The sequence below is a fragment of the Eurosta solidaginis genome, chromosome 5, assembly GCF_040869045.1.
Source record: "Eurosta solidaginis isolate ZX-2024a chromosome 5, ASM4086904v1, whole genome shotgun sequence".
Classification (NCBI taxonomy): domain Eukaryota; kingdom Metazoa; phylum Arthropoda; class Insecta; order Diptera; family Tephritidae; genus Eurosta; species Eurosta solidaginis.
Genome location: NC_090323.1, coordinates 248166658 through 248310836, shown reverse-complemented (window position 1 = coordinate 248310836; position 144179 = coordinate 248166658). Strand labels below are relative to the sequence as shown.

The window sequence follows — 144179 nt, the reverse complement described above, 5'->3', positions numbered from 1 at the left end:
AGAGGTCCTCACTAAAGTTTGGCTTTGTAGTAATTTTTGTTATTTTAATTGTCTAAATTAGCCGTTCTAATATTAAAATCGCCACTCTCAATACAAATCAAAAACAAGTATGAAAAAGTTGTTAACGTTACAGTGCTTATGGATTCATTTTAAGAGTGCATTAAAAGAAAAAAAGTTTTGTTAAGCACATTTTTAAAAAGGAAAGGAAAGGTCGGTAAAAATGAGACTTACCATATATTCATATCGGCTGCTGAGGGGAATATCACCAAATCTCGGCTGCCGTTTCAAAATCTTCCTATCTTAGAATTTGTTTCATAAACACTCCAGCTATTGTCAAAATGTGTTGTATTTGAGCTCACATCGGTCATTTTTGAAGCCAAATATGAGTTAGGGCATTCTTCAACCGAATTCTGTGATAGGGCTTTTCTAATATACGGGGTTATTCAAATGTTTTCTGAAAAAGGTGCTTTTCGAAACGGCTTGCGCGTGCTTCTAGCAAAGTTTGTAGATCCTCCTCTAAATCCAAGCTAAAGCGTTGGCAAGATACCGGCTCTTTAGCAGGCGTTGTAGCCTTTCTAAATGTGTTCGTGAATCGAGAAAAAATGTTGAAGATATTGTTTGTATTAATTTTTAATAATAGGTACATATATATTACCATGCTAAAGTGATTTATCTTTTTAAAAGTAAAGTAATAAAGTTCTACAAGCTAGTAGCTACTTTTTAGTCAAAGATTTTGAAAAATTTCAAATTCTTATATAGTAAGCCAATTTACTCTACAGTATTTAAAACATCCATCTCCATGCTCACTCGAATGGCTCATCATAAACAAGCATACAATTTTAATGATATATTTATAAGCATTTACCGTTGCATGACAAGTAATTTCTTGACTTTTGCACGCCAAGCTTTATTTGCTTGAAATTTTTCCAATCCAGACATTTGTATTCAGGAAAATTGAAAAAGAGCAACAAACATCCAAGTTATATTTTGTTGAACCACAGCAGACAAGGCGCGGTAATCTTCCAGGGTTTTCGTTACGAAATATCTTTTCCAGATAAGCTGATACCACTTGAGCACGCTACGTTGTGTTATTATTTTATCCAATAGTTTCTTAATGGTTGCCCCATCATTTGAAATTGTGGCCTTACCACTGGAATCAACAATATGCTTGTCCATATTACGTGAACCCAATGTAGTGCGTACAGCATCCACAATTGAATGCGAGGTATTGATGTTGGATATGATGAATATTTTTTACATAAAAACTTATGTACCCAAAACAAGTTCAGGCATACCGCCGATAACACACCTTTTAAACGACGTTGTGTGTCCAAATCACTTAGCGGTTTTTCTTCTATGATTTGTAGCAATTCTTCAACAAACGTTGGATCATGTATGGGATGCGACCAAAGTGGACCGCCCATCTATATTTGGGAATATAAGAAACAATTTGGTGTGAACAATTGGTGCCAGTTAACCCTCTGAAAAAGCGACTGACGCGCCTTTTTGAACGGACATAACCGTTTAAACGTTTAAGCACCAATTAAGTAAGAAGGAAATAATTTGAATGATTCGAGTTTAAATACTTAAGTGGGATAGTTGAAACTTACATGATGTTTATCACCGCAATGCGCACAATTTATATTAACATTTGGTCCAGTTGGCATACCGAATTTTACTTCCGCATTGCCTTTATTGATATCTTGCTTTTTACAATACCCATAGGCTGTAGTGTATAGGTATCACAACCAGTGCATTGAAATACCATTCATTGTTTGCTGTGTTCATAATATAAAGATATGGTAGGTAATTGGATTGTGGTAAAAGGCCAAAATGCTGTATACCAACCTTATGCTATATTTACACTTCGCTTGACTACTATGCATACGCACAAATACGCGTATATACAAATTGGCAGAAATGCTCAAAACTGGCTCAATATATTTTCCATAACGATTAGAGTGCGTTTCAATCCAATGCAATAGTATACGCAATCCCATCTCATGGCAGCATTTCATACGCAAAGGCACATAACTATATTTGGCATTGCAGGCTTCAGGCGTATTGCCTGCCAGCACAGCCATATCATTCGCAGTTACAAGTAATGAACCCCCACTTGTCAGTGATTGTATAGCGCCATCCAGAAAGCGATTCGGACAACCATAAGGATCTAGGTCTATAACATCGAAACGCTTCTCATATGAAGTTGAAAGGTACATGAGAGTCCTATTGCGAATTTTATTATTGATTATTACAGTTAAATCACTAGCTATTGATTCGTATATCAAACCTACATTGCATCCCCTTCGCTTGGCACAATTAAATGTTCCACTCCATTGTGTCGCATATTTACGCTAATGCAATCTACTGCCACCTTAGATAGATCATTTGCAACAATTTCACGCACCCCTGCTACTTCTTTTGCATAACTTATGCTACGTAAACCTGTTGCAGCAAGCGCTTCCAATATTCGCAGTCCATCGTCGTATTTTACACCACCAGCCGTGTATGGTTTCTTGTCATTAGCATTGCTTGCTTTCCTTTGTATTTTGTGGATTTTTATGCGCCGCTGCTTCCCGCTCTCTTATCAACCGCTTTGAGTATACATTAAGTACTGAAATACTCAAATCACGATTAAATTCTTGTACTGGATTGTAGAATACGGCCCCGCCGGCAATAATTTCTGTAGTGCTTTCTTTGATCACACGTTCGGGTGCTTTGTCGTTCGTAGCGATCTGTTAATTCATAAAATTTAGGGCGATTTTGTTAATAACGCGAAACATATATTTACCTTATTTTCAGATATTTCGTCAACTTCCATTTTGGCTTTAAACTGCTGTGCATCCAAGTTTTTCTTATCAGCTGTTCGGTGGTGGCATACGCTGGCTGCTGCTTTCGTTGAACAGTGAATCGTGGTAACTGTTTCAACAGAGGAAATATTTAAGCATTACAGATGCACAACACTGTTTTTTTATAAATCAACGATGATAGCCAGTTTTGGGAGGTTGTTGCTGCTGCTATCGTGGCCTTGCATTACCCGGTTGCTGTTGTGGTATATATATACCTTGGTATAACTGGATGTGGCGTCATTGCCCCACCTGGTCCAGTTGATGCGGACCACGACCAACAACCACCACGACCTACACTGTTTGGGTTCACTTTGCTGCTGCAAACATACCTCTATCACAATAATTAATGGAGACCATGGAGGGGTATCTCAACAAGAGAGGCTATTTTATTGCACACATAGCCGTTTTTTTACACCGAATTTTCTAATCTTTTTTTTCAATTTTGGATAATAAATCTTAACGGTAACAAGAATTTTTTTCTTGTATGTACATATGTGGAAATCAAAATTTACTATTCTGCATTAGAATTGCTCACGATTATTTATACTATGCAATTACATATTTCACTTTCTTTCTTTATAAACATGCACACATTGATATGAGTTTTTTTTTTGCTAAAACACACTTTAGTAGACCAAAAAATATTAAAGAATGCGTATATTAATTTCTGCAAAATGTAAATCACACAAATTGAAAAAATTTTCCACTTTTCTGCAGAATTAGAAATGGCGGATTTTTTGCACGCAAAAATGACGCATTTTGCTATCCCTATGAAAATAATAGGTGCGAGAGAGCACGATACATTGTGGGAAAGCAAAATTTGTCAGCATGCTATTTCATTTGCACAATTTTTCATTCCAAATCGTCACCCCTGTCAAAAATTCGTGTGGCTGTGTGCGTTTTTGGTCACACGATTTTTGCAGGGTAATATATGCATATTTGGATCACAACGTTGTTGTTGCATTTGCATGTTAATTTTAATCGGGATCCATATCTGGATCATTGTCCACTGGAACGCGGGGACTATATGGCTCATTCACATTCAAGAGATACCACTTTTGTAATTAAAATTATTAAACCGCGTAATCCACATCGTAATAAAACGCTTAGGAATTTTATTTTATTTTATTTTCCTCTTGTAAGCCTAAGTTGAGGTTGTTTTATTTGAAATAATGTATTTTCTTCTTTTAACATTCACATTCTTGTAAAGTACAATTGAATTGTACAAGGATGTCTTGTACATTTTTTAAAGAAAATGAATAATAAAATAGGAAAATACATATATTCAAAGAAAAACTGTTCAAGTTTGGCATACAAGAGAAAAATTAAAAAATTTCTTCAGCGTTTTCTTGTGATCCTGATATCTACATACATATATATCATGGTACAATTACCAAGTAGAAGCATTAGCGAAAATGCAACCCTCCCGTGTATTTTGTTGTTGCCGATTGTACATAAACTGTCAATCGTTCTTTCAGTTCCTTCTGTCAAAAGTGATGGAAGAAGAAAAATTTCACATGTAATTTTCGTCAACAAAGCCAAAACAAAAAAAGAAAAAAGTTGGTTTGGGGATGAAGCTGGAGGAAAAATGCATTTTTAATGGAAAATAAAGGTTATTAGCTGATTTTTAAATGATATATATTTAATTTATTGTTATTATTTATTTACATATAGCAGCTGAATCACTTCTTCAACGTTTCCAGCGCATCAACTCTTGGTAATTCTATACGACAGCATGACACTGATAATATGCGTCCATAAATATCGAGAGAGGTGTTAAAAAACGCGCATTGACCTCGACAACAATAATCAGAAGGCGGAGGTAAATTATTTTGTGTTGGACAAGAGATATTTGAAAAGAAGTTGAAAATTTTCATGTGCGCGTTGTAATGTTGATGATATTGTACCCACAAAAAAATTGTGGACATAAGTGTTTTGCGCAGATATAGTTTTGGTCTCCAAACTGGTGTTGGACCCACCCAGATTAATTTATTATAAGCGCGGCCGAAGGCCGCCAGCGCAAAAATACTATGGATCCCACCCCGGTCTCGAAGCACTCCGGGGTCATTTTTCGGTTTTTTGGGAATATCTTTTGAGTGAGCTAAAATTTTTCTTTTCCGTCTTCGGATTATTGTTATTGGATTTGGTGCAGCATGTTATCTTGCACTCAAAGAAATGGAATATGATTAGAAATTTATAGATTTTCTGTCGAAATGTTTATATGATCGCATCACTTCAAGATTATCACATGGTATATGTAATGGTGATCCAGAGCAAAGGTATAGTGGTTTATTAAATTTATCATTACTTATGGCCTTAAAAGATGTGGCGTGGTCTAGTGCCTCAGCATGTACTTCTGCATCACTGGAACCTACGTGCGATTGGAACTGATGAGGATTTGGCACACAGTTCAATAATGTATACGAGTTTAATTAATTTGACAGTAATTTATTGTTAAATTTTTATAGATTTGGTATTGGTTGTGTTACCACCATTGAAGAGGTTGATTATATTACCGATACCTGCATTTAACATGTCGAACGTTTACGTGAAATGTCTCCATTATGGGAGATGGTTCTAGAACCAATTGATTTGAAAAATATCCAATGGTCGCAACATTAATTTTGTTTATGATACATAAATAAGGGACCGTTTTGTATTGTATGCATCTTTTAGTGTATGTATTTATATTCCAAAGCAGTTTAATGTAAAGTGAGATACAAATTTTTAGGAATTATATTGTTCCTACTTTATCTGCCTAAGGTCGTTATTTTGTAGTATTAAAATTATATTGGGAAATGCTATTGCTAAATGTTTTTTGTAGTGGACCTTATTTTCAGTACTATCTCCAAGAGATGTTGAAAATTTGGGATGAGATTGTATATAAAATGCTGAGTTAATAGTATGTTCATGAATAAGTACTGATTTATTTTAAAATTTCATGTATTTTGTAAAGTGAAAATTAGGTAATTTAGTAACCTAATAAATATCGAAGATACATATATGCATAATAACGTTTAACGTTGGAAACTCGTCGTGTCGGTATTTGAGGTGCAGATTTCTTTGAAGGATATGTACTCCATGTCTTTAGATGTAATCTTTTTTAATTAAAAAAAGCACGGGTGTGCTGAAATTTTCAAATGAGTCGCTATGCCACAGAACTTTCGGGTTCAGCGCCATTGCATGGTTTTTTTGATCCAATTTTTCTTTTGGCTCCTCTGTTCGGAACCGATTTTGATTTCGGTTTAATTTTTGGAACTAGTTCGGTTGTGGTACTGACTTCAATTACGGTTCCGGGTTTTCCTTCTGGCTCTAGCCAGGAGGCTTTTGTAGCAATTTCGGCTTTAGGTTGGATCTGGTATCGGTACCTGCTACGGTAAAAGTTCGGCTTTCCGTTTTCAACTCCAGTATCGGTTATACTCAAGTTTTTTTCTTGTCATCATATGGATGATATAAATAATCCAAAAGTAAATCTATATCATGTAAAACATAATTGTCTAGCAATATTTTCTCTTCGCAAAACTGTTTGTAGCCCTGATATGGGTCGCTTTTCGCAGGTATAATTGTTTAGCATTTTTTTTCTCTTTGTTGACTAGTGGTGGCCCTGATAAGGGCCGTTTTGCGTATACTTGTATAGTATATTTTCGCTCTTTATAAACTAATGGCGGCCCTGAAACTAGGGGAGGTTACTGCGTCTGGGTTTCACGGCTTATTCGTGGTACATCATGCATATCTGTTTGTGTGCTGCAGCTGTTCCGTGTGAAGTATTGACCTTTCGCTCCAACGGTGTCACTTAAAAAAAGCGAACATGTAGAAGGGACTTTGTTATTTATCCTTCGTCCTTCCTTCACGTTGTAGCGGCGAAAGTATTGTCCGATATTTTGGTAGATAACTGTAGGAATGACCGTTGGGGACGAGGAGACAACTTCCGTTTTTTACAAACTCTTGATTAGCACTGCTAAGTCATACATAAAATTATATTATATTTTTTATCTTACAACATTCGGGAAACAATATTTACATCAAAGACGGTAAATATAGCGATGGAGTGGAGTTGGGCATCAAATCTACTCTCTGAGCTCCCACAATAAGGTCACAGGCCTGAAAATGGAGCGAAAAAATTAAGCCATTTTAGGGAAGCTAACGCCACAAGCTTTTTCCCAGCGCTCCGAAACCGGGGGTCGAACCCATAGTATTTTTGCGCAGGTAATAGTCTAGTTGAGGGGTGGACTGCTAATACGCTATCAAAAATATCGAGAGAGGTGTCAAACGACGCGTCTTGACATCAGTATTAATAATCCGAAGGCGGGAAATAAAAATTTTAATTCGTTCAAAAGATATTAACGAAAAACCGAAAAATGACCCGCGGGTACCTCCGAAACCGGGGGTGGGATCCATGGTAATTTTGCGCAGAACACCTTTCTGCGTTGGCGGCCTTCGGCCGCGGATATAAAGAATTACCATGGGAGACCAAATCTATATCCCCGCAAAACACTTTTACCCACCGTTTTTTTTTTGTGGGTACCCAACACCATCAAAATTACAACAGCCACATGAAAATTTACTTTGTAAATATATCTGGAAAGAAATAAAAATTTCAATTTCCGTTTTCGGATTCGTAGTCCTGGGTCCAAAGCGCGTCTTTTGACACCTCTCCCGATATTTTTGGACGAGTTTTAGTAGTTGTGAGCTAAAGTAAAGAATTACCTAATAAATTTTCACATCAAAAGTAAATAAACAAAAAATGTAAACATAAACAAAGTTTGACATTTTATGACCACCTTCGAATGAAAAAACATGTAAAATGCAATTCTGATGCTTTTACCTGGTTATTGTACCATGATATATACATATGTATATTATACTGGGTCGATTTATTAACCGATATCGTGCCATCGATTTTTCGATAGGATTTGGGCTCAAGAAAAAAAGTTTCACTACGCATACCCAAAAAATAATTTTCGAGCCTGCGAAATTAAATTTTTTTGACTTTTTCGACTTTGATTTTTAAGGTTTTTTTCATGACCCACTAAAAATTTTCATTTTATTGTAAAATTTCCATGTATACCCTGTCCGGCCCAAAAATATCCGCTAAAAATGTTGGTGATAACAGTTTTTTGAAAAAAAAAAAAAAAAAAATACATAAATATACATATGGAAATTTTTTAAGTAGGTCATGAAAAAAAGCTTAAATATCAAAGTGGAAAAAAAGTCAAAAAATTAAATTTCGCAGGCTCGAAAATTTTATTTGTGGGTATACGTAGTGGAACTTTTTTTCCTGAGCACAAATCCTATCAAAAAATCGATGGCGCGATATCGGTTAACTTTCGTCCATACAAATCGACCCACTCTAATGTACATATTTAAAGCTGCAGACATTGGTGAGTTATCGGTAACCATATCGGTAACCTTATAACAGCTGATTCGACCAACGTTATGTGAATTATATGATTATTGGTGCCGTATCGTAACGCTAAGGTCGTAAGCTGCAGACATGTGCTTTATCGGTAACCGTATCGGTAACTTTATAACAGCTGATTCGATCAACCTTATGGGAATCAATGCAATCGATTATTGGTGCCGCTAAGGTCGCAACCGTATCGTAGCCAAACAATTGGTTTTCGGTTTACCGTCGTAACGATAAACAGCTGATTGCCTTAGGGATACGACTATAGCGATACGACAGACGGCACCAATGACTCCCGCTGTAACCGTATCGTAGCCAACCAAATGGTTTTTGGTTTTTCGCCGTATCCATAACCTAAAAATATTTGAGTTGGTGAATTCAATAACTTTCTGTAGATTTTATTCATTGTTTTGGATACGTTTTGACTAGGAGGCTTGTTTTTTGTGGAATATGTTTGTAACTTTTTGCGTTTTCTTAATTTTTATGAAATTTTCACAATTTTTAGGTTAAGGCACCATTAATTGATAACAATGTATCGTATAGGGTTACGTTAGGGATACGACTACAGCGAAACGCAAAAGCTGGAGACATTGGTGCTTTATCGGTAACCGTATCGGTAACCTTCCAACAGCTGATTCGACCAACCTTATGAGAATCAATGCAATCGATTATTGGTGCCGCTAAGGTCGTAACCGTATCGTAGCCAACCAATTGGGTTTTGGTTTACCGTCGTAACGATAAACAGCTGATTACGTTAGGGATACGGATACAGCGATACGACATACGGCACCAATGACTCTGCTTTAAGTACCTACCATTGTCGAATAAAAAAATTATAATGCAAGGTATTACGCAGAAGAAGCTGACCTCTAGAAAGTTTCCGAAAGCAAATAGTCCTTCTAAATCTTCATGAAACCTTAAATGAAGAAGCATTTGTCACATAAAAACATGTGTAAGAATTTTATGTTTGCAGTCGCGGAACGTATTACGAATCACTTACTTAATAATTTGTGCGCGATATAAACATAACGCTCATATATGCAGAGTATGTAAGTAGACTATACGGTGCTGCCCACAAACCCTGTAATGTGTTTACAATATGATAATATGGACTTTTATATAAGTCGACACCTGGAAAGCTGATTTCGACAATAAATTCTAGAAAAAGGAAAACAATGATATGATGGTTAAGGAAGTATTTAGTAGTGGTAGGAAACTATAGATAGTTTGCAAAAAACCAATAATGTTCATAGACATTCACGATTTTGTAGGTGGGTTAAACTTAAATAATGTACACACAAATAAACACAAGAACTCAACACCTCAATTTTTTCTGATTTAAAATACTTACTTTGCGTAAATAGCATAGTGAATAGAACGAGCAAATACAGATTGTGTGATATAAATACTTGGAGAAACGTTCAGCGTTACGGGTGAAGTTTTGTGAATTGTTTATGGTCCTTGCATCATTCTCCAGCTATGAAAAGATAAGGGCGGAGTAAATATTGGTATTTAAAAAAAATTTAATAAGGCTTCAGCAAAATAGGTTAACAAATTTCTTGCTCTTAAATATAAATATACACCCACGAACGGTTACTATAGTTAGACCAAAATCCATGAATATATACTGAATGACATCTTCGAAACCACCGAAAATCGGCCAAATTTTATGCATCGTTCCAAAGCAGATAGCAATTGGTATAGAGATTGTAAAATAAGAACGTTGTGGATTAGTCAAAACTCCTACACATTCTAAAAATGTCCAATTAGAGTTAAATAGTTTTGGGCATAAACTCAGTTTATCTTTGAAAATTGGTATAATGATTCGCTGAGCAAAACTTTTATTTTGCAATGCAAATTCGTTGAACATTTTAAATGTAAAATAAAAAGAGTTTCTATTTTTTTTTCTTATTTACACTAAGGATGTGCCTTCATAATAGAGATATACGCCGCCGCCGCCGCCGATTTTGGTCGTTTTCGCACGCCGCCGCCGAATGTCAAAAATATCGGTGCGGCGGCGGCGGCGGCGTCCGGCGCGTTACTATATTTTCTACTCGTTTAAGACTATTTGGGCCATTTATTGTTCATGTCGAATATTGGTCGGATATGGTCGAAAGTGGTATCAACGGATGCGAATCACTGCCAGTTATAAGAAACTAATTGCGAAATTTAGCTCTTTCGAATTGTTCAAAAGTTATTTAAAAAAACAGGCCTTTTCGAAGTCAGCTTAACACGGACTTTGCATCATCCAATTCACCAAGTTATTAAAACAAAACACTAAAAGAAAAGTTATATAATCAATTTATATGTTCACTTTGCATATTTTTTAAAATTAATAATGATCAATGAATTGAAATAAAATGACCAAAGGCGAACATGTTTTCAAATTGTCCTCAAGTTGTTTAAAAAAGCAAAATACCCAAAAAAGGTGCTGATTAAAAAAAAAATTATATTGCGATTGCTTGAAAGAACAGGCGAAATCAGTGATGCAAAATCCTTTAGTAGGTTCTAGGGGCATAAACACTCAATTGAAATGATTCTTACCGCATACTTAAGTTCATGATATATGTACGTATGAGAAGGGTTTAAAAATTCACTTGGCCTTACATTCAAACATCTGTTGTTTATTTGCGAAACTATGCAATAGCGTCTGAAATGTTAACTTTGATTTTCGCACTTCATCCTGCCACACCAAAGTCCCCCGGTTTGACATAAAGTTGGCGGCCCGATCCAAACTAGTCCCTTGGAGTGAATCACATTGATTATAGCATATCAACCATGTTTAAATATCACCTACACGTTACGGCTCCTGTTACATATGTGAGTGAATACGAAGGCACATATACACATTTACCAGGTGAGACTTTGTGCTTCGCAAGAACACTCAAAGTGGTGGAGCAAAAGCTTTCCCAAGATAGTCGAACTAATGACCATGTGTGCTACTACCCTAACGTAGTGGACAGTCGAAATAGTCTGAAAACTGAAGGCCGGAGGTTGGGTTCGAAGCTTCTCTGGACTGGAGTAAGTGAACGAGGGATAATCCCTCCACAAGGAGCTACTCCTGAAAATTTTTGAACGGTCTGCGAGATCAGACACGATCTGGTACAATCACCATTAAGGTACCAGCCCGACCAACTCGAGAAAGAGTGAATATGACCATATTGAACCTTCTAGGCCATCCGGCCCCTATCCCCTGTTTCCATGAGTAACTTGTAGTCGCAGGGCCTGGCCTGCTGGATATGCGTATGATACATGAATACTTCTAACAGGATTTGCCTCGCGTTGTGGAAGCTGTGAATTGCGCTTATCAACTCCGTGAACTTTTTTTTAACGTGCATTTTAAAGGTCAGAAGCTATGCTCACCGGATCATAGTTTTCCTGCTTTGATACAGCGGCTATATCTCATGCCCTAAATTCGACAGTGTGCTGTGGGAATGTTTCTCAATAGAGACGGAACCTCCTACCATCTTTAGGCCTAGGAAGGTCTAGCCTAAATTTTAATTTGTTTGCACTACAAATGTGACCAAATAGAATTTTGGTTAAAATTTAAACTTTTTAACTATATGTATTTCACAATTGAACCTGAGAGTTTTGAAATTACCCATTTTATTGAATGGAAACCAAATAAGTTTTAAGCATAAACCAATTTTTGTATACTAATATTGTTTAAATTTTAAAATACATGGTTACAGTTTTGATTCTAAAATTAAAACTTTTTTGTACTACATATATATCCATATGTGACGATCCGCGAGAAAAGCCCCCTCACCCAAATGCTGTTGATTTTACACGGCGAACAGGTATATTAGGTCATGTACGTTAGCTTTCGTATGATCGCCGGTATACGGCACTTTTACTGTCGATTGCTCATAATTCAAAAAGTAAAACAGATACCGATTCCGATTTTTACCAATTTCGAAAAGAAACTTTCCTTTGTAAGAAATCGTTCAAAAAAAGTATTTTTTTTCGAGGAGGGGGTTTTTCAAGCGGAGCATCACATATGACCAAACCATATTAGCGCGGTATCCAGATTATAGAAAAAACGATACAGACATTTTTGGTTTCCCCTTGTGAGCCAAAGTTGAATTTTTTTGATTTGAAAATGTGTTTTTTTCCTAATATTATTCATTTTCTTTATAAAATTTCTTTTAAAAAGTGGTCTGTGCATCAATTTAAATGTGCAAGGATATCTTTGCCATTTCTCCAAGAAATGCAATAGAAATACTTGCAGGATTAAATTTATGGTTGTTTTAAGAATAGCCTGTTTTACATTTACTGTCTTAAATGTAGCCTTATTATCAAATATAAGTATATAAGTGTTTTTTTTCGAAAAATTCTCTACTTAGCATTTATTGATCCTTTTAGAATGGTGAAAAAGGAATATGTTATGCGCACAATTTTAATGAAAAATTGCATATTTAATGGCTTTAATCCACCAGCAGTTAGCTGAAAAAAAAAAAAAAAAAAAAACAAAAAAAGTTCAATTTACTTAGCCTAAACGTATGAATGGAAATCAAACAAGTAAAGGTGTCTAAGTTCCGGTATAACCGAACATTATATACTCAGCGTGAGCTTCAATTGTACATTTCATTTTAGATAAACTACTTTTCTATATAACACGTGGTACCGCCCTTTTAAAAGAAAAATGTCTCCCCATTTCCCTTTACAGTAAAACTTGATGAGTGAAATATTATTGATTCAAAACTATTTTTTGCTAAGTTATAGCTTATTATTCTAGTCTACGACCATTTTAAACTTGTTTTATATCTAAGTTGCCGTGGTCTTCAACCGATCCCGTCTATTTTTACTAGAAATATTTTCTGCTATAAGGAAAATATGTGTACACAATTTCATTACGATATGTAAATTTATCTTTGAGTTATGGCTCCCGAAACATAGAAAATTGCTTAATCATAAAAGGGGCGATGCCACGCCCATTTTTTAAAATTAGAAGTTTTTCCTATTTATTGTTATAAATCCACTTGGGAAATGAAATACCATTGATATAAAGCTCTTTTTGCAAAGATATAGCTTATTTTATTCGTCCACGACCCTTTTAAAATCTTTTATATAAAAGTGGGCGTGGTCCTCAACCGATTTCTTAAATTTTTCTTCAAAGCAGTCCTTATAGTGAAGGCAACCTTTCTGTCGAATTTTGTTACGATAGATTTAACGGTTTTTGATTTATGATAAATAATATTTGTAAAATTGTTTTATCACAAATGGGCGGTGCCACGCCCATTTAAAAAAATTTTTTTTTTTTAATTTTTATGAAGAGTCCCAATATCAGTCCACACGCCAAGTTTTAACATTCTAGGTGTATTATTTACTAAATAATCAGGTTTTATGTGCTTTCCAAAATTTTATATATATAAAAAGTGGGCGTGGTTATCATCCGATTTCGCTCATTTTCAATACCATCCATTCTGGGTCCAGATAAGCTCGTGTACCAAATTTGGTGAAGATATTTCAATATTTACTCAAGTTATCGTGTTAACGTACAGACGCACGGACGGACATGGCACAATCAAATTTTTATTCGATACTGATGATTTTTATATATGGAAGTCTATATCTATCTCGATTCCTTTATACCTGTACAACCAACCGTTATCCAATCAAAGTTAAGCGGCAGTTACCCACGAACGTACGTAGAAAAAACGTGTCAGCTGACACGACCTTACTTATGAGTGTGCAATGTAAACGAAAACTCACCGACGTTCAACGCACGTACGTACGTAGCCCGGAACGTAGAAATCAAAACAATTTTGATTTTTTCCGTAAGAACGTGTCAGCTGATCGCCCTTTCACAAGACAGAGTTGCCTATTAAATATTTTGCGTGCTATGTTTGGACCAATTCCAGTTATTATACAAAAAGGCCTAATGATTGTTTAAAATTTTGCTGAAATATCCTAAAATTATTATCAGCCGTATTCTAAAGAAAATTCCGTGCGAGTTTTTTCCCTTCTCCCATTCCTCGTATTCTAAATAAAAATTCGTTGTGAGTTTTTTCACTTCTCCCTTTCCTCCTATTCTGAACAATGTTCGATAGAGCGGAAACCGGTTACGGGAGAAAAGTAGGTATTATGAATGTGAGTGAGAGGGAGATTTCTCTGCCATTTCTTAGGAGTTTTTCACTTGTTAAATTAAAGGGAATGCATCAAAATAATTAAAGAAAAATGGTTCTTTTAAGAAAGAACACTTTTTTGTACAAATTTGTGCTAAAATATGTACATTTTAAGTCGAAAAGTATATCATACGCAACGGAAGAGTTCATGGTATATTTGATACAGCCATCCAGAAATTGTGCAAGGATTTTTTAAGAAGGCTTAAATAGATTTTGGCATATGACGAAAGACGAATTCAACTCGACTTGTCCGCCAGAAAATTGCTTTGCTGTATGGAAGAAGACAACTCCAACGGATTTGTGTTATCCCGCCATCTGCTTCTTCTTATGCTCCTTTGTCGATGTTGCTGTGGCCCCAATTCATTACTAATTTTAGTAAATTCCATATGAAATGCAATATTGTGTATTGTTCATATTTTATTTCTAAATTTTAAACAAACTCGCAGTAATAATTAAACTTTTCAATTTCTTAAACAAAAATAGAAATGCGCAACAAAATTTCAATTGGCAAAACAGCTGACTTCGAAAATTCGAATTTCCTATTCCCCAATTATTCTTCTCCCTAGGAGGACAGAATTGGAGGAATTTTTCCGCGGGAATAAAAAAATTCGCGTGAACAAAATTCCGCGAGAATATTTAGAATTGGTCTGTTTATGAAATTGGATGTTACAAATAAATAAACTAGAAATTCTTATTCAATATTTGTTTCTGCCATTTGCACTAGAGTGGGTCGCTTCGTTCTGAACTTGTTCAATTGACCGGGTCTCTCAACTGAACAAGTGAACTAGATCTTTGATTTTGGTTCTATTTGTTCTTTTAGTTCATTTGTTCTTTTAGTTCGTTTTATCTAATGTTATTCAGTTCGCGAACATTGTAAATTCATACATACATACGCAGAAATTCACAGTGAGCACGAATGTCGATGATGCCACTTACACTAAAGACATGTGTAACTAAAGATGTGTGTGGCAGTGCTACAACAATATATGTATGGACTATTGTATGTATGGACTATTTATGAAAAATATGTTTTGTAAGAAACTAATGATTACATCTATTAAACTTGAAAAGCTCTTATTTACAATTTGTGTCTGTACTCTTTCAATTTCCTGGATCTTCCGAAATTTGTAACTTTTTTTGAAGTTAATTATACATATATATATTAACTTATTTATTCATAACACATTTAAATATACACAAAGCATTACTGCATACACACCCCCATCTATACTTGCTGGCTTTTTTCGCTGGTGTGAGCAGCAGTGAACAAATTTGCTTGAAAAAAAAAGAACAGATGAACAAAAAGAACAACTTGTTCGTTCATCAGAAAAAGAACAAAAGATTCGAATCTCTGATATGAACGAAAAATCACAACTCTAATTTGCATCATGAAAAATTGTGATTCCAAAAGTTGATGTTTGCATAAGCATGCATGCAAACTGGTCAATGGCAACAGTTCTTTGCTGTAAACAATACACACACAAATATGTTATATACATGTACACAGACGCACACATTGATTCCTACGGGTTTGAGGGTTCGGTCAAATGTGTTTCGTACGGCAAACGTCCGTACCATGGCGGAACGATCATGGTCCGTACGTACGGCACACGTAGGTGGGTAACTGCCGCTTTAGTATACCCTGTGTGCAAAGCTCGCTGAGCTTACCAGAATTCCAACATTCGCTGACGCTAAAACTCCTTCGCTAAAAATATCTAAAACAGTAACCTGTGCCCAGAAAAGTATGCAACATTTAGTAGCATATGAATATGAAGAATAACAGTCTAACTCCAGCACTCTTACACAGGACTTATGCGGCAGTTACCCACCGACGTGTGCCGTACGTAAGGACGTTTGTCGTACGAAGCATGTTTGATCGAACTCTCAAGCCCGTAGGAATCAATGTGTGCGTCTGTGTACATGTACATAACATATTTGTGTGTGTATTGTTTACAGGTAAGCACTGTTGCCATTGACCATTTTGCATGTATGCTTATGGAAACATCAACTTTTTCCAATTTAATTTTTGATATTGTAAAAGGCCGGAATACATATTAAATAAGTATAAATAGATTACATAATTATAATCAGCACTTTTACATAATTATTTCGAATTATTTTCACAATTTTTCAAACTTTAATTAGGTGTTTTTGCATAAAATTGCAAACGGTTAAAAATTAGCGCACAAAAGTTTACTAGGCAACTCTGTCTAGTGAGAGAGCGATCAGCTGACACGTTCTTACGGAAAAAATCAAAATTGTTTTGATTTCTACGTTCCGGGCTACGTACGTACGGGCGTTGCACGTCGGTGAGTTTTCGTTTACATTGCACACTCTTAAGATAGATCGTGTCAGCTGACACGTTTTTGGTACGTACGTTCGTGAGTAATGCGGCAGTTACCCACCGACGTGTGCCGTACGTAAGGACGTTTGTAGTACGAAGCACGTTTGACCGAACTCTCAAGCCCGTAGGAATCAATGTGTGCGTCTGTGTACATGTGCATAACATATTTGTGTGTGTATTGTTTACAGATAAGCACTGTTGCCATTGACCATTTTGCATGTATGCTTATGGAAACATCAACTTTTTCCAATTTAATTTTTGATATTGTAAAAGGCCGGAATACATATTAAATAAGTATAAATAGATTACATAATTATAATCAGCACTTTTACATAATTATTTCGAATTATTTTCACAATTTTTCAAACTTTAATTAGGTGTTTTTGCATAAAATTGCAAACGGTCAAAAATTAGCGCACAAAAGTTTACTAGGCAACTCTGTCTAGTGAGAGAGCGATCAGCTGACACGTTCTTACGGAAAAAATCAAAATTGTTTTGATTTCTACGTTCCGGGCTACGTACGTACGGGCGTTGCACGTCGGTGAGTTTTCGTTTACATTGCACACTCATAAGATAGATCGTGTCAGCTGACACGTTTTTGTTACGTACGTTCGTGAGTAACTGCCGCATTAGGCGTTTATTCCTTATAACCATGTGTACTAAATGTTGCATACTTTTCTGCGCACTTGATACTGTTGTAGGTATCTTAAGTGATGGAGTTTTAGCGTTAGCGAATGTTGGAATTTGGGGCATGTCAGAAATATATTTGTAATAAATATTGGAAATGCTCGTTTTTGGTATATCTCAGCGGTGTGCATACCTCCAAGGGGTTTTGGCTTACGGCGATTAATAATATAATGTAACGGCGAAACTCCGTGCCACGATCTATCCAATTGCTATTGTAAGCAGCATGCGATATTTTTAAACCCTTCAAGGTAAATTAAAAAAAAAAAAAAATGAAATCCCATTGGCATTATTTTATAAGTATATATGTATGTTTATATGAGTTTATCGATAAATTACCTCGATAAAAAAGTTGTTAGATATCCAAAATATACTAAAAGTTGAAATTGATATTTGTGCAACGAATAATATATCTCTTATCATAAGCGCTACGTCGAATTTCTTTAAAATATGCTAACTATTATTATTGGTACATCTTTCGATGTATAAACAAAGAGGATAAATATAATACGAGCCACCAGTCTGCTACGAGTGGCGAGTAACTCGCTATAAATTAAAAAAATTAATGTCTAATGTTTTCCAAGAGGGACATTTTCAATTGTCTCGCATTTATGCATGCCGTGTAGGAACCTTATGCAAATGTGATAATTGGAATGAGAATTAATTAATTAATTAAATACAGTCGGAAAAATTAACACAAATACCCCACGAAAATGGTTAGAAGACATTTATGCACATATCGCAAAAAAAAAGACCTACGACTACCATAACGAAAATATTATACAAAGTAACGAGTGACGTCTCTTATTATATTGTAACGAATTTAGTGCAATTCTGCTTATTTGCAACCTTCTACTAACGTTCGTATCGCTAAACTGTTGATTAAATAACTCCAATATTCAATGATGCAAAATGGGCTTTATTAGAGTACTTCACAATAACATTTATACTTCGCAACCAATAGCGTTCTTAAATCAAACTGATTGTTCATGTCTCAGCTGTGGCTCTGCTTTTATACTCTTCGGTTTCCTCGTTAGCATATTTCCAGGCGTTTCTCCCTCTAGAATTTACTACTTGCTTACCAGCTATAAACTCACCAGCTATAAACTACAGATGCACGTTTATAGCTTCTCGCATAGCAATATGCGCGATTATTGCACTCTTTTGTGAGTATCTCTCCGCTGCTGTATGTACATATGTGTAGACATAATGATTGATTTGTGTATGTAGATACAAGTGACTGCTTAGTATCGGCTTAGCCTTAGTGTTGCTAATATTCGTCACAATATTTATCCTCTTTGTAGATACATTGGTTAGACAAAAAAAAAAACATATACTCGGATAGACATAGCCATAACGGCCCAAATTTAGGTTTTACGAATCGTGAGGCTAAAACTCCACCGCTAAAAATATCTACCTAAGGAATAACCGCCTAAGTCCCATGTATGAGTATTGGAGTTAGGCTGTTCTTCTTTGTCATCATATGCTACTAAAAGTTGGCTATTTTTTGCCACTTAATACTGTTTTAAATATTTTTTGCGATGGAGTTTTAGCGTTTGCGAATGTTGGAATTTGGGGACTGATTTTATATACCCGATAGAGTTCTTGTTGGGTAGCTTACACAGCAAATGTAAGTGCTGCTACTGCTCTAATTAAAATGACTAAGGGTGCATTTACATCTAGGGGATAATTACCATTGTCGAATTAAAAATTATAATACAAGGTATTACGCAAAAGAAGCTGACATCTACAAAGTTTCCGAAAGCAAATATTTCCTCTAAATCTTTATGAAATCTGAAATGAAGAATACATTTGAGTAAAATTGAGAATTTACAAAGGTCATAGGTAAAAGCATTTTAAATATTACATTTTAAAAAATTTAATAAAAAATTACAGCGGGAAAGGTCATACGTTTTTCGAACGCCGCCAAAACATCGGCGCGGCGGCGGCGGCGTCCGGCGCGTTACTATATTTTCTACTTGTTGTTGTTGTTGTAGCACATCCAATAGTTGCGACCGATCACAAATTGTCATCAATATCCTCTAACGGGAGGCCAAGGAAACTTGCTATTTCAACAGGGGTGGACCATAATGAGAGGGGTGTTAGAGGTGTTGGTTCCACAATTAAAGAGAAATGTTGGTGTCATGTGCGGACACTTTACAAGCAGGACATATGTTTTGTATGTCGGGATTGATTCTGGATAGGTAAGAGTTTAACCTGTTACAGTATCTAGAACGAAGTTGAGCTAGAGTGTCTCGCGTTTCCCTAGGGAGTGTGCATTCTTCTTCTGAAAGTTTTGGGTATTGTTCTTTGAGTACATGATTCGTCAGGCAATTCGTGGCATAGAAGTTCGACGCCTGTTTGTGGAGTTCACTGAGGACCTGCTTGTGTTTTTTTGGCTTCATACGGCTGTGTTCTCAGGTGACGTATTTCCTCATAATGATTACGGAGATGACTCCTTAAGCCCCTAGGCGGTGTTGGCTCATCAATCAGATGTCAACATTATACCCAGAACAGGTCTGCAGAGCAGATCTTGCTGTGAGTTTAGTCTCTTGAATCGTAGCGATGCAGTTGTTATGCCGCTCCATGAAATCGACTATCTCCGTAATCTTCCCAGTTAATCTAGTACAGTTTAGCTGCAGATTTCTGAAGTGCAGCGGGGGAGACGTCGTCAATCTAGGAGTAAGTGATACTACGCCTGAGTTGTGGGAGGCCAGGACGCAATTGCAGTTGTGGGCCTGGGACTGGACGTCCCTGGTTAAGCATTGGGGTACCCGGTGTAGTTGGGTTTGCGGCCTGGCAACATGGCGCAATGAATCCCGTCGGGGGTTGCCGTCGCGGATACCAGAACATCGAGGAAAGTGGCACCGTCCAAGGCAAGAGCTGCATTGGGCGGATGACGCAAACATATATATTCTGTGCTGGCAAACGGTGCAAAAGGTGGTAGGGACTAAGGGTCTGTTTCCCTGACCTATACGATTGCTGCCGGAAAAGATGGGGAAAGAAGACGGGGGCGGAGGCCGATGCTCGGCATTGCTACCGAATCTACAACGGAGATTGTAGTTATGAGTGCGAGCGGCCGTATGAGCTGGTGGCGCGGTAGGGCGCGAGCAGTAGCGGGTACTCGTTGTGGCTTGCTGAGCAGCAGAGCTGCTGGAAGGTAATGGGGGGGGGGGGGGGGGCGCTGAGGTGTACACTACCGGACGCCCTTGTGCGTGAACAGCAAGGAGCCACAAAACACTTAAAAGTTACAAGGTAGTCGGGGTTTGGGTTTTAGCCCAGAACAACCTGCCAGAAACAACCATCCCTTGCATGTGACAAACTGACAAGAGTGTGACCGTCCTAAAGATTCTTTTCCGGCAAACGCAGCGAAATCATTTCTCAGGACCTGAATCAGGAGAAGGACACGGATTGGGTTCGATACCTTCCCGGAGCAGGAGAGTATGGCGCAGTCACGCTGCAAGGAACTGCTGGGTGGATGACAATTTGTGGGAGGGACGTAACAAATTAAATGGGGTTACACATTTTCTACTCGTTTAAGACTGTTTAGGCCATTTATTGTTCATGTCGAAAATTGGTCGGATATGGTCGAAAGTGTATCAACGGATGCGCATCACTGCCTGTTATAAGAAACTAATTGCGAAATTTAACTCTTTCTAACTGTTCAAAAGTTATTTGAAATAAAATAATTTAAAAAAAATGTGTATGTTAAACAGTTTTATTGAAAACAATTCTTCCATGAATAATAAAATAATAAAAGCTAGAAAATAATTAGGTAGGTCCTAGGTGCTGGTCATCACACTCCTCATCAATCTAGGGCGTTGATCAGAAAAATATAAAAAGCGTTGGGCGCTTGGAATTTCTAAAAATGTGAGGCGTAGCATAACCTGATTAAGGTTCAGTTGGTCTTACTTATGACTATCAATAGACATTTTACGGGTCCAACACTGTTATTTAATTGTCTGATCGACGCCCTAGATTGATGAGTGTTATGACTAGTACCTATATAGTATTGCTTTCAATAAAACTGTTTAACTTAAAATTTTTTTTTTCATTATTTTATTTTCAAGTTTTTAGTCTTTGTTTACTTACTTCCTTAATTGGCGCTTAACCGTCTAAACGGTTATGGCCGTCCAACAAGGCGCGCTAGTCGCTCCTTCGCTCCGCCAACCGGCGCCAACTGGTCACACCAAGGGAGTTTAAATCGTTCCACCTGGTCCTTCCAACGGAGTGGCGGCCGCCCTCTACCTCTGCTTCCATAGGCGGGTTCCGATAGAAACACTTTCTTGGCCGGAGCATCATCTTTCATTCGCATAATATGGCCTAGCCAGCGCAGCCGCTGCGTTTTAATTTGCTGGACTATGTTGATGTCTGCGTATATCTCGTACAGCTCATCATTAAATCTTCTTCGGTACTCGCCATCGCCAACGCGTAGAGGTACATAAATCTTTCGAAAAACTTTCTCTCGAACACTCCCAAAGCCGCTTCATCTGCTGTTGTCATGGTCCATGCTTCTGCCCCATATAGTAGGACGGGTACGATAAGTGACTTGTAGAGTATGATTTTCGTTCGCCGAGAGAGGACTTTACTTTTCAATTGCCTACATAGTCCAAAGTAGCATTTATTGGCAAGATTGATTCTTCGCTGGATTTCAGTGCTGATGTTGTTGCTAGTGTTGATACTGTTTCCCAAATAAACAAAGTCTTTTACTATTTCGAAATTATGGCTGCCAACAGTAGCGTGGTTGCCAAGGCGCGTATGCGCTGACTCTTTGCTCGATGACAGCAGGTACTTCGTTTTGTCCTCATTTACCATCAAACCCATCTTTACCGCTTCTTTTTCCAGTTTGGAGTAAGCAGTATTTAATTGCTTATTATTTCTCATTCTATTTAGTTCATTTAGTGACTCATTATTACATGGACTCTTTCTTGACAATTTGTGACAATCTTAATCCTCAATACATAATCCTTCCAAAGACTTTACTCGACTCTACCGGACTGTATGTAATATTTGTTCCAAATATGAGCCAAATCGGACCACAAATACATTTTTTTGAATATCTCGATCCTTGCGCCACCTAGCGGCGATTTTTTCATTGGCCGGTTTCTATTCTTGTATGTATTATATGTTCCAAATAGGAGCCAAATCGGCCCACAAATACGATTTTTTTGAATATCTCGATCCTTGCGCCACCTAGCGGCGATTTTTTTCTTATTATTGCATTGTCATCGGGTTCCGAACTATATTCCAAGTTTCAAGCTTGTAGCTTTCGGGATTTTACTTAAATTTTAATTACAAAATTCGTTCAAAACGGCCGTGCAGCCGGCCTGTCAAGTCAATCTAAATAAAACCGTTTAAAAAGAGGCGTTTACGATGTCAGCTTAACACGGACTTTGCATCACCCAATTCATCAAGTTATTAAAATAAAACCCTAAAAGAAAAGTTATATAATAAATTTATATGCTCACTTTGCATATTTTTTTCAAAAAATTTATAATGAACAATGAAATCAAATACTCGTAAAATTACCCAAGGCGAACGTGTTTTCAAATTGTCCTCAAGTTGTTAAAAAAAGCAAAATACCCAAAAAGGGTGCCGATTAAAAAAAAAAAATTATATTGCTATTGGCTTAAAGAATAGGCGAAATCAGTGATGCAAAATCCTTTAGTAGGTTCTAGGGGCATAAACACACATAAACATTCAAACATCTGTTGTTTATTTGCGAAACTTTAAAATAGCGTCTGAAATGTAAATTTTGATTTTCATACTTCATCCTTCAACACCCAAACCTCCCGGTTTGACATTTCCTAAAGTTAGCGGCCCTATCCAAAACTAGTCCCTTGGAGTGAATCACATTGTATATAGCCTATCAACCAAGTTTAAATAGCACCTACACGTTACCGCTCCTTTTACAAATGAGAATACGTAGGCACATATATTTACCAGGTGAGGCTTTGTCCTTCGCAAGAAAGCGGTGAAGCAAAAGCTTTCCCAAGACAGTGGAACTAATCACCGTGTGTGCTACTACCTTAACGTAGTGGACAGTCGAACTAGTCTGAAAACTGAAGCTACGCGATCATTCATAATGAGCTCATATATCACAAGGCCGGAAAACAGGCGTTAACATATTTGAACTTAAAATCGGTCGACTCTCATTCTAAAATATTGTTTTGTTTTAACGAGGACTATTGGAATAAATGCTGTGAACACAAACGTCTGCAAACTTTGGTCTACGTTTAAAAAATTTCATCCAGGGTACTTGTAAAATTTTAATTATGTAGATGCGCCGAGGATTATACGTTTTTCACGCATTACGCAATGACATCCAGTTAGACTGCTTTTGATTTCGAGGGCGGCATCCTTGGCCGAATAGTCACTCCCTAACGTTTCAAGGTGTTTCTCTGGTGTAGCTCGGCAGCATAGCGCGACAAAAGCATCGGTTGGAAAGTCTTCGGAGCTACCCCTAGAGCTTCTAGGAATGCGACGTCGACGAAGGTATGAGTTCGAAGTCGTAGTCCTATAGCTTCTGTGCTGGCGTATGGTGTGAGGGTCAGAAGGCGTGGTAGCGACTGGTAGTCGGTATTGCTACTGTTCGCACATCGGGAATTGTAGCTCTTAAAAACAGCCGAAAAAACTGGAGGCACCCTGTGCTACGAGAGTCATGAGTAATAATAGACCATTATTAATAGCAACCGTAAGTCGCCTTTGTGCGTAACCGCCAAGGAGCCACAAATGATTTAAAGAAATTGTGCTCGCGACGATTATTAGGAGGTAACCGTAGGTGAAACTACGCTTTGCACGAGATATACAGACAAAAGTGTGGCTTTTTTATATATCTCTATTTCTTTTAGCAGACGCAGCAGTACCAATTCTAAAGACCGGGGCTAGGTTCGAAGCCTCTTTGGAGTAAGCGAACGAGGGGCAATCCCTCCGAAAGGAGCTACTCCGGCACATTTTTGAACCGTCTGCGAGATCTTGAGACAAAAACCCAGGATATTTCCGAAATGTACAACACCTTAACTAAATCCAAACAAAATCTTTCCTAAATATTATTTTTTTTAAATAGAAAAATCAAGCTTTTTAAAGTAAGAACACCGGCGTATGTCGGCGCGCCGCTCACGCCGCCGCCGGAGATACATAATAGAGGCCACGCTGCCGCCGCTGATAAAATAATCTGCGTAAACCTCTAATGCGTATAGAATTAAGGAAAGGTCATTTGCACTGTGGTTGTAATTGTATTTAAATTACCTTGAAATGAAATTGAAATGAATTGAATGATTAGAAAATGTTTTTAAGATATTTTTCTAGAATATTTTGGTAGTGCCGTATATGAGTATTTTTTACAAAGTTGCTATTAATCCTGATATCAATTACTTACTTAATAATCAGTGCATGTCGTCTCCAACATGTTTGGATACATTTCAAAGCTTCCTGTTCATTCATTTCGTGTATATTTTCTAATTTTTGTTGTATATCTTTTGTTAAGAAAATACCAAAAGATATCGATACAAACATAACGGTCATGTATGCAGAGCATGTTAGGAAACCAAATGGTGCTAACCACATACACTGTATTAGATGAACTATAAGGTAGTAGGGACTTTGATATAAGTCGACTCCGGGAAAGCTGATTTCGACAATGAATTCTAGAAAGAAAATAAATCGAAGTTTACAAGTACATTGTTACCTTATTCACAAAGGCCCTAACCAACAAATTTAAAATTTTACATCAAAAAAGCATTTAACTTTAACATACATATATATATGGCTTTTTAAAGTGGTATAACAGTCCAACCAAATAAAACGCAATGCGGTGGTTTTTGTCTTATGTACATACAACTTGTATGAAAGTGATCAAAACTGAATTTAATGCGCGATTATATGTATGTAAAAATATACGTTGTTTGAATGTTGGTTAGGAGGTTTGTAAATTTATAACGTCATTAATGCCCAGTTTTTCAGTGCGATTTTAAACTAGAGTTAAAGATGACCTTGCCACTTTTTTTCGATAACATATGTAAAATTTTGCTGCTCATCTCAGCTTAGCTAATTAAACTTCCTTAACCCTAACGCCATAGTGGTAATCATACCCATATCCATAACCATCTCCAAAGTGATCGATTAACGGTGCCTTAACCTAAAAATCGTGAAAATTTCATAAAAATGAAGAAAACGCAAAAAATTACAAACATGTTCCACAAAAAATAAGTCTCTTAGTCATAACGTATCCAAAACAATGAATAAAATTTACAAAAAGTTATTAAATTCCCCAACTCAAATATTTTTAGGTTATGGATATGGCGAGAAACCAAAAACCAATTGGTTGGCTATGGTATGGTTATGGCGTTAGCGTTATGGTATGGCACCATTAATTGATTACATTGATTTCCATAAGGTAGGTTCGATCAGCTGTTTTATCCGGTTATGGTTATATGGCCACAGGTCACCAATAATTGGCCCTTAAGGGGCCGAAGTGGCAGGGTTGAACAACACTAGTCAACTTAATCTCACAAATCACACAGAAGATTGCGCTTTCAGGAGTTCAAAATTGCTTCGTTCTGCGCATCTACGTCACACTTGGCTGCTTGAGCGAATGAAAGAAATATAATAAAAAACAGCTGATCTTTTGTTTACATGCGCAATGTGCAATCTTGTGTGTGTGATTTGTGACTTTAACTGTAGTTTAAAGTCGTACTGAAAAACCGGCGTAAGTAGAGGTATCAAACTATCGAAAGCTTCGAATATGGAGTATCCCTAACGCAATTCATAAGGCGCAAACACATTCGACTTTCGCGTCTTTTTGGCGCTTAAGGCCGAGCTACAGTTAAGTTTTCGTATGATGCGTTTATCGCATCATGACAGTAACATTGCCATACTGACGTAAATGTAGCGTTTGTAAATATAAAGGAACTTCAGACTCACTATACAAGAAAAATACTTGCTAACATGTCTCCTATTTATTTGTTAACATGCAGTTTTTAATTGTGAAAAACGGTGGAAAAGTACCAAAGAGTGGGAAAAATAATTTCACTCGCAAAGTGTGAAAGCACCTTTAGCCAAACCAAATGTCGAATTTTTCTTCTTACGGTTTGCTTGCCACATATCTTGGAAGCTGGCTACCTTTTCATGTCAGTGTCGCTCGACCTGCCATTCTCCAAAAAATTGCGTTCAATTACTCATGTATCAGATTGTGTTAAACGCATCTATATGAAAAACTTTTTATGTGACGCGGCCTTTACCTTTCGTCAACAGCTGACTTTGTCACATGTTTTCATTGCCACGCTCTCAATCCACAGACAATGCAACGGTAAAACCAAAGTCACATAAAATGAACTCGAAAACTTACGGTTTATGGCGTTGTCAATTAGTTCTTGTAATATCTAAATAAAAAATAAAGAGTTTTCAAATTTCCATAACCATTTAATTTAATTTGAAATATCATTTTGTATTCCTGTTAGGAAAATTGTTGTCTTTAGTTTTTCATGATGACAAAATCACCGCGTTCTAATGCACAGTGATGCAGTATCAAATGGGCAGAAAAGTTTGTAACGTTTAGTACCGTATGGTTACAAGGAATACAAGCTTAACTCCTATGCTTTTACATAGTTCTTAGGCGTTTATTACTTATGACCATATATGTAACACATATTGCTACCAAGACCGGGTACACTCCCAAACATCAGAGTGCCGACATATTGCTCTTTGAATGTTTTTGTATTCAATAATCGAATGTAGAAGAAACATTTTGTAGGCTGTCCTTTTTATACTCAGTTGAGCAGAGCTCACAGAGTATATTAAGTTTGATTGGATAACGGTTGGTTGTACATATATAAAGGAATCGAGATAGGTATAGACTTCCATATATCAAAATAATCAGGATCGAAAAAAAATTTGATTGAGCCATGTCCGTCCGTCCTTTAACACGATAACTTGAGTAAATTTTGAGGTATCTTGATGAAATTTGGTATGTAAGTTCCTGAGCACTCATCTCAGATCGCTATTTAAAATGAACGATATCGGACTATAACCACGCCCACTTTTTCGATATCGAAAATTTCGAAAAACCGAAAAAGTGCGATAATTCATTACAAAAGACAGCTAAAGCGACGAAACTTGGTAGATGAGTTGAACTTATCACGCAGAATAGAAAATTAGTAAAACTTTGGACAATGGGCGTGGCACCGCCCACTTTTAAAAGAAGGTAATTTAAAAGTTTTGCAAGCTGTAATTTGGCAGTCGTTGAAGATATCATGATGAAATTTGGCAGGAACGTTACTCCTATTACCATTTGTACGCTCAATAAAAATTAGCAAAATCGGAGAAGGACCACGCCCACTATTAAAAAAAATTTTTTTTAAAGTAAAATTTTAACAAAAAATTTAATATCTTTACAGTATATAAGTAAATTATGTCAACATTCAACTCCAGTAATGATATGGTGCAACAAAATACAAAAATAAAAAAAAATTTCAAAATGGGCGTGGCTCCCCCCTTTTTCATTTAATTTGTCTGGGATACTTTTAACGCCATAAGTCGAACAAAAATTAACCAATCTAACTGTTTTCTGTGAAAATGGGCGAAATCGGTTGATGCCACGCCCAGTTTTTATACACAGTCGTCCGCCTGTCCTTCCGCATGGCCGTTAACACGATAACTTGAGCAAAAATCGACATATCTTTAATGAACTTAGTTCACGTGCTTACTTGAACTCACTTTATTTTGGTATGAAAAATGAACGAAATCCGACTATGACCACGCCCACTTTTCCGATATCGAAAATTACGAAAAATGAAAAAAATGCCATAATTCTATACCAAATACGAAAAAAGGGATGAAACATGGTAAGGTAATTGGATTGTTTTATTGACGCGAAATATGACTTTAGAAAAAACTTTATAAAATGGTTGTGACACCTACCATATTAAGTAGAAGAAAATGAAAAAGTTCTGCAGGGCGAAATAAAAAACCCTTAAAATCTTAGCAGGTATTACATATATAAATAAATTAGCGGTATCCATCAGATGATGTTCTGGGTCACTCTGGTCCACATTTTGGTCGATATCTGGAAAACGCCTTCACACCACTCCCTTTTAAAACTCTCATTAATACCTTTAATTTGATACCCATATCGTACAAACTCATTCTAGAGTCACCCCTGGTCCACCTTTATGGCGATATCTCGAAAAGGCGTCCACCTATAGAACTAAGCCCCACGCCCTTTTAAAACACTCATTAACACCTTTCATTTGATACCCATATCGTACAAACATATTCTAAAGTCACCCCTGGTCCACCTTTATGGCGATATCTCGAAAAGGCGAACACCTATAGAACGAAGGCCCACTCCCTTTTAAAAATACTCATTAGCACCTTTCATTTGATACCCATATCGTACAAACAAAGTCTAGAGTCACCCCTGGTCCACCTTTATTGCGATACTTCGAAAAGGCGTCCACCTATAGAACTAAGGATTACTCGCTTTTAAAATACTCATTAACACCTTTCTTTTGATACCCGTATTGTACAAACAAATTCTAGGGTCACCCCTGGTCCACCTTTATGGCGATATCTCGAAAATGCGACCACCTATACAACAACCACCACTCCCTTTTAAAACCCTCATTAATACCTTTAATTTGATACCCATATCGTACAAACACATTCTAGAGTCACCCCTGGTCCACCTTTATGGCGATATTTCGAAACGGCGTCCACCTATAGAACTAAGGCCCACTCCCTTTCAATATACTCATTAACTCATTTCGTTTGATACCCATATTGCACAAACGAATTCTAGAGTCACCCCTGGCCCACCTTTATGGCGATATCTCGAAACGGCGTCCACCTATGGAACTAAGGATTACTCGCTTTTAAAATACTCATTAACACCTTTATTTTGATACTCATATTGTACAAACAAATTCTAGGGCCACCCCTGCTCCACCTTTATGGCGATATCTCGAAACGGCGTCCACCTATGGAACTAAGGATTACTGCCTTTTAAAATACTCATTACCACCTTTCTTTTGATACCCGTATTGTACAAACAAATTCTACGGTCACCCCTGGTCCACCTTTATGGCGATATCTCGAAAATGCGACCACCTATACAACAACCACCACTCCCTTTTAAAACCCTCATTAATACCTTTAATTTGATACCCATATCGTACAAACACATTCTAGAGTCACCCCTGGTCCACCTTTATGGCGATATTTCGAAACGGCGTCCACCTATAGAACTAAGGCCCACTCCCTTTTAAAATACTCATTAACTCATTTCGTTTGATACCCATGTTGCACAAACGAATTCTAGAGTCACCCCTGGCCCACCTTTATGGCGATATCTCGAAACGGCGTCCACTAATGGAACTAAGGATTACTCGCTTTTAAAATACTCATTAACACCTTTATTTTGATACTCATATTGTACAAACAAATTCTAGGGCCACCCCTGCTCCACCTTTATGGCGATGTCTCGAAACGGCGTCCACCTATGGAACTAAGGATTACTCCCTTTTAAAATACTCATTAACACCTTTCTTTTGATACCCGTATTGTACAAACAAATTCTAGGGTCACCCCTGGTCCACCTTTATGGCGATATCTCGAAAATGCGACCACCTATACAACAACCACCACTCCCTTTTAAAACCCTCATTAATACCTTTAATTTGATACCCATATCGTACAAACACATTCTAGAGTCACCCCTGGTCCACCTTTATGGCGATATTTCGAAACGGCGTCCACCTATAGAACTAAGGCCCACTCCCTTTTAAAATACTCATTAACTCATTTCGTTTGATACCCATATTGCACAAACGAATTCTAGAGTCACCCCTGGCCCACCTTTATGGCGATATCTCGAAACGGCGTCCACCTATGGAACTAAGGATTACTCGCTTTTAAAATACTCATTAACACCTTTATTTTGATACTCATATTGTACAAACAAATTCTAGGGCCACCCCTGCTCCACCTTTATGGCGATATCTCGAAACGGCGTCCACCTATGGAACTAAGGATTACTCCCTTTTAAAATACTCATTAACACCTTTCTTTTGATACCCGTATTGTACAAACAAATTCTAGGGTCACCCCTGGTCCACCTTTATGGCGATATCTCGAAAATGCGACCACCTATACAACAACCACCACTCCCTTTTAAAACCCTCATTAATACCTTTAATTTGATACCCATATCGTACAAACACATTCTAGAGTCACCCCTGGTCCACCTTTATGGCGATATTTCGAAACGGCGTCCACCTATAGAACTAAGGCCCACTCCCTTTTAAAATACTCATTAACTCATTTCGTTTGATACCCATATTGCACAAACGAATTCTAGAGTCACCCCTGGCCCACCTTTATGGCGATATCTCGAAACGGCGTCCACCTATGGAACTAAGGATTACTCGCTTTTAAAATACTCATTAACACCTTTATTTTGATACTCATATTGTACAAACAAATTCTAGGGCCACCCCTGCTCCACCTTTATGGCGATATCTCGAAACGGCGTCCACCTATGGAACTAAGGATTACTCCCTTTTAAAATACTCATTAACACCTTTCTTTTGATACCCGTATTGTACAAACAAATTCTAGGGTCACCCCTGGTCCACCTTTATGGCGATATCTCGAAAATGCGACCACCTATACAACAACCACCACTCCCTTTTAAAACCCTCATTAATACCTTTAATTTGATACCCATATCGTACAAACACATTCTAGAGTCACCCCTGGTCCACCTTTATGGCGATATTTCGAAACGGCGTCCACCTATAGAACTAAGGCCCACTCCCTTTTAAAATACTCATTAACACCTTTCGTTTGATGCCCATATTGTACAAACAAATTCTAAGGTCTCCCCTGGTCCACCTTTATGGCGATATCTCGAAACGGCGTCCACCTATGGAACTAAGGATTACTCACTTTTAAAATACTCATTAACACCTTTCTTTTGATACCCATATTGTACAAACAAATTCTAGGGTCACCCCTGGTCCACCTTTATGGCGATATCTCGAAACGGCGTCCACCTATGGAACTAAGGATTACTCCCTTTTAAAATACTCATTAACACCTTTCATTTGATACCCATATCGTACAAACGCATTCTAGAGTCACCCCTGGCCCACCTTTATGGCGATATCTCGAAAAGGCGACCACCTATACAACAACCACCACTCCCATTTAAAACCCTCATTAATACCTTTAATTTGATACCCATATCGTACAAACACATTCTAGAGTCACCACTGGTCCACCTTTATGGCGATATTTCGAAACGGCATCCACCTATAGAACTAAGGCCCACTTCCTTTTAAAATACTCATTAACACCATTCGTTCGATGCCCATATTGTACAAACAAATTCTAGGGTCACCCCTGGTCCACCTTTATGGCGATATCTCGAAACGGCGTCCACCTATGGAACTAAGGATTACTCCCTTTTAAAATACTCATTAACACCTTTCATTTGATACCCATATCGTACAAACGCATTCTAGAGTCAACCCTGATCCACCTTTATGGCTATATCCGTAAATGGCGTCCACCTATAGAACTATGGCCCACTCCCTCATAAAATACTCTTTAATGCCTTTCATTTAATACACATGTCATACAAACACATTCTAGGGTTTCCCTCGGATCATTTTCCTACATGGTTATTTTCCCTTATGTTGTCACCATAGCTCTCAACTGAGTATGTAATGTTCGGTTACACCCGAACTTAACCTTCCTCACTTGTTTGATTTCGAAATCAAAACTCCTATATATCTATACAAATGCTTATGACCAAATAGTATTGTTACGAATATTAGCAACATTAAGGGGTACTGCCATCTCTAAGCCGATGCTAAGCAGTGACTTGCATGCACATCCATAAATCAATCATTATGTATCTACACAAACGAATCAATAAATTATGTCTACACATATGTACGAGTTAAGTTATGATGCCTATTGCACATCTCTGCTAAGTCAACAATATGCCTAGCTTCTCTACGTAGCCTCAAACAACTAGTTAGCAACCAAGTCAAATGGCAAGGTCAATTGATGCAGAGCAAAACAAACCAACAAATGATCATCGCTTGCCTAACAACAATCCAACTCAAATGCCCATCGCTTGCCTAACAGAGCTTGCCCAACAACAGCGCAACTAATCGCACAAAAGCACTACGTGACGCTACCATAGTAACATCATATGCAAGCCAACAGCATAACAACCCACTGCATACGATCACAGCATAACAACATCATATGCACGGGCTTGGTATGCAACCCAACGGTAGAACAAGTAATCGCGCGTGGTTCTATCATAGCAACGGCAGGTTTAATATCCAGCCCAGCAACGCACTGCACAATGTCACTGCTTGCGCTTGCTTACCATAGCAACGTGATGGTCGTAGGCAGGCATAAAGAGAAGCGTTAAAACTGATCGCGCGACGTCGCCTCTTGCACTTACCTAGCAACTTGCGCTTATCATAGCATCACATGCGCTAGCAACAACAACTGAATGTGCGACCGTTTTACATATGATAACAGCAGCAGCAGAATGGCATTAGGAAAGGTATTTAAGGAGGCATCATTGCCTTTCGAGGGTAATTCAGTTTAATCAGAGAAGTTGCACGATCAACTAATTAGTTGCTAAATATTTAAAGTTATTTTAAATAAAGTGTTAAAGTGTATTAAAATAAAGTGTTGTGTTGTGTTATTTATTTAAGAAAAGCAAGGACCATAAGGACCTGCATAACTGGCGCCCAACTATAGTGCAAACCCAAGAGTATAAAAAATACACATATCCTTTAAAGGATTACAATAAAAAAAAAATAAAATCAAATAAAATAAAACAGTGCGAGTGCTTTAAAAAAAATTGATATATCCTTTAAATAAGGGTTATAATTAAAAACAAGACAGTGCAAGACATAAGTGTTTTTAAAAAGCTATATCCTGTAAATAAGGATAAAAACTAAAGGAAAATACTTGTTTTATTCAAAAAAATTTTCTTAAATATTTATCCTTATCAAATAGCGACATAAAAACAGTGACCATTAAAATAAACCAGTGTTCGGAAAAACTTTAAATGAAGTGAATGTCCTTCAAGGAAGTGTGAAAAAAAAAGTAAAGTCAAAGAAAAATTACTGAATAGTTAAAATATATTAACTTAAAAGCTATTTAAAAAGTGTACAGAAAAAGTGTGTACAGAGAAGTGTACAGAAAAAGGAAAATAAAATCATCCTTATAAAATAAACCAATGTTTGAAAAACGTTATCTAAAATAAAAATCCTTGAAAAAGGATAAGTGAAAACAAACAGTAAATTCAAATAAAAATTAGTGAAACAACTTCGAAATAAATACCTATCCTTAAAAATATAAGAACAAGCATATTAATTTAAAGGCTATTAGGAAAATAGACAGTGTAAAAAAAAAGCATATAAAAAGTGGCAGAAAAGCAACCAACAATATTCTAGAGAAGAGGAAAATTAAATAGTTGTGAAAAAAATTTCGTTTTGACGGTAAATTCTGAATTATTTAAATAAAAGAAAGGTACAAAAAAAAACACCGAATACAAATACAATACGCTAAAACAATAATTATTAAATTGTGATGAACATCTTCAAACAGACATTTTTCTAAAAAAAGACGTTGATTTAAAAACTAAAGGCACCCTCTAAATTAAAAAAAAAATCTGGAAGTGGCATCTGTAAATCGCAGGACGAAATACTTCACCAATCAACAGGACCCTCGTTACTTCGATATATATGTACGTATAAAAAATTATTAGTTTTAAGAATTGCATTAATAAATATCTATATTCCAATTATCATTATTATAAAAAATTTATAGTGTTTCTACAAAAAATTTTAATAAAAAAATGGATAGAAATGCAGTGGCTAGTTTACTGGCGTCGACAGTAGAAGTGGTTGAAGAGAACTTTAGGGAACAATTAGCAGAGCTAAGACGTGATTTTCAGAGTATTATATCTAAAAGAGTAGAAGTTTTCAGTCCCGTAACTATTGTTGCAGGTACGCAAAGTAGCCATACGGATCTTAATTTGATTAAGTCTCTACCAGAATTTAGGGGTAAAATATCTGAATATCCAGCATGGAGGGAAGCAGCTAGGTTCGCGATAAACTATTATACCGAGGGCTCGGAGCCATATTATATTGCCATGGGTATTTTGCGTAACAAAATAACGTCGGCAGCTAACGAAAATCTTAGCGCTTTTAACACTCCGCTAAACTTTAAAGCCATTATTTCTAAGTTAGACCAATTATATGCAGATAAACGACCACTCCACATATTAGAAAATCAGCTCAATATATTGAGGCAGGGACAAATGTCTATTAGTGAATATTATGATGTAGTTGATAGGCAACTTACTTTGATTCTAAACAAAAATATTATGACATATAGCAGTAATGAGGAACTTTGCAATGCGTTTAATGTAAAGGCTAGGGAAAACGCTTTAAGGGTATTCATTTCCGGTCTCAGGCGCCCACTTTGCGATACCCTTTTCTCTGCGAACCCACCAGACTTACCCAGTGCACTAGCTGCAGCGCAAGAGTTGCAACATAATCGGGACAGATATAACTTCGCGCATACATATGCCTCGGGAAGATTGCCACAAGTACATCAAAGTACCCCATTTTCTAATACTCCTCCTCATCCAAATCGATCAAATCCAAGCAGTTCAGCACAATACCCCGTTCCAATGGAAATAGATCAGGGAACCTCTTGTTTCAGAAGAAATCCTCAAATCAGAAACAATCCTTTCGAACAGCGAAATCGCCAACAAACATTTCAACAGGGAAATAGTTCAAATCAACTAAATTCTCATCAACAGCGGACGCGGCAACAAGCCAACAACTTTGCCCAACCTCAAGAACAATTCAAGAGACCTTACAATAACACTACCTCCACTCAAGCACCCTTTAACAAACTGCAACGTATTAACGCTATGGAAAATAATTCATTTTCCACGGCAGTGGACGAGTACGAAGACCCTTTGTCGAATGAACCATACTACTCCGAAATGGAAGATAATCAGCCTCTAGATGAGATAATTTTTTTAGGCTAAGGTCGAACTTGCCCTTCATTACTCGAACTTTACCTAATGGGCAAGTTCTTAAAATTCTGATAGACACGGGAACCGCGAAAAATTACATAAAAAAATATGGTTTTTTGAAAGGAATAACCGCCACACAATATCCCTTTCAACTAAGATCTATAAATGGTGTAAATAAAATTTCTGAGAAATGTAAAGTCAATATTCTAGGAACGACTGCTACTTTTTATATATTACCCCAATTAGATACTTTTGATGGAATCATTGGATATGATTTGTTGAAAGATATCGATGCAAATATTGACACAAAAGCTGGACTGATTTTCCATAAAAACGGAAAAGAGAATCTCAACTTTTTTCAATGTCAGGAAGTTAACATGGCTCATACTAAAAAAATTGAAACACCTTGTAGTATTGAAACACTTAAACAAACTAATTTTAACGCATTTGCGAACCCCAATAGAGCTCTTCCGTATAGCACAAATGTAATAGCAAGTATAGACATGGTAACTGATAAGCCAATTTATTCAAGAAGCTATCCTTACCCAATATCAGTATCGAATTTTATTAACAACGAAATTGAGTCCCTACTTAAAGACGGCATAATAAGGAAATCATATTCACCCTATAACTCGCCTGTTCATGTAGTTTCAAAGAAAGGGTTAGATGATGACGGAAACCAAAAGTTGAGAATGGTCATCGACTTTCGGAAGCTAAATGAACATACTACATCTGACAAATATCCAATCCCAGGTACTACAGTAATACTCTCAAATTTAGGTAAGTCCAAGTTATTTACGACACTCGATCTTAAATCAGGGTTCCACCAGATTTGCCTTCGAGAGAAAGATAGGTGCAAAACAGCATTCAGCGTAAACAATGGCAAGTATGAGTTTTGCCGTTTGCCATTTGGCTTGAAAAATGCGCCAAGCATATTTCAAAGGGCAATAGATGACATTCTGCGTGAAGACATTGGGAAAATATGTCACGTTTACGTTGATGACATCATCATTTTCTCACCAGACGAAAGTTCCCATTATAGGCATGTCGATTCCATTCTAAAGAAAATCGAGCGAGCAGGAATGCGAGTGTCCTTAGAAAAATCTAAATTTTTTAGGAACGAAGTCGAATTTTTAGGTTTCACAGTCTCGCATAAAGGAATTCAAACATGTCCTAGTAAAGTAGATGCCATCCTAAATTACCAACAGCCGAAATCGTTAAGATCTCTACGGTCCTTTTTGGGTCTGTCGGGCTATTACCATAGGTTTATAAAGGACTATGCGCATATTTCAAAACCACTTACGAAATACTTAAGAGGTGACAATGGCCACGTTACTAGTAGACAGTCCAAAAAGATTAATATCTCATTAGACGAAGAAGCAATAAATGCCTTCAATAAACTTAAAACTATTTTGGCCTCAGAAGACGTCCTTCTCCAACACCCAGATTACTCTAAGCCGTTCGAGATAACAACCGATGCCTCATCCGTAGCACTAGGAGCTGTGCTTTCGCAAAACGGCAAACCTATAACGATGTTATCTCGTACACTATCTAAGGCTGAGGAAAACTATGCCACGAATGAACGTGAACTGTTGGCAATAGTTTGGGCATTCCAAAAGTTAAGGCATTATCTGTATGGCATTAAAAACATACATATTTTCACAGACCATCAGCCGCTTACATTCGCCATGTCAGATAAAAACCCCAATTCGAAAATTAAAAGATGGACCGCATTTATAAATTCATTTGCTCCGAAATATTTTTATAAGCCCGGTAAAGACAACAAAGTAGCGGATGCACTTTCGCGTCAATATATGCACAATCTGGATGACTCAAGCGCTACAGCTCATAGTGAATTATCTCTTTCAGACACAATAAAAACCATAAAAAATCCCGTAAACCAATTTAGATCCCAGTTAGTGCTGACACCATCCGAGGTGAACAGCAAATCCACCAAAATTCTATTCCAAAAACTTGTTAGACATTTCATACACTTTAAAACTGCAGAATATCTTTTACAAACAATCCGGGAAAAGGTTAACGCAAATGTAGTAAACGGAGTTTGTTGTGATCTCGAAACCTTAGCCAGAGTTCAGTCGTTACTCTTGTCCAATTTCCCAGGAGTAAAGTTTATACATACGGAAAGGATTGTAATTGACTTAATAAAAAGAGAAGACCAAATCGAGGCTGCTACCACGGAGCACAACAGAGCCCATCGCTCAATTCAGGAGAACTACAAGCAGTTGATATCTGAATACTTTTTCCCAGATATAAAGAAAACCCTTACAACAATTACTAAAAATTGTAAAACTTGTTCGGAGAATAAATATAATAGACACCCATCAAAATTAGAAGTAGGAAAAACACCAATTCCAGAATATCCTGGCCAAATCCTCCATGTAGACATATTTTCGGTAGATAAATTTCATTTTTTTACCTGCATAGATAAATTTTCCAAATTTACAATTACGATTCCTATCGAATCCAGATCAACAACCGATGTTAAAACTGCTCTACTTTTAGTACTGAACAAGTTCAGAAAAACCAAAATAGTTGTTTCCGATAACGAGAAATCCCTTCATTCCAATACAATATCCAATTTATTGAAATATCATTTCGAAATTGAGCAGTTTTTCATACCAGCCTTACACAGTAAAAGTAACGGCCAAATAGAAAGAGTACATTCAACGCTAACAGAAATCGCAAGATGTATAAAAGCCGAACAAAATATAACAGATACCAATGAATTGATTTTACTTGCAACATATAAGTATAATAATTCAATACATTCTACTGTAAATGCGAAACCCATAGATGTAATTAATAATTTTCCCAAAGATCACCTAGACTCAATTAAAGTAGCGCTTACTGTTGCACAAGAAAATGTCGTTAAAAAATCTGTTAACAATCATAGAAAATTTAATGAAGGAGAAAAGGTATATGTTCGCCGCAATAAACGCCTAGGGAATAAATTAAGCAAGGTGTACGTGGAAAACATTGTACAAAAAGATTTAGGAACAACTGTGTTGATAAATGGCAAAAAAGTCCATAAGGATAACTTAAGATAAGGATTCAGCATATCAAGTATAAACGCAACTGGTTTGTCAAAAAAAAACAAAAAATCTTTTAAATCAAAGGTATTAAGTCATCAATTCAACGACTTCTACTGATCACCCAATAAAAAACAACTAGCTTTAAATTTAATTCAAAACCATGAAACATAGTTTTTACGAAATATTGGATTCCTTAAATTTTGATGTAAAAAAAAAAAAAAAAAATTTTTATTTTTTGATATTGAATTTTGAAAATTATTATACAAAAAATCGTACGTATGTATACGACAACTGTAGTTTTCTTATAATAATTTTCTTAAGATTCTCTACCAACCAAAATCACATGATTATATAAAAAAAAATCTAACTACAAACATACCGAATGGAAGTAAAACCAAATAATTTTCATGTAAGGTTTTCCTAGCTTAACTCGAAATAAAATGTAAATAATACGGAAACAATAATTTTCGATTAAATTGAGAATACTAACTTAGAAAATATGTATACAATTACCTTAAAACTCAAATTATAAAAGTCCGCATAAAATTGTTCTGAAATGTACATATATATATCTAATTTAGTGAGACAAAAAATTATGAATTTTTGCTATATTTTTCAAGAACTTATAAATAAAATGGAAATAATATTTGAATTAAAAATGTACATATGTATACAGAAAAAAAATATTTTCAAAACCAAATAAATAAATAAACTATTATTATATTTAAAAATATTATAATTTTTTTCAAAACACTTCCTATAAAAGCTTACTTATAATTTTTTTGAATTGTAAATAGAGTATTGACATGGTTTAGTAAAAAATATCCAAACATTATAAATATATTTTAAGAGCTACAATAACTCAAGATTAAAATGGAAATAATAAGTATGAAAACAACGTACATATGTATACGAAACACACTATTTCAAAAATTAAATAAATAAATTATTATTATATTAAAAAAAATCTATAATTTTCTTTAAAACGGTTTTTATAAAAGCCAAATTCTAATTTTTTTTATGGTAAATATAGAAATATTTTTTATCGAAGCCTAACTTTACGAAGCTACAATAATTCAAAAATAAAATGAAAATAATAATTATATAAAAAAACGTACATATGTATACGGAAAACATTATTTACAACATTATAAATCATTGATTACCACTTAAAAAAAAAAAAAAAAAAACCATGTTATATCTTTTAGAAAAAAGCTTATTGTAAAAGCCAATTTAAAATTTGTAAGAGAAGTAAATATGGAATTCCCGTAATTTAGTAAGAAATTAAAGAATTAAATATTTGCAGCTAATTAAAATTTCAAAAGATGTCAAATTATAACTCTTTAAAAAAAAGTCACACAAGATCATCGAAATCATTATTTCTTTACGAAGTCCGCAAAAGAAAAGGATATTTAGATTATAGAAAATATATCTTTTTATTTTTTAAAAATATGTATAGTTATAAGTTCGTCGGATCAGGGACGCTCCGAATTTAAGAGGGGGAGGAGTTAAGTTATGATGCCTATTGCACATCTCTGCTAAGTCAACAATATGCCTAGCTTCTCTACGTAGCCTCAAACAACTAGTTAGCAACCAAGTCAAATGGCAAGGTCAATTGATGCAGAGCAAAACAAACCAAAAAATGATCATCGCTTGTGAAAGGTACTTGGAAACAGGGGCTTGATGTATTCGATTTAAATAAATGAACACTCGCACTTTAGTTTAAACATTTAATGAGTTAGTTAATAAAAATATTAATATGAAATTGAATAATGTTTTAATGTATGTAATTAGGATTGATACGCCTTGCGCGGCGTACACTCTCGTCGGCTGCTCGTCACTTACTACTGCTTAGACCAAAACAGAGTTGCCACCCTTACAGTTCGGCCTTTCCTGATAATGCGGAACGTCCCCGTGACGCTTCTGTTAAATCTTCGCCGTCTTCAATATCGCTATTATCTTCGCGCTCATATAATTGTGGTAGAGTACACCATGGTTTAATTTTATCGCTGGCGTAAACGGAGGAATACTGACGTTGCGTTCTTTTAGACCCAGGAATATCTCGTACAACGTAGCGGTCGTTATTTAATATGCGGACTATTTCGAATGGTCCCTTGTACCGGGGTTCTAATTTACGTGACGTACCTGTACTTGGAGCTTCGTATTCTACAACTACCAGATCGTTGACTTTATACTTGGTTGGAGTTGCATGTTTTTGGTCAAATCGCTGCTTACTTTTTATGCGCTCTCGTACTATACGGTCTGCTGCCGTTGTTCGTAGTTCGTCTATATTTTCTGTAGATGAGTCATCATGTTGTAATGCCAGGACAATCTTATTTTGGAGGACATCGCGTGGTCGAAAACCGTAGAGTAACTCTTGCGGTGTACACAACGTTGTTTTGTTTTTCATACTATTGAGGCACCATTGTAAATTTCGAAGCGATTCGTCCCAGCGTTTGTCGTTGGTTACGGTTGGCAAAAGCATTGACAAAATGGTTCGATTACAACGCTCAACCAACCCGTTGGCTCGTGGAGTTCTCACTGCGTTAGCTATATGCTTAATGTCGTTGTCTTTGCAGAAACGTTCAAACTCTTTGGAAGTATATGCGGTTCCACGATCGGAAATAATGCGCTCAGGCATACCCACGAAACTACTGATGTCTTTGAATACGTCGATTACGTGTTTAGTCGCAGTGCTTTTCACAGCTCGTATAATTACGAATCGTGTAAACGCGTCGATTATAACCAGTATATGTTCATTACGTCTTACGCTCTTCGGAAATGGACCAAGGTGATCTACGTGCACCGTTTTAAATGGTATGGGCTCCACTTCGCCCACGTGTAACTCACCCTCTTTCATACCCCCTGGAACTTTGTTGTATGTGCACTCAATGCACGACTTTAGGTATGACTTAACGTAGTTTCGCATGCGAGCAAACCACATATGCTCACCAATGCGTTGTAGCGTTTTCTCTAGACCTAAATGTCCAGCTTTGTCGTGTGCGTTATGGACAACTTGCCACCGTAATGTCTTTGGAACTACCCAATCGTATTTACCGTTGACTACCTTAAACAATCTCCCCTTCTTCAATTCAAATTCTTTCGTAGCGCCTTTATCGCCCCGTTGTATTTTATCGATGATTTCTTTGATATGTTCGTCCTGCAATTGCATACCAAACAGCCAATCTTCTTCAGCTATTTTGACTTTGTCGGTTCGTAATGATGCTGTTTCAATTTCACGTGGTTCTTCAACAGGAGAACGGCTCAACGCATCTATATGCGCCATTCGCTGCCCACTGCGATGCTCAATATCAAGATCATAATCCTGAATACGCAACCACCACCGTGCGATTCGTGGCACCAATTCACGTTTTTTCATTGTTGTCGTTATTGCGCTACAATCGGTAATTAATTTTATTCGTTTCCCGTAAATGTAGTACCGAAATCTTTCGACGGTTTCGACTACCGCTAGCGTCTCAAGCTCGTAGCTGTGATACTTTTTCTCCGCGTCTGTGGTCGCCCGACTATAATATACGACAGGTTTCCAATGTTCATTTTCTTTTTGTAATAACACGCCCGCAAGCCCGATTGAACTCGCGTCAGTATGTACTTGATGTTCTGCATCAACTCGAAATGCAGTCATCACCGGTCGAGAAACTAAAATATCTTTAAGTTTATTAAATGCGTTTTGTTGATTTTCCGCCCATACAAACGGCTCGTTTTTACGTAAAAGTCGATTTAGTGGCGCAGCTATTAGTGCGTATCCCGGGACAAATTTACGAAAGTAACCGCTAAGCCCGAGAAACTGCCTTACTTCGGGTACGTTTGTTGGCGTTTTATAATCACGTATGGATAAAGTTTTCGCGAGACCAGGTGCAATACCGTCCGGGGTTAACTCGTGACCCAAGAACTCGATTGTGTTTTTCAAAAATTCACATTTTTGTATATTTAACGTAACGTTTGCTTCGCGAATAGCGCTGAGTACTCGTTGCAATTTTTCGTACATTTCGTTTACCGTTTGGCTACCGATTAAAATGTCATCCATATAGTTCATCATATCATCACATTTGACACGTTCTTTTATTTTAGCAATTAATCGCTGAAATACTACCGGCGCGTTTTTAAGTCGTAAAGGCATCCTCTTGAACTCGAATAACCCCTTCGTAGTTACGAATGCGGTGTATTTTTGACTGTCTTCCGCAATTGGTATTTGATAATACCCACTATTTAAGTATAATACCGTGAAATAAACGTATTTCTTTGCACTTTGTAGTTGTTCCTCAATATTTGGCATTGGAAAAATTTCTTTATTCATATGCTGATTGAGTCGCCTAAAATCAACACACAATCGCTCACTACCATTTTTCTTTTTAACTAAGATCATCGGACTAGCATATTCCGAATTTGATTTGCCTATAATGTCAGCCGCTAAGAGTTCATTAACCATATCCGCTATTATTTGCTTTTTAGGTTCGGGAACCCTAAATGGTTTTTGCGCTATCGGAATGTTAGTATCTAAAGTTAACTTCATTTCAACCAAATCAGTTTTACCTATCTCACGTATATTTGTTGAAAAAACATCTCCGTAGTTATTCAACAACTCAGTTAGTTCAGTTTTTACATTTATATCGTCAACTCCGCACTTGATATTGTCGATATTAAATTTATTTTCGCTCGCTAATGTTATTCGCCCGTCTACGATAACCGCACGCATATCATTAAAAATGTTTTGCCCTAATAACAAATCTGCTGATAAGAGCTCATCGTCAACAACATATAATGTTACTAATCGTTTTAGATTTTCAATTTGTAAATCAACATGAATCTTTGCATGTGCATATATAACACCTCCGCAAAACCCACTAATTTTTAATACACATTTTTCTTTTTCGCAATTTACCTTATTTGCTACAGTCGCTCTGACCATGCTACATTCACTACCTGTATCGATAAATGCCATAAATTGCTTTCCGTTGATCAAAACACTCTGCTCAAAAATGTTATTGTGCATAATTTCGCGCTGTGTATTCGTTTTTCTCACCACTGTTTTCTTCTTTCCACAATTTTGTGGTTCACTTTTGGGATGCACTTTATCACAGTCTATGCATCTTTGCCTACGTTGCGGTTGTGGACATTTGGTAGATATATGCCCCTTTTCTTGGCAATTAAAACAAATCAGTTGTTTGTTTTTGTCGCTTCTTTCGCCACTACTCTTCTCCCTTTCAACCGGCTTTTCGTATTTACCCGAACGCGCAGGAATGTTTTTTGTATAATCAGTGATCGCTTGACGAAATTCGCGCATTGTTTTAAACCGATTGACTGCCAAAGCTACTTGTAACTCGCGATGCTTCAACCCTTCTCTCGCATATTTCACCACTGCTGGTTCACTCAAAGCATACCGTTTACCTAAAGCACTCATACGAAAACAATAATCTAGTAGTGTTTCGTTTGTTTTACGCACTGCTTGCCTCATTTTGTAATGTATGTCAGCTTCGTCCGGCATACAGCTAAACTCTTCACACAACTGTTGTGACAATTCACTCCAATTCGAATATAACTTATCTGTAGAATTGAGCCACATTTTCGCGGCGCCTTTGAGTCGACTATACACTGCCAATAACAAACACTTTTCTTCCCATTGGTATGCGCTCATAACACTATTAACTCTGTCTATAAATTGTTCAACCGTGATTGACGATTCGCTTGTTGGATCGAAGTCCGGTATAGTTTCCGCTATTTCTTTCACCGAATATTTGCTTTTGTTAACGTTTACCACCGACGTTTCGATAGCCGTTTGACCGTTTTGCGAATTCGATGTGCTCGCGACAACACTAACTGGGGTGTTTGAGTTTGTTTGCATCATTTGCATCATCGAAGTAAACATTTCGCGCAACTCATTAATTTGCTCTTGCACATTCGTTTGAGTAAATTCTATTACATCCGTGCCAACCGCTTGGCTTAGTCGCAAAACTAACTCGTTTTTCAGCCCTTCTGTCTCCAATCCTCTTTCACTGAGCAGTTCTTTAATCTCCGTCAATCTTAAACTATTAATTTTTACAAGCGGCATTTTGTTTGTTTACGTTTTTCGTTACTATAATCACCCTTTCGTTGTTAAAATTCGTTTTTATACGCTTTTGTACGTGTGTTTATGCACGATCTCGTTGACGTTAGTTTCTAATTAGAAATTTGCTTCGTTTGTTTCGCTTTCCCGAATCGTATTATTTGCGATACCGGGCACGTTATTGTTTCATTCACGCGTATATGTTTCACGCTACCGTTCAGAGATATTAGACGTTCATCTCTCTTTCGCTACCGTACGTTTATATATTACTTAGTGAATATTACTTCTTCGGTTAACTCAATTATGGAGTATTTTACGCATCTCGTTCACGCAAATGGTATACATACGACATTTGCTACTTCAAATGTAAGTCACATTAACATCTCTTTCTTGCTTACGGACAATGAATGCTTTGCACAAATATATATACGTATTTGAACTCAACGTTTAATACACAACGAAATTCACAGAATGCCAGCGGAGCACCAACGCCACTCTGCCGGAGTCTCACTATCCCGTTATTTGCAATTTTACAATTCTTACGCCGATTCATCCCACTTCTGACCTGAAAGGTACTTGGAAACAGGGGCTTGATGTATTCGATTTAAATAAATGAACACTCGCACTTTAGTTTAAACATTTAATGAGTTAGTTAATAAAAATATTAATATGAAATTGAATAATGTTTTAATGTATGTAATTAGGATTGATACGCCTTGCGCGGCGTACACTCTCGTCGGCTGCTCGTCACTTACTACTGCTTAGACCAAAACAGAGTTGCCACCCTTACACTTGCCTAACAACAATCCAACTCAAATGCCCATCGCTTGCCTAACAGAGCTTGCCCAACAACAGCGCAACTAATCGCACAAAAGCACCACGTGACGCTACCATAGTAACATCATATGCAAGCCAACAGCATAACAACCCACTGCATACGATCACAGCATAGCAACATCATATGCACGGGCTTGGTATGCAACCCAACGGTAGAACAAGTAATCGCGCGTGGTTCTATCATAGCAACGGCAGGTTTAATATCCAGCCCAGCAACGCACTGCACAATGTCACTGCTTGCGCTTGCTTACCATAGCAACGTGATGGTCGTAGGCAGGCATAAAGAGAAGCGTTAAAACTGATCGCGCGACGTCGCTGCTTGCACTTACCTAGCAACTTGCACTTATCATAGCATCACATGCGCTAGCAACAACAACTGAATGTGCGACCGTTTTACATATGATAACAGCAGCAGCAGAATGGCATTAGGAAAGGTATTTAAGGAGGCATCATTGCCTTTCGAGGGTAATTCAGTTTAATCAGAGAAGTTGCACGATCAACTAATTAGTTGCTAAATATTTAAAGTTATTTTAAATAAAGTGTTAAAGTGTATTAAAATAAAGTGTTGTGTTGTGTTATTTATTTAAGAAAAGCAAGGACCATAAGGACCTGTATAACTTACGTACACGCAGGGAGAAGCAGTGCACAAACACATGCATATATCTTATCTGAGATGCTTCCGAAAGTATGCAATTGTAATTGTGGAAGTGTCGCTCACAAATACGCGCGCATATGAGAATCTATACACGAGCATCTGTAGTTATAACTATATGGCAGTAACTAAGTAAATTCTGGAAGCATCTAGAAGATGTAACGAGGAAATCACAGATTATAAAAGCGCCAAAGGTAGAGGCGCTAGAATCAGAGCACGCAATCTGTAGGGCAATAGTAGAGTTATTTATTGTGAAGTACTTTAATAAAGGCCTTTTTGCAGTTTTAAATATTGGAGTTATTTATTCAACAGTTTAGTGATTCGAACTTAGCAGAAGGTTGCAAATAAGAGGATTTGCAGTAAATTCGTTACAGTATTAACTGTTGCATGCTCTTCGGCGCACTTGATACTGTCCTACCTTATGTTCCAATGAAACATGCACCAGGGGCCTTATTCACTAACTGTGAGTTTTAAAGTGTATACACGGAATTGTGTAAACTTTGAAATTCTGATTCTGTAAAGCAAAACTGTGAACAATGAAACTCACTGATAAAAACTTCGTGAGTTTTCTTGGCAGCCAGTGTACACTATTGTGACATTCAAACTCTTTTTTGTTTTCATGGCGTTTGATGAATATTTTCTCACTGATCTTTACATTCATTCACTGAAGACTTTTACATTCAGCGCTCGTTCAGCAAAACAGTGTGCACAATTATTCAATTTTTCGAGCTCAAGGCCACACATAAATAAAAACCAAATATTTTATATGTTTCAATAAATATATTTGTTCAATGATTGATAGATATTTCGACCTCAATCGGAATCATCTTCGGGTAAAAAAAAATAAAAAAAAAATATTATTAGTGATTTTGGGCCAGAGTATCGATTTTATTAATTTTTCTAAAAGGAGCTTTTCGGCCGATAAATAAAAACCAAAAACTTTTGTTTTTTCCTATTCTCCTACGCGTTTCGATGTTTTTTATAACATCTTCATCAGGGAGTCTGGTTTATTCTAATAAAACATAAAACGAAAAAACAAACATTAAAAAGTTATTAATAACTAACATCAAGCAATAACATATTTTCCAACAGTTCACTTAAATTTAGTATAATACAAAAACATTTGAACTGCAATTTTGTCTTTAGACGTAACATTGAACATAAAACGTTTACCGTTAACATGAAATGTTTCCTTTTTACATGTAACATTTATTAACAAAAACGTTCATTCAACAACATACATACATATACAAATTAACACAATTAAAATTTTCGACTGCGTCCATTGCCTCGTCCATTGCATTTGATGGCAGTTGTGTATGCGCCGTTTATATTATTTACGTCTTCTTTGAAGTTTACCGTCTTCTCTATTTTTTGTTGTATGCGTAACCCTTCGAGTGTTAGTCGCGCCCTCTCTCTCCTCTCTATATCTAAAATCTTAACATTATCGAAGTCCGCTGTATGGCATTTGCTGGTTAGGTGCTCAGCAATAGCAGAAGTCGTTTTCATATTTTTCGCATCTGATTTGTGCTCACTAATTCGGGTGTCCAATGATCTCTTCGTTGTACCAATATAAACTTTTTCGCACACTTCTCCTTCCTTTCCGTTGCATTTTATTTCGTAGACTACATCGTGTTGTTGTTCCTTGTTAATTTTGTCTTTTGTTTGTGTAAATATTTTATTTAGTGTTTGGTTTGGTTTATGTGCTAATGTTATGTTGTTGTTTCGCATAAAATTTTCCATTGATTTGTTGTCCGTTAGTCCTGGTATGTATGTTACACCTGTATATAGTCTCTTATTGTTTTCATTATTCAAATTTGCATTTTTGGTTACATTGTTAGTGCTGATTGTTTTTGTTGTTGCCAGCCATGTGTCTATTAATTTAATAGGGCACGCATTTTTGTATAAAATATTTTTAATTTTTCGGTTATTTTCAGTTATGGACTCCTGATCACTTAAGTCGCGTACTTTCTTTATAAAGTTGATAGCCGTGTTTCTTTTTTGTATCCATGGTTGATTAGAATGATAGTTAATTTCGCGACGATGCTACAGCTTTTGCATACCAATTCGTTTTCAACTTTTTATCCGATTTTATTATTTCCATATCTAAGAAGGCCAATTTTAAAGGGTAAGACAAACAAAATTGTTAATGGGTTTAAATTGGACAAGACAAGGAAAGAAATGGAGAAAATTCAAAAACAATTTATATGGACAATTTTAAATCTAGAAATAAATGAAGCAAACATCCAAATAAAAATTGTAAGTACAGACATTTGGCACATTAGGGAGGACCTCAAAAAGAGATTAGAAAAAGAAGACTTTAGTTCGGTATTGGCGAACCAAAAACAGCTCACAGAAAAAATAGCCATCAGCACAGAGGAACAGCTCAGTTCAAACGGCAAAATTGCAGTTCAAATTGTATTATATTAAATTTAACTAAACTGTTGGAAAATATGTTATTGCTTGATGTTAGTTATTAATAACTTTTTAATGTTTGTTTTTTCGTTTTATGTTTTATTAGAATAAACCAGACTCCCTGATGAAGATGTTATAAAAAACATCGAAACGCGTAGGAGAATAAGAAAAAACAAAAGTTTTTGTCTTTTTATTTATCGGCCGAAAAGCTCCTTTTGGAAAAATTAATAAAAAAAAAAATATTGTGCACAATAATTTACAGAATCGCATGAAAATTTAGGTGTAAATTGTGTGTGCAAATCAGTTTTCAATGAGTGTACATTTTTCAGTTTTTCACAATTAGGCAATTGACCCCCAGATACGGATAGAGATTTATCATGCAAATACAACAATGTGATACATACTTAGAGATTGATAACTAATACATGTCACGAAAATACTAATTAATATTATTTGAATAAATAAGTTTTCATTTTTATTGAACAATTTAGACATGAAACAAGGTACAAAAAATTAAGAAATAAGACTTCATTTTAAAAAACACTCAACTGAGTGAAACATTAACTGATTTTCGCCTTCTTAGCAAGTACTAATAATGAGCATAAATTATTTATTAATAAAAAAAGTAAAACGGTAACTCACTTCAAGGCAGTGCAATATTTGCAGATATTGCACATATGGTTCTTAAACATACATTTTTGGCAAAAATCACATTTAGTTTAAACTTTTATGTCCTTTAAACGGGCACACACAGAACACCACATCCTTTTTTGATTGTTTTCCGAATTTCAGTTAGTATGAGACGTGAAAGCATCTAATAACATTTTAAAATTTTTAGGTAAAGATGGCAATTTCGATCTCGACTATTGAACACTTTTTTACGCGGTTACTCGCGGGGTGCAACAGACACCCTACCCGAAATTTAGACGCTCCGTTTAGCTGAACGGTAAAACTGAAACTAACCAACATGAACCTACTAATAAAGTGTATAAATATACTCAGCTATTAGAAAAATTGCGGCCCTGGTACACCCGGAAACAAATGTATAACAGTAATTAAGAGTGTTGGGGTGTAATTTATACCCAGCGCGAGTAACGGCGGGTTAAGAGTAGGGGGCATTAGTTTTCGCTAACGCTAAAAGTCCATCATCAAAACTACCATAAACAGTATCAAGAGCGCAGAATAGTGCGCAACATTTAGTACCATATGACTACATGGAACTAATAACTGCTTTACTTTCACATAGATTCACATGTTCCTTATGACAACATGGTACTAAATGATCTTCTGCGTTCTTGATACTGTTTTAGACATTTTTAGCGATGGAGTTTCTCTTTATTTTCCTCTTGGTAGCCAAACTTGAAGTTTTTTTATTTAAAAATGTGTATTTTGCTTTTAAATTATTCATTTTCTTAACCAAATTTCTTGAAATCGGCAAATTAGTCACAAAATTCATCGATGAGTATGTACTGATATTAAAAAAAATTAAGCTATCGTTAGTTCAATGCCTCTAGCATCAATTATTTTTTTATTTTTAAAAATATACTTCTCGTGAATAATGTTGATATTATTGAATAGAAGGCGCAAAGACAGATGAAGCGAAATAAATAATTAGAGAAACGTTCGGCGCTTCGGGTAAAATTTTCAAACTTTTCATAGTCCTTGTGTCATTCTCGAGCTAGAAAGGAGCGAGGAAAAACAAAAATGCTGGTAGTCCATTCCTTGCGAAGGAACGCTGCTTTTTCCAAAACTTACCTGGAACTCCATATGCCATTTTTCGATATCGCTAAAAAAACTCAAAAATTTCTTGCTTTTAAATATGAATACACAGGCACGAACCGTGACCATAGTTTGACCAAAAAAAAAAAAATAAATGTAAGGCGCGATAACCTCCGAAGAGATCTAAGGCCGAGCTTCTCTTCCAATTTGCGTCGTGCTCCTCTTGATTTTTCCCTACAAATTGGCCGGACGGGACCTACATGTTTTATGCCGACTCCGAACGGCATCTGCAAGGCAGATGAGTTTTCACTGAGAGCTTTTCATGGCAGAAATACAATCGGAGCGCTTGCCAGACACTGCCGAGGGGCGACCCCGCTTAGAAAAATTTTCTTCTAATTGAAAAATCTTATTTCTAAAATTTTGATGTTGCTTTGCCCGGGAGTTGAACCCAGGGCATACGGTGTGATAGGCGGAGCACGCTACCATCACACCACGGTGGCCGCCGACCAAACTCTATAAAAATATATGTAAGTAATTCCTCGAAACCGCTAATAGCAGTTAAAATTTTATGCAATGCTGTAATCCATATTACAATCGATAAAGAAATTATAAAATAGGAACGTCGTCGATTAGTCCAAACTTCTACAATTTTTAAAAATGTCCAATTCGAATTAAAAAGCTTTTCACACAACTTTGGTTTAGCTTTGAAAAACACTTTTTCCTTTCGCTGAGCGAAATTTGTATGTTGCGCTGAAAAATCGCTCAACATTTTTTAAGTAAAATTAAAAATAACGCAAATTTGCTTTTGCTTATATACCTTTAAGATGTGCATACATATGAACCAAAGAAAGCATTCTATGTAATTACGTTAATTATTATTTTGTTACTTGTAATCAAATCCCTTTTTCTTTTAATGTCATGAAATAATAAAAAGTTGTTAATATTTACTTTAATTGTTAGGGATTGTCGTAAAATTATTGAGAATTTTTATAAATAAAATTGCCGATCTATCGTAAATTCGGGCGGAGCTTCTGAATTCACAGACCGTTTGTCTGTTTGGACTAATTGTATGGGAATATCTCGATGATCGTTAATATACCTTCGAAGAGATTAAAGGCGCATGGTTGTAAATGCTTTAGTCGCTTCAATGTTCCCGAGTCTTATTAGTAGCGTTCTATTGTGTCATCGAGCTCTGGATCACGATCAATTCTCATTGGAACGGTCAGAATCAGTACTATGAGAGTTGACAGCACTCAACGAATGTGTACCTGTGCCTGTTATTTTCAAATTTTTTTCCCTAATCACTCCATAAATTTTACATAAAAAGTCAAAATAAATTATCAAACTAATAACTAGTAATATTAGTTCTTCAAACCATGCCACAAATGCGATATATTTTCCATTTAAAATTATATGGGATTATGCACTTAAAAATAGCTAGAGTACTATTGCTTAACAAAGTGGTCGGCAGTTAAAACACGTCCAAAAATGTTGGGAGAGGTACCAAAAGAAGCGTTTTGAACTATATAACTATCGTTCTAAGGTTGATATTAAAATTTTACTTCTGTCAGGAAACTTGAAACTTGGTGTAAAAAGCAATTGCATATTATGTTTTAGTTCTTGTATTTTTCAAATAAAACATGTATAGATTTTCTCTCATGATTTGAAATGAATGTCATGTAATTATTTTATGGCCTTAAAAATTTGTTTTCGGATTTAAAGTAAAAATGTATGGGTTTTCGTGTGAAAAAATATTTTAAATACCAGATGCCCTAGTGGCGCTAACGCCATAACCATACCACAGCGCACCAATTGGTTTTTGGTTTCTTGCCATATCCATAACCTAAAAATATTTGAGTTGGTGAATTTAATATTCGAATAATATTCGTTGTTTTGGATACGTTAAGACTAAGAGACTTATTTTTTGTGGAATATGTTTGTAATTTTATGCGTTTTCTTCATTTTTATGAAATTTTCACGATTTTTAGGTTATGGCACCATTAATCGATCACATTGGAGATGGTTATGGATATGGTTACGACTATGGCGTTAGGGTTAAGGAAGTTTAATTAGCCCTTAAGTGCTACAAATACAGAGGGTATGCTGTAAAACATTTTCAACACAACTGCCACTATGTGTATTTTTTATTTAACAATCATTTGTACATTTTTTATACTCAGTTGAGCAGAGCTCACAGAGTATATTAACTTTGATTGGATAACGGTTGGTTGTACAGGTATAAAGGAATCGAGATAGATATAGACTTCCATATATCAAAATCATCTGTATCGAAAAAAAAATTGATTGAGCCATGTCCGTCCGTCCGTCCGTCTGTCCGTTAACACGATAACTTGAGTAAATTTTGAGGTATCTTGATGAAATTTGGTATGTAGATTCCTGGGCACTCATCTCAGATCGCTATTTAAAATGAACGATATCGGACTATAACCACGCCCACTTTTACGATATCGAAAATTTAGAAAACCGAAAAAATGCGATAATTCATTGCCAAAGGCGGTTAAAGCGATGAAACTTGGTAGATGGGTTGACGTTATTACGCAGAAAAGAAAATTAGTAAGATTTTGGACAATGGGCGTGGCACCGCCCACTTTTACAAGAAGGTAATTTAAAAGTTTTGCAAGCTGTAATTTGGCAGTCGTTGAAGATATCATGATGAAATTTGGCAGGAACGTTACTACTATTACTATATATCTGCTAAATAAAAATTTGCAAAATTGAATGAAGAACACGCCCACTTTTTAAAAAAAAATTTTTTAAATTCAAATTTTAACAAAAAATTTAATATCTTTACTGTATATAAGTAAATTAAGTCAAAATTCAACTCCAGTAATGATATGATGCAACAAAATACAAAAATAAAAGAAAATTTCAAAATGGGCGTGGCCCCGCCCATTTTCATTTAGTTTGTGTGTGTGTTCATTATGCCGCTGCTTTACATTGAAGTTCGCGCATGTAGCACTTTTGTATTTAAACGTCTTCGTAAACAGCACCAAAAAGCGGGGGAGGGCGGTTTACTTCATTATTTTATGTCGTATATTTGATTGTAACATGATGTAGGCATGGTGCATTTATTTTGATTTTTACCGATGACGAAAAAGGCAGAACGTTCTCCAGAAAAAAATTTCGATTATGCAACAAGTAAGGAAGTCTAAGTTCGGGTGGAACCGAACATTACATACCCAGCTGTACACTTATGCTGTTGTTGTTTGTTTTGTGTGCTTAATAGTGTTAAAGACTACGCTTATACATATGCATATGGTTCTATTCTGAACTAATTTTTCTTCAAGATATGGCTCCCGAAACATAGAAAATTGCTTAGTCATAAAGAGGTACCAGGCCCATTTTTTTTTTTTATTTGAAGTGTTTCCTATTTATTGTTATAAATCCACTTGGGAAATGAAATACCATTGATATAAAGCTCTTTTTGCAAAGATAAAGCTTATTTTATTCGTCCACGACCCTTTTGAAAATCTTTTATATAAAAGTGGGCGTGGTCTTAACCGATTTCATTAATTTTTTTTTCAAAGCATTCTTTATAGTAAAGGCAACCCATCTGCCAAATTTTGTTACGATAGGTTTAACCATATTTGATTTATGATTAATATTTGTAAAATTGATTTTATCACAAGTGGGCGGTGCTACGCCCTATTAAAAATTTGTTTTCAAATTTTTATCAAGAGTCTCAATCTTTTATTACTTTATAATTTATTTTTACTGTTAAATAAGTTTTATTCCAATTTATACTTCTGCATACTTTTATTTAATTTTAGTTTATTTTGCTTAACGTTTGGGAAAGTGCTTGCGTTAGATATTTAATTTCTAATATTTTTTTTTTTTTTTTGTAATAAGCGACAGAGTATTGCCTAATGCGCACTCGAGATTTCAGCGATCCTTGAGTATTTCGTTAAGTTAGTAAAGAAAGTTAATTTTTTTTAAATCCCATTTACTCTGGTAGTTGAAGCTTATAATACCAAATTTATGCGGTTAGTCCACTGTTCCTTTCAGAATAGTAAAGAAAGAATAAGTTACGCGTACGATCACCATAAAAAATTCCATATTCAACGGTTTCAGGCCGCCAGCAGTTAACTAAAATAAATAAAGTTGTTATATGCAAATTGGTCATATAACTAGCAGACTTTATTTTAATGAAACCGGCTTAACGTTTACCTGCAATGGTCTCTGACTTATGGCAATTAATACTATAACGTACATACGGAACTCTTTTCCATATGTCATCCAGTTACAATTGTAGGCAGCCCGTGATATATTTATACCCTTAAGAAAAAAAATGTTTATTTTAATTCCAATCTTGGTTTCTTTTCGACAAATGAACTAAAATTATAATCACATAACAATTCAAACAAAACAATTGTTCAAATGTATCATCTTTGATTTACCACATTACATAACATGATAAAATAGAAATTATGATAGCCAAAAATTTTAAAGTTACCTCAATACAAAAGTTGTTAGCTAACCAAAAAGTAGTAAACGTTGAAATTGATAATAGTGAAATGTATTGAGCATCTCTTACAAGATTCGCTAAATCGTACTCCTGTAAAACAATTAATTATTATATTTATGATTATGTTAAATGCGACTTAATTAAAAAAAAAAAGAAAAACACATAATAAATTTTTAACACATAATAAATTATGTAAACAGGGAGTTCCGCTTTGTAAAAAAAAAAATAACTGAATTGTGAGTAACAGTGCCGTCGTATCGGGAATTTTAAAGTTCTTGTTTAGTTTTCCATATAAGTGCGACGCCATTATGACGGAATGGCACTGCGAAAAAGGTTGATCATAGCGAAAATAATCATTTAGTTATTTAAATTTATTGACAGTTCTTTTGACATGACGGCTCATCACGAATATTAGTTTGACTTTTGCACATTGTAAGTGAACTACGGTGAATATGAGGAATATTTGGGAACTGAACTTTTACAGATTAGTTCAATCAATGTTTTGCTACACAAGGTTTGTGGAATGAAAAGCAATAAAACTGTTTTAGCTTGTGATGCTTTCAAAGCGTCAATGAAAAACAGTATATATAAACGTATAAGCGTTCTATGTACTTCCGCCCTTACGGACTGGTCAGTACAACCATAATCGCATCATACGTGGTGCATATACTTGGATATGTAAATAAAATAAATAGGTACTTACCATAGTTGAATAGAAAAGTATTATAGAAGGTGTTATGCAAAATAAGCTGACGTCTACAAAATTGCCTAATGAAAACAATGCCTCCAGTTTTTTGTGAAATCTAAAATAGTATAGTATATAAACCGAATACATATTAGCAAATTCGGCACATCACTATGCCGCTAGCAAAGTAAAGGACCCATTACTGATACTTAGCATGGACTTGACTTGACTTGGCGTAAACTTGGTCACTTAGCCACGATTATACTCCACTTAGCGCATACAATCTGGCATCATAATCAGCTGTTTTCCAGCTGTCATTATTGTGAAATATTTGCTACAAAAAGTGGTGTTTTTTAAACAAAGTTAATTTTGAGTACTACAATTAATATATGAGTGTAAAAATTAATAAATAAAATAAAAATAAATATCAAAGTGTATGAAGAAATGTCAAGATGAAATGGAAACAAACAAATGGCATCTCAAAGTATAAACGTCACATAGAACTTACATAGAAAATCAAAATTCAACAGACTTTTAAGTCAAGTTAGTATAGCGAAGTTTTGAGTAATGCAATGTTCATTTAACAGAACTGTAAGTGACAGTTCTCAAGTCAAGTCAAGTCTATGCTAAGTATGATTAATGGGCCCTTAAAGCTGCGCAACCACAACCGAAAATCGTTACAAGTTCATGTCACCGGTATTCTGGCCTGTACGGTTATACTGTCAAAAAATTGAGAATGAAATGAAATGTGAACTTATTTTTGTGTTAAAAAGTATTAACATTGTTCAAAAATACATTAACATGGCTGCAAATTTTTGTTTTATTTTGTTTAAACAATTATTTAACAAACTGGTGCAATTTCGCGTGGTAGCGAGACGTTACCACCTATTTTGCTGGTAACGTTGTTTTCTGCAATCAGAATACGAAAAATTATCTGTCATTTTCGCAGGCGGTAAAATGAATGTTGTTACCAGCTTAGAATAAGGACGTTAAAGTCACTTACGGTACATACTAAATTTCGACCATAAATATGCCCTAACGACTTGTACTACATATACGTTGCATCAAATGGGACATTTTGGGGAAAAAAATTCAAACACGACGCATTTCCGAAATGACTCATTTGTTAATATTTGGACATTTGTTGGAGCACATTTTGTGGATAAACTCTTCCTTACTTAAAGAAACTATGCGGGAACATAATTGCTAAATTACGTATGACCCAATCAGTACTTTAGTAATGTGAAATTATTATAAAGCCAAATCGATAAATCGATCGATTTGTTTTCTGGGGTTCGAGTATAGCAGGAATCTAATCTACTCTCAAATCATTGGCATCAATAATCTGCCGACCATAAGGTCAAAACCCTAGTATTCCGTTTGGGTTCCGGTTCAGCTTAAAATTACAACAGCCTTAAGAATACTTACCTTATAATTAGAGAATGGCGCCTCAGACAAGTTTTGATACACGTCAATGCTTCCATTTCATCCATTTCTTGCATATATTCCAATTTAAATTGTATATCTTTCATTAGAAAAATGCCAAAAGATAACGATATCAACATAACACTCATGTATGAAGAGTATGTTAAAAGACCGAAGGGTACCAGGCATAATTCAATAGTATTCACTATTTCATAATAAGGACTCTCATATAAATCAATACCTGGCAAAGCTACTTCAATCATAAAATCTTGAAAAAAAAAATTAAAGGAATTTATACAAATAGTCTTTGATATGAGGATGACATGGTTAGCTGAAATGTGCATAGTAGCTTGTAATATCTAGAAATTTTAAATACTCACTAGTTGTAAATATCTGTGATACAATCGAGTAAAACATGCAAACAGCGCAGCAGCGAATTAAATATTTAGTGTAGCGGCCTGTTGTTTGGATGAAATCGTGTAAATTTTTTATTGTTGTTGCATCATTTTCAAGCTAAAAGTAAACGGAAAATGATAGGTTATTTTAACTACTTTAATATCCAAATTCACGAAGCACTATAGCCGGGTATATGTACACAAAACTCTTGCGAGTTTTTGTTTTAACTTTTGCGAATTTATTTATTTAGCACTATTATTTTAATGATCACTCAATATGTTACATAAATCACAGTTCACTGCTTCAAAAATAGCTTGGTAACATTTTATTTCTTCAAAATTGATACATAGGTAGGTCATAAGGCTCCATTACTGATACTTAGCATAGACTTGACTTGACTTGCCGTAAACTTGGCAACTTAGCCACGATTATACTCCACTTGGCGCATAAGATCTGGCATCATAATCAGCGTTGAAATTTATTTTTAAATAAATGTCAATTTGTATGACAAAATGTCAAAATGAAATGGAAACAAACAAATGGCATCTCAAAATGTAAACGTTACTTAGAACTTACATAGAAAATCAAAATTCAACAGACTTCTAAGTCAAGTTAAGTTTTGAGTAATCAGTAACATGCAATGTTAATTTAACAGAACTGTAAGTGACAGTTCGCAAGCCAAGTCAAGTCTATGCTAAGTATCAGTAATGGAGCCTTTACTCTAGAGACCGTGATTCAGAAAAGTTAAAGCTTTCTTGCATAGGATGTAGAGCTGGATACGATTCGGTTTTTTTAAGAATCGATTTTTTCGATTCGATTCTAAAAAAAATCGGTTAGATCGAACCAAACAAAGTTTATTTAAATTTTGCTTATTCTTTGTAACAGTATACTTGCTTACGTACTTAACCATTTACACGATTTTTACCGACAAATAAAGCTGGACAGTTCCTCTCTCCTTTCGTTGCCTGCCGATAAAATTGGAAGCCTCAATGAATGCCACATGGGTCTTCCCTTGATCGTTTCATTGGAGTGAGATACTTAGTATAGTCTTTACCGAAATATCATACTTTCTGCTTTTTTTTTTTAATCTTTTATTTCAAAACGTAGGGAAAGCAACCTTGGGAATATTAACCAATACACTTTCTTCATTAATACTTATTATTACAATATGTATAATGTTCTCGCTTCGATTACGATTATGTCATAAAAAGTATTGATTTTATATATTTGTTAAAAGTGTGAAGGCAAAACGAACCGAGGATCCAAGCATTTTGTAAAAGATCTGAATCCGTTATCTTCGACAATCCTAAAGGGTTGCATATCTGTGGCAATCATTCTAATCAAAGCAGAATCCAGTTGTTTTTTCGCTCATCTACAGACTGAGACTTCCTTATGTGGTTGTTATTAAGTTCAAAAAAGGATTCTATAGGAGCTGTTGATGAGGACATTTCCATCAATGTTGGATGTGACCGCTTCAAGTGATTTAACAAATTCGTTCTATTTCCATTTTGTATTTTTTTCCGCACAATTTGCATTTCATAGAATCGCCCTGCACTTGACTAAAGTACTTCCAGACAACAGATATGCGAATCTTTGTATTACTTATAAAACTGAATTCCCCTTCAGGGTCACTTTCAATTGGCTTACTAAAATCTAAAAATGTGGTATTAATTAGTTTTCATTTCGTACTGAACACAATATCATACCACAAAATAGATAAACACATCTTCAATATATTGCTTGCCAGAAGTGCAAAGACATTTCTTCATCTTTCTCCTTTCTCTCGAAGCCATCAATACAATAAAAGCTAAATTTATAAAAACAAAAATTACAGAATATGTATTTACCCAAGCGTCCGTAAAGTATATAGTGATGAAAACTTCGACGCCTAAAGAATCGAACGATTTAAAAAAAAATCGATTCTACATTTCTAAAAAAAAAAAGATCTATTAAATCGATTAAGAATTGAATAGAAATCCAGCTCTAATGGGATGCATAATAAGTGGCATGAAGCAGGATGTGTTCGAGCCGAGGCAGTATTGCTAAAGTGGTAATTAATGGGGGGGGGGGGGGGGGGGGGGTTGATTTGCTAGTGATGATCAATGGATTGTCAATATTTCGTTCAAGAAACGCGCGGCCTTACCACAGCTGCTTAAACTTTACAGAAGAACGTGATGCTCTGTCATAGAAAGTAACAATGTTGCAACAACTGCAGCTCGAACACATCCGTATTTGCTATTACATTACTCTTTTAGTGATCACAGCTGTATATGTTAAAAAAGAGTTGTATGAATATTTATGGATTTTATTTTTGATTTGCTTCGCTTTGTCGCTTTGATACCGCTGTAAGTGGACAATTGTTACGTTCCAATGAAGCGTCATCCAGATACGGATAGAAATTTAACATGCAAATGCAACAACAAATTGATCTATAAAGATCACATTGTTTCATCAGTATCTGGATCACTGTTCATTGGAACGCGAGGAATATCTTCATTTTTTACCACGCTTTACATTTCGAAAACCCTATGTAGAAAGATTTATGTGCGGCCATACATTGAATTTAGCTGTCAGGCGAAGCAACGCAATAAACCGTTCAATGTAAAACCGGCATATGAGTATCGAACAAATACTTATTCGAAAACGTCTAATCTTACATTTATGTTGAACCAAAAAATAAGTTATTTGTTCACATTTCATTTCATTTGGCATTAAAATGGCAACCCACTCAGTATGGTTGAAAGCATGGTAAAAACATCTACGAGGTATAACCATGGATCAACTATATGGTTAGCTCAACTCTACAGCAACAATATACCTTTGTTCAGATTGTCAAAATCTGCGTGTTGGTGTTAGGCGAATGGAATGGAGGAAAAACATAAAACTTTGCAATTCTTATGTGTTGTGGGAAAATAAGGCGCTAAATTAGATGCATTTACGAAAAAAATAACTTTAAGTGATGTAAAACTATAAAAAATTTAACACCACGGCAATAAATAATTGTCAATGTGTTGGTTACATTTTGCTTTTGCCATCTGCTTTTGACAATCTCTATACCAGTGAAATGAAAAAAAAAAAAAAATAAAACCAGCTGATGAGATGAGCCAACCATATTTAAGTTTTTGCGCAATTTAATATTTAAAAATCAGTTTCAGAACAAAAGAAAATAAAAACATAAACAAGTAAAATATTCAAATTTGTTTTTGTTTGAAAAATTATATAAATATGTATGCGTGCAATTGAGAAATTTCACGCTTTTTCATTGCAGAGTAACGTCTATAATGTGAGAAACGGTTATAGCTTGTAGGTGTTTTTATTATGGTTAAATTAATATCATTTGAAAGCGATTACATTGGTCCCTCCGCTTTACATTCCCAGCGAGACTCGACTGCGAGGACACCAATCCGCCGCAAGAAAATACACCGACGCGATTGATTAAACAATAGTACGATACAAATATCCAAAATGCAAAGCAGTTTCTGGTAGAAATTTCAGTTTGGATTTAAAAAACTAGGGGAAACTGATGTTTCTAAATCTGGGCCTGTATTATGTTTTACGATCCGTGATCAAAACTTAATTTTGAAATCACAATAGCTCCGAAATCGTGGATCGGATAGTGTCATATGTATGTGCAGTAGCGACAAATAGAACTCGACATATAAATAGCTTATTATAATTTTTATAATAGTTTAACAGTTGCATAGTTTTCGTTCGACCTAATACGGGTTTTGGGACAAGATGAATATTAGATACGTCGTTTAACCATTATGTTTTTGCCATGTTTCTTTTAGTAAGAAAATAACAAAAGCTTGTGTGGATCGGATGGATGTACGGATTTTAGGTCAAATGCGGTGAAATAAGCTCAAATAAAAGCCCCGTCACAAACGCAGTTTATCATATATGTTGATGCGTTTAACACATTCTTATGCATGAGTAGATTGCATGTATTTTAATAGACGACGGCAGATTGAGCGACCTGACATCATCTGACATGAAAAAGTAGCCAACTTTCAACTTTTGTAGCATGAAAAGCATAAGAAGAAGAATTCGACATTTGAATTGGCTACGAGTGCTTTCACTCTTTGCAAGTGAAATTATTTTTCTAACATTTTTTACAGTTAAAAATTGCAATTTAACTTAAATGAATGGAACGAAAACTATATTAAAAAATGTGCTGCAAACATATATTAGCCGCTAACAGATTTATTTAATTTATCTTTAATATATGGCGTTTTCCCAACAGTGTGGAAGAAATCTTTTTCCCGCTTCATAAAAATGGATGCAGGTCTTCAATAGAAAACTAATGGGGCATAGCAAAGTTATCCGCTATCCCAAAGTTATTTGAGGCTATTGTTACCCACCACCTAACGTTCTCTATTTCTCCCATAATTGCAAGCTCGCAACATGGGTTCTGTAAGAGTAAATCAACTATCACCAATTTACTGCAATTTACTACTCACGTTTCTAATGGATTTAGAAAAAGATTTCACACCGATGTAATTTACACCGATTTCAGTAAAGCTTTCGACAAAGTACCCATTACTTATCCATAAGCTCGGTCAACTTGGTTTTCAACCCCGTCTTATATGTTGGATTTCTTCGTATCTTGGTAACCGTACGTAAAAGTAATCTTTAAAAATACACTTTCTGGGGTCATCAATGTTTCTTCTGGTGTTCCTCAGGGCAGCCATCTTGGTCCGATTCTGTTCTTGTTGTTCATAAACGATATGTCTAATACAATTAAATACTCAAAAATCTTGATATACGCAGACGATGTAAAACTTTTCAAACCATATGCCGCGGTTGAGGAACATTCCTTGCTCCAAATGCATTTAAGTCACTTGGTTACCTGGTGCAATGTAAATTATATGCCGCTCAATCTCAAAAAATGTAAGTTCATCTGTTTTTCTCGGTGAATTTCGCCACCAGCATACACAATTAACAACTATAGTGTGTTGCATTTGCTAAACGGTGGTCGAAAGAATTTAACGACCCTTAGATAGATAGATAGATAATTAATTGAGGATCGCACTATGACCATTGGTCTATTGTGCTCTCAACTGCTTCACAGCACCTCATCCAAACCGACTTCTCTGATGAACCATAGCAGTTCACCTGGCTTGAGGGATTTGATGTGAGAATGCTCTGGCCACGGTGAGCCCATAAACTTAGCCCTACGTCTTGCGATTGCGTCACACTCCAAGAGTACATGTACCGCCGTCTCCGCTGATCGATCACAAAATCGGCATGTATTGATCGATATTATACCCAGCTTTTGCATGTGATTGTTCAGTCTACAGTGTCCTGTAAGAATAGATGTTAGGATCCTTAGTTTATCTTTCGAGAGGCCTGTTAATGCCCTATATAGAGTTGTGTTGTAGCCCACTAACAGTAACTTAGATTGTCTCAGGCCTGGCATATTGTGCCAGTGTTCTTCCCTCTTTTCCCTTTCTTCTACTAACAGATGGCAAATAGCAGTTCGTTGTGTGGTCCTAGTTGATTTAGCTTTTCAACGCAATGAGCCTTACATAACTAAAGCACTTTTTACAACATTAGTTAGGCCAATATTAGAATACGGCTCAGTAATTTAAAATCCACGTTATTAAGTACATGCAGACAGTCTCGAATCAATACAAAAACAATTTTTACTATTTGCCTTAAGAAATTCTCAATGGGACTCTTTAACTAATCTTCCACCTTATACTAATCGATCAAAGCATATCAATCTTCCAACTCTTCCTAGTCGACGGGAAATGCTTGGTGTAATATTTATAACAAAACTTTTAAATTAATCAATTTCGAGCCCATTCCTTCTGAACGAAGTGAACTTTTGCGTTCCCTCTCGGATATCGAGACACTTCAAACCTCTTCTGCTGGAACAATGTAGAACGAATTTCGAACAAAATGAACCTCTTCGGCGTTTATGCCAAGATTATAACTCTCACTCAAACACATTTGAAAGCTCGAACCCCCTTTTTTCTATAAAAAAGATTGTTCTCACCTCTCTTAATAATTAATGTATAATACGTTTGCTTCTTTTCTCTTTAAGTATTACGCTTGGCTGATGAAATATCTTCTGTAGCTGATCAGTCTCAGATCGCGACGCTTGATAAACCGCTGCCCGTTAAAGACTCCGCAAAAGCAAAAACACAAAAAAAAAGTTATTATATATACATATGTTTAATTCGATCGCGTGAACAGGATTAGCCTGGGTTCATTGGGCCACTTTAGGGCAGTGCGCTGCCACAACGTCCAGCGTCATCTTGTAAAGTGAGATTGTTTTCAACAATGCTTTGCGAAATTTTCTATGTGAGAGGGCCTTTCGCCTTGCACTGAGGCTCCTTTTTATTTTCAAATGCAACATCTTGCGTGATTGTAAATGTGATATTAGTACTATATCTGATTTAAAAATATCGTTATAACCACCCAATGTATACGCTTCGAAATTACTCATCTGAAAATACCCAAGTGCGTAAATGTTGTATAAATGAAAGAAAGTAATTATAAAGGCGCAGTCAGAATAAAAAAGCCTCTAAAGTTAGTTGCAGCTTTTTTGACACATAGCTCATAGAAAACTTTGTCAAAATGCAATATCTAACTTTGGGGCCTATTTTAATTTGAATACGCCATCAATTATTCACTTAAATTCTTCCATGAAATCGACTTTCACATAACCAACCCAACTCACCTTCAACTCTTCGCTCCATTTTGACATATCTCTAAATAGATTTAAAAACTTCTCGTTTTTAAATATAAAGATAAATGCGCGCGTAAGAACTATAGTTTGTCCAAAGTCTAGGAATAAATATGAAATAAGCTCATTGGAATTACCAAAAACGGTTAAAAGTTTATAAAGTCCTAGCATCCATATTGCAAATGGTAGAGAAATAAAAAAATAGGCGCGTCGGCGATTATTCAAAAATCCCACATGTTGTAAAAAAATCCAAATTCCATTGAACAGTTTCGCAGACAATTCCATTTTAATTCGAATAAATTTATTTGCGTTCCAGGTATAACATGAGGCTCGAGCGTTTTTGCAGTTTATATACATACGCGCTTATGCTTTTATAATATGTGTACGGGTCATTTCCATGGTGTGGACAGTTAGTTCACTTATGAACTATATTTGCTTAGATAAAACTATAATGATTTTTCCTATCAGAAAGAGGCAAAAATATCGTAAGGGAGCAGCATCCCCTGAATAAGAAGACAAAACTTTATAGACATCACTAGACATGCCTAATCCATTACTCTGAGCTTTCTATACAGAAACAGATAATACGGGACAAGTTCGAGATGACAATGGCTATGGGTAGCAGCCGCAATCTCTGCGGATGATATTGTTGCTAGGCGAGAGTTTGCTGGATCTCAGCCTTCCTTCAAGTACATGCAATTGTATTACGGGTTCTGGCTGGTTTTATGCGCAGGTGAGCGGTGAGCGCAAGCTTTCATGAAAATATATGTTTTGTTGGGAAGGTTTGGCAGGGAATAAGGCTCGAGTAGGGCCAACACATATAAATGTGGAATATCTTTTCCTGTGTGAAAGAGATGCAGGTGTCCCGCCTACGATGAGATCTGTGAGGCATCTTAAAATGCCTATTGTAAGGTCAGTTCTATATTAAGGGTTCTAAAACCTATTTTTGAATTTGTCGCGCTTGAGTAAAGAGTAATATTATATTTATTAGGCATCAAATTGCTATGTGATAGGACGTTCACAGTGTAGTGGGATTGGGGAACAACAAAGTTTTTCATAAATTTAAGAAGGAGTACGCCTCAAGAGTGTTCCTTCTCAACCTCTCATTGTTTTGAGAACAGAGGGGCTACAGAACCTAGAGGGGCTACCACCAAAGGGTGGCCTATACATATGCCCCTATCTTCCACTCGGAATGTAAAATGATTTCTTTATCTTTCTATCGCATGGAAATGCCTATTCTTGAAAGAGTTTTGCATATTTTGAAATTATAACCAATCAATCTCATAATTTTTTGATGACATGAGAATTATAAATTTTGTAGCGTTGTTTTTTTTTTGCTAAATATGTGTATCTTACACTAAGGAAAGAAAAATGATAAATGAAAATGAGAGAATGAAGCCATTTTAGTATAATCTACAGCGAACTAGCTTGGAAGGGATTGAATGGCTTCCCGAGTTTTGCAAGTAATTTAGCATATAGGATAGGATAGGTTAGGTGGTAGCTTCCCTGATAAGGATAGCTCACTTGGACAACACGAAGGTCCGTTGTGATACCACATACACCAAAAATAACGGTGACCTAGATCCAGCTACTTAGAGAATCGTTGGGTAGCAACGATAAAGCTCCGAATGATACCGATCTCAACTAATTTAGCATATGCTATGTCGAAAAATATTTTAAAGTTTGCAAGATCTGAAGTGGATTTTCAAAATAACCGTGGTACATATGTACTACGTACGAACGTCACCCATTTCGAATGCTTCCTCACATCCTTTTTCAAATTAGACCCATACTTCTAGAGTAAATCTTCACTACTCCAACTGTACTTTTAAACTTTCGACAGTCTGTCGAAGTTATGTTGTATGTGTGTAGTCCCACGATTTCCCCCTTTGAGTTCGATACCGCCTGTGCATGATGTTCAATGGAAATTGCCGCAGAAAGACAAATTTAAAGTGTGTTCAAATATGCTAGAATTTTACACAAGACTGTATATTGTAAGTGACATATTTGTAAGCAATTATACAAAACTTTCGATGCTTTGCAATTTTCGCTTAATTTATTTCGTTGAGAAAATTGTGTGTGAATAGCACTTGGATGGCGTTAGTTTAAATAAAAATAGTGCTTATTAGGGATGTAAATTATCGTGTTCGGAACCGATATCATAATTGACTGCAGGTCACAATGCATGTTTGAAGAGGATGACGAATAAAATATTATTATTATTGTTATATAGAAAAGAGGCGATAAATCACCAATGCTAATAATACTTAGCTTGATATATAGAGATGGTCTCTTAATTAATGAGTATTATTCATATTCATATTCGTATTCATATTCATATTTATTGAGTCAATGGCAGAGGTTTAGAGCTACCGGGTTTTGAGCTACCGAATGTCAGATTTGTGATTAAAGGGAAGTGGTCACTACTATGTAAGCACTGTATTGTTGAAGAATTGCGTTTTGGCGCAATTGCAGCAGAGCACATTAGTGAAAGATCGATGCGTGGAGAAATGGGTGGGCGCATTGTCGTTAAAAACAACAAGGTTTTCTGCTAGAACAAAAACTTCTATTGTCCTCCCGCGCTGACTCCTGGTTTCGGAACCCCATAGATGACTCCACCAGTTGAAATCGCTTCCCAAGGCAGTCGGTTATATGTACCGGAACGACTCGAGATTTTTCCCGACCAAGGACTGTCATTTCAGTGTAACTCTATTTAATTTGTTGCGTCCCTCCCACAAATTGTCATCCTCCCAGCAGCTCCTTGCAGCGGGACTACTCCATATTCTCTTGCTCCGGGAAGGTATCGAACCCAATTCGGATCCGTCCCTATACCCCGGTCCTGAAAAATGGTTTTGCTGCATCTGCCGGAAAATAAACTTTTTAGGACGGTCAGTGTGTCTCGTGTAAGGGAATGTTGAATCGGACAGGGTGTTCTGGGATAGATCCCAAAACCAGACGCGCACGTAACTTCTATAAATCTTTTGTGGCTCCTTACTGTTCACGCCCTAGGGCTTACCTTAGTCTACGCCTCATATAAAGTGCTGTCGGATGCGAAAAAATGCGCGAGCGCTTTCTGCCGACGATATATAATGCATTCTACGGTCGACAAAGATAGACTGAGGGCCAACAGACACGCACATAAACATAAATTCGCGTCGCAAATTACCATCACCGCCAAAGAGGTTGAGGATGCCATCGGTCATGCTAAACCATCCATAGCAGTGGGCCCAGACGACATAGCCATGCCGATGCTTAAAAGCCTAGGTAAAGAGGGTTTCAAATATTTAGCACGTGTCTTCAACCTGCCTCTTTCCACCTTTGTCATTCCAGACAAATGGAAAGTGGCCAAGGTGGTCCCGCTACTAAAGCCTAGGAAACCAGCTAACATAGGAGAGTCATATCGCACGATATCTCTCCTGTCGCCAGTACCAAAGACGCTTGAAGCCATTTTGCTCCCCTACTTCAAAGCAAATTTGCAGCTAGCCTGTCATCAGCATGGCTTCAGGAAACTCCATAGCATCACAACCGCGCTAAATGCCATTGGCACCCAGATAAATTGCGGTTTAAATCAAAACCCCCACCATAGAACAGTACTCGTAGCGCTAGACCTATCAAAAGCATTTGATACGGTCAAACATGGCACGTTACTGCAAGACCTGAAAGGGTCTACCCTTCTCCGATGTCTTAAAAGGTGGACCGCAAATTATCTGGGTGGTCGGCAGGCATCGGTGCAATTTAGAAACTAAACATCAAAACCAAGAAGAATTAAAAACAAGGGGTGCCACAGGGTGGTGTCCTATCCCCACTTTTAATTTCTACATATCTAAGCTACCTTCGCCACCAGAAGGAGTTACTATCGTTTCCTACGCCGATGACTGCACAATAATGGCCATAGGCCCAGGCCCACAGACAGATGAGCTTTGAAACAGAATAAACGGCTACCTCCCTGATCTCTCCAGATTTTTCGCCTCTCGAAGCCTGGCATTATCACCTACTAAATCCTCCGCCACCTTATTTACAATATAGACGTCCCAAATGTCGATCATTTTGAACATCCACGTCGATGGCACTACGCTACCGACTGTCCTACACCCCACATTTTGGTGAGAATGCAGCCGCAATTGTACCGAAAATCCAGAGCCGTAATAAAATCCTCAAATCCCTTGCTGGCAGTACTTGGGGAAAAGACAAAGAAACGCTCATTACCACATACAAAGTAATTGGCAAGCCGATTGCATGCTACGCGTCCCCTATATGGTCGCCAAGCCTAAAAACTACTCACTGGAAGAAGCTACAGGCCTGCCACAATACTGTTCTCAGAACCGCCACTGGTTGTCTTCTTATGTCCCCAGAACACCATCTACATAATGAGGCGAGAATACTCCCTATCAGGGAGAGAAATGAGATGCTAACCAAACAGTTCCTGTTGAATGCCCAGAAACCTGGGCATCCCAACAGACAGCTGATTGATGAGCCAACACCGCCAGGGGCTTAAAGAGTCATCTCCGTAAGCATTATGAGGAAATACGGCACCTGAGAACTCAGCCGTATGAAGCAAAAAAACACAAGCAGGTCCTCAGTGAACTCCACAAACAGGCATCGGACCTTTATGTCAGGAATTTCCCGGTGAATCCAGTACTCAAAGAACAGTACCCAAAACTTGCGGAAGAGGAACGCATACTCCCCAGGGAAACGCGAGTCACTCTAGCTCAACTTCGTTCTGTATACTGTAACAGGCTAAACTCTTACCTATCCATTGATAGAATTTGTGATCGGTCGCACCTATTAGGTGGGGCGAAGCACTGCTACAACAACAATAACAATAACAGTTGAAATCACCTGTTACAAGGACATGGGTTTTGAAGGTTCGAATGCTCCCCCTTAAGTCATTAAAGCTGAACTGTTGCTGTAGAACATTACTCACACACATTATTGTGAATATAAATCCTAAATATATTTCAATAGCGATTGAAGAAAATAGCGATACCTTGTTTGACTGAAGTATTATGGGGTAAGTTGTAAAAATAGTGTGAATATGAATTTGAAATATTTTCTGTTTTATCGTATACTAAGTACAGTTCTCGCAGAGCTATGAATGTCGGGGAGTGTTTTTTGATCAGAGATGAAAAAATAAACTGAATTTTTTGCTTCTTTTAGAAGGAGTACTACTAGAAGTTAGTGGCTTATCTGAGTGATTGGACGTTTGCGTTGAAACATCGCCTCAAAGTTTTGTTTTATTATCATGCTTTTTACATTTTCAAACAGAGATTTTTCATAATTTCATATTCTGATACTTGGCTGAAGTAAGGGGCATATATTGTGCCTTTCACAAAATTGAAGTTTTCGTGATATTTACCCTTAATTTCACAGAATCATGCCAGTTGTTTAACTGCTAAGAATTTTTGGGCAACCTGTCTGTTTTCTACCAGCAGTAGGAGGCTTCTGTCCATTGTAAGTCTTAACAATAGTAAACAGTGCTACCGTCTCTAAGCTCTGATAAACGTATCATCATATATATTATTTCTAATTGCTGTTTTTACGTACGGGTTCCTTATACGCTCTTATTTGGAATCCAAATCTATAAATAAAATTTTGGTTGTAAAGATGGAGATTCGGGCTATTAGCGAGCTTTGGACAATTTTGGTCGTAGTGCTTTTGTTTAGCTATATTTTATTAATTATAAGTTTTTAGCGACCTTTCTTTTTTAAATAAATAATTTTCTTGCCGGCTTGAGGTCCAATTTTGTAAATAAAATTTTTCAAAAATTGTTGAGTTTTTTCTTCAATATATTTCGGTTACCTACTGTAACCGTCTTCAGGATTAACTATAACAATATAAAGAAACATAAACAAAATAAAAATAACAATTGACATCAAAACAAACGTTCATAAACAACATTATTTACATACATTATTTTACGCGTCTTCACTGCTTAACGCGGAGTTTTGTACTGTCCGTCTGTTTGTTATCAAATGTCTGTAGGAGCTCGCGCAATTATCGATGTCCGCCTTGTAGTTCATTCTTATGCTGATCGGTGTGTTAATTATATGCAGCATTTCCAGTGTAAATCTTTTGTTATAATTGGTTTCTTGTTGGAGTATCGTCGTTTTATCAAAGTCTGGAAAATGGTTCTTCGTTGCACAGTGTGTCATTAATGCTGTTTTTTGGTTAATAGTTTCATGACAATATTTAAAATCGGATTTATGTTGCGCTAATCTTGCTTTCGTTGTTCACACATATATGTTATTGCATGATTCTGTTTTGTTTCCATTACAAGGGATTTTATAGACAATATTACTTTTTTCTGTTTTAGGAATTTCGGATTTCGTTTTGTTAAAAATATTTTTCAATGTGTTTATTGGTTTGTGAGCTATCTTCACTTTTTCTCTATTATAGCAATCGGATTTTGCTAGACGCTCTGACAATTTTGGTACATATGCTAGCGATTTGAATATTTTTGTTTTTTCGGATTCACGTTGACTCGTCTGTGATAAACTTCTTTTTATTAAGGTTTTGATAACATTGTCAGGAAAGTCATTCCTTTTTAATATTAATTTAATTTCTTCTTTTATTTCCTTGTGGTAAGTGTCGTCTGATATTTGTAACATACGTTGTATACAGCTCATTGCTGTATTCATTATTTTATTAAAATAATTTGTTAAAAATAAACGATTGTGAGCACACAAAGAAATCTATTTGCACTACTGCACTATTGTGAATATTTGCACTGCATTACCGGCAGTTGCTACCATACGCCAGATGGCAGCGCAACTGTAAGTTTAATTGATTGATAGAACAGCTGATTTCTGTTGATATTTGATAAGATACTTTTATATTGGTTGCGCAAGATGCCCACATGTTCGGCTCGTAATATCTTTATTTATGATATGTAGTAATTTTTCAACTGCAAAGCATGACAAGTTTTTCTGCATTCACTGCGGATACCAAAATATATTTTGGGGTTGTTCTAGCCTGAACTGGAACAGCTATGAAGGGATACTCGAAAAATTTTTTCGCCTTTTTTCAGATGGGGAACTGATTGTCAAAAGGGCCAACCTCTCGTCCCGCAAGTTGGGGGCCCGCCGGGCTATAGCAACAGAATTCACACCAGCATTTAATGAATATACCAATTGTAACTTGCAAATTTATGTGAAGGAAAATAAGAATAACAGTTAACAACGTATGTGTAGAGTAAATGGTTTCGTTCGCAATATAGAATGATGCTCTGAATACTTTTTATTTTTAAAATTTTTTATTTTCAATTCTAGTAGGATTACAATATTATAATAGTTAATAATATTTTTTTAAAATTGTTTTTTTTGCCGTTCCTTTAATTTATGCTATTTTATTTTATATATATATTTTTTGTGTTACAATATTTGCTTTATTTTCTTAATTTTATTAATTTAGATGTGAAAATGCAAATGCGCATAATGTATGTTTGTATATAAATTAATTTGTAAAAAAGGAAATCACCGCTTACATTTTTCATAAACTTATTTATGATAATAGGTACCCTATTTGTATATGTTTATGTACATTAGACCGTTTCAGGAAAAAAATCTTTACTTTTTCTTTGGGGTGTTTAATTTAAGCAGAAAATATTTTCAAAACTGTTTTCAGCTTTTTGAATGCATACAATTTTCTGCAAGTAACTTCCTCTAACAAAAATATGAACCAAAATTTTAATTCAAATGAATGATCCACACATTTTCAAGTGTTTTTCGTAAAAAATTGTATTTCATAATAGTTAATTGTCCTCCAGAAACTGTAAAATTGATCTCAAAGGCTATAAATTTTACTTCAGAATAGTAGTCTGTTGTACTTCATAAACTGTAAAATATTTTTCAGAACAGTCAATTGTACTTTAGAAAATGTGAAACTTCTTTGCATTTTAATTAGTTGGTAATATATATTTGTTTAACTGAAGTAAATATTTCATTGAACTTCATTTGGTTGTGACTTGTTGCGTTCATAGCTTTTATTATAATTTGGACTTCAACCCTGGTCCTTCGGTGTGATAGCCGGGAACCCTACACCTTTTTCAAGTGTACTTCAGAAACCATAAAGTGATGTTCATAAACGATAAAATTCACTTCAGAAATATCATTTGTAACTTATAAACGGTGAATTGTACTTCAGAATAGCCAAAGGTACTTCAGAAGTCGTAAAATGTACTTCAGAGAAGTCAGCTGTACTTCAGAAAACTTAACATGTATTTCAGAATGGTAAATTTTAATTCAGAAACCGTAAATTGTACTTCAGAAACTATAAACTGTTTTTCAAAAGCCGATAGTTGCGCTCTTACTTATTATGCTTTAATGGCACTTCAAAAGTTTTACGCTGTACTTCAGAAACAGAAAATGCTGTTCAGTGGAGGGCAAACCAATTTTTTTGTTCGTTCATTCTGAAACACATTTTACGCAGTACAAATTACGCTTTGTGAAATACAATTTCCCATTTCTGAAGTACAACCGACTATTCTGAAGTTCATATTACGTTTTCTGAAGTACAATTGATTATTCTGAATTAATTTCACTGTTTCTGAAATACAACTTGCTTTTTTCAAGTACATTTTATAGCTTCCGAAAAAAAACTGTATGTTCTGAAATCAATTTTACGATTTCTGAAGCGGAATTGACTATTCTAAAGTACAATTTACGTTTTCTGAAGTACGCCCGGAAAAGGTTTTAAACGCTGTAGGGTTCTTCTTCTGGAAAGCATTTTCTGATTTTGAAGTACAGTATAAGACTTGTGAAGTGCATCCGAAGCACAATAAGTGGTTTCTGAAGTACCCTTGACTATTATGAAGTAAATTTACAATTTCTTAACTACAATTTACTTATCTGAAGTACAATTTTCAATTTATGAATTGAAATTGACTATTCTGAAAAAAAAATATTATGCTTTCTGAAGTATACTTGTTTACCCCGAAGTATATTTTACGATTTTCGAAATACATTTAAGTAATCTGAAGTACACTTTACAGTTTCTGAAGTACATTTTAAGATTTATGGTAGGGCATTTGACTATTCTGGATTAACTTTTACGACTTCTAAAATACATTTAGCAAGTATATTTTACCGTCTTTTAACAACATTTCACGGTTTCTGAAGTACACTTGAAAAAGGTGTAGGCATCACAAAGAAGAAAGAAGAAAATACTTGAATTATTTTTCCGTTACGGTCTAATTTGCATACGTACATATATAGACACCTTACTTGTCTACTATGTACGCATATTAAATTACACATAGAACTAATTTCAGAGAAATATTTTTTGAAGCTTTTTGCTAAGCTTAGCTTTTTATATGTAATATGTGGATGCATTCGAGTATGTTTTTATTTTTTATTTTTAAATACTAAAGAAGTTTTATAGCTATATTAAATTTTTAAGCTATATTAAATTTTTTTACTCTCAACTTTTTTTTTGTGTTTTGTGTTTTTTTTGCTTATTTTTTATTTATAATTTTTTAGTAAATATTAAAATATTTATATTTTTTTTACATGCCATGCAATGTTTTCATTTGTTTTTTATATTTTTTTTATGTAATTTTTACTAATTTAGTAAGTATGCGTTAGTTTTTTTTTTTTTTGCAATTGAAAATTACTTTTGAAATTTTAGTTTAGTAAAATTTTAAGTATTTTTGTATACATATTTTTTTTTTTTTTGTTTTTACAATTTATTTAAAGCTGTGAGCATTTACTTATAATTATATATAATAAATATACAAAATTGCAATCGTTCCATTTAGCGATCACCGCTATTTAGTTGATTTCATTGAACGTTTAATTGCAGTTACTGCTTTTGTATGGTTGAAAAAATGTTAATTAAATAAACAATTCGTAATCATTGGTTGAAATAAATTTTAATGTAAGCAATTTAGGATGCAATTAAGTTGATTGCAATTAAAAATTACAAGGAGTTCAATTGCCAACGCAATAATAAAAAAAATAAATATGATTTTATTTATCAAGTTGATGACAGTCAAAAGTTTTAAGAATTAATTGAATAACAGTCGAGATTTTGTAATTTTTGCAATGTCAATAATTTTGAATAAAAAAATAAAATGATTGCAATCCTAACATTGTTTTGTGTTTGCAATTTTTACACAATTTAGAAATTATTTTCACTTTATTATTGCAAAGATACAAGTTTCAAAGTTACGTTTTGAATGAGAGCTGAAAACTGAAATAATTTGATTTGTATTATTTATTAAATAAAATGAATGCATTTACCATTATAGTCTAACAACTTTTTAATGTACTAAAAAATTAGTCTAATTAGAATTTACTATTTTACAGTTATGTCTCCTTACAGTTAGACTTAAATTGTGCAAATTTTTTTTTTTATAATTTTTGCTTAGCATTTTTTTTAATACACCAATATTTACCCGAAAAATTTCACTAATTTGATTGGGTCTCACTCATCTCTTTCATATTCCGCTCGAACATTTTTGTAATATACAAGGCAAATTCAGGTGAAAAAGAACCGTTTCCTCAAATTTTAATATCACGCGGGTTGCTTAGGCCCATAACCTTGTATTCTCTCGTTAATACGAGGAACGATTGATAATAGCTCAAGTTTAGCTAAAAAAGTCTCGCTGTTAACTCTTACATATTGAAAAGAGGTTGGTAACGCTGCATTCCGTTGTGTTATAGCGCTGACATCTAACATTGAAATGGACGAATCAGTGAAGTCATATTAACTAAATCTAAGAAATGAAGTCTTTATTTTCATATTTTTCGCTAGTTAGATCGGAGAATGGAAAAAGAAGCTTCCTACACCTCCAGTTGGAGAAATTTTTCTCAATTTTTAATTAGTGCCTATTGTGGCATATTCATAGAAATATGTAGATACTTTCAAGTAGGTTTCACCTCAATAGGAGCAAAATAATTCACCTTCCCTACCTTCATCAGAGTGTCGAGAGACCGTGCGGTCAGAAATTTGCGTGGTCTTTTCTAGACATCATCAGAGTGAGCGCCATCGTTGAGGCATGGATATGACGTAAATCACTGTAGGTTTCTTAACTTACTTAAGAAAGCTTTTTTAATTCCAGTACCAATCCGGTTGCTCTACAGCAAGTTCCTTCCCCTACTAGTGAATTCCTTGCTTTATCTGTGAAGGTAACAGAGTAGTATCATAAAAAAAAGTAGTTCATAAACATTTTGGAAAAATTTTCTGATCATTAGATCAGCAAATTCATCAAATTCATTCTCTTAAAAACTGCTGTGTCTAGTGACTCCGCAAAGCGAGATATTTAGGTGCCCTATATATGTTTACAAGGCTCGAAACTTCGGTGTGATATCCAATCTTAAGGCTGGCTGGCAGTCAATGAAGATCATTACATTAGCCTCGGAGGCTGTACAATTTTGGAGCACTTGTAACACTTTACTCATCTCTCGTCTTCTTTTTCTTGTAGAGATAAAGAGACTGTATGAAGGTTTTGGGGAGTTTTATTGATGTTGATGGTTCTTTTCTGCATACAGATCCGGTACGTTAGGGAAAACGGCATCATTAAGATACAAGACGGACCACCTCGGAAACGGTTTGATATGACCACTTTGAACCTTCTAGGTCATCCAACCCGTGGGGAGCTTGGGGTCTCCGACTTCTAAATATCCCCTGCCATCCCTAGTATTGGCATCCGCTAGCAAAATTTATTGTCAACTTTAACAATAAGGAAAATGCACATGTGCAGAGGGTACGGCTTCCTGGAAGAATAATGGGGGTCGTTTGTTAATTAATCTTTTTTGTAATAAGGGATCTCATACATTTGTTGAATAAGAAATCCTAATGGCTTGACTTTAACTTTTCCTAGAAATGGATGTAGTTGGATGGCACCATATATTCTAGTGTTTTAAATCTAATCTTGAGTTAAATATATGAGAAAATGTTAGCTGCGAATCGATTAGAGAGGAGCGCGTGGTCTAAAGGGCATACTCATCCTACCACTTCCTGTGGCAGGGGCAATAATACGAGGTACTCGTGTTGTATCGGTTCCTCATCGGGCGATCTTCTGTATCCAAAAATAGGTAGTACTGAAAAAACTATCAGAGAAGAATGCATGGCCTGAGAGGCCATAAATAATTATTCTAACATTTAGATCAGGTAAATGAAAAGCATGGTAGAGCACTAAAAAACAAAATGGTGACAAATATAGACTGTAATAAGATCCATTGTTGCGAAAAAACGAGCCTCTTATGCATATCAACCGTCCCTCGTATCGCACCTTAAAGAGTATGGTAAATTCATTGTTACTAAGTCGATCTGCTGCACACCCATTTGCCATTTCCTTGTTTATTGCAATTAAATATTTTTATTTGTGTAAAAATATCTAGCTAAATACATACATACATTTATTTATACAATTATATTGCTATTTGTGATTAAATTTATTACTGCCCATATTTAAGTTAATTAAATTTATACTTTAGTGCATTTATTATTTCTGCAAACCGCGTACAATTTACACTGAAGAACTAAAAAAAAATTGAATGGTGGATCCTTATTCCGCTTTCGTCATGTTTTCCTCAATATCGCCCTATATCGATTCCCAGTCGCCCTAACGCTCTATCGACAGAAATTGGCTGAAGAACACCTTATCTAACATGAAAATGTTTTGAGCTCATTCTCAAAGAGGGCGATTTTTAAAAATTTTCTGAGATAGGCGGTTTTTGAAATGACAACCGAGACATGGTGATAGTCGACATGTAATACTAGGTACAAACACACGCCATATTGGCAATTTATACCATTTGGGCAATTTATTACGCAATTTATCATATAATAAATTGTAATAACAAATTGCCAATTTAAAAAAAATTGCGTAATAAATTGTTTCAAACTGTAAATACAACCTTGTAAAGTGTGTTTATTGAGTAGATTTAAACGTCAGCTGCGCATGGCTCAACTATATGGTTGGCTCATCTCATCAGCTGATATTATTTTTTTCATTTCACTGGAGTAGGATTTGTCAAAAGAGGATGGCAAACTCAAAATGAAACCAAAACATTGAACACATTATCTTACAACATACAAAAATTTTAAAGTTTTATGTTTTCATTCCATTCCATTCACCTAATTCCAACACGCACATTTTGACATTGTGAACACAGGTATGTTGTTGCTGTAGAGATGAGCCAACTGGCCATCAAATTACTATTGTGTAAGCTAAGTTGAGTTGTATGAACACCACTCAATTTGAATTGATATTGCCTCAATTTATTTTTCTGTTTGAACATAGCATAAACAAACGAAATTGCCACTCACGAGAGAAAAGGATTTAAAGAGTTTTACAAGGTACCATCGAAAAAGCACCAATTCATTTAAAAGCAAATGGGCAATCCCCGCTTTGCAATAACAGCCAACTGTCACAGTTAGTTGTTATTGCTCTTACTCAACACAAACGAAATTTTGTTTAGCGCAAATAGCTTTCATAGATTCAAAGTAGGCTGCGTATCGTCCGACAGTAGAGCTTTTCAGCGAAATAAATAAAATTAATTTGTTCTATTCGTATATACTCTGCAGAAAATGTGATTGGTTCCAAATGAGTCCAGCACTAATCGCAGGTCATTAAGCTCCTAAGGATGCGTTCATATTGCAGCCTCGATGGTAGCTGTGAACAAAATGAAAGCACCTAATACAAAGTACTTCTAATATAGAACATCAAAGAACTGATCCTTTTTGTTCGAGTTAATTAAAGCGAATAAGGGAGATAAAGAGCTCGAGTTTTCGTGCTCTAATAGATCCAAAAGTTGAATACCTAAACCTAGCGAATAAATGATGAAAGCACAGAATATACAAAAAAAGTCATCTTCCTTAGTCAAAAAGAGAAGTTTGGTTGTCATGTATCCTGATCACAGTGCAGTGTTTGCATCATGTGTAGTGATCAGTAAGAGATTAATGGTACAACCTCTTGATGCTTCTTAGTAACGACTTTGCGAAATATAAGAAACATTTTAGACCATTGCTTCGATGTCAGCGTTGCAGACCTTGGAATTCCTGTCTCCCATGTGGCCGTGTATCGAGTATAGTCTACCCAAAGTATTCCTTACAACGTCTTGCAGCCTAAAACACTAAATAATACTCCACAAAAGGAGGGTCTTCAACAAACTTCCGAGTGCCTAAAGTAAAATCTGATTCTGTGTCATCAGTAAAGATTGGTGTTTAAGCTTTGGTGATTCGACGGGCGAACAGTTTTTTTGTTATTATATTATTTGTTATTTTTGTGGACTGTATGTTATGTTATTATTTTTAGAGAGGGAGGTCGCTATTCACCTGTTGCATCTTGTATTTATTCATTGGCGGCGAGCACTGGGGGCTCCAAGGTATTGGCTGCGGGTTGAGCCACCTTGTTTTGCTTTGAAAGCCCCGCTTTGGGATAAAAAATTGAAACTATGTCTTTAGAATATTTCACTAACCAGTTGATAATTACAAGCCCATTCAATGGCTAATGAAACAAACGAACGAAAAATGTTCTTAGTTTAAGTCACTTAAACAATTGGGTTGTATTGGTAGCTCGTCCACTACACCGAAGGTCCTGAGTTAAAGACCGGGAAAACAACATCAAAATCCTAAGAAAACTGGGGCTTCAATTAGAAACAAATTTCCTTGAGCAGCATCGGCTCTCGGCAGTGGTTTGGCGAGTGCATTTCTGGCATTAAAAGCTGCAACTAAACCACTTCCAATAAGATGATTTTTCGAAATGGATATATCTGCGCAGCTATGGCAGGTTGTCTTAAAAATTATCTACTTACTATTCCAAAAACAAAATACAATTTTTCAAATTTAGAAAAATTATAAAATAACAATAATTATCATTAGAAAATAATTATTGTTCTGGCATTGAGCTCGAATCGAACCTTGAATCATTTATAAATAGGCCGATAAAAACAAAAACAAGATGATTTTAGTTTTACTCACCAAACCCCAGTTTACAATTTGGTGACCCCTGGACTAAATTACAAAACGTACACAGTAAATTGTGCTCACGTATACAAACATTTACTAATAAACAGGCAGTAGAGTAGTCTACGTCACACGGTGCAGACGTGTAAAGATACGTATGGAAAGAACATTTACTGTTATTTGTTAATTAATTAATTGTTTAATTTCATCAACAGTCGCCCTGAAGACAGTTACCGTTGAGTGAGCGAAATATATTGGTTAACAACAAAAATTACTTACGTGTTTTTATTCAAATTAGACCTAGAGCTGGCAAAAACAAATTTATTTAACACAAAAAGTTAGACACCTTTTATAAATTTGTAACTAAATTTAAAAAATTTATTTATCTTGATCAAAAACTTGATTGAATTAACAATAATGCGGTAAATTTTACTGAATGTCTGTTAATTCAAGAACAACAAACCTAATTTCTTGATTTTACTAGCTTTATTTCTTTCGGTGACACAAAAAATTAAAATATATACTATATGAAGAAAACTTATTCCATTCACTGTTATATAAGGGAGCGAAATTAATAATTCTCTGCGGAAATATTAGAACGAAATTTAAATAAATAATATGATGTTTGAAATCAATCTCAGTTTCCAGTGAGAAACTCTTATCTATATATATAAAAAGAAGTGTACATTTTGACTGTCACTCCATAACTCGAGAACGGCTCGACAGATTGCCATGAAATTTTTAGGAAAAATACAGGAAGGAGAGATGATGGTTAGTTGATTTCGAAATCCCAAATCGGTTTAGCCATATATATATATAAATCAAATTCTGTGTGTGTGTGTTCGCTATGGAAACGTATTTCCCACACATCAATCATCACCAAATTTTGGTTATGGGTTCCTTCGATCAACGGGAAGGTTTTAGGCTAAAAATAATTTCGATATATAAAAGGGGCCTGGCACCTCCCATACAAATGGAATCTTTGGTACTGCATACCTTTGAAGGTATACATGCCATAACATTGAAATTCAATGAGGAGTTATATGAGGTCAATCCCTAACACCACTAAGAAAATGCGGAATTTGGAGAAAAGGGGCGTGGCACCTCCCATACAAATGGAATCTTTGGTAATGCATAACATTGAAGGTATACATGCCAGAACATTGAAATTCAGTAAGGAGTTATATGAGGTCAATCCCTAACACCACCAAGAAAATGCGGAATTTGGAAAAAGGGGGCGTGGCACCTCCCATACAAATGGAATCTTTAGTAATGCATAACTTTGAAGGTATACATGCCAGAACATTGAAATTCAGTAAGGAGTTATATGAGGTCAATCCCTAACACCACCAAGAAAATTCGGAATTTGGAGAAAGGGAGAGTGGCACCTCCCATACAAATGGAATCTTTAGTAATGCATAACTTGGAAGGTATACATGCCAGAACATTGAAATTCAGTAAGGAGTTATATGAGGTCAATCCCTAACACCACCAAGAAAAGGCGGAATTGGGAAAAAGGGGGCATGGAACCTCCCATTCAAATGGAATCTTTGGTACTGCATAACTTTGAAGATATACATGCCAGAATATTAAAATTCAGTAAGGAGTTATATGAGGTCAATCCCTAAAACCACCAAGAAAATGCAGAATTGGGAAAAAGGGGGCCTGGAACCTCCCATTCAAATGGAATCTTTGGTACTGCATAACTTTGAAGGTAAACATGCCAGAACATTGAAATTAAGTAAGGAGTTATTTGAGGTCAATCCTTAACACCACCAAGAAAATATGGAATTGGGAAAAAGGGGGCGTGGCACCTCCCATGCAAATGGAATATATTATACTGCATATATCTGGATGTCGTAATAGTAGGATAATTAAAATTGGTAAGGAGCTATGTGACTTTAAGTCCTAAAACCTACAGTAAAATGTGGAATGGGGAAAAACTATGGCTGCCGTACAAACTTAAGTTATTTTAAGACCTAAAGTTTGACTGCATTGTTGAGTTTAGCTGTTATGCCTTTTGGACGTTTAGTAATCTGCCGCTGTTAAAAAAATTGTTTGGGTTTTGCGGAGTGTTTTGGTCGAAAAATTGACCCTTTCGCCAATTTTTTCGCACGCTCGAAAATTATTTTTTTGTGTATGCGTAGTGGAACTTTTTTTCCTGAGCCCAAATCCTATCGAAGAATCGATGGCGCGATATCGGTTAACTTTCGTCCATACAAATCGACCCAGGTTAGTATACATATATGTATGTATGTACGTCTGCATGAAATTATTATTATTGCATGTAAAAATATGTATGTGGGTATTTGCTTTTTGTTGTATGTATGCGTGCAACGTTATATTACTCAGCTTTTGGCGCTTAGCATTCTTAGAATATATTTTTTTAACTTTGATATTTTTAACAAAAAGAAAAACAATTATATAATATTTTTATAATTTGATTACTAAACAAAAATAGTTAATAACAATTTTTTTCATTGTTTTTCTAATTTACTATAGTTAATAATTTTTTTAATCTTTTTATTTTTCTCTAATAGTTACCGGCATAAAATTATCTACCTATGCATGCGTACATATGAATTTTTTATTAATTTATTTATTCTATGCTATTTCCCTTCATAATATTTACTTAAAAGAATAAAATTTTATTGCATTGTTTTTTTTTTGTTTTGTTTTTCATCTTTGGTAATTGCTTACATCTTTTCGTGCTCCATCAACAAATTATTATTCGGTTTTTTTTTGTAATTTTATTAGGTTTCTTTTTTTTTTTTTTGTTATTATAATACTATTTTAAATTTAATTAATTAATTTCGTACGAGCTGCTTAGAGTTTATAATAAAAGCTAATTTAGTTTATGTAAATGTTTTTATATATGTAGAGCTATGTATTTAGTAGGTGCGCATACATTTCATTGTCCAATGCGAAAACGTACATTATCCATGCCGTGGACTTTGCGTTTTAAACTGCCGCCGTCGGCCCAGGTGGAGTTGAGATACTCGTCGTCATCGTCTTGCTCAAGTTTCTGCAAAGAAATAACGGCAAAAAGAATGGTGTCATATTTATTTTTGAAAGAATTTAAAACGAGAGGGTGTGAAAAGAGCACAATAGATGAAGTATTGCTCTGATAGGAGATCTTCGTTTGAGTATTTGTATATTTCTATCAAAAAATTGGTATCATTGTTACTTCTGGGACTTGATAAAAAAGGGCCGAAATCATAGTTCAATTAGGAGTTTAATTTTTTTAATCTAAAAGTTACCGTTAAATGCGGACTTTTATTTTAAAAGTTTGTGAATAAAATAACATAAATTTAAAAAATTACAAATAAATTTCAAGCAAAACATAGTTTGAAAAAGCGGGCGAAGCCACGCCCCCTTCCTTTAAAACTTGCAATCACGTATTTGTACCAGCTACTTAATATTTGATATGGCTTTTCATTATGTTGTGAAGGAGTGAAAAAGGGTGGGGAAGGGGAAGAGAAACAGCAATAAGAATCAGAATAAGTATAATAATAAGACTAGGAGTGAGAGAAGGAATAAGAACAAAAATAAGAATAAGAATAGGAATAAGATTAGAAAGAATAATAAGAATAGGAATAGGAAAAAGAATAAGAAAAGAATAGGAATGACAAAAAGACAAAGAATGGAAAAGAAAAGAAATGAAAATAAAAGTAAAGAAAAAAGAGTAAAAACAAAAATAAAAATAAGCGTAAGAATAAAAGAAAGAAGGAGGGTAGGAATAAGAATTACAATAAAAACAAATAAAAAAAGAATACAAATAAGAATAAAAATAGGAATAAGAACAAGAAATAGGATTAGAATAATAATAAGAAAAAGAATAACAAAAAGAAAAGGAATAAGGAAAAGAATAAGAATAAGAGTAGGACGAAGAAAACGAATTAGAATAAGAGTAGGAATAGTAATAAGAATAAGAAAAGGAAAAAAAGTAAGAATAAAAATAAGAATAAGGTTAGAAAAAAGAAAAAACAAATACTTTGTGCGATTTATGTACCTCCTAAAAGATGTTGGGGCTTTTGTTCCAATTTGCGTCGTGTTCCTTTTAATTTTTTCTACAAATTGGTGCGACGGGACCTACATTTTTTATGCCAACTCTGAACGGCGTCTGCAAGGCAGATGAATTTTCAGTGAGAAGCTGTTACTAGCAGAAATACACTCGGAGTGTTTGCCAAATTGCTGGCGAGGGGCGACCCCGTTTAGAAGAAGTGTTTTCTTATTGAAAATAATTTTTCCAAAATTTTCGATGTTGCTTTTCGGGGAACTTAAACCCATAATCTCCGGCATGGTAGGCGGAGCACGTTCCTACCACACCACGGCGGCCACTTACAAGAATAAGAATAAGAATAAAAGGAGGAACAAATTTAAGACTAAGAAAGAGAGTCAAAATTAGACTGGGAATAAGAAGAAAAAATAAGAATAAGAAGAAGAAGCAGATGAAGAGAAATAGAAATAGAAAGGTTAAAAGAAAGAAGAAAATAAAGTGGAAGTCATTGAAAGAAGAAAAAGAATACGAAAGAACGAAAAAGTAAAGATGACTGCAGCAAGAAGAAGAAGGATGTATCTATCTGAGAGGCATAAGGCAGAGTATGAGGAAGATAAGAGGATTAGGATGACGGGGAAAAAGAGGAAGTTGCAAGGTTGAAAACAAAAAGTGGGCTGGAAGGAAAATGAAGGATATGGAGTTAAAACGAAATAGGAATTGAGAGATAAGTAGTGGAGTATGTACTAAATATTATCAGAAATCAGAAAAATTATTTCAGATTGGCTGAGACGTCGGCCGGTTCACTCTTTTGTTAGATAACTTAGACTCTTGGGTACAAGCATTTTTGTACAGCTACCTGGGATTGTGGATTTTTGGGCCTTTTGCATAGTTCCATAACTGCTGCGGCACTGGGAAAGTGTTTTCCTTTAATGTTTTTGACTGTCCGGTCCTTTTTCCTCTCTACCAGTCCCTTCTACAGTCAAGTAGACTGTAGTAGTAGTAAAAATGGCAATGGCTGCCATTCTTAGAGGGTCAAATTTGATAGCCACTTTCGACATAAAATAAGCCACAGAATATAACTTTAAAGTCTTATAGATGCGTAGTAAAATATTCTATAAAGGAGTATTTGTTTAACTTGGAACTGTTGTCTTTCCCTTTTAAGCTTATTTTTGGCAGCAAAAAAGAAACCTTTTTCACTTTGGCTTATTTCAACGAGTAGTTGCAGTAGTAATTCACTCGAGTTTCAAACAAGACCAAACCTCATGAGATCTCATTTATAAAAACGCGTGTACCTAGTGGAATATTTCTTGGCCATGTTTTTTGCTGGCTATATTGTAGATGCAATGATACACACGTAATAGAATCATCAATACTTAGTATATATACATATGTACATAGTACCTACATTACGTTTGGTCGGCAATCATACAAAAAAATTTAGTTTCCAAGCGATATATTGATCGAAATTTCTTTATCTCGCTGAAATTTTGCTATTTTTTTCATTCAGGAATATAGATGTGTTTCGTGATAACTGAATCCATTTGGAAGCACCAAGGGAGGCCAACTTCCTCCACCTGCCTCTCCCAGCGCATTGCAGGTATCCCCCTTCTTTTATTCCAAACTGCGGTATCGACTGAAATACTTTTTTAGTCGGAGCGCCTTCGTCCATTCGCATAACAAGACCTAGCAGGCAAAGCCGTGGATGTTTATTCATTACAGTATCTTCATATCTGTGTAAAGCGCCAAATACACGACACGAACATTCCCGTTATGTCATGTTTCTGCGACCTTTTCTGTCGTGTGTGGTGGTGTTTGCCAGTTCGCGCAAATGTTCGCCAAAAATCAAAATATTTTAATTTTTGGCGAACATTTGCGCGAACTGTTCGTGCGTGTATGGCGAAATAGCTCATAATCGTAGTAATTTCTGAACGGAACAGACGTGCGCGGAAAAGTAAAATGGACAATAAACAATTTCTAGGTGAATTTATTGAAATGTATAAATTTTTTTTACGCTTAATTGCCACAGCGAGCAATATTGCTGCAGCACAATTGTTGTCCGTATTCATCGCTGTCTGAAAGAGAACTAATGTTCGGCCAAAAGTTCGTATGGTGTATGGCCAAAGCTGCGAACAAGATTGCGGAATGTTCGCGGAAATGTTCGTGTCGTGTATTTGGCGCTTAAGGCTCATAGAGCTCATCTCCTTCGATACTAACCATCGGCATCACGAACAGGTCCACTTATCTACCGGAAGACTTTTCTCTCGAACACTACAAGAGCCATCTTATCTTCTCTCGACACCGTCCATGACTCTGAGCCATACGTCAGGACTTGTAGATCGTGATTCTTGTTCGTCGAGAGTGGACCTTACTTTTCAAATGCCTGTCCACTTGTTGGCAATAGGTATTCTCCGTTTGATTACTAAGCTGACCGTTGTGTTTTTTTTGCTATTAATGCTGATTCCCAAATAAACGAATTATTTATATCCGTCAAAAGTGACGGGATTGCCATGGCGCGAATGCGCCGATTCTTCCTAGGATGACAGCAAGTACTTCGTTCTGTCCTCGTTTACGGCAAGACACAATTTTTTAGCATTGCTTGTTTTTTGATTATAAAGCGGCACAGAATTTGAGTTAATTGGCTGGAAGGTTATCAAAAGGAAACATGCGATATATTAAGTAATATCCCAAAAACTAGAATCCACAGCTGTGGATGTCAGAAGGGGAACTGACAACATAGACAGGGCGATAAATCGGTAAACAGAGATAAGTAGGCTACGCACTATACCTAGGATAATGTGGTGGAATACAGAGCTAGGCAAAATTAGATCAACCACGAAAAAACTCTTCAACAAAGCTAAACAGAGCCGGACCAAAAAGGACTGGTATGCTATAGATGCAGTTTGACCAAATACAAAAGTTGCATTAGGAAGGCAAAAAGGGGGTCATGGGAACAATACTGTGAGAACCTGGTAAAAACAAGTGAGGCATCAAGACTTCGCAATATACTACCAGGGTCAAACATAGACCCAAATAGTAAAAAAGTCAGATGGCTCATGAATCATCTTCAGTTAGGAAACTTTGGATGTCTAGATGGAGACACACATTCTGGTATGAATAGATGCGGCGGGCATCACTGTGCCAGGAAATCGAGCTTATTCGTATCGCATCGTACTTACTTACTTACTTAATTGGCGCTTAACCGTCTAAACCGTTATGGCCGTTTTCCACCTGGTCCTTCCAACGGAGTGGGGGCCGCCCTCTACCTCTGCATCCATAGCCGGGTTCCGATAGAAACACTTTCTTGGCCGGAGCATCATCTTTCATTCGCATAACATGGCCTAGCCAGCGCAGCTGCTGCGTTTTAATTCGCTGGACTATGTTGATGTCTTCGTATAGCTCGTACAGCTCATCATTAAATCTTCTTCGATACTCGCCATCGCCAACGCGTAGAGGTCCATAAATCTTTCGAAGAACTTTTATCTTGAACACTCCCAAAGCCGCTTCATCTGCTGTTGTCATGGTCCATGCTTCTGCCCCATATAGCAGGACGGGTACGATAAGTGACTTGTAGAGTATGATTTTCGTTCACCGAGAGAGGACTTTACTTTTCAATTGCCTACCTAGTCCAAAGTAGCATTTATTGGCAAGATTGATTCTTCGCTGGATTTCAGTGCTGATGTTGTAGCTAGTGTTGATGCTGGTTCCCAAATAAACGAAGTCTTTTACTATTTCGAAATTATGGCTGCCAACAGTTGCGTCATTACCAAGGCGCGTATGCGCTGACTCTTTGCTCGATGCCAGCAGGTACTTCGTATCGCATCGTAGACCAGGATAATATATGAAATCATTCGAACTGTTCAAATAGGTGAGACCGGATGGAGTGATACCGGCCGTGTTGCAAGCCGCTTGCGATAAATTATACCTCCTTTAATTGCCATCTATGCAGAATACCTATAAAATGAGAATGTTCCCGAAGCCTTTTCACTATTACCCTTGAAATACTGGAGCGACTTTTCGTACTGCATATAAGAGACAACGCAAACTTCAACAAGACCGAAAAGACAATTGAAAGCGCCAATCACGAGGTAGTTAGCATAATCGAGAAATCATTGAACTGCAAAGAATACATCTTGGCAGCCGTTCTTGACATAAAGAGAGCTTTCAACAATGTTCAAACGGAGGTCATTTACAGGGCGCTTATACGACATTAAACCCAATACTCTATAGTTGCATTGATTGATTCTATTCTGAGGAGTGGCATTGTCAACGCAACTTTAGGAGCTGGTTAAGTTTGTAAAATAGCTTCTGTTGGAAGGCGTTAGACAAAAAGAGAAATCAACAGCGCTATATATAACTTATCCGACCCAATTGTCAACCTCACCTACCCTCGGCGAATCCTGTTTCGTAACCAGATGAGGCTCTGGCGACCCCAAGCTCTTCATGAAATTAGGGCGTCGGGAGCTTGGGATGACCTGAAGGTTTGATGAGGTCATATAAATCGTTCCCGACCATCAACACCGATAACACTCCTCAATGCCTTCGGGGAGTGTCTTTATCGTTAATACAACAACAACAACAACAGCAATCAACAATGGGGTGGGAAGGAGTAAAACGATATTAGATCATATGACAAGTGGCGTTTAAATTAAATCCCAACTGGCCTAACGCACGACACCGGTGATATCACGGCGGTTTTCAACTTCCAGGTGCAGATCATAAGATATCCTTCAAAGGAGGAGATATCCTATATAGGAGGAAGGTCTATACAGTGGTAAAACATTACAATCTACGCAAACGGCTCGAAAATAGAAAAGAAAATGGAAGCTGGAATGTACTCAAAACATCTACACGTAAAAAAATCTTAAATTAATTAGCAGACATCAACATAACAAACTTTCTCGACAGACGGGCCGCGTAAACGCATGAGAATTCAAACTGATAAAGTCGGATGTCGTATGGAGATGTCGAGGCTCGTTGGCGTCAATAATGTCTCTGTTTGCTGGGTCCCAGGATACAGCGATATTGAAGGGAATGAATTTGCAGATGAGGTGTCCAGGTTTCGAGATGAACATAAACGATGCGGAAAGCTCCATATCACCAATTCTGGGTTGTTTTTCTGGGGAAAATCGAGAACTATGAGACTAGAGCAACGAACTTGCTGTGGACCAAACGGGAGTTCTTAAAGTCCTCATGAATACTTATGTAGAAATAAGTAACTAGCTTCCTTCTCAAGGTAAACAAATCTGCAGTGAGAGTACTTACGGGTGTCATCACAGGTCATTGCGCTGTTGCACCAATGCTCCGACGATAGCGCACACCAAGAAGCTCCCTCTACAGAAGTTAACATTTTTGTCATACTTTTCAATGAACATTAATTAAGCTAACAAAATTCGTTTCGATTCTTAAGTCGCCTTAGTTTGTTCTCTTAAACTATGGTGGAATTTTATTGCCATCTTTTCTCTCGACCCACTCTAATATACTATTTATGTATGTATATTGAAACATCAACAAAGAGCAATCAGTTTATGACCACTTAACATTATGACCAACAGTGCCTGAAACAAAACAATAACCCCATACATCACAGTGACATGCTCAGGTCACATTAGTGGCATAAGTGAGAGCGTCGAAAAATGGCGGCAACAGTCGTTCGCACTCTACAACTGTAGATGAGTCTAGTACTCAAGTGGAAAGTGTCAACGCCAATTTTCATAGGGGTCAAAAATGCATTACAGTAATCCAGGTCAGTAGTTCTGCGTCAAGGTGTGAATGCTGTAAATACTTAAGCGTACATATGTATAAATAACGGTACCGGCGTACATATTTAGGTACTTATTTATACATATACGTTGATGAGTCATCGGAAAAACCACTCGATTTTAGTTAAAAAAAGTAAGGAAGGCTAAGTTCGCGTGTAACCGAATATTATATACTCAGCTGAAAGCTTAGCTGCGTTAGTTTCGTAGGGCTTCGTAGATGGTTTATAAGTGGTTTTTAATTTCATATCACATACGTTTGGGAAATATCGACAAAATTGTAGACCAAAGGTGACGTTTTTTGGAACGATTTTCCTTCATCCTTTGTCAAATAAGGGAAAATCACCATGTAGGGAAATAAACCTAGGGTAACCCTGGAATATGTTTGTATGACATGGGTATCAAATGAAAGGTTTAAAAGATTATTTTAAAAGGGAGTGAGCCTCAGTTCTATAGGTGGACGCCTTTTCGAGATATCGCCATAAAGGTGGACCAGGGGTGACTCTATAATGTGTTTGTACGATATGGGTATCAAACTAAAGGTATTAATGAGGGTTTAAAACGGGTGTTGGCCCTTAGTTGTACATGTGAAGGCGTTTTGGAGATATCGATCAAAATGTGGACCAGGGAGACCCAGAACATTATCTGTCGGGTACCACTAATTTATTTATATATGAAATACCACGAAAAGTATTCCTGCCATGATTCCAAGGGCTTTTGATTTCGCACTGCAGAACTTTTTCATTTTCTTCTACTTAATATTGTAGATGTCACGCCCATTTTACAAAGTCTTTTCTAAAGTTATATTTTGCGTCAGAAACCAATCCAGTCACCATGTTTCATCCCTTTTTTCGTATTTGGTATAGAATTATGGAATTTTTTCATTTTTCGATATCGAACAAGTGGGAGTGGTCATAGTCGGATTTCGCCCATTTTTAATACCAAGATAGAGTTCAAGTAAGTACGTGAACTAAGTTTAGTAAAGGTATATAAATTTTTGTTCCAGTTATCGTGTCAACGGCCGAGCGGAAGGACAGACGGTCGAGTGTGTATAAAAACAGGGTGCGGCTTTAACCGATTCGCCCATTTTCACAGAAAAAAGTTATCGATATCGAAAAAGTGGGCGTGGTTATAGTCCGATTTCGTTCATTTTAAATAGCGATCTGAGATGAGTTCCCAGCAACTTACGTACCAAATTTCATTACGATACCTCAACATTTACCCAAGTTATCGTGTTTACGGACGGACGGACGGATGGACATGGCTAAATGAATTTCGTTTTTCACCCAGATCATTTTGATATATAGAAGTTTATGTCTATATCGATTAGTTTATGTCGTTACGGGGTACCGTTATGCGAACAAAATTAATATACTCTGTGAGCTCTGCTCAGCTGAGTATAAAAACGTAGTGATTATAAAAATTTTTGTAAGCCAGAAATATTTTGTAAGAGATGATATTGATATCTGGACGATATTGTAACGAATTTTGAGAATTCTCGATCACTCTTTGCTTTCAGTTATATGAAGGTTCGAACGACTGAGCTATCAAATTAACAAACTCGAATATTATGCATATCAAAATATTCTTTATTCGCCTTAACAATGGTGCTAGAACTTTACAATTAAAAGTTTTCGCGTGCTTCACTTTATACGATTTTAACAATCAAACTGATCCATAATTTCTTAGATTGCACTGCTTACGTACCATACTTTTCTCTCGACTTTTCGCGAACAGCCTTTCCGAATAGTTTGCATCTTATATTAGCTGTGGTGTATGTGTAGTTTATGTTATACCGCTTGCGCTCTCTCTTGCTATGTAAATGAATTTGCAGCTGTTTGCTATTACACTACTTACATTGCTGTTGTTGTGCATCATTTATCTATTTATTGATGTGTCGAAATTGTTGCTCATATTACCCACACTGCCCTCCACCTAAGCCTGATCGTCTCTATCATATAAATTTCTTCATCCAAATGTTATCAGCCTCTTCAAATGAATCATCTTTATTTTATTCCGTGGTTTTGCCAAAGACTCGTATGCGGTATGGGGCTTTCCAGTTACACTGATGGGTTGGATAACAGCACTAGATCACCTTCCATAAATCCTTCCGAAATGTATTGCTTTGCGATACCTGGCTTTCATTTTGTCAGTCAGTATTTTGGTGCAATGCCTAACAAGACATTTCTTCCTCCAAGACAACTGTGGATTAGCGGCATTTCTTCCCGCATCGGCATTTATTCCAAACTTCAAGTCGGCTGGCAGTCGAAGATCATTGCCGCAAAATTACCTTTGCGTAAGTCTCATGTATTGCCGATTGATAGGCCGTCATGAATAACGGTATATATGTATATGTATGTCTCGTGGCTCATATAGCTTTTGGTTTAAATAACTTTGGAAAATTTGTCAGTTTTCCGGCTACATTCAGGAAAATTTCGGGACAATTCCGTAAATATTTTCGGATTATCTCGATGCTCTGTGCCGATCACTTCACGACTATCTCCGGGTTGTTTAGGCATCTTTTTGGGCCTATTTCTGATTACCGACGGAACCGTTTGGAATCATTTTTGGACCAATTCGGAATAATTTTCGGAATTATATTGGCGCTGTTTCGGGATCATTTCTGAACTATGTCGGCAAGACTTTTGGGAATAAAACTCGTGACTATTTGGGGCAGCCCGGAACTATGTTCGGAATCAATTCGAGACTATTTAAGATTACTGCAGGATCGTTTCGGGACCATTTCGATATTATATTCAGAATCGTTTGAGGACTATTTTTAGATTATAAATAAATGTAGGTACGATAACCTCCGAAGAGAATTTAGACCGAACGGCATCTGCAAGGCAGGTGAGTTTTCACTGAGAAGCTCTTCAAGGCCCAAGTACAACGGAGTGCTTGCAAAATAACTGCCGAGGGGCGACCCTGCTGAGATAAACTTTCTTCTAAGCTTTCTTCTAAAATGTTGATGTTGCTTTGCCTGGGACGTGAAACCAGGATCTTCGAGTGGTAGGCGGGGCATGCTACCACCACATTACGGCGGTAGCCTATTTCAAGGTTACTTTAGCACTATATAGGAACCTTTTCGGGACTTTCTTAGAGACCTTTTCGAAGCTATTTCACGATTTTTTGAACTATTTAGGGATGGCTTTGGGATTATGTTACAGATATTCTGGGGATTGTTTCGAATCAGTTTCTAAGTTGTTTTCTTAATAATATAGCCGAGACCATTTTGTAACTATTTCGGGATAATCTACGTATAGTTTCGAGATTATTATGCGACTATTTTGAACCGTTTCGAAAATATTTTCGGATCTATTTCGACGCTGTTTGAGCTTGAATATCTGCAGGCTTGTTACAGGATATTTTTGAAATTTCGCTATTGTTTTGGGAACTATTCCAAGACCTGTAAGGAATCATTTCATAAATAACTGTTGTTGTTGTTATAGCGATAAGGACACTCGCCGAAGGCCACGGGTAGGTGAGGTTGACAATTAGGTTGGAGAAGCTATATATTGCCCTGGCAACCCCTTGAATGGGTTGCGCTACACAACCCCTTGAATCAATTCGCTATTTTAGTCGCCTCTTGCGACAGGCATACCTACCGCCTGTGTATTCTAAACCCTTAAACCGCCTCGTAAATAACTGTATTAGGGGGTATTGGGGTCCACCTTGTAAAAAATGCCATATATCCCTTGTTCTATGGTTCACTGCGGGTTTATCTACGGATTACTTTGGCATATTTTCGTGTATTTGTCTCAAGATTATTTACTACAATGTCTCGGAAGTTTTGAGGATCATATTGGGTTATATCGCAATAATTTTATGTTGTATTTTCTTAGTGCGCGCTTCAGATATAGGCTAGTCATTTGTAAATTCTTCCCACCACTGCACACAAGTAATTAAAAGGAAGGGCAATAGTTTGCCAATAAGTGAAAATAATGCGTCAACACATCCGAGAATCAAAGAACACAGAATAAATTGTTTGTATTTATTTAAGTATGTACGATTTGCGCGTGTACAGCTTAGATGCGATTTTGAAAATGGCTATTTTTTTATTTTTATTTTATAATTGGATGAAAGCATTTTCGTTCGATTTTCAAATTAACCAATTAAGTAAGCGTCTTTAAGACAATGTAATCTGCAATAAGGTTTTGCATTTAACTTAGGACATGAAATAAGACAAAAACAAATAGGAAAATCCTCTTGAGGTATGAGCAGCAAACCCAATTTTTTGTAGAGACAGAGGCTTAGGTTGACAAAGTACTATCTCCGTTTTACGAAGTTAGCATCCAAAAAATAGATATTGGCTTTCGAATTTCGAAATTCTACATTTCGAAATTTTATTTATTTTTTGTTAACGCGCTCAGCAAATTAAAAAAGTAAAAGTGTGGTTGTGGTCGGCATTTTTCTTTTATTTGAATGGCTGAATTCTTTTTTTTGAAAAAATACAGTACGAGCAATTCCAGTGGAGAGTATTTGCAGACATGAAAGTAGTAGCCACTATCATGGGACTATCTGACTTTTCACCTCGTATAACAGTTGTTATACTAAATTTCTCAAAAAAAAGAATTCAGCCCTTCAAATAAGGGAAACAAGCGGACCACCACCACATTTTTACTTTTAAATTTGCTGAACGCGTTAACAAAAAAAATAAAATTTCGAGATGTAGAATTTCGAAATTCTAAGGCCGATATCTATTTTTTGGAGGCTAGCTTCGAAAAACTGAGATAGTGCTTTGTCTACTTAAGCCTCTGTCTCTACAAAAAAGTGGGTTTGGTCCAATACCCAGCCGGCTGTTGTACAGTGTAAGTTAGTGATTGTTTTTAATGACCTCGGTCTAAATATTCGCATTTTACTAAAATAGCAAAATAAGAGAAGTCAGAGTCAAGCAAATCTTAAAGCTACCAATAAAGCTGCTTTGCTTGTTTTTATGTTATATTAATAAATTTTTGGCTACTTAATATTAAAGCTTTTGTTTATGATAATCCTCAAATCACGCTCGTGATAAATTGCCTCTGAGCTAACACAAATCCTAATGTCATTTATGAAGGTTTTAATATGTGAATAGAAGTAGTTATCAAGAGCGTATTTTAGACTAGATTGTTATCAACCATTGCTTATATGTTAAGGTAGGTCGCAAAGCAGTCTTCCGCATGTTATATACCATTGTTAGTTCGGTGGTCCCATGTCATCGACAACAATTACAGGGTTCTAATCTACTTGGGAACAGTAAAATTTTTAGTCATTTTAAACGCTTTTATTTAGCTTGACTCTGTGTAGCGGCCGGCCGAACAGAATATTGTTATTGAAATTTAAGTAACTTCCCAATAAGCTACAAGCTTGAAACTTGGAATATAGTTGAGAACCCGATGACAATGCAATCATAAAAAAATTCGATAGGTGGCGCAAGGATCGAGATATTAAAAAAATCGTATTTGTGGTTCGATTTGGTTCATATTTGGAAGACATAATACATAAATGAATAGAAAGCGACCTAGGAAAAAAATCGGTGCCAGGTGGCGAAAGGATCGAAATTCGAGGAGGGTCAAGCATACGAGTAAAGTCTTTGGAAGGATTATGTATTGAGGACTTAGACCAATTGTCAGGAAAGAGTCCTTGTAATAATGAGTCACTAATTGAACTAAATAGAATGAGAAATAATAGGCAATTAAATAAAGACTAAAAACTTGAAAAAAAAATTATAAAAAAAAAGTGTTTAAGTTAAAACAATACTTGCATTAAGTAATAATAATGCTAAAAGCTAGAAAATAATTAGGTAGGTCCTAGGTATTAGTCATCACACTCCTCATTAACCTGATCAGACAATTAAATAAAAGCGTTGGACGCGTCAAATTAATGATTTCGGGATTGTTTTTGAATATTTTTAATAGTTCTTCGAAGTGAGTTCATGATTGTTTGATATATCATATCGGAATTTTTATAATTTCTAAGGTATCTCTGTGTTATTTTGAGATTCTTTTCGGGATTGCTTCGGAGTGTGTACAGCATAATTACAACACGACCTACGGGGCTACTTTGAAATAATGTTCAAACTTTAGGAGAATGATTTTCCAAATCATAACGGGCCTGTTTTGAGAATAATATCGAAGTTGTTTTCGTTTAGTTGTCTCTAGATGATTTGGAAATATTTTTTTTGTATTGTGCCGGAATTGTATTCTCATCATTTCGTAGTTATTTTTGGGGTAGTGTCGAAACTATTTTGGAATCATTTGACAAATTTCGGGACTGTTTTTTGATTGTTTCCGAAATAGTTTCGGGAATTTTTCGATCCGTTTCGGAACTTCTCGGAAATGTTTTACGATAATGTAGTGAGCATCATATATGTAAATATTGGCTTTAGAAACAATCAGGACTTATGCGGGATTTTTTCGGAATCACGTTGGGAGTATTTCGGGATACATTTTTTAAGGATTATTTTGAACTATCTCTGGTTTTGTTTTCGCGATCGACTCGGCACGATTTCGTGGTAATTCAGAGGCGTTTCGGGACAGTTTCGGAACTATTTCCGAATCATTCTGGTATGACTTCTGAATCTATTTCGCAGTGATATTCAGGTCAGTTTGAAATTGTTCCCAGGATAATTTTGGGATAGAAGAAGGACTGCGGATTTCGGGATGATATGAGGAGTATTTCGGAATAGCTGCGAGCCTATTTTCGAGTTGTTTCAAAGATAATTTTGGGGATTTTGGTCCTATTTTCGAAATCAACTAGGCTCAACTTTGGGGCGATTTAGAGCCGTTTAACAATATTTCGAGCCCATCTCTGAATTATTCAAGCATAACTAAATCTACTCTAAATCTATAAGCATGCCAGAAAACTCTGACATGAATTAACATCTACGTTGGAAGATGCTTAAATTATTTGCCCTGTTACGCCCTAGTCTGTTGCGGTACTCTAAAATCTACCACAGTATTTATATTTAGAAAAGCTGTGACTATCCTGCTCTTTTGAGGAAAATTTAGACCTTTTCCTTTTGATTAGACGACAACTGACTTAGTAACTCATTAACACCCTCGTATATAGACTTATCATCAAAGGCAGTTTTATGTTTAGCAAGATCTCATCATTCAGTTCAATGAGATGCTTTCTTATAACCCTTATGCTTATGTAGTTAAAGGACTATGCGATAAGGAATCTCAAGGCTAAACGAATGTTAGGCATATACATATATAAATGAAATAACGATATACAACAATTTGTATGTTTTGCTTACAAAGCACATTTGTATTGTGACGAGATGAGCAATTTTGTGATAAAATCTTAAATATCTGAAACAAAGAAAAAACAAAATTTATATGTATGAATGTAGAACAGAGAGAGAGAGCGTTGTTGGTAAAATATCCCAACAACAACAACTATAATTAATTACATAGCCATAAACTAGCAATTAAGCTGATGCAATGAAGAAACTTAGAATAATGGTACGGATTATGTATACTTAATGTATTCATGTTTATATACAAGTACTCTTGTTAGTTCTGGATAGATTAGCATACTGCAAAAAATTTATAAAAAAAATCTTAAAACAATAAAGTGACAAGTTTCTCAACACTAATCTCAAAATAAAGGGGTGAGGGTATAGAAACTCGGAGACGGAGGGGGTTGGAATATTATAACAATACTATAATATGGACGGAAACTTTATATATAAAGAGGAGATACCGATATGTAACAAAATTGTTGGAGAATGTGATGCACGAGTGATCCAGATGATCTAGCATACTGACATACTAAGTAAGCTGTATTTAACGAACGCATAACGATAAATTTGCTTTGAACTCGTTGTAATTGAAGAACAGTAAAATCTAACTTTTCGCCGCAATTGGTAATAGTACAGAAGGCCACATCTAGCTGTAAATTAAATACATTTTAGGCCGAGAAAAACGTTTTTCAAAGAGTCTTAAGATATATAGTCCTTAAACCGCCAGATATGGTGAATCTTTACACACTCAATTGGTAAGCCTGATAAAAATTGAAAGTACAAAGGAAGGAGTCGAAAAGTTAAAATTTTCAGTGCTTTCGGGATTCGCTATTTTTAGGAATTCGCTATTTTTCGGGAACTATTGTGGTCAGTTTAGTAATCGGTTCAGTATATTTTCGACATGAACTTTAAAATGTTTTTAAAGTTATGTCCAAATATATTCTGGATAGTTTTGGGAGTCATTTTGGGAAAATTCGGAATTCTGTATAAAATTCTCAGTTGTAAAGATTTAACCGATTCAAAAAGTTTGCCGTAATCTTTTCTTAAAAAGTAAGCCTTTCTTTAGAGTAACCTTTCCTAAAAATGTTATCGGTTCAAAAAAGGTAATCTTGTGTAAAAATACATTTTCTAAAAATATAATTTTATAAAAGTAACCTTTTATAAAAGTAACCTTTTATAAAAGTAACCTTTTATAAAAGTAACCTTTTGAAAAAAGTAACCTTTTTAATAAAGTAACCTTAAATATGCATTTTAAAAAGTAACCTTTTGAAAAAAGTAACCTTTTGAAAAAACTAACCTTTTGAAAAAAGGTACCTTTTGAAAAAAGTAACCTTTTTAATAAAGTAACCTTAAATATGCATTTTAAAAAGTAACCTTTTGAAATAAGTAACCTTTTATAAAAGTAACCTTTTATAAAAGTAACCTTTTATAAAAGTAACCTTTTATAAAAGTAACCTTTTATAAAAGTAACCTTTTATAAAAGTAACCTTTTGAAAAAAGTAACCTTTTGAAAAAAGTAACCTTTTTAATAAAGTAACCTTAAATATGCATTTTAAAAAGTAACCTTTTGAAATAAGTAACCTTTTTAAAAAAGTGCCCTTTTTAAAAAAGTGCCCTTTTTAAAAAAGTAACCTTTTTAAAAAAGTAACCATTTAAAAAAGTAACCTTTTTAATAAAGTAACCTTAAATATGCATTTTAAAAAGTAACCTTTTGAAATAAGTAACCTTTTTAAAAAAGTAACCTTTTTAAAAAAGTAACCTTTTTAAAAAAGTAACCTTTTTAAAAAAGTAACCTTTTTAAAAAAGTAACCTTTTTAAAAAAGTAACCTTTTCAAAAATCATTTACTCACCCCTGCACTGAATTCGACGTCGACAGTACACCATTCTCCAGCGAGTCGCGTGACATTTCATCCGCCATTTGTACTTTTAATTGATGACCAAACGAATTCATATCTGAATTTTGTGTCATTTGTGAACCGAGCGGCGATTGTGGCAAATATTGACCAGGCGTTGTCACCGACCCACCACCGCCACCACCACCCTGTGATATTGAGGTCGTCATACCGGGACCACCATTCGGCAATACCAAATCCACACAACTTTCACCCGTCATCGAATCCATCATATTTATCACTTGACTACCAGCAACATTATTAGCCAATGCAGCACCATCACTCTCATCCACCTCACCCTCATCAATATCCATATCTTCGGCATTCTTATCGAGCGGCGCCGTTTCTTCATCTTCATTATAAATTTTAAAATATGCATATGTCAGGTATATAACCGATATAATAAACGATGGTATCGGTATAGCCATCGAATAGATCAAATTCAATGTGTTCTGCCAATAATCCAAATCGCTTATCACCAAACTTGGATCGACTTTTGAATAATAACATGGAAATTTAATGCCAATTCTTGTGTAACGTTTCAACCATATCGTACAATTGAGCATTGGTGGATAGCCGCAACCTTTGACATTGGGAAAGAGGCGTGCACCAACATAATAATAAAGGGAATTATTACCCATGAGACCTTCATTTAATTCAGAGATCTCATCGAATGGTTGACGTTCCTCGTTGAGCAGCAAGCCACCGCCGCCGCCGCCGTCAGCGCCCATTAAATCCTCATCCATTATTTGTTGTTCTTCATCGATGAAATAACCATTGATGCCATCAGCCATAACGGCGCTATCACTACCAAAACTTATGCTATCAAGTTGAATGCGATCAACGTTATTCGTTAACACCGACGCTGCCGGCGCCGTTGCCGTTGCTCCTGTTGCTCCCGCTGTTGCTGCTACCGCATCCACTCTCACACCACCGCTACCGCCACTCATTGGCCTATCCAATTGATTCGCTTTGCTGGCATCGCTGGTTACTGCCGCTGTCGCTGCGTCGTAATCATAATCACGTATGGCGCGCTCATAACGATCTGTGCGCTTAACTGGCGGTACATAACGTTCCGCTTCAGCTAAATTGAGGTGATATTCAGTGAAATTGAATTCATCTGTGTAATTATACAAATTCAGTCGATAATTAACGCGTACTTGCGTACAAATATAAATATCTTTTGTGCAACCTTCGCGACATGATGCCCACGAACAATTTTTGGCACCAAAATATGTTTCGACATCATAGGTTTCACATAGTGCGGGCACCTCTTCGAATTGCATGAATATTGTTGTGAATGCGGGTTCAATGACGAATGGTACGAGAAAGAGAAAGGCGAACATGCTAAATGTACCGAGGAGTATGAAAAAGGCAGTGGTGTAGAAGAGCATTTTCTCTTTAAATGTACGTTCTTCTATTTCATCACCCATTGTCGTTGTTGTTGTTGTTTAATGGCAACCAAGGTGAGAGATTTTGAGCAAAATATATATTTATATCTACTAGTTAGGAAATGAATGAGTGATTGATCGTGGTTAATTTGCGAGCGATACGTGCATACTTTCGTCAGCGATTTGTGTATAACTCTCGTGAGTAGTTTGTGAGTGATTCGTGTTTTCTTTCGAGTGAGTGATGTTGCAGGCAAATGAGCCGATGTGCAACGTCGTAGTTTTACAATGTAGGAGCGATTATATATATTAATGACAATTTTCGATTTTTATGTTATGAGTTTTGATTTGTTCTAAATTTGAATTGCGCTTTGCATTTATTTTTTCTTACAACAAAATTTATTCTTATGTATTTTTTTCTTAGATAGTTAATTTATTTATTGACTAAATAAAAACATTGTTTTTAAAATAAATTTGTAGCTATTTTTGTTGGTAATTTTTTTTAAACTTTTCATAAACTAAACACTGTTTAAATATTTTCTAGTTTATTCTTTTTCTTACTTATTTATGTATTTACTAATTGGTACTCCCAAATTTTCTTTATTTTTTTGAATTTATAATTTTTAGCTATTTTTTTAACTTTTTACGAATACAACGTTTTCGTTTTAATTAAATTTATTAAAGATATTCTTCAACTTAAAATTTATATTTATTATTAAATGTTTTTTTTTGTTCATTTATTTAATTTAAAGCTGAATTTGTTTAATTATTTATTAATGAATTTTTAAAAATTATTATTTTTTTAATTTATACTTAATTTAATTTGAGATTAAATTAAATTTACAAAATTAGCTTTTTAAATTTGTTTACTATATACCTTTTTTATCAATTCAAAAATTTTTTTTCACTTTTTATTTTTTCATTTACTTATATCTATTTTCATTTATTTTCTTTTTGTTTTTTTTTTATCAAAATTTGTTTAAATTATTAATTGTTTTATAAAATTTTTTATGTATTAATTTTTATTTATTTCTTTATTTTATATGACCATAAAAATTTTGTGTTTGAATTTTTTTAATTTTTTACGTTCAACTTTTTATTTTCTATTTTTGTGTTTGTTATTTGAAGTTTATTTTCAAGGATTGTTTTTTTAGGTAATGCGTCACGTTTTTCAATGTTTATTCTTAAAAATAAAAATCAACTCAATAACCGGTTATGCTTAGGCAATCACGTTTTTATGATATTTAGTATTTTTTTATAATAAAGCTTTTAAAATAATTTTTTTTGTTTAATTTATTAAAAAAAAAAATTCTTATCTTATTTTGCATAAACTGGTCCTAAGCGTTTTATTATAATATCGTGCGCTTTTTTCCTTAATGATAAATTCTTATAAAGTTTAGTCTAAGTTTATTTATTATATTATATATTTTTTGATACCAAGCGCTTTAAGTATGTATTATGCTAACTATAATTTTGTTTTTGTTTTATATACAAATTTTTTAAATATATTTTTTTTTGTAATTAGCGCTACAACTAAAATTTTTTTTTAATTACAGTGTTGTTTTTTTTTTTGTATTATCACAGTGTAAGTTGCTTTTATTCCTTTTTGCCACCTTGCTTATCCTTCTTTTTGAAATTCCTTTACTAAAATTGTTTTTTATTTAGTACCTTCTTTAGTAAATTTTATTTTGAATTCAGTTTGAAATCTTTTTTACTTCTTCTGTTTTTAGAACCAATTTTTTTGTTCGTTTTTCTTAGTGCTTATTTCTTAGTTTTCTGCTCCCCTCTGTGTTTCTTCCTGCTATTTCTATGTTTAACTCGTATCTTCTTTTTCTTCGCTGTTCTTCTTCTTCTTCTTTTTCTTCGTTTCGTTTATATTTTCCCTTTGTATCTTCTTTTCCTTTTTTACTGGTCTCTTTTTTTACTATATTTGGCGTTTTTCTTCCTCTTATTTTTTCTTCCTCTTATTTTTTTATTTTTACTACCATTTTATCTGTTTATCTTTTGGCTGTCTTCTTACCATCTTTTACTACTTTTTTCTTCTAGTCTTTTTTTTCCCTTTTTCCCTCCCTTTCTCCTGCCCCCTTCTGATTTTGCTTCTTCTTTTTATTTTCTTATTTTTCTTTCTTGCTCTCCTCTCTCTTCGTTTTATTCTTCTCACGTTACCTCTTTTTCTCTTTTTTTCCTTTTCTTGAACTTTTTCTTTATATTTTGTATGTTCTCCTTGGTATTTTCCTTCAAATCAATTAATTAATGCGATACTACGCGTGACTACATCCAGTAACCCACAAAATTCTTGTTACTATGGTTATGTAAAATGTCAACGTCTATGGGTTTGTTGTTGTTTTTTATGCTTTTTTTTTGCTTTACCATGCTATAGAATTATGTCTTTAGTAGACAAACTGTCACTGTCGCATAGCTTTTTACGGTGGATATTTATTTGTTTTGATGGTGTTGTTGTTGTTGTAATTATTCTTATTGCTAATGCTTTATTGGTTTTTGCTGTTGTTGTTGTCCACAGTCAAATATTGCTGTTACTGTCGCTTTTATTACTTTGACAACATTTTTGCTTTGCTACTGTTCATATTGACAGTTTTTGTCTGAGACTTTTGTTACTTCTATGTCTTGAAAAGTTGCTTAATGTTAAAACTTTTTCGGTGCCCGATATTTTTGTTTTACTTATTTATGTATGCGTCGGTAAATTTGCGTCGCACTTATTTGCTAAGCAAAGTTAAATAGCATTTGACATGAAATAAAGAAAATTGTTTTTATATTAAAAATGAGTTAAATTTTTGGTTTTGTTTCTTTTTTTTTTTTGTTTTTGTTCAGTTTCTAAATGCTTTGAGTTGTTAACAATGCTCGTCTTCTTGAATTTACGTATTTTTATGCTTGTTAAACTGCTTTAGGCGCGTTTAGCCTTTTGTTTATGTGTTGATCTCTGATTTAATTGCTTCGATGTTATTTATACACAGCAATTCACAGTAATAGGCAAAATTATTACTCATATGCAATGTCTGCTTCTAAAAATTATTACACATACGCAGTGACTTATAATGCCCAGTAGCTCAAAATTGTTGCTCATACGCTCTGATTGATAACTACTAATCGTTAAAAGTAATTTACAGCGTTCGTATTAGTATTTGTATTTTGAAGTTATTCAGTGGCTTTAGTAGCCTTGATCTTTAACCCAGTTGCTTCTTCTCAACGACAGTTACTTAGAATTGTTACTCAAACGCAATGTTTATCTGGTGATGATGCGCATCGCGGTCTTCTACTACTTCTCCAACAATGCCGTGTATTTGATAGCATCCAAATCCTGACTAATTATCTGCCATATTATTTATTAGCTTAGTCTAAATTTGTTACTCATACGCAGTAGCTGGACTGTTTGAGTTGCCAAATACATACTCCCAATTATGTTACTCATACGCTTTTGCGTTTTCTTTTAAGTTTACTTCACTTTTATTTGTTGCTCAAACGGAAATCCCAATTCTATATATTTTCAATTAAGTTACTCATACCTAATGGCGATTTTCATGTTTCCTTAACATATGCATAAGTCTTAATTTTGTTGCTCTTAAGTATAGGCCGCCTGTTTTTGTTGTATTTAATTACTTTTACTTCAAAGTAGCAGAACTGTGTGCATTTGCTTCAGTGGCACAGCAAAATGTTACTCATACGCACTGGCGCCCCATTTTATTTACGCTTATACACATCAAAGCTTCTAATATTGTACGCTGCGTTTATGCGTTTTTTCTGATATTTCAATTAATGACAGCTCATACACACACGCGCACATAACTGTACGTATTCCTCGCACATGCATACAAGTATGCTGTGAGAGATGTTTGAAATGTGCAGGCGTCAATTAGTGATGCTATACAATGCCTTGTATGTATGTAAGAGTACCTAATTATTTTAAAGCTTTGGGTATTTAAAAATTTGCAACAATAGCTATTATATATTTACACACACACACTTGTCGTTTAGATTATTCACACATACATGTGTGCTCTTGCTGTTTTGTTATTCTCTGTCCAAAGCGCTTTTGCAGCTGTGGCTCATCAAAAATTCATAGGCTGTGGACAAAGTTGATACATTCAGACATAAATTACTGGTTGTCCAAAAACAAATGCGTGTAATGTAAAACGTAATTGATGCGTAAGTGTGTAACAGTATGTATTAGTATGTAAGTTTATGTGTTATAACACAAATTTTGTTGACTTAACTTTGTTTGTGCCTTGTTGCCTGCTTTGATGAGGGCAATTTCAATTTTCAATAATGGTCTAAGTAGTATGTGTTATGTTTGCAGTGTGTGTGTTTGTGTATGCCTTAAGTGTACGCGTTTAATATATAGAGTATGTAATACATATGAAGAACAAGAGGAAGTGGGGAAGTTGAAACTAGCAAACGTCGCAAGTTGATGCCTTTGCCAGCTGTAATTTGTGTGTTTGCTTTTTAAATTGTTGCCTAGAACTTGGCCTTTATTTTGAGTTTTCTATTCTCTTTTATTTATAAAGCAATTAAAATGTTTAAGAGTTTTTCTTGTATATATTATGCAAAATTTTTTTGTATGCGCTTGAAGCGTGTTTTTTATTTTTTTATTTTAAATTTAATATCGCGGCTTAAAAATTTAGAATTGAAGGCATAGAAGCATTGCTTGGTTTTCGAAGTAATTAATTTAGGCTTAAAAAATATTTTGCTTACTTTAGTTCAGTTCCCTTTTTGCACATTCATAAATAACAAAAAACTTTTTTATATATATAAAAAAAGGCTGAACAAACATTGAAAACTTTAGTGGACGGAGCTTATTGTAGCGTTGTTGTTGAAGTTTTTGGATTACGTTAAAATTTTAAATAAAAAATTTGTATGTTTATTAGTTTTTTTTTTTTCAATTTTGACTTTTGAAACTCTTTTAGTTTAGGAAGTTTGAATTTATAATAATTTAAAAAAAATTTTTTTTTTTGTCTCAGTTATCTTTAATTTAATTTCTTATTTTAATTTTTCATTTAAAATATTTTGCTCTCTTTGAATTTTTTAAAAACAGCTTTTTTTCAATATTTTTTTCAACATTCGGATTTTTAATGTTTGTTTATTAATTGCAAGTAAAAAAATTTACGTTTAAAGCTTTTTGTTTTTAATTTCAAAGTTTTTAATTATCAATTTTTATTTATAATAAGTCATCACTGAGTTTTTCAAACTTGGAGTTTTTATTCTTAATTTTTAGTTTTTTCGAATTTTAATCTTTAGTGCTTAGCTTGTAATTTTTAGGTTTTTTCGTATTTTATAACTTTTAATAGCAATTTAGTTTGTAGCTTTTGATTTATAATTTTTTGTCGTTAATTTTTATTTTCATACTTTTGTGTAAGTTTAATTTAGTTTATAATTTTTCTTTTGCTGCTTTTAGTTTTTATTATTTATGTTTTCAATTTTATATTTTTATGACATTTTTTTTTTAAGTTTAATATTTAGTTTTAATTCTGAAATATTTAGATATCTATTTTTTAGTTTTAATTTTTTATTTTTTAGACTTGACTTTTGATTAGTTTTATTTATTTATTATTTCTAAATTTGCCTAAGTTTTCATTTAAATTTTAAAATTTTTAATTTTAAATGGAAAATTTGTTTTTTTTTTTTTTGAATTTATTAATTTAAAATTTTTTAAATTTAGTACACAGCTTGTAATTTTAATTTATTTAAATTTTAATTTTAAAATAATTTTTTTTTTCATTCACAGATTTAAGTTTTTTAAATTTATTAAATTGAACTTTTTTACTTAAAATTTGATTTTCAATTCCCTTTAATAACTTTTATTATTCTCAAATTTCAAGCAACAAAATTTGTATTTTTTGGTATTTTTTTTAATTTAAATTTTAGTTTTCAACTTTTCTGCATTTAATTTTTTTTAAATTTAGGCAACAGAATTGATATTTTCTTTTTAAACCTTGGTTGTGAACTTATGTATTTTATTACTTAAGATGTTATTTATGTTTATTTTGACTTAAAGTTTAACTGTTTCATTTTTGATTTTTTAATTTGAAAATTGTAATTTTTGGATTAATTTATGTTAATTTTTGAATTATTTTTCTTTTATTTTCTTTTATTTTATTTTATTGTTTTTTTATGTAGCTTTTTATTTTATTTTACAATTTTTATTAAATCCTTTTCCTTCTTTCTTCTCACTACTCTTATCCAATAACTTTTTTTATTTGCGCTCTCTATCGTTTTCGATCGTTTGTAACAGGCAATTGGACTCACAACAATTCGAACTGATCTGACCTGACTTTAGCTTGACGTTGCGCAGCGTGGCGTGGCGTAGCTCGATATCGACAACGCTTACAAGTACAACGTTAACAATTGTAAATATGTTGTAGTTGTTTCTTGCCAAAAACTTGTTCCACTTTGTTTGTTGTGAGTTTTGTGTGGAGTTGTTGAGGGGAGGATTAGTATTTTGCTATTTTGCTGCTGGTAGGAGTGCGCTGGAAGTGTAGGTTTTTATTTAAATTGTTGTTGTTCGAATCTTGTTCTTTTGGTTGACTGCAGTTTCGCAATAAATAATTCGTTTTTGCTTTAATGCAGCCAAATATTTAAGAGCAGTTTTGTGTCTTGCTGTTAATTTTTATATTTTGGCCTTTCTGTTAAGTTTTTCTTTTTTTGTATTTTAGTTTCTCTCATCACTGCAGCTCTAAGTGCTGCTTTAATACGTTTTAACCCACTTTTATTTTGTTACTTTTTATTTGCACTACAGCGCCAGCATTAAGTTGTAATCCGCAGTCGTCTGTCGTCTGCTTGCGTATTTGGCATTGACGTATGTTTTGCCAAGTTTTTTTTATTATTCTTTTTTTATGTTTCTTTACTTCTTTTGTTTTTGCGGGTGCGTGAGTTTTCGTATTATTTACGTCACTTTTACATGCTAACAGTTGCTAATAGCGTTTTGTGCTATTATTCACTTTCAACACTCAATTTATTTAATTTGTTTTATTAGTTTTCACTTTAATGCGCGCTGCGAGATTTTCCTCATCGAAATTTTTCAAACTTTTGGCTTTGATATTTCTTTGTATATAATATGCATAGTAGGCCGGGTCGATTTGTGGGGAGGCAAAAAAATCTCTGTGAAAATCATATTCTAGGGATCAAAATAAGAAACTTTTCCGAAGGAACCATACCTCTAAAACGAATTCTGGTGTCCCCCAATTTGGGTCGAACTTTTGGGCAAGGGCAAATTTTTAAAAGTCCCACTTTGACCCATTTAGAGTGCTCCAATCGAGTCAAAATGTATTACCGACCCCCACTAACACCCCCTGGAACCCCCTTGGGAATTCACCATACAAACATTTCAAAAAATCGCCGGTTTTGCACTTTACATGAAAAAATCAGCACAAACATATCCATACCAACTGAAAACAGGTGCACCACTGCCTATACGTAACATTTTATTATTACGTATAAGCAAATAAAAAAATTTGAAATGTTTGTATGGAGAACCCCCAGGGGTTTCCAGGGGGTGTGCCACTGGCATCGGTGGGTCGGGCCTCCAAAGTTAGTGGGGGTCGGTCATACATTTGGACTCGATTGGAGCACTCTAAATGGGTCAAAGTGGGATTTTTCAAAATTTGCCCCTACCCAAAAGTTCGACCCAAATTGGGGGACACCAGAATTAGTTTTAGAGGTATGGTTCCTTCGGCAAAGTTTCTTATTTTGATCCCTAGAATACGATTTTCAGAGAGCAATGAGCGATTTTAAAATCGACCCACCATAATGCATAGTGTATGAAATTTACTATATTTGAAACAAAAACTTGTATCATATTTTTACACTAACCAAGATATTTACTTTCAAGCTTAAAACTTTCGCAAGTCTTACTACGCTGGAAAAACTTCAAACTCATCACTTGTATGGCATTGCAATGAAATCTACATTTACAATTTAAAATTGTTTGCTGTTATTATTCTTATACCTAGACCACTTGACAACTAGTAGTACGCTTGGTACCAAATTAGCTTGTAATCTGGTGAACAATCACGAGATCTTACCATTTTAAGGATAATGCCATCCGGTTACAAGGTAACTCCACCTTGAGTTCTATTACCATTCTATTCCAAGCATCAATAATTCGCTACATCGTGTTATAATACATAGCTAATCAGATACATGATACAATTCCAAAATTTCAATATAAGTATTAAGGGATGTGAACTATTCCAAGCATCAATAATTCGCTACATCGTGCTATAATACATAGCTAATCAGATACATGATACAATTCCAAAATTTCAATATAAGTATTAAGGGATGTGAACAACCTTTTCTGAGCATCAGGGTATCCTGCATCACAATTAAAGGGTGTGGTTATAACCTTTCTGCCAAATCGAATTCAAATGCGTTTTCGGTAATACAGTTTCAAAATATTTCAGAACTGCCACGAGATGTCTCTTTATGACTCCTGAGCATCATCTACATAGTGAGGCCTAAAAGCTCAGTATTAAAGAGCATAAGGAAATGCTGACCATGTAGTTGTTGCTTAGTTGTTACAAACCAGGCCAACCTAGCAAACAACTGCTTGATCTAGCCCAGCCTCCAAGAGGGTTAAGGGAGCATCTCCATTAGCACTATGATGAGATCCGGCACCTGCCAATACAGCCGTTTTATGCACACAAGCATAAGCGGGCCCTAGGCGAAATCCACAAAGAGTCAGTAAATGCCTTTGCCCGAACGCGCCCGGTGTATGTAATGTATGTCCTGCATGCGATGTGTGACCTCATAACACCAACCATCTTTTAAATTAAAATGTGGAGCCTACGCCTCCAACGCCAATCTCCCTATAGTCTGCCCCTGTTGAAACTATCAGTTTTCTTGGACTTCCGTTAGAAGACTATGATGAAAATTTGTAAGTGGTCGCATTCATTGAATTGCACGAAGCACTGTTAACCGAACAAAAACAACATTTCACAAACCCATTCTTAATATTATAACGGTAACATCTGCTAACACCTTTTTCATTTAGAATACACCAAATAATTAACATTTTCTTTAACCTTCCGAGTAAAATCTTTGAAATATTTATGCTTAGTTTAGAGGCTGTTTTAGCTTTATGGGCGAACAAAGACAAAACTTTATTCCTAAATTTCCAGCGAAAAATACTGCATTATTCAGAAGAGAATTCTACCTCAAAGGGTAAAGTGTTACTTTAAAAAAAAAAAAACGCTCTATTGCCAACTTTAGCGGAGAAAAGACTGCATAGCTGCGTTAAGTATGCTTTATTGTATACTTTCCTAAAATTGGATCGGATAGCCTTTTTTGGTGTTTTGTTCACCTTTTACTAACGGTATACCTACCATGCGGCCACTGTTATCCTAGTACTTAAAGTGCGTCCTACTCATTTTAGTTTTAACAGATTTTTATGAAGTACTTTCAATGAAATGCTACTGACCTCTCGATCTATCAGAAAAAATATATGAATTAGCAAACATACAGCAGCGAACGCGAAAATAGCAGTGGAAATATTTATCGCATTTCGTCAAATTATTTCTTTTTTTATATTCGGTAACTCAAGAAAAAACTTCTGTGGTTTTTTTTACCGAATTTATGCAAACCATTCTCAAATAAGTTTTCGAGAAAATCCCAAGAATTTGTATGAAAATTGCAAACCATTTATTGAGGTTGAGTTGGGTTGCAGTGGCCGACCAAGAAAAAAAATTGCTGCTAGGTGGCCCAAGGATCGAGATATTCACAAAAATCGTATTTGTGGTCCGATTTGGCTCATATTTGGAACACATAATACATACAAGAATAGAAAGCGACCTGTGAAAAAAAGTCGCCGCTAAGTGGCGCAAGGATCGAGATATTCACAAAAATCGTATTTGTGGTCTGATTTGGCTTATATTTGGAACACATAATACATACAAGAATAGAAAGTGACCTATGACAAAAAGTCGCCGCTAAGTGGCGCAAAGATCGAGATATTCGAAAAAGTCGTATTTGTGGTCCGATTTGGTCCATATTTGGAACACATAATACATACGTGAATAGAAAGCGACCTATGATGTCCGATTTGGCTCACATTTGGAACAAATATTACATACAGCCCGGTATAAATGAGATCGAAATATCTTGGAGTTGGAGGAGGGACAAGCATACGTGGCGCAGAGTCGAGTAAAGTCTTTGAAAGGATTATGTATTGAGGAATTAGATTGTAACAAATTGTCAGGAAAGTCCTTGCAGTAATGAGTAACTAAATGAACTTAATAGATTGAGAAATAGTAAGCATTTAAATAAAGACTAGAAACTTGATAAAAATTTAAGTTAAACGGTTTTATTGAAAACAATACTTACATGAAGTAATAATAATACTAAAAGCTAGAAAATAATTAGGTAGGTCCTACGTACTAGTCATTGCACACTCATCATCAATCTAGGGCATTGATCAGACAATTAAATAAAAGCATTGGACGCTTAAGTTTCTATTGATAGTCATATATAAGACCAACTGAACCCTAATGACAGTTTTAGAAATTTCACGCGTCCGACGCTTTTACCTAATTGTCTGATCAACGCCCTAGATTGATAAGGGGTGTGAGGACTAGTACTTCATGTAAGTATTGTTTTCAATAAAACCGTTTAACTTAAAATTTTTTTTTTAATTATTTTATTAAGAGTAAAAGGGATTGGGTTACATAACTGGATAGGCAAAAACATTAAGAAAATGCGTAAAAACATAAAAAGTTCGAAATTTTTGTAAACATTTTCTCTACATGGTTTTAGGATTTTTTCGAAAACGTTTCTGAGATTCGTTTGCATAGTTTTAGTTACAAAATTGGAGGAAATGCTAAAATGTTCGTGTTCACTGCTGTATGTATATTAGACTGGTTCGATTTATCAACCGATATCGCGCCATCGATTTTTCGATAGGATTTGGGCTTAGGAAAAAACAAAAGATCCGCTACGCATACCCAAAAAAAATTTTTCGAGCCTGCGAAATTTCATTTTTTCGACTTTTTTCGACTTTGATTTTTAAGGTTTTTTCATGACCTACTAAAAAAATTTTCATTTGATTGTAAAAATTTCATGTATACCCTGTCCGACCCAAAAATGTCCTCTAAAAACGTTGTCGATAATAGTTTTTAAAAAAAAAAAAATAAAAATAAAAATATCGCCAACGTTTTTAGCGGACATTTTTGGGTCATATGAAAATTTTTTTAGTAGGCCATAAAAAAAACCTTAAAAATCAAAGTCGAAAAAAAGTCAAAAAAATGAAATTTCGCAGGCTCGAAAAATATTTTTTGGGTATGTGTAGTGGAACTTTTTTCCTGAGCGCAAACCCTATCAAAAGATCGATGGCGCGATATCGGTTAACATTCATCCATAGAAATCGACCCACCCTAATGTATATACATATGTTGTCACTGACATATTCCTATAGGCTGACATATTAAATTGTTTATTCACACTCATACATTACTTTGCACTTCAATATATAAGAAAACAATAACAGCTAAAAATATCAAAGTAAATAAGCCGTGTAAACATAGAAAATATTACTCATACGCCATGTACTACATGTGGTCCCCAACAATTTTTGTTTGTTTGTTTATAAGGTGGGGGTTATAAATTTTTTTTTTACATGTAACTCAATAAAAATAGTCTACTCTTATGACGTCCGTAGCTGGAAATCGTAGAAAAAAGACATGACGCCTCTTCGTCGATATTAAAACCGCCGCTATGTCTGAATTTAGTTTTCCTGCAAATCTTATACGGCTGTGTTAAATGACGTTGAGCAACAACATCAGCTCAGTGAGAACAGGAGAGGGACCTATGCCAGCCGTTCCAAACTAAACGAAGTATCAGACAGAGTGAGCTCTTATGCTGCAGAACTTAACAGCTTACTCCAAACTGGAAAAAGAAGCGTAAAAGATGGGTTTGATTGTGAATGAGGACAAAACGAAGTACCTGCTTTCATCGAGCAAAGAGTCAGCGCATTCGCGTCTTGGAAACCATGCCACTGTTTGTAGCCATAACTACAAAATAGTAAAATACCGTTTATTAGAGAATCAGCATTTATAGCATCAGTTCTCAAATCTAGCGAACAGTCACTCTTGCCAATAAATGCTACTTTGGACTAGGTAGGCAACAAAAAAAGTAAGCTAAAGAAAATCACGCTCTACAAGTCTATTGTCGTGCCCATCCTGCTGTATGGTACAGAAGCATGGACCATGACAACATCATATAAAGCGGCTCTGGAAGTGTTCGAGAGAAAAGTTCTTCGAAACATTTACAGACGATTTAATGATAAGCTGTACAAGCTTTACGCAGACATCAACAGTTGATGCTGCTTAGCCTGGGACGTCAGCCCAGGATCTTCTGTGGTAGGCGGAGCACGCTACCATTACCCCACGGCAGCCGCCAAGTGATAGACCTGTACAGAAGTATGTTTTATGATAAACTTACCGCAGATACGTATAAAAGCTCTAAGGCTTCGTTTTCGTTGGAAAACCGTATTATACAGCAAAGGAAGGACACCTTCGCCAAGTTGGTAGATTTCTCTATTGGTGCTCCCAGTAAGCATCAATTATCGAAACACAGCATCGGCTATTCCCAGCAGGAAAGTAATCTAATGGCAATTTTTTTATAAATCATTTATCAGCCACAAAAACATACCCCGCACACTAAATTTAATTAGGATATATAAAAAATTGAGCAGCTAGTTTGCGTTAAAATAGACAGACGGACTCACAGGAAAACCTACATGGCAGAATTGACTCTGCTTTTCATCCCGATTCTTTTGATACACTTATTGGTGGGTCCATCTCTTTTGCTGTAAAGTTTCGTTTTGGATTAAGTTATTACAATCCAGTGTGGGTTCCGACTTGAACTGAAGTTACCTAGAAATTGAAACCTGCCATTTTTAATGCGCAAGCTCCATTTTTCAGCTCGAATTTAATTTATTGTCTAATATAATCTCAACCTACCCTTACCTTACAGACATAGTGCGTTTACATAAAATGTTGCTCCTCATCAGGGAAAATGTGGCCAAAGTGGCACAGTTAAAGTGTGCTTAAACCCACACTGAGCCTCAAAGGCTCTTAGAAAGACAAGGAATAAACAAAAAATTTATAAAAGTACCTTAAGGTTAGGAACTGAAGTTAACTACCTTTCTGTGGACAGCATTATATGAAGGTACCTTTGGAATAGGGATATGACCATTCTTCTGAAAATGTTACATACGCCATGTCGCACATTTTGACGAGTGCGGCCAAAAATACCAAGAAATACCAGCTGAGCAGAGCTCACAGAGTATATTAATTTTGTTCGCATGACGACAAACTAATCGAGATAGATATAGACTTCTGTATATCACATTGATCTGGGCAAAAAAAGAAATTCATTTAGCCATGTCCGTCCGTCTGTCCGTCCGTCCGTAAACACGATAACTTGAGTAAATTTTGAGGTATCTTAATGAAATTTGGTATGTATGTTCCCGGGCACTCATCTCAGATCGATATCGAAAATTTCGAAAAACCGCAAAAGTGCGATAATTCATTACCAAAGACAGATAGAGCGATGGCCTTATGACGCCGAATAGAAAATTAGTAAAATTTTGGACAATGAGCGTGGCACCGCCCACTTTTAAAAGAAGGTAATTTAAAAGTTTTGCGAGCTTTAATTTGGCAGCTGTTGAAGATATCATGATGAAATTTGGCAGGAATGTTACTCCTATTACTGTATGTATGCTTAATAAAAATTAGCAAAATCGGATGACGAACACGCCCACATTTAAAAAAAAAAATGTTAAAAGTCAAATTTTTACAAAAAATTGAATACCTTTACAGCATATAAGTAAATTATGTCAACATTCAACGCCAGTAATAATATGGTGGAACAAAATACAAAAATAAAAGAAAATTTCAAAATGGGCGTGGCTCCTCCCTTTTTCATTTAATTTGTCTAGAAAACTTTTAATGCCATAAGTCGAACAAAAATTTACCAATCCTTGTTAAATTTGGTAGGGGCATAGTCTCTATGACGATAACTGTGTTCTGTGAAAATGGGTGAAATCTGTTGAAGATACGCCCAGTTTTTATACACAGTCTACAGTCGGTCGTTAACACGAAAACTTGACCAAAAATCGATATATTTTAATAAACTTAGTTCACGTACTTATCTAAACTCACTTTATCTTGGTATTAAAAATGGGCGAAAATTTCGAAAAATTAAGAAAATGCCATAATTCTATACCAAACACGAAAAAAGCGTTGAAACATGGTGATTGGATTGGTTTCTGACGCAAAATATAACTTTAGAAAAAACTTTGTAAAATGTGTGTGACACCTACCATATTAAGTAGAAGAAAATGAAAAAGTTCTGCATGGCGAAATCAAAAGCCCCTGGAATCATGGCTGGAATACTGTTCATGGTATTACATATATAAATAAATTAGCGGTACCCGACAGATGATCTTCGAGATCACCCTGGTGCACATTTTGGTCGATATCTCGAAAACGCCTTCACCTATACGACTAAGGGCCATTCCCTTTTAAAGTACTCATTAGTGCCTTTCATTTGATACCCATTTCATACAAACACATTCCAGGGTTATCCTAGGTTCATTTTCCTAAATGGTGATTTTCTCTTATTTTGTCCCCAAAGCTCTCAGCCGGGTATATAATGTTCGGTTACACCCGAGCTTAGAATTCCCTACTTGTTAATTTTTAATCTACGTATGTATGTCTGCTTTTGAAAAACTCGAAGCTATTTGTAATGATTCTATTAGATTAAAGCATACTTATTTTTGCTAATACAAAATGCTCCTTTTTTAAGATCTTTAGGTTTATTTGTTAACTACGAATTATACATTTATATATTTCCCATTGTTTCGTTCATTGCTTTTTTTACTTTTCTATTTTCATTCACTTGACTGCTTTCAATCGTCATCAGCGATACAATATGGGTTTCTTTGTGCTGTTTTTTCTCATAACTCACACCCTTAGATACATATAAACATACATACATACATAAGTACATCGAGCAATACATTGGCACAATTTAACCCACATTGTTTATTTCTTACTTATTTGTGCTCATTGTGGTTGGCTTTCCTTACCCTCGGTTGAGGTTTGCTGCATTGGTGTTTACATACTAAGTATTCATATTAGGATGGGTGCTTTTCTTCGGGATTGGTCTTGTGGATGGTTCATTTCTTCGGGATGGTTCTACAAAACGCAAGATGACGAGAGTTTAATGAAGAATTTCAGCTAAATTGGGTACCAAATCGTAGTTAGACTTTATGGTTGTCCTGAGAATGAGAATATCATTTAAGAACGAATAGGACGTGGAACTGAAGAAAGAGATAACAAAAAGGTCGAAGCGAAATCAAATAAGAGAGAGTTACCCCGATTTCAGAGAGCGATCAATAAGAGAGAACAAGTCAGCTGTTTCAAAGGTATATGGTAATGACATCAAAATGTATTGGAAATTTCAACCATATTCACCCGCCCATATTTGTAGCACTATAATGACAACCAGCTAAAAGACGAGATATAAACCGTACCGTAAAGTACCCAGTGAAAGTTTGTAGGTCCGTTCTGCTCAAATTAATAAATTTGGCTTATACCCCTTGTGACGGCTGTACTATAAACGATGTGGCCTGTCTTTGCAATACAGCCATACTTGTTTGCACTGTCTTGTTAGCCAGTTACTCATAGCTTTCCTTAGGTTTGATTTGGTGAGCCCATAGAAAGGCTATGGATTGTGAAATTTTTCTTTGCCACCCTATTTGGATTGGCCTACCGATTAATTACTTAAAATTGCTGCCTATCTTTCGTTGGCAAATCAATTGGATGTGGATTTCTGCCTGAAAAATAGAATGGATTGTGTAGTAGAAGCTTCCACCATAGCTGTTCCGCTGTTACCATCAACAAGCTTTGATTCATCCGTGAACAAGACCTCTAAGTCATAATCGGTGTATTATTTTCTGTACTCAGTGTATTCTGTACACATTAGACACCTCAAAGTTCCTTGAGATGGAGTAACGAGAAACTCAAGAGAAAACAAGATATGATTTTTGAATGAACAAAGCATTTGGCATTCGGAATACGAAGTAAATATAATAGTCGAGAGTTAGAGAAACTAACTAGAATGAATTATGCAGAGATCTCGTGAAGGGTTGAAATATCTCACCCTGCTTGATTATCGTACATAAAAGCAGTGACCGATTGAGGTACGGCATTCATATAAAGAGGAAAGAAGAAAAGGCAAGCCAATTATCTTATTAATTACATTATTAATACAAACAAAATAATATGGAAGTAGTTCTCAGCACAGACATATTTACTGTTAGTTGATGAGCTCAAGCAACTTCTTCCCCGAAACATTCCTTTTGCTATTGTCATTCTTGTTTCGTTCCACGAATGGGCTGGAAAGGGTTTTCAACTCGTCCGAAGCCGAGCTTTTACGTTTGGAATCAGTAATTGAAAGGCTAATCCCTGATAGTTCATTGGCATCGTTATCTCGACAATCTTCGGCGTTGTGCTATCTTCAGTGTTATGATTCAAAAAATTGCACTGAAGATGGCACAGCTACGGTATCGGTTTATCTCTGAACCAAATTTTACGAGAGATGACGGAGAATCGATCAGTATACATTCATTTTGCTTCCTTTTCCTCCCAGAGCTTTTCAACTAAGGTTTCCTGTGCATTTTTTCTCGGAAGTGTCTATATAGCCCAAAAGTACCATACCAGTTTGACTACCCTAATGTCCATACAACAATACAAAAAGCAATATGTTTGTTTTTTAGTTTATTCATGACCTCTATAGCATAACAGCGCTTGTTATTCTCCCCTATATTTATTGTTTTTTATAAGTGCAGCTGGGAGGAAAAAAATGGCACTAAAATTTGAAATAGCATTGTTGATAAATTATGGTTACATATTTGCATTTAAAACAGTTTTTCGATAGTAGTAAACAAAAAATAACTGACTCTTTAAAAAAAATCACAAAAATGCATGGTATAAGTATACGAGGTCAATTCACTTTTTGACGCAGGCATCCATCTTAAACGTTTGACTTTAGCTCGCATGATGACATTTCATGCTACCACAGTGAATATAAACACATTAATTTTGGTTCGTAAACTGACACTCGTGTCAGAACACCAAATTAACAAATTAAGGAAACGGGAGTCCAAAGAAACTTGCAGCTTCAACAGGCTTGAACCAAAAATACGTGCTTGTTAGAGGCATTGGTTCCACACTACAACTGAAAATATGGTTGAAGACCCATTACATGTGGGACATATGTATGTACAATGCGTATGTCGGGGTTGATTCTATTACAGTTTTAAGATCAAAACTGTGCCAGAGTGATACGCGTCTACTTTCCTCAATTGCGAGTTCCGGGGTTCCATTCCAATTTTTTAATATAATTATTGAATTTGTGACCTTTCGTGGATGACTATGAGTACCTTTTTATGCTCTATTGGTTCAAGCGACTGCATTCTTGTGAGCGGGATCGATTCAGAGTACTTACGGACGTGACTTCTTATGCCGGCAACGAAAAAAAAAACATCCCGTGAAAGTTTTGAGCGCGGTGTTTTGACCATATCCGCCAGTGTATTTCTGTTGGGCTCGGCAATAGTAGCTATGCGCCTTTCATTGTCTTTGCTTCAAGTGCTTCAAGATTTTGTTACGGCTCTGAATTAAAGGTACAATTGCGGTTACATGCTTGCTAAAATGCAGGTCAGTATCGAACGTCACACCCAGTTATTTTGGTTGGCAGACAGCCGGTACCACAGTGCCATCGACGTCGATGCCCAATAATACCGACACTTGCCACGTTCACGGCAAGTACAAGTACTCTTAAGAGGAAGATAATTGTTAATTTTGCAGCATTGCTCATCTAAAAAACGGACTCAACCTTTTGCCATTACTATGCATCGGTGCAAGAAAAAATAGCAACTCCTTCTGGTGGGTAAGGAAGCTGCGAGATATAAAAAGTAAATAAAAGTGGAAGTAGGACACCACCCCTATTAAATGTTTCTTGGCTTGGATGTTGAATTTCTTAATTGGACCGATGCTTGGTGACCACACATATAGTTCGCCGTCCATTTTTTGAGACAAGAAGGGTCTTGTTCTAAGTTTTCAGTCACTTGCTGTGATTGACCGTTTCAAAAGCTTTTGACAGTTCTAACACCACAAGTACTGTTCTATGGTTAGATTATTGATTCAATTCGTAATTTATTTAAGTATAAATGGAATTTAGCGGTGTGGTGGGCCCCCAGCTTTGAATATACCCGCGGTAGGTATGCCTGTCGTAAGAGGTGACTGAAATACCAAATTGATTGAAGCGGTTGTGTAGCGCAACACGTCATGGCGTTGCCAGCGCAAAATATAGCTTCTCCAACCCAATTGTCGACCTCACCTACCCGTAGCGAATACTGTTTCTTTAACAACCGAACGTACCGTTACCGGAACTTACCAGATTTACATCCGGCAAAGGACCAGCAACAGCGATAACACTGCCCAAGGCCTTCGCGTGTGTCCTTATCGCTACAACAAGAAGAAAGAGCGGTGTGGGGTTTTTTTTTAAATTTTGGAAAGCCGCGCTGATGCTTGGAAACTTGCAGGTTTACAATGAAATAAGGGCACAAGGCAACTTTCCTGTTTTCTGAATATTAAAGAATAAAAACTACCACAAAAATTTTATGAAATTTTCATTTTTCAATCTAACCAATATGGCAAGGTTTATCGTTATGTATGTTTCCATCAAAAATTTCAAAATGAATTTACCCTAAAAGTTGTATACCATGCAAAAATGTATAAAATTAAAAACAAAAATCTTTAAATAAGTTTCTAAATTGTAATAAGGAGTTAGTAACCTTGTCGGAAAACGAAATTCTCTAAATTTAGTGCTAGTTTGAGCGTTTTCGAACATGCACCTTGCGATGGGTAAATCGAATAATTTTTAAAAGTTTCTAAAATATTTAATATAAATTCTGATGCACAATTCCAAGGATTAATCACCTTTTGCGAACTTTCTATGCTTTTTGAATTTTTTTTTTTTGCAATTTCAGCTATAGAACAAATCATGTTTAAAATTATAATAACTAAATACAAATAAATAAACATGACTTGGAAACCAATGAAATCTTGAAGTTAAGTGCAACTTTTTCCATCGCCACTGTATAAATATTTATTTGTGTACGTGTCGATGTGTCCATTGTAGTTCAATTGCTATTGCTTTTGTTCGAATATCTTAAGGAGTTTGTACATATCTTTTGTATGTAAATATTTTGTTCAAATTTACAAATTGTATTCACCGTTAAATATTTGCTGTATCAAGTACCCATTGTTGTAAAGCATTGTTTTTACGACTGTTTGTTTTTTCGCTTGTGTTTAATCTAGGTTTATTACGGCTATTTTGGGATGCTTTTTTTGTGGTCACTTTTGGTGTGAAGCAAACATCACAACTCATATTTTATTGGCGATTGAAGTTTTGCCTTTCAATGGTCAGAGTTTTGGCATTCATGCGATTCTGTTATTTAACAAACAAATAACAGGTAGTTTTTTATTAATACTACTAGAAGACCCGGCAGACGTTGTCCTGTCCTAAATTTGGCATATCTGCATAAATTTTAATAAGCCTTTTCCACCTGAATCTGCCCACCCCCCCTCTTCACTTTTTCCTAATCCTTTTATTCACTCCCTCCTCAGTCTTTTTCGCTTCATCTATCTCCATCTTCGTCTCATTCTATCTCTTTCTCAATCTCCTTCTCCTTAACTCTTTTCTCTTCTCTCAATTTCTTCTTATTCTTCTGCATCCCTTATTGCCTGTCCCAGAGGGTGGTATGTATTTTATTCCAGTCCCAGTCCCAGTCCCACTCCCAGTCTCAGTCCCAGTCCTAGTCCTAATCCCAGTCCCATTCCGTTTCGGGATAATATATTACTCTGTACTAAAGCACTCATCAACAGCTTTCTTTTGATATCCATATTGTATAAACACGGTCTAGGCATTCACTGGCCCACGTTTTGGCCTATATCTCGAGACTAGTCACCCAGGGGTATGAAAATTACCCTCTGCTAAAGCACTCATTCACAGCTTTCATTTGATATCCATATTCTATAAACACATTCTTGGGGTACACGGGTCCACGTTTTGGCCTATATTTCGAGACTCTAGTCACCCAGGGATATGAAAATTACCCCCTACTAAAGCACTCATCGACAGCTTTCATTTGATATCCATATTCTATAAACACATCCTAGAGGTACCCAGGTTCACGTTTTGGCCTATAGCTCGAGACCCTACTCACCCAGGGGTATGAAAATTACCCTCTACTAAAGCACTCATCAACAGCTTTCATTTGATATCCATATTCTATAAACACACTCTAGGGGTATCCAGGTCCACGTTTTGGCCTATAGCTCGAGACCCTACTCACCCAGGGGTATGAAAATTACCCTCTACTAAAGCACTCATCAACAGCTTTCATTTCATATCCATATTCTATAAACACACTCTAGGGGTACTCGGGTCCACGTTTTGGCCTATATCTCGAGACCCTAGTCACCCAGTCACCTATCCTATATTTCAAGTTAGATCAAAATACACACGGGGTGGAAAACAAATTCAAAATCGGTTCAGTAGTTTAGGAGTCCATTGGCCTCAATTGTGTGACACGTGTTTTTTATATATTAAGATTTAGTATCAACCACCTCAAGTAGTCAAAATAAGCGAAGTTCTAATAACTATGTTTAGTTAACGGAAATTCTGACATAAAATAATTTGCGCACCATAGCGTATGAGTAATATTTTTAGCGGATTTTATGTCTCTGCAGAAAAGATAGCAATTGCTAAGAAAATCTAACTAAGAGTTAAATATTTTGCGGGATTCTGGAAAGAAACTGACATCAAATCACAAAAATTTAAAACAATCAAAAATAGATCGAAACAACTCTACTTAAATCTACACACGGTGCGTCTGACTCGTGAGTGAGCTATGTACATGTTGACTTGTTGCCAAAATGAAACTGATTTTGATTTTCACGAGTGGGCAAAAGTAATGTTAGTGTGAATATTCCTGAAATATTTTCACTAACACTTCGAAATTGGCCCTTGCCTTAACGTGTGTAGAACCTATAGGTCAGTAAATAATTTGTCAAAAAAATTGTAAAATTTAAGAAACCGTTTCACAACGAATGGTATAGGATTTTTTGGACTTAAAAATTTTCATAAATCGACTTCGGCCGTTTCGTAACAAGTCAGGCCAGCTTTCCCTGTTTCGCGATAACTGATGCTATTTGGAAGCACCAAGGGAAGTCAAGTCCTCCACAACCTACCACTCCCAACTCAGTGGAGGCTCCCCCTTTATTTGCTTCCAAACTGCGGTGTCGACTGAAATACTTTCTTAGTCGGAGTGTCTTCGTCCTTTCGCATAACATGATCTAGTCAGCGAAGTCTTGGATGTTTATTCGCTGCACTATCTTCATATCTGTGTAAAGGTCATAGAGCTCACCTCCTTAGATACTCGCCGTCAGCATCACGGATAGGACCATAAATCTTCCGGAGAACTTTTATCTCGAGCACTCCATGAGCCATCTCATTCTCTATCGACACCGTCCATGATTCCAAGCCATATATCAGGAGAGGTATGATAAGGGACTTGTAGAGGGTGATTTTGTTTTTCAATTGCCTACTGAGTCCAAAGTAGCACTTTTTGGGCAAGAGTTGTTCTCCGTATATACAAAATACTGGATACCTCTTTAAAAAAATTACTGAAATATCGCGACTTTAGTTTCGCATACACTCTCACTCCTACTCCCACTTTTACGGTCTCTACCCGTCCACCTAAACGACTCCATGTATCGAAAATATTTATTGAATTTACATATATGTATATATACCAAATGTTTCATACCCCCTTCAAAAAAGATATAGCGAATTTAAATATTTGCCAAGTTTTTTTCAAAATTGAGTACTTTCGGCGCTCATAGGTTACACACACACATCCTTTACACAAAGTTATATTTGTACACAGGGTATTAGAACTTTGATTTGATAACGGTTGGTTGTACATGTATAAAGGAATCGAGATAGATATATATATATCAAAACCATCAGTATCGAAGAAAGGCATGTTGATTAAGCCATGTCCGTTCGTCCGCCTGTCTGCCCGTCTATCCACCTGTCCATCCGTTAACACGTTAACATGGGCAGATATTGTGATATCTTCACCGAATTCGGTATACGGGCTTATCTGTATTCAGAAGGATTGGTATTGAAAATGAGCGAAATTGGACGATAGCCACGCCCAATTTTTCGATATCGAAAATTTTGAAAAATAAAAAAAAATAGAAAAAATAAATAAAAATAAAATTTGATAGGTGGATTGGTTTTATGACCCAAAACATATATTCTAAAAAATTTAGAAGAAGAAAATTTGGAAGTTTAACAAGCTGGATTGGCTGATCACTGCAGTGTATTCCAAGCAGAAATTGCTGCGATTAAGGATGCGGTGGATGAAATGCTACCCAGTGCTGCTACGGTTAGGAAATTTAACATCTATTCTGATAGCCAAGCGGCTAAAAAGGTCTTGAGTTCAACTACAGTGCGATCGAGGGTGGTTTAGGAGTGCCTGACCTCGCTGGAGATTGCATGGAATTATTTTACAATTAAGATTATCTGGGTCTCGGACCATAGTGATATCCCGGGCAACTCTCAAGCGGATCTCTTAGCCCGCATCGTTACAGCTGAACCGGGTGAAGATGGCTGTGGGGATTTCGGGATTCCGCTGGCAACCTGTGATTTACTCCTCCATAGCTGGGCCTCGAGTCAGCTCAGCAAACGTTGAGCGGATACCACCTCTTGCAGGGTAGCAAGAATTTTCTGGCCGGAAGTGGATGGCAAGAGGTTTGCCGAATGAATTGGGTTCACTAAGGCTCACCTATCAATGGTCATTGGGGCTTTGACAGGGCACTTCCCAATTGGTATCCATGCGGTATGCCTCAATATACTGGAAAATACATCTTGCTGTAGCTGTATGGAGGATGAAGAGGTAGAATCATCAAATCACTTTATGCTTAATAGCCCAGCTTTTGCCAGAACTAGGCGAAAGTATTTCTGTCGCGACTCACTTGGATCCCCCGAGGATTTATCCAAGGTTGAGATCGGTATCATTCGGAACTTTATGGTTGCTACGCAAGAATTCTCTAAGTAGCTATAGCTACGTCACCGTTATTTTATTGAATGTGGTATCACAACGGAACTTCATGTTGTCTAAGTGAGCTTCCCCTATCATGGCGGGTACCACCTAACCTAACAAGATGTAAATCAAACGTCGTTAAAGATATTACACTGCTCTTGCCAAATTAAGTAGACTGCCAAATCAGTTAAAGACCACGCCCCTTTTTCCTTAAAGTCTAACCTTAGCAAAGTTTGCAATAACTTTATGGTATTTAACTATATTTGACTGATATTCTACCTCAGTAGTGGTGTGGTTGAGCTAAGAACAAGAATGAGTTCAGAATGGAACCATATATGTATTAGTGGGCAGCTTTATAACACTATTAACCACAAACTGAGTTTAAAGTGCTTAGCTGGGTATGTAACATTCGGTTTATACGAAATTGAACTTTAAATACTCGCTCTTTCAAAATATATATATATATATATATATATATATATATATATATATATATATATATATATATATATATATATTGTACCATCTTTATATCGAGAGATCATCTGCGGGGCTCGAAACAGATATAATTGACATATGGCACCACCCACGTGGCACCGCTCAATTTTCAAAAATTGTATATAGCCAGAAAAATACAGGGTGACAACGTGAACCTATTCTTAAAATTTTGTGAAGATCGGTTCGGTACTTTGGACGCCTATAAAACACACACACACATACATTTTTATTCATAAGATAATAACTATAAAATAATGCTACACGTGTGCACCGGTACCCGTTATTCAGTGGGTACGGATGTCGGTACGTGCTTTCTATAAGGGTACGAACAGAGTGGGCGCTGAAAGCGGATCCGAGATTGTCAGTGCGATAAAGATTGCCAGTGCGAAAAACTGATTACATAAGCTTGTGTACAATACAATGAACGCCGACAAGAGCAGAGCGCAGAGCCGATGAGTGCGAGAAAACAATTTCAAAACGTTTTGCGCGCTTTTTTGCATTGTTGATGTTTGCTTTTTAGAGTGCAGTCGTGTTTTTAATGGTTTAGAAATTAAAAAAAATGGATATCGATCAAATAATAAGTGAAATTTGTAAAAAAATTAAAATTTTGTGAAAAATATAATATAATTATTGAACTTTAAATTTAAAAATTAAATTAATTAATTTCAAAAATAATAAATAACTATATTTAATAATTAAAATTTAAATAAATCTTATAAAAATCAATTAATTATTTTCAAATAAATAATCTTATATAGTAAGAAAAATTTCTTCTTAGATTTATTTATTAACAAAAAAATAAAAACTATGAATATGATTAGTAATTCTTAAATTTCAGATTTCAAAAAATAACTAATAATTAACCCCTAATTAATTTATCAATAAATACTTAATGAAATAAATATAAGTATGAAAACGATTAGTAATTCTTAAATTTTAATAAAAATTAATTTTATAATAAATTATAAGATAAAAATTAATCAATAATTTTAATAATCTAAAATTTCTATATTTAATAAAATAAAATAATTTAATTTTAAATTTTAAAAAATTAATATTTAAAATTAATAAATAACAAAATATTGTATATAAAAAATTAAATTTAATAATTAATAAAAATAAAATAAAATTTATAATTAACAAATTTTATAAATAACTTCATCATAAAAATTTTCGCTATTAAATTGTATAATATAAAAAACAAATAATTTGAAAATTTTCAATTTTTCACAAAATTTAATTTGTTTTACAAAATCCAAAGTTTAAGAATTACTAATCATTTTCAGTATCATTTTGCAAAAAAAAAATCGAAATTTAAAAAAAAAATTTAAATTTTGTTATTAATAGATTTACCTTTTATTAAAATAAATATTTTTATATTTAATTTCATAATATGAATGACATTATAACTAAGAGATACAGAGATCAATAAATATCTATATATATAAATATTCAATATGTTAATAGATGCATATTAATTTTGTCTAAAAAACCCCTAAAATTCAGATTCAATAGCTATTATTTCTAACTAAATGACATAAAAGCAAAACACATGGAATAAACAGAATTTCAGCGCACTCACTGTGTTGTATACAAATTTTCTTCTCGCATGAAAATAAGAGTCAATAAGTTCGGTTCGGCTCCGCTAGGCATCAGCGCTTACTCTGTCCGTACCCTAAACCTGTTCCTACAGCGTAAATTATCAAATATTTATAAGCTTCTAATGCCATCATCTTCCATTTTCTTTTAGTTAAGCACAAACATACAACAACAATACTTCACGTATTTTCCTATAATTTCTTGGCACAAATAACATGCACTACCTCAAAAATAGCGCGAATGCATGTATGTATGTATGTATGCACATACTTATATAAAGCTTTCCACACCTTTTACTACACGCTACTATTTCAATAAATTTTCTTCTATTTTTCATGCATTTTCTTTACGTTCGACTGGAAACTTTATGATGAGTATGAGGTTTAGTGCCTGCCATCGATATGCACCGTGTAACCTATACTGGCACCAGCTAATTCAATATTCATAATAAATACAAAATTTTTTCTTTTTATTATCTGTTCGCCTTGTAGAAACTAATGACTTTTTGTATTTGTTGTGTGTAGTTTTATGACTTTGTTGTTGTATTTGTTTTTAGTTTATTTCTTTTCATGCCAACTTGTATTAGTCGATAATTGGTGGGAGGAGTTTCGTGTCACTCAATGCTTAATTTGTTCTGCTGTTTACCACAAACACATATGAAATTTTTATAAAAAAATTGTTTTTTGTAATTATTCAGCGCTTCTATAGAGAAAAACACAATTTTTCTGCGCTTGCTGCACATCTTCACTTATTACTTTTATTAACTTTTTTTTTTTCTTTTTTCAAATTTCTGCAAACATTTTATTTGCTGCACTCACTTATTTTCTGTATTTTGCCTTTTATGTAATCCGCTTCTTCATTTTTTAATTTTGTTTTTTTTTGCAATGCTGACTCACCAGCTCACCGCTTGCCAAATATGGCACACCACTGACCCCGATCTCCGTCCGCTCAGCACTGGGGTTGTTTTTTAGGAATTGTTTTTTTCCTTCTTCTTCAAATTCAAGCCAGCAGTTTTTAGCTGTTCACTTGCTAATTCATTTCAATTAATTCTCAAATGGTTCTACATAAAGAAACAAATTTCTATTGGCGTAATAAATACAGACACTCAATTGTTAATCACTACGAATTACACTGCATTGCACCGCATAGCATGGCACCACAAGCAACTTCGAGTCAAGCACTGTCACTGATACTGCATTTTTTTGTTTTTTGTGCCTCTGTGGCTTCTGTTACGAAACGGAAATCACGACTGCCGAACCATAAACTTGCATACACACACACACACTTACATGTAAATTCGTATCGTTTTAACAGTTACGCTGTTATTCGCCGTCGCCCAGCGTCGTCGTTAGCGTCTCGTTTTATAAGTTGACATACGCTTACTTCGCTGTTGTTGTTGCTTTAATTAGCTGCTGTTATTTTAGGCAGCCGTAATGGCAACAGCGGCCACAAATATAACCAACACCACAAATATCACCGCAGGTGTAAGTAGCAATGGTTCGGTGTCCAATTGTAGCAGTAGTGGGCATTGATTGATGTCGTCCGACATGATTTCTTCGTTTATATGATTGAAAAAACCCTTTTGTTTGTTTATTTTTGCTTTTACAAAATTTTTTTTGTCGTTTTAATTATTCTGTTTTATGCAATTTTCCATTCTTTTACTTTTATATTGAATGCAGTTGAATGTTAATTACTGCCTGTCAATTGCTGCAGTTAACTGTTAAGCATAAATATGTAACAGTGTGTTTGTATTTTTGCGCGTGTGAGTTTGTGCTAAGCACAATAAGGTTGAGGGTATTTTGGCCCCTGCGGGAAATTAATTAATTTTAAACAACCAAATAATTAAATCATTTAATTCGAAACTGATGCAATAGAAGAGAGATTTTAGCTTCTGTTGAGGCAGAACTTAGAAATATGGCGAGTTAGTGATTGTAAGTCCTTAATTGCATTAAAAACCGAATCTGGAGCCTCACTCACAAAATAGATACCAAAACTAAAAAGAAACAAGACGCAAAAATAAGACAAGGGCTTAGATCGGGACCGAAGTGCCGGAGCACAAATCAAAAATAAGACAGAAACCAAGTCCGATATTCAGTTTAAACTAAACTACAGACTTAAGTTAATTCGAGGCTGAAATAAGAACAGCAACCGAAAGCGAACTTACACTAAGATAAAGATGAAAATGAATTGTTTCAGAGGTTAAGGATCTAAACTGAATTTGGACTAGGACAATGGTTGGGAGCGACACTGTATTCAAAACTTTGCCAGACACCGAAACCGAAACTCAATTCAATATTTGGACCGAGATCAAACCCGAAACTAAATTTCAATTCTTGTGCAGAGATCGGGATCGGAACTGCGTTCAAACCCTAAAAAAGAGAAAAAAATCGAAAGTAAGACCAAGAAAACAATCGCAGAAGGAATACAAAACTTATAGCCGAGTCTGGAACCATATCAAACCGAATGCGAATTCCGTATCTGTATCGGTCAAAACTAAACTAACTAAAACTAAACAGATTCTAGATGGAAGTTTAATCCAAACTAAAGCAAATGTCGAAACTAACTATCGAAAAAGAAACCAAATTTAAGACTACGCCAGAGATCGGAACTGAAATTGAGCTTAAATCTAAGACAGAGATCGCAACCGAAAGTGGATTGAAAATAAGCACAAAAAGCTGGGAAGAAACGCAAACCGAAATATAAGCAAAGCTAGTACAGAGAGCGGATCAAAACTGAGCTAAAACCTGAACAGAGATCGGGATTAAAACTGAATTATAAAAAAATTAGAAGAAGCCGAAAATAAAAGCAATATAAGACTGAGATCAAATAACAAGGGGACTGGTTTCGGAGTCAACTCGAAACTATTTCTTGGTTATCTCGAGATGATTTGGCGATTGTAGTCGGAATGATTTCGTTACTATTTCGGGATTACTTTTAGCATAATTTGTGGCTATTTTGGGAGCAATTTTGGCATGATTTCAGAACTTTTTGTTGATCGTTTTCCGAATCCCATTGGGAATATTTCAGAATTATAACAAAAATACTGTGGGGATCATTTGGAGATTATTTCTAAGATTATTTCGGGACTATTTCGAAATTGCTTTCTGCACAATTTCGGGAGTAATTAAAACTATTTCGGCATTAGTTTAAGAATCAATTTGGGACTACCACGAAAAAAATTATAGTACATCGAGATTATTTGGGGATTATTTCTGGTTCATTTCGGGACTATCTTGTCCAATCAAGGACACTCCGACTTTCTGACCGACTTAAGATTTCATAACTAACAGGGCCGACTAATCTCGGCTTGTTTTCCCTCCTGTTGCTAAATTTATAACTCATAATCCACAAGCGGCTACCGTGGTGTGAAGGTAGCGTGGTCCACCTACCATACCGAAGGTCCTGGGTTCAATGCCTTGACAAAACAACATTCCAATTAGAAAGTTGGCATGAAACATATAAGATCCGTGCCACCAATTTGTACGTAAAACTAATGACGCATATTGGAATAGAGGATCGACCTAAATTTTCACGAAGATAAATCGTAAATTGAGAGGATGAACGCAAGCTGGGTTAGATTACGGAGTTTCATATTTAACAGAGAAGTTTAGCGGCAATCCAAGCTCTAAGTTTTGCCACTGGGAGGTCCGGGGACGCTAGTGATTGTCCGTAGTCACTCACAATATCATCGAATGTTAAAAATTACGTAGATTAAAGAGCATAATGACATCCGGGGCAACTGTCATGCTCATTTTTAGCAGAGCGGGCACTTGCGAATTGAACGTTGCTGTCACTAGAGGCCTTTATGACCCCGCTGTGCACCTGCTTTCTGCTTCTGTACAGCTCGGACTTAAGTGAGCTAAGCAAGCGCTGCGCTAACAATAGCCTTTGGGAAGTTGCGAGGTCTTTCTCTTCGGTTATTCTCTCCAAGTAGTTAGCGTATATGTTAGGATTTACTATAGTACAAATTTATATAGGAATTGGGGTATTAATAGGTCACGCCTAATAGGATGCCCTATGAGCCTTTATATCCTGGATATCGCCAACTGTGGTAGGTGTATAGAGAAGAAAAAGGTGAAGTAATGCTGTGACTTTGTGCTGCCCAGACTTTCCGCGGACGAGGCAAAAATAGCTCGGTCGAAATGTGTTCAATTGCTTGGAGGACACATAATTGTGGCCAGGCACTGACTCACTAAAGGAACGACCCTCGGTGCAACAAAACGCAGTAATCACAGTCAAATTTTGGGAGAATGCAGCTTATTCTATAGAAAATGGACGGACTTCAAATTGATCACTTTCTTTTGAGCTTTTTAAAAGGTTTTTAAGAAACTTAATACACAAAAAAATAAATAATTTTAATTCCCCAAATGCTGCATTGCACTTCACTAAATAAAGTTGGATATTGACCGGGGAGCTCCAGCAATTATGGATTTAGTGGCAAAATAGCGTGCAAAAGCAATTTGTATGGTTTGTATGGCTCACATTTGTCGTTTTACATTTTCTACTGTATTTTAGCACACACATACGCACATATAAATTTTAGCACGCTCCACTTAAGAAGCAAAACAAATACATACACATGTAATAAATAATGCCATGTTGAACGAGTGACATTCACATAGTATAACGGTACATAGTGCCCATTCCTTTATTACGGGCAAGTGCACTTAACTAATGTAAATATGTTTGTATTGTATTTTTTGAAATAAATTTTTAGTTTTGTGATTTTTTTAGTCACTGAAGTCGTTTGAACGATATTCGCTTGTAATTTTAGATTCCGTTCCGTGTTATACAATTTTAATACTTCCTTCTTTATTTCAATTCTCTTTAATTTTATTGTATCTTTTGCCTTCCTTCAATGTCATTTTTATTTGCTGCTTTTTCATTGCTTTGACTTTGTAAATATTTTATACTAGAGAAACTAGTGTGTTTGTATATGAGGGTTGTTCATGTGTATGTGCGTGCACATAACTAAATTTACATATACAGAAATTTACGTTGCGTATCAGGGATGGGCACTACACGGAAAATTCATAATTTAGTAGCAAAGGTGTTTTTATGGAATTTGGGCGGCGTAGAATTTATGCTTACAGCTTTGGTCTTAATACACAACTGCACAATTAATCGATAAGTTGATTAGTCAAAGTTTAAATAAAAGAATTTAGCTTTAACAAGTAAAATTTGATCTAAAACTAAAATTTTAATTTGTGAAAAACACGTACCCAAAATAGGATGCCAACTATATAAAAAAAACTAACTCATCATTTAATTCGATTATAAGATTAATTTAAAATTTGATAACTCAATTGACTTGTTTTTCGATTAGACGCAGAATGACTTGTACACTAAAACTTCTTTCTTTGTTAATCAAAAATATAAATTAGTCGATTATTTGATTAACCATAGATTGTATTAATCAAAATGATTGCATAATCCGTCAATTGCAAAATCAAAAATATTATTCATGATACCAAAGATTTTTAATGGAAATAAATTTTCATTTAATAAAAAACATACATGGAATTACCTGCGCATTAATTTTAATATTATATTATTATAGTATCAAGCAATTCTGAAACTAAGTTCGGGTTCATGCCGTCGCATATAATCAATTATTAATCACTTTGTCATACTAATCAATAAACTAAATACAAAATTGTTTGCATATTGATTCATTTAAGTATTGACGACTCTTTTTGAAATAATCGACTTACTGAATATTTAAAAATATTATTTAAAAAGACTTTGGTTGATCAATTAATCGTAATTCCCAACTCATTACTCAGTGAAAGCGGACTGCAAATACCAAAATTGTTAAACTAGATTACACTCCGCTTAACAACTTTACTCAGATGGGTGTTTAATCAAAAAGGAACTTCGTCAATAAGTTGAAATAATGATTAGTCAAATATTTAGATTAATCAATTAATTGAGAAAATGTAGATACTGTAAGGAATTTACTGCAAATCCTCTTATTTCCATAGGATGCCACAAAATTTGAACTCGTTTCTATTTGTAGATTATGTAAAAATGATTTTTGAATATGCAAAAGATACCCGGGTAGCCATCTATGAACAGAACGGTTAATGTATGTATTCATTTGCAATTAATTTTTCTTTTTATTTAGAAGGAAACATTTTTTTTAGTTCAATAAGACTTTTTGGAAAACATAAATATTCTTTTCTCATACATAAAACATACTATTATTACATAGGTATATTTTAAATATATGCATATATGTATGTATGTTTGTTAATCAAAAGACTTTTCATCCTCGTCAACGATTAAACTTTGTTCGCAACTAACTCCCTTATCAATTGGCATATTATAACAACATTGCCCCCTTGTCTTAATAAAATCATTTGTTTTTATCAAAGAAGAAACTGATTCAACAAGTAAACGATTTCTACACCTGGTTTTAATTATATTCTGTATCGAAAATATTCTTTCAACATTCGCTGAAGAATGTGAAATTGATAAAACCCCCTGTGCAATTCTGTATATATTTGCAAAAAACGGCTCGTTCAGTTCATTTTTCAATAATCGCACCTTTGCCCAAAACTCAGAAATGGAATGTTTTGTAAGTGCACGCAATTCTTCATGTTCTGACAGGGCTCGATATTCCGAATTAATTTCCTCGATTTTATCAATTCTACATGTAGGAAATAATTTAGCAACCAGTGGAACAATGCTAGTTACTTCTCCTGATAAAACAGTTTCAGGAGCAAGCTTTGTGACCCCACTAAAAATTTCATTATCAAAGTCAATTTTCGTCTGTAGGTTTTTACAAAACTCCTTGTAAAATAGTTTGACGTTTAGCTTAAAATTTTTAATATCTTGTTTTTCCAATAAACTTGTATAAATGAATAGATCTACTTCAGAGCCGCAATATATACTATCTATCTATTTAGAAATAGTAGTGTTATCCAAATATTCTTTTTATTTCAGTGAAAACAGTTGGGTTTCATACATATGTATGTAGGTACATATTAGGGGGACTCATGTAACCGTATAAATGCCTTATAAAGTGTGTAAACGTATAAATTTATCTAGTTTACGCAGGAGCTGTCAAATTTTGTATGAAAAATCATTTACACGATTTGTATAAATTTACGCGCACATTTCATTGTGTAAACGCGGTAAACTCAAAGGAATGCAACCTTGCAGACATTACAGACGGCATTTTCATCAAAAATCTCCAACATCAGCAAGTAAAGGCGTTTTAGTTTTGATTTTACACTTAATCTTGGTATTTTTTAATTTGTATAACAATCAAAAAAATTTTTTTGGAAATAATACAGCTGAAAAACAATCAAGTTTATCAAGAGTATTACTAGGTGCGTTCATATAACCGCGTGTGTAAATGAATATAATTTTACACCTTATAAGTTTATATGCTATCATGAGTCCCCCTATTATTTCAAACTAATTATTGCTTGAAAAATCGTATATGATAAAGAGAGACAGTGCTAATCGAACTCTTAGTGCAAGTACACAGGCGTAAGGAACGTTGTCGTTTGTTCGAAAGAAGGTTGCCATAGCGTCAAAATACATTACTTAAATTAGAATATTAGCTGTAGGCAAAATTGTACCAAAAATGGCAGCGTAGTACTTCAGTACTTTCTTGAGTCAAATTGTATCAAAAAAGTACAATTGTATCGAAAAACCCAACCCTGATCTCAGATATCTGCATGTGTTTGTGCATCTCTTATCTGCTGCGTGTACGTACATATGTGTAGACATAATGATTTATTCGTTTATGTAGATACAAGTGACCGTCTGCTTTATTGTTGTTGTGACTTCATTTACTTAGCATCAGACTAGGGATGTGAGTATCACTTAGTGTCACCCATATTCTCACAATACTATCAATCAATTTTCCAAAAAATTAAATAATTACAATATGTATTGATAACTTAACTTGCCGCTTAGTTAGCTAAAAAAATTATTAGTCGATTATGTAATCTATTAAAAATATGTTTAACAAGTAAAGGTGTCTAAGTTCGGGTGTAAGCGATCATTATATACTCAGCGTGAGCTTCAATTGTACATTTCGTTTCAGATAAATTACTTTTCCACATAACACGTGGGACCGCCCGTTTCAAAAAAAAAAATGTCTCCCCATTTCCTCTTACAACAAAACTTGATAAGTGAAATATCATTGATTCAAAACTATTTTTTGCTAAGTTATAGCTTACTATTCTAGTCTACGACCCTCTTAAACTTGTTTTATATCTAACCGTGGTCTTTAGCCGATCCCGTCCATTTTTACTAGAAATATTTTCTGCTATAAGGAAAATTTGTGTACCCAATTTTATTACGATCCGTTAATTTTTCTTCGAGTTATGGGTCCCGAAACATAGAAAATTGCTTAGTCATAAAAGGGGCGGTGCCATGCCCATTTTTTAAATTTAAAGTTTTTCCTATTTAGTGTTATAAATCCACTTGGGAAATGTAATACCATTGATATAAAGCTCTTTTTGCAAAGATATGGCTTATTTTATTCCTCCACGACTCTTTTGAAAATCTGGAGTGTTCCTTAACCGATTTAGTTAATTTTTCCTCAAAGCATTCCTTATAGTAAAGGCAACCTCTCTGCCGAATTTTGTTACGATAGGTTTAACGGTTTTTGATTTATGATTAATAATATTTGTAAAATTGATTTTATCACAAGTGGGCGGTGCCACGCCCATTTTAAAAATGTTTTTCAAATTTTTTTCAAGAGTCTCAATATCAGCACACATGTAAAATTTCAACATTCTAGGGTATTATTTACTAAATAATCAGGTTTTATGTGTTTTCCAAAATGTTATATATATAAAAATTGGGCGTGGTTATCATCCGATTTCGCTCATTTGCAATACCAATCTATTCTGGGTCCAGATAGCTCGTGTACCAAATTTAGTGAAGCTATCGCAATATTTACTCAAGTTATTGTGTTAACGGACGGACGGACGGACATGGGTCAATCAATTTTTTTTCGATCCTGATGATTTTGATATATGGAAGTCTATATCTATCTCGATTCCTTTATACCTGTACAACCAACCGTTATCCAATCAAAGTTAATATAATTTGTGTGCAAAGCATGGTGAGTATAAAAAGGATATTGAGTAATCGATTAATCTTTATTTAGTGATAGTGAACCACATATAGGGATAATGCCAAACTTGTTCAAGCAATTATTATAAGTTTACTCAAGTAAGGGATTAACTTTAAAATCAGATAAATCTATTAGTTGTACTCTTGATTAATTAGGAGTTTAAATTTATCAATTGGATGACAAATTAATGATATAAAAAATTAAAGTTGTGAGTAATCACAGTACCAAAATCATTGTTCATTTTTAAATAATTTTGCATAGAATTAAATTGTCAGGGCTGTCATGGAATCCAAATCGGTTTTGCGTTTTGTCGGAATTACAAACCAATATTGATTTAAATTGGTGTCATAAAACCGTATTGGTTTTGCTCTTTTCGAATGTAAATAAAAGCGATGTTCGAATCAGCTGTTTTGCGGTGCACCGGCAATTTTGATGTTAATTTTTTTGGAAAATTTTTATAATATAGTTGTTTGGTGCCTTTAATCAGAAATAAGCAAATTTATTGACATCAACATGGCATCAGCTGTTGTAGCATTTATATTATTGGAAGAAGAAAGTTGCAAGAAGGTCAAAAGTAAAATTTGGAGAGATCGCAGCAATCCATTTGAGTTGCCAGAGACAGCGTATTTAAAAATATTTCTTAATGTGGGTTTCTAAATATTTATAGTGTATTTGCAGTTACATTGCATACTATCGCATAAACAGATAGGCTTTCCGAATGGTATTGGACACCATTGAAGGACGCTTAACTCGCTCGAAAGTTCTGCCAGTGCTGCAACTAGCAGCTACGTTACGATTTTTAGCTGAGGGACCCTATCAAAGATCAGTTAGCAAGGATTCTAGCATGAGTGTAGGTAGAAGCACGGTGTCAACGATTTTAGATGATGTGCTTCGTGAAGCCCTTCGCAATATCTGGATGTTTCTCCATAAATTCAGTCAAAATACTGTTTTGCATTGAATTTTTATGCTTTCCTCTATTAAGAATAAAAATATATGTAAATTTATATTTATTTTTATAAAATAAACCTTTATTTACTTACATTTTTAGAAAATAAGCAACTGCGAGATAAATACTACTAGGAAAAAATTAAATCCAACAGCATTTAACTGATTGGATTGTTTCCGATAGCAAAATGTATATTATCGGATTCTGTGACACCTAAAACCGACACTAATTCCAATTCGAACACTAAACCGATAATATTGGATTTCATGACACCAAAGCAATTATTTTGTCGTTTTTAAATCCGATTCCGACAACAGTTGGATTCCATGACAGCCCTGTGTCATTCATTATTCAGGTGAATGGAATCTACTGATGAATATTTGTCTCATTGTATACAAATGTCTGAAATAAAGTCTCAAAATCAGCAGCCGAATATTATGATTAATTAATTTAATCATATATCCGAGTAATCAAAAATCATCTTATTCCATGGATTTGTGTTACAATAAATCGAAAACCTATCGACAGATCTATCGACTAAATAAATAGACATTTAGCTCGTTAGCTTGTAACTAAAGACATGATTAATCATGGCAGCCCCCAAGGTATGGTCGTATCGTGCTCCGCTGACCACACCGATGATCCTGGGTTCACGCCCCTGGCAAAGCATGTAGGTTCCGTCCCCCCTATTTGTAGAAACAATGGAAAGGAGCACGACGCAAATTGGAAGAGAAGTTCAGCATAAATATCTTCGGAGGCTATAGCGCCTTACATTTAATTAAGATAAATAAAAGTTTTGAGTACTTATCCAATATCTGTCCTTATTTATCCAAAAATATGTTATACAAAAATGTCCACTCTGGTTTGTAATCAATTCGAATTCGAAATGAAAAACAAAACCGAATGCAATCACAAAAGTTTCTTGGCTGAACGATTTATTATTTAAAATTTTGTCTATTATTGCCATGAACTATTAGATTTGCTGGCTTTAATCGTTTAGAAATTAACGACAAAAGAAATCGAATCGAATTTGAATCTAAAAAGAGAACTAACTGAATAATCGGATAAAAATTTTATTAAGCAAATAATGGCTTAGTTGAATACTGAATTATTCGACTTCTTCGAGTCTATTATAAATGTAGAGAAACCTTCATTAAAGATAAAATCACTTCTTGATCGAAATCCGTTGAATTTTTTATTATTTGTCAAAAAAAAAAAAAAAAACACACCTAATTCTGACAGCAACTAAAAAATATTGCTTTTTTTAAATTTTATTTTGTGAATGCAATCAAATGTGATTGCAAATTTTTTCAAATCTAATAAATAAAAGTTATTTCTCATTCAAATTTCTTGCCCCACTAATCACCCAAAAAGTAGGGATTGAAGACATTTTTTTAAACAATCGGCTAAAATTTTGTTTTTTTAGTTACTTTTATGACTAACTCAATCGACTGTGATTAGTTAGTGACTAATCAAAAATTTTATTTTGTTGAGTAATCAGCTTGTGCTTTCAGCTGAAATTGTAACTTATCAAGTGGTCCATTAACTGAATACTTGGTTATTTCATTTGGGCTTCTACAACTAATATAATATCATTGATTGCAATCGGAATATTCAGTCAAGTAATATTAAATGTATACATTTGTGTGAAAGCGGGGGTTGCCCTTATTGCTTTAAATGTATGAAAACATTTATTGAAGCACTCCTACGCTGGTTGAAGTGTTGTCTATTACATTGGTTAATTCTTTATATTTCTATAAATAGAACAAAACCAAAAATAATACCAGTTTCTTTGAAACCGCCGCACCAACAAGCATATCTTTAACACATGATTACATACAAAGTATGTACTTTTCAAAAATAATAAAATAAGCTAGGAAGGCAATTGAGATAAAGTTTACAACAACTAAGGCAAGACGTGGCTGAATACGTTTGTAACAATTCAACCATCGTAGGAGTGCGGGTTCAAATCCCACTCCCTGGAGAAAAGGCTTTGAAGAGATTTACAAGATATAATCGAAATAGCTGTCGCTTTATCCGTCCTGATGTCACGTTGTTTAAATGTTTCCCAAATTATTAAATAAATTGAATGCATACTGTATTCTCAATAGATTATTGTAAGCAAAATGTGATTGCAATCAATTTAGATTTGTGAAAAGCAGAAATATTGCAATTTGAGTAATATCTTGTGATTGCAATCAAAACTAATCGCAACTGTTTTCAGCTCCAATGGAAAAATATTTATTTGTCATTCAAGATTTTTGCTCCAATATTAAGGCAAAATTCACCAATCAACCAAAATTTAGAAATAGAATAATCTCTGTCCTTTTCAAATAATTTTTTTTTTTAAATATTGCCCAACCCTGTTGCGTACTATATATAAAATATGCCAAATACTACATGCGATATATTTAAAATATATTGCGACACACTAGCATATATATTTGTATTTGCTTTCATGCAAGTGTGTATGTTTGTTATGCATTGCATGTGCGCACATTTTTTTCTAGTCCTTCAAATAGAATAATTCAACTCTTTTAACTTCATACAATAAGTTTTTCAAAAAGCAGCAGATATTATCGTGACATGTTCGAGCTGCTGGTTGGTGTGTGCAGAACGATTTCACTCACACCCTTTGCACCTTTCTTTATCCACATTTCATCACAAATATTTTACATTACTTTGTTCGCTTCCTACTCCTCACTTTACACACGCATATACATGTACATACGTGTATGAGTTATACACATACATATAAATTTTTTTCATTTCCTATGCATTCAGCAGCAGCACTAGTCGAATATTCAATATTTTCCTTTTATAGAACACCAAACTACACATTTTTTTTCTATTACTTTGCTATTTGCTTGCCACTTTTTTACAGGTTTTATTTTCAATTGATTACATTTTAGTAATATTTATAAAATATACTTTTGCAAATTCCCGCAAACGCGACCTGATTATATACTAAACATGCTTGTAAGTATATGTAAATTATCTTCAGGTCATGGTAGTACTACGACGACGGTCGATGGCCATTTTAATAGACCACTACAGACGTTTATACTATGAATAGACCGTTAAATGTAAACGAGCGTATGGTTAGCGTGTTGAACTCTTCTTCACTAAAGGGACTAATGCACAACTATAGCAGGGCATCTATAAAAGAACCCGAAGACATTGTAAAAGCTATTGTTGGGGTATCTCATTTGAGCGAGAGATTGCGTTTAAGTACAAAAAATAAATAAACAGCTGTCCACAAATTGAGTAAAAGAGAGGAACTGAAGTGTCAGTACACAAACCGTTAAAGCTTTTGGGAAATTTTGTATCGATGTAATATACCGTGTTGGGCTTAGTACCCTCTTTTTCTCTCTCTCTCTCTCCCTCTGTCTCACACATCTTTTCCTTCCAAGTATTGAGAAGGTGTTTTATAGTATTAAAAGCTTAGCCTTTTAGCGAATGTCTTATATATTTTTTTTACAGAAATTTTGACAGTTCCCTACAATGAGTAGCTTTTTTGCGTATCTTTGTAGTTGTATTCTCAAATTTCTATATTACATTTTTAGTTGACATTCTATACATATTTATTCAGTAACTTTTCTTGAATAACAAGTATAACTCAATCGCTGCGTCATTTCTTACACCTGTTATAAGTGAAATTTCCAATATCAAATAGTTGTTAACAAATATTTTACTTTCACACATCTTCTTCTTTTCCTAACAGTGTTTCGGCCCATCCGAATGGTGAGATCACTTAATAGGTGCTTAGCAGCCAGTTATCACATTTTGAATTTTTCATATTTTAATATCGGAAATTGTTCAATCCCAGCAATACCAGAAGATTTAAGTTCACCTCCAGAAATCTTACGGATGTTATCAGCTGTGCCTAAAAGTATGTAACTTTTAGTTAACGTCCGCACCCACGCTTGTCGTTGATTTGTTACCGTGGAATGAAGCCGTTGCCAAATAATGCTCCCTTTTCGATTGTGGGTTCGAAAAGAGTTTCTGTTCTAGTGTGTTTCTTTCTGATTCGGTTTTTAAAACCAAAATATGAAAAATATAGAAAAAAATATTCTTCAAACCAACTCATGTTCTCTTCAATTGCTTTCGATCCAGTTACCCAACAAAAGGGGAACTATCTATGTACAGTACCAACGTTAGAGTTCAAAAGCTTGAAATTGGCTTGGTTATCTGTAAAAATGCTTACCTGTTTCGCATTTCTACACAAGGGCTCCCCTTGCTGTAGAGGATTTTTGATTGGTATCATTTTCACCTGAAATATATTCTGGCGCATTTTACTATCACTAAACTGTTAGTAAATAAATGCATAACAACAAAAACATTAAAGCAAGCCACATTTGTGAAGGCGACGAAGAAATAACTCACTCACACACATGTAGTCTTCAGCCGAAGTTGTCACTCACACATACACACGCATATAGCTCAATTACCAAGCAAGAGATACAACAGTTCTAGAAGGCGAAACGTCTAGACCTTAGTAGAAATATGCGGACGAGGCAACAGAGAGTATAAAAGCAGCTCAAGCGGAGGAATGATTAATCAGTTTTGATTTAAACACGCTATTGATTGTGAAGTATAATTGTGAAGTAGTACTCCCAAAGTAATCTAAATAAAGACCAGTTTGCAATACTGAATATTGGAGTGATTTATTTTCAACAGTTTAGCGATTCGAACGTTAGAAGAAGGTGCATAATAACCAGGATTTCCATAAATCCGTTACAATATTATGACAATCGGAGAGACAGGAATAGATGTCTTGTCATCAGCCAGGTGAAAAGCCGCTCCTCATATGTCGTTGAAACTTATAGCCATTAGTGTAGATTTTGATGGAACCTTAGACAGTAGTTATGTTGCGTATTCTTTTCGTATGGTTGGTTAGTTCTCCAATAGTATACATTACACAGTTTATACAACTTGGAAAGCTGCAACCGCAGCTACTTCATTCGTAACAAGGTCAACTGGTTTTAGATGCAGTATAATAGTGAGTGCTTCCATCGGTGTGGACACTGTTTCACCGTTTCTGCAGAACTGCAAGCTTTTTTCAGGGTTATCCATATGCTTAACTCCGTTAGGTGCAGTTCCCTTTCATTATAATAGTTTAGAGTAGGGAAATATCAAAGAAACGCAAATTGATTTTTTACAGACGTATAATGGAGCTGCTGCTTTCTTCGCTCTATATATAATATTGTCATTCCAGAGTAGGTTTCTGTCTCCCAAACACTTCAATTTGACACCGGTCGCCAGGTTTCATTTCTTCATATAATATCGATAAACTCTGCTAGTAAGGTGCCGAACTGTAAGCTAGACAAAGTTGAAGTGATGGCTTGTGGAATAATTTTATTGGTGGCGCCTGCCAAATATAAGAATGTAATCAGGATGTAATGCTCGAAGTCAATTGACCTATCAATGGCAGAAAATAAACTTATGCTTGTTGAAAATGTGTTGAGCTTTTGATGAAAACGATGGGTCAATTTCTCCTCTCGTGTTTTACTTACTGCAGCAGCCTAGTATAAATAAATGCCAATGGATTATACTGGAACGCCTTGTAGTCCCGGTTGCGATTAGATTCATAGCTTCGACATACACAGCTAATAGCAACGATAGTTTATATACAGTAGAGGAACAACGAAACGTACAAAGAACAAAACCCTTAGCGGGTGGCTGATATTTCCTACGTACGTTTATAAGGGACTTAAGATTGGTCTATAAGTCTCTTCTTGAACACATGGCTACCAGCCAAGTGATCAAGCTATTGTAGATAGGCAGATATTTTATCCCAAGTCCTTAGATTTAAAAAGATACCGCTATAAGTAATGTTTGGTGTATATACTAAGCAGTGTTGCCAGAAAAAAATTTTCTTTTGGGGCTAGAATCAAGAAAAAAAGGGCTAGAAAGAGCTAAATTTCTTCAAGAAAATCCAAATCCTTTGGGAAAAGAGCTAAAGTATATATATATTTTTCAATGTAAGTTTTCACATTTATTTCAAATCAAACTTAAACAAAGTTATAAAAACGGTACAGTAAACTAACAAAAAATAAATAAAATAAAATAAATAAAAATAAGGTACAAGATAGGTACATAAATAATACTGTTTTTATAGTCCATTTTTTATTTTTTAATAATAAAAATACGTTTTTTTTTAACTTTTATTTTGCCATTTGGCGGTAAGGTATCGTTCAAAAGTAAGAGGTATTTTTTACACTACTACAATGCCGGCGGCCGCCGTGGTGTGATGGTAGCGTGCTCCGCCTACCACACCGTATGCTCTGGGTTCACACCCCGGGAAAAGCAACATCAACATTTTAGATATAAGGTTTTTCAATTAGAAGAACATTTTTCTAAGCGGTGTCGTCCCTCGGCAGTGTTTGACAAGCACTCCTAGTGTATTTCTGCCATGAAAAGCTCTCAGTGAAAACTCATCTGCCTTGCAGATGCCGTTCGGAGTCGGCATAAAACATGAAGGTCCCGCCCGACCAATTTGTAGGGAAAATCAAGAGGAGCACGACGCAAATTGGAAGAGAAGCTCGGCCTTAGATCTCTTCGGAGGTTATCGCGCCTTACATTTATTTATTTATTACAATGACGGCACGGCTATAGATTCGCCAAAAATACGACTTGCCAAAATGTCGGCCGATGAAAATGAATTTAAATTTTTTCAATTTTTTTATTCAATATTTAACGTCCTACGGGTGTACGAATCACCATTAAAATACAAATGTGCGATAGTTTATATTGGGGCGAGATATGTTTGAAGGGCCTTAGACTTCAAAATCTATGATTTCGTCCTCAGAAGATGAATTATTATTTTTGCTACACTCAAAAATATTTTTTGTGTTCATTACTTTTAAGAAATCGTTGTTTATTTTAAAGTTATGTAAGAATTTATTCAGCCGTTTAAGCCCACTTCTTATTGCCAGAAGCGAATTCAACATAACTTAATTCATGGACAAGCTTTTGAAATATACTGTTTAACATCAAACCAAAAACTTAATGTTGAAGTCACATTTTTCCAATTTTGGAGATAGATATTTCTCCACTGCATTTGCAATCTCGTTATTTCATCAGTGATATACTTATTTTTTTCATTTGTGAAATGTGAAAACTTTTGAGGTTTTACAATTCTCAATGTGTTTCCAACCGAAAAGAAATCTATTTTGCAAAGCGTTTCTATATTGTGCGGCAAGCGTTGCCTTAATTGCTCCATTAATTTAATTATGAAGTCGCGACATATATTACGTATATTTCCTTCAATGAATTCGTCTATAAATTTATCTTATTTTTTAATTCGTTCTTCAAAGGTATAATGAAAATGAGGTACGGGAGACAAAAGTTTATTATAATCTGAAGTTGAAGGGTCGAAACTCTTAGAAGTTGACACTAAGCTGTTGCACAAGCTGGAATGTACAAGCTCATGACACAGTTTATCGATTAAAGTTTTTGTTATCAGTTTAGTATCGAGTTGCCACATCATACAAAAAAAAAACAAATAAAATAAACCTTCAACACACATAAAACACATTACAAATTTCACAATACGTATTGCCGAAATAGATTTGGAGCCAAAAAGGGGCAAACATTTTAAAGAGAGTCAAACAAAGAGCTAGGGGATAAACAAGAATTTTTGGAGCTAAACGCAAAAAAAGGGCTACATCTGGCTCCAAAAGCACCAAAATGGCAACACTGGTATTAAGGAGTTAAAAGCAGCTTAGTTTCATACCCAGGCAATAGCTCCAATACAAGCTGTGTGAAGAATAAAGCGGATGTCTGAATGCTCTTAAGTGACCTGCTTAAGGTGGATAAGCTGTTACGGATGCGTTATCATATTGAAGCGAGTATATGCAGACTCGAGAAATGAATAAGCCACTATTATAAATAAATACATTTTTTAATATTATTAAATTTTCAACAAGCATTAATAGGCGTCAAAATACTAATTAGGTAATTTTGTTACATTATCAAAGAGGATAAATATAATAAGTTGAGCTGATAGCCATAGCAGCTAGTGCTCTCGTTTGTTAGTCTTAAAATTTATTTAAAGCCTAAATATATAATAATAATAATAAATATAATAAGAGACGTCACTCGTTACTTGTAGTCATTTTCTCGATGTTTTTTCGAGGTAGTCGCAGGTTTTTTTTTTTTTGGCGAGATGTGCAAAAAATGTATTGTATACATTTTTGTGGGGTATTTGTGTTAATTTTTCCGACTGTAGTTAATTAATTAATTAATTCTCTCTCCAAAAATCACATTTGCATAAGGTGCCTACACGGCATAGATAAATCCGAGACAATTAAAAAATGTCCCCCATAGAAAACATTAGGCATCAATTTTTTTATTTCCAGCGAGTTACTCGCCACTCGTAGCAGACTGGTGACTCTTATATATTTATCCTCTTTGACATTACACCCCAAACGCAGTTTGGGTTTCATATTGAAAATGTTACTCATACGTACTGACGTACCGGTGATTGGCTGTTAAATTAAAGCACAGAAGTTTAATGCAAATAATTTGCATATATTAAATATTTTCAATAAGACCTATTATGACATATTATGCTAATAAAGAAAATTTTGCTAAGAAAGAATGCTTCACCTCTTGTAGTCACATTTTATTATATCCTTACTTCAAAATATTAAAAAACTTTTCCCTTTCCAATACGTATTTGGCATATTGCAAACACAATGTAGCTACATATGATGTATCTACTATCAAATTAACTGACTGGTTTCCTGATTAGATGTAAGTGTTTAGTGCAATCCCTTCCTTAGATATTTTATTTCTGTTCGCACCATCACTTAGAAATGCTTACACTTCAATCTAGTTTCTTTTCAATGCTCTCACAAGTTTAATTTTGCTTTCATTTTTCTCTTTCGCTCGTTGTCTAATATCTTCTCTGTTTCTCTCCATTATATTTCTATATGCTTATAATTGTTTTGTTAGCAGAAATTTGTTTTTTCGCTAATGAAAGCTTTATTAAGTCGAGGGGAGCGAGAGAGAGAGGATGTTTTGGAAATAATACAAGTTGCTCCATATAAAATTAAGCTTAACGTGTTTTATATTAAATACGTCATCCCATGACCCAGTATTTACCTGGTTCGCAATAACTTTTGGGAACGAAGCAATGCGGGTATTTGTAATCTCATACTTTTACTATGCACTTATGAAATATCAAATAACTTATTAATACCTAAATTATGATATATCTAGAGAGCAGATATTAATAAGTGCAGGTAAACTAATTAGCACTTATCACAAATATTTAAGTCTAATCGCTTTCTTTAGTAATTTCTGAGTACATGTCAAACTTAAGCTGAGCTTTACGATATTACATAAAGTATTATTTTTGATAAAAAAAATTGAGACTACGTAGTAGTATGTGTGTGTCAAAAGCTGTTATAGGTAATATTTTCCACAAAAAAAAAAAAAAATTATATATATATATATATATATAAAGCAGACCTTAATGTTTCCATATCCCGATAATCAAACTCCATATATCAATAAAGAAAAATAATTTCAGGTTTGGTTTATATTACCTTTCGCTTACCAGAACTGATCCAGTAAATGAAAATTTCGTTGAAGTAAACATCTGTGGACCTCTCATTGTCCCTTAATCACCCTGTCGATTTTGACCGCTACTTAGCAAGTTGCAACAGTCCTTCCCCCTTTGCGATAACAGATGCCAATTATTATAACTAGGGCTTGCTCAGCAGTTCAAGTTAAACAGAAA

At 35.1% G+C, this 144179-nt stretch overlaps 3 protein-coding genes across 40 annotated transcripts in view; all 3 read right to left on the bottom strand.

Moving 5' to 3' along the window:
• The window catches only part of LOC137253121 (tRNA (guanine(26)-N(2))-dimethyltransferase-like), a 5956-nt gene extending 2323 nt beyond the window's left edge, over nt 1–3633 (bottom strand). Inside the window, exons 1-7 of one of the 3 annotated variants that reach the window (XM_067789549.1) lie at nt 3385–3633; nt 2792–3304; nt 2295–2735; nt 1849–2226; nt 1611–1778; nt 866–1502; nt 232–575 (exon numbers count right to left, since the gene is read on the bottom strand). In XM_067789549.1, the coding sequence (XP_067645650.1) occupies nt 1769–1778; nt 1849–2226; nt 2295–2347 (441 nt within the window). In that variant the 5' untranslated portion in view covers nt 2348–2735; nt 2792–3304; nt 3385–3633 and the 3' untranslated portion in view covers nt 232–575; nt 866–1502; nt 1611–1768. Of the gene's footprint in view, nt 1–231; nt 576–865; nt 1503–1610; nt 1779–1848; nt 2227–2294; nt 2736–2791 lie in introns of all 3 variants that reach the window. The other 2 variants (XM_067789550.1, XM_067789551.1) reach the window with 2 other exon arrangements.
• A 50526-nt stretch (nt 3634–54159) lies between these two features.
• Nucleotides 54160–57093, bottom strand: LOC137253120 (odorant receptor 49b-like). Its single transcript, XM_067789548.1, has 5 exons — nt 56834–57093; nt 55424–55523; nt 54709–54810; nt 54423–54530; nt 54160–54341 (listed from the first exon to the last, which is right to left on the bottom strand). Exons 1-5 carry the CDS (start codon nt 57091–57093, stop codon nt 54240–54242), a joined length of 672 nt encoding a protein of 223 aa, XP_067645649.1. The 3' UTR covers nt 54160–54239.
• On the bottom strand, nt 56849–137551 carry tipE (temperature-induced paralytic E). Of its 36 annotated transcripts, none has more exons than XR_010953732.1 (6): nt 137360–137551; nt 128910–129291; nt 124670–126096; nt 97662–106201; nt 57211–57343; nt 56849–56900 (listed from the first exon to the last, which is right to left on the bottom strand). XR_010953732.1 is itself a non-coding variant. In XM_067789519.1 (6 exons), exons 5-6 carry the CDS (start codon nt 99134–99136, stop codon nt 81792–81794), a joined length of 1539 nt encoding a protein of 512 aa, XP_067645620.1. In that variant the 5' UTR covers nt 99137–106133; nt 106913–107004; nt 124670–126096; nt 128910–129291; nt 137360–137551; the 3' UTR covers nt 75015–81791. The 36 variants fall into 36 exon arrangements, 35 of the variants coding, with proteins under 35 accessions (XP_067645620.1, XP_067645626.1, XP_067645610.1 ...); XM_067789519.1 differs by lacking the exons at nt 56849–56900; nt 57211–57343 and adding exons at nt 75015–81855; nt 106913–107004 and having other exon boundaries at nt 97662–106133; XM_067789525.1 differs by lacking the exons at nt 56849–56900; nt 57211–57343 and adding exons at nt 75015–81855; nt 106913–107004 and having other exon boundaries at nt 97662–106094.
• Between the last annotated feature and the right edge of the window lie 6628 nt (nt 137552–144179).

Excerpts from the sequence above, each read along its gene's own strand:
- LOC137253120 (XM_067789548.1), bottom strand. The coding sequence starts at position 57,093 with ATGATTGAAGTAGCTTTGCCAGGTATTGATTTATATGAGAGTCCTTAT. Across the intron at positions 55,524-56,833 it reads CGCCATTCTCTAATTATAAG|ATTTCACAAAAAACTGGAGG; the intron begins GTAAGTATTCTT and ends ATACTATTTTAG. Across the intron at positions 54,811-55,423 it reads TACTTTTCTATTCAACTATG|GAGTACGATTTAGCGAATCT; the intron begins GTAAGTACCTAT and ends ATTGTTTTACAG.
- tipE (XM_067789546.1), bottom strand. The coding sequence starts at position 99,136 with ATGGGTGATGAAATAGAAGAACGTACATTTAAAGAGAAAATGCTCTTC. Across the intron at positions 81,856-97,661 it reads ACGTCGAATTCAGTGCAGGG|AAACTTGAGCAAGACGATGA; the intron begins GTGAGTAAATGA and ends ATTTCTTTGCAG.